We start from the raw sequence: 144,179 nt of genomic DNA on the forward strand, positions 1-144,179 counted from the left end.
CACACACACACACACACACACACACACACACACACACACATACACGCATGATATATAGTAGAGTTAGAATGGGAAGAAAGAAATAAAAGTAGACGAGTGGTGAGTTGATAGACAGAAAATTGTAACTAAGCTGGTAAAGAAATTCTAAAATACTCCGCCTAAGGATAAAAGCAAGAAATATGATGACACTTAAATTCAAAATTAAATCAAATAATTTATAAACGATTTCATTTGAAAATAAAAAACTCGCTGATTATATGACCAATCGAAAAAGTTAATTGGATACTATAGAACCTCAGCCAAACATGACAAAGTTAAATTTTCAAATATAGAAAAACATAGAAAACATAATCGACTTTTAAAAACTAATATTTACTAAAAGCTTGTTGAATAGAGAGTGATTGGCCACTTTTACAAAAATATTTAAAGATTTTAGGGTAGTAAATATATTTAAAATTTATAACTGGCTTCTTACCCATCTTGGAGAGAGTTATGATGGTAACACTAAAAACAGCTTAATCTAGAGTCAATATAATTCAAGCATATGCTCCCACAGCAAAAAAGTCGGATGAGGAGCTCGAACAGTTTTATAATGAATTACAACAAGCTTTAGAAGTAACCAAGTCTAGAGACGTTACAATAGTCATGGGAGATATAAATGCAAAAATCGGTAGAGGAAGTCTAGGTGATTTTATTGGAAACTTAAGACTGGGCACCCGTAACAAGAGGGGAGACAAATTGGCTCAATTCTACCAAGAGAGCGATTTTATTGTCGCAAATACTTATTATGATCTGCCGCCCAGGAGACTCTATACGTGGAAATGTCCAGCAGACAACCAACATAACGTCATCAGAAACCAAATTGACTACCTTCTCATCTGCAAACGATACCTAAATTCCATAAAATCAGTAAAAACATACCCCGGAGCTGATGTGAGATTAGATCACAACCCAGTTGTAGAAAGGTTTAGAATTAATCTAAAAAAGCTTGTGGCTAAAACTAAAGTAGAGAGGACACAAGTATCCCGATTGAGTCAGCCAGTATATATGTATTTCTTGGATTACAACAAAGCCTTCGATAACGTCAGACATAACCGTCTTATCGAATTACTTGAAAAGAAAAACTTAGATATAAGAGACATCAGGATCATTAGCGCTATCTATTATAATCAGATCGCTGTGGTAAAAGAGAACAACGTCTTTTCAAATGAAATACAGATTGAGAGGGGCATCAGGCAGGGCTGTCTCCTGTCTCCTACTTTGTTCAATTTGTAATAATCCAGGAAGCACTAGAAGAACTAACTATGGGAATAAAAGTAAATGGCCGACCAATCAATAATATACGGTTTGTCGACGACACTATTTTATTAGCCGAATGTCTTGAGGATTTATAACAAATGGTTGATGGAGTGGTAAAAGTCAGTGAAGAAAACGGACTTTCCTTAAACACAAAAAAGACACAAGTTGGATGGATAGAGTCACGAATGTCGAGGTGTTGAGAAGAATGGGAGATGTCATGAGGAGCAAGCGTTATAACTTGTTACAATTAATAATGCAAGGTAGAATACAGGGTAGAAGTAGTCGGAGAAGAAGACGCATCTCCTGGTTAAACAATTTAATAGCTTGGTTTAACTGCACTTCTGCTGACCTCTTTAGAGCAGTGGTATCGAATTGCAATGATGGTTGCCAACCTTCTTAGAGGAGATGGCACATAAAGAAGAAGAAATATATTTGTATTGTTATCTGGTAACATTGATATTTATTTTGTTTAACTGTCACCTTTCTCAATTAAGTTTGACTTGTTGTTACGGAGTGTATTGACTATCTTGACTAATAGTATTGTATATTTTTTTATATTATTGTTTTATGGGGATTTAGTGAAATATTTCATACATTATCGGTGGTTTAAAAAGTAAAGTTACACATTTTGGAGGTAATTTTTAGTGGCCAACAACTGTATCTTAAATATGTACGCGTTACAATGATTGGTCTACCGGCCAACTACTGTCATTATCATCATCTCCCAGCATCAAAAGTCAACTGCTTAACATAGGCCTCTTGTTCATATTTCCAATCCCGTCGATCTTGCGCCACTATTATCCAGTTTTTATTTCAATTCATTTTCATTAATTTGTTTTTTTAAATCGTTAGCCATCGTGTAGGTGGTCGACCGACGCTTCTCTTATCTTTTCCTGGTCTCCATTCCAAGTAGGCAAACACTTTATTAAAGATCCACAGCGGTGCGCCTTAATCAATCAATCATGGCAATGTTTAATACTAAAATCTCAGATCTAGTTGTCATCAACACATTCTTCCAATTACCACCACGCAAGCTCTACACGTGGAAATCCCCTCAAGACAGACCCGGGAGAATTATTAGGAATCAAATAGACTACATTTTAGTAAATAAAAGATTCCGAAACAGCTTTACATATCTCAAGACTTATCCTGGAGCAGACTTATAGAAAAACCACGTTCCACTTGTGGGAGAATTTCGAGTAAAACTCAAAACAGTGCAGAAAAGGAAAGCACAATCATACGACCTACGTATACTGAAAGATCTTATTACGAGGATAAGAGTTCAAGCCACGTTAAATGAGTTAGTGACTGCAATTAGAAACGAATCGAACGAAGAACAAACGATCAAACATATTACAGAAATAGTGCAAAATGTAAAGGATAAACACTTAAAGACAGATAGATTAATGAAGAAAAAATCATGGATGACACATGAGATCCTGAAACTAATGGAGGAGAGAAGAAAAGCCAAAAATGACCCAGACAAATATAAAACCATAAATATATTAATAAGAACGAAAATCAGAGAAGCAAAGAAAAAGGGAAAGATGCGAAGAAGTTCAGACTCTGCAGTCACAGTACGATATTCACAATGTACATAGGAAAGTTAAAAAACTCACAGGGGGACTAAGATGAAGGCAGAAAGGAAATATAACTAATTCTGACGAAAACATCATCTTGGACAAACAGAGTAAAATAAGAACGAGGAAAGAATATCTAAAAAAACTATTTGAAGACCAAAGAGATAACACCTTTGAGCTAGAAGAAGAGGTAAATGATGGACCAAGAATATTACAGCAGGAAATCTACTCCGCAATAACACAGTTAAAGGATGGCAAAGCGGCAGGCTCTGATAATATACAAGCAGGACTACTCAAACTAATGGACAACGAATCAATAGCAATAATCGCAAAGATATTTAACAACATATACAACTCTGGAGAAATACCAACAGAATGGCTAAAATCTGAGTTTATTGCACTTACAAAAAAAACAGGAGTCAAAAAATGCGAAAATTACCGTACTACAAGCCTAATGAGTCATCTCCTAAAATTGTTCCTAAAGATAATTCATAAAAGAATCTACAAGCTGTGTGAAAGTCAAATTTCCCCCAACCAGTTCGGGTTCACAAATGCTGTTGGTACTAGAAAGCCTTTGTTTTTAACAAGTCTTATTCCAGAGATGCAAAAACGTCTACTGCGACGTATACGCATGTCTGGTTAATTACGAGACAGCATTTGATCGAGTACAGCACGCCAAGATGATGAACATATAAAAAGAAACACGAACTAACAACCAAGATCTAAAAATAATTAGAAGTCTCTACTGGAATCAGACAGCAAATCTCAGAGTTGATGGTCAACACACTGACTATGTGAAACTCGTACGTGAAGTGAGGCAAGGCTGTATTTTGACTCCTCTAATCTTCAATCTGTACTCTAAAAGAATATTTATCGAAGCTTTGCACGACACTGAAAAAGGTATTCTACTAAATGATTACCGGCTAAACAACATCAGATATGCAGATGACACCATAGATTTTGCATACAACTTAGAGGACCTACAAGTTCTTATGAACAAAATCACGTATTACAGTCAACAATATGGACTGACTATAAACGTTAAGAAGACAAATTTTATGATAATTAGCAAGAAAAGAATAACAGAAGGTCAACTCTACGTCAACCAATCTCCTGTAGAAAGAGTAAAGTACTACAACTACCTCAGCACCACAATAAATGAAGAATAGACCAACAACCAGGAGATTAGAGCACGCATCGGAAAAGCTAGATTTATCTTCAATCGGATGGGGGCATTCTTCAAGTGTCACAACCTCTCTCTTGATATAAAAGTATGAATGCTGCGATGCTACGTCTTCTCTGTCCTTTTTTATGGTGTTGAATCGTGGACCTTGAACGAAGATAGGTGCAGAAAATTGAAAGCATTTGAGATGTGGCTATATCGAAAAATGCTTAAGATTCCGTGGACTGACCGAGTCACAAATGAGGAGGTCCTCAGATAATAAATAAGAACCGAGATGTACTGAACACCATCAAATCTCTAAAGTTACAGTTCTTCGAACATAGTATGCGAAATGAATCCAGATATGCTCTACTTCAAGCCATTCTGCAAGGAAAAATATTTGGAAAACGAGGTCCAGGAAGAAGAAGAATATCTTGGTTAAAGAACCTCAGAATCTGGTTCAATACAACATCTGTGCAACTTTTCCGCGCTGCTGCAGATAAGATAAAGATTGCCATGATGATCACCAACATTCGTAACGGATAGACACATCAAGAAGAAGAATATTATCTGACAATATCAGAGTTTTATAGACTCGGCATTTGGTTCCCCCAAGGTTCTTTATTGTTTCAGTTATAACGACTTTTTTTGTTATTTATTTCGTATTCCGTTGATTTTCAATTTTACTGTTGCAAGTAGCTATTTTTAAAATAACCATTAACTATTCCAGATTGTTTGTCATTTACTTACCTAGCACCCCTGTTTTGGGTGTATCCAACCTTAATTTTTTAAAATTGAAGGGCAGTTTGGCTTTCTAATAAATCTAAGCTTGTAACCGTTGAAATAACCTTTTAAATGACTACAAATATAAACACATACATTAAAGCTTTAATATCAACTGATTTATTGAAGAAAAGCCAATGATATTTTTGGAAGATAAGTTTGGATCGTGAAAAATATACGTATTTTGGACCTCTCACATATTTAAAGTAGGCATAATAGTTTTGTAAATGAATACCTTGGCAGCAACAAATAATATTGGATGATTTACACTTTTATTAGTATAAAGGGTAGTTTCTAATTGTTAAGAAAGTTACACCCAAAGAAATAATGTTTCATAAGTAAAGAACAAATTTTTATTGATTTAAATACATACGTTTGGAACTTTAATGTCTACAAAACTTTTTTTAATGTAGTTGTCTTCAGGGGTAATTTTTATGAGTTAAACATTTTAAACTAAAGAAATATCGTTTTGAAAGCGGGGAATGAATTTTTCATTATCAAAATGGGAGACTAGAACATTTTAAGTACTATAACTAGGATTTTTAAGTATTTGTTTGATTACATCGTAAAAAAACAAGTAATGTAATTAGTACAAAATACAAATTATCATTAATTATTGAATATGTTTATTTTTCATTCCATTATATTGTAATGCATAAAACGCTTAATTAAGTGTTTTCCTATTTTTCCACTTAGGGGTAGTTGTAACCCTTTTAAAAAAGCACACTTCTCCCACATATAACTTTTGCAAAGAAGGGTAAAAAAGCTTAAATCCAAATTTCCAGCAAAATCCATGCAGCCCTGCAGAATTGGGAGGTAAGGTCTTATTTTTTCCCGAGTTACTCGACTAATAGATTATATGTACTGATCTAAAATCTCCAGTAATGCAGTGTATCACTGCAAGAAGATGAATATATAGGTACATTTGTATTATATTTGCTTTCAGTAAATAGCTGACAGTTTTACGTTGTCACTCAATTAAATTCAGCAGTATTTTTAGAAATACCATAGTCTTTTGTAAACAAAAAAATAAATTAACAAATAATTATAATATAATTACAAACAAATTGAATTCCTTGAAATGTAAATAAAAATTATTCCGTTGCAACACTTTCTATTTGTATAAAACCCTTGTGGATTAATGGCATTTTCAAACAGACTCTTGTAAAGCCTTAATAAATGTTCAATTTCGGCCTTGCTGTTGCTTTTATTCACTCTCCTTCTTTTTCTAATAAGTTTCATAAGACTCAACAATGTCTATTGAATAAGCAGTTTTAGCGCGTTGTACGAGCATTTGATACTCGATTAGAATTACGAAGGTGCCGGTGAATAAGGTGACATTGGATATATTTAAGTGCAGATATAGGTAAGCTAATACAATTTTTTTGCTAATTTTTTTTATATTCTGGTAAATAAACCATTCAATATTTTAGAAATATAATTTTAGAACTTTTAAATATTTAAGGATTTTAATAAATAATAAAACTAAAACAAATAAATAATACACGAATTTGATATAAACATATACTACAAAATGTATGTACTACAGACAAATATTTGTGTACTATTATTTCTATTTTTATTTCTTATTAACTTTGTTAGTTTAAAACCCAATATAGGTCAGCGTCCTATTGATAGATTACTGAAAATTTGTTTTTTTATTTTTTTACCTTCTAAAATTTTTTTAAATTTAAATAAAAATTTTCCATACGTATTTAGGCTGTAGTAAACTGACTTATAATTTTGGTTGTAGAATAATTACTATTTAAATGAGAATAAGCCACAATTAAAGGTTAAAGTACGTTTATTGACGTTTCAATTTCCACTTCGGAAATCGTTCTCAAAATACAAACATTAGTAAATTAAACAAATTTTGTTTTTTTTTGTTACTTAGTGAACAATTCTTCTAATAATTTATTTTATCTTACTCATTTATATTGACAATTCAGACATACATTATACATTTTAAAGTAGACGACTTTAAAATGATATTGTCAATATTGTTGAGTTGCGCTCCTGGGACGACTTTACTTATAAGACAGTTCATTCGATTACATGAAATCAACTTTGACTTGAGAATATCCATCAGAAAAGATCATAGCATGTAATTCGTCTTTAAAAGACAAATACATGCCATGATGACAGTAAAATTCTCCTGTTAGTGATTCCATAATAAATTATGAGGGAAAAACCAGGAAAAAAACTCATAATACTATCCCGACATTGTAAGTATTTGGTCGTGCATTTAGTTTACCTTCAATAAACACCAAATTCTGATTTTATATGTTTGTTATCTAAAAAACGTAAATGATGTATGCTCTATAGGTTACTGACTTACTAATACTGGTGTTTTTCTTTTAATAACTTCCTCTTTCAATATGGGTAACCAGATCCTACTACATTCTGCCGAGGAATTTGCGAAACAATTGATCTCATTTAGCATAATTGCATAATTAGAGCCGCTTCTTCGATTTTTCTCTTTTTACCATCCCTTTCTTTTAGGACTATATTTGAATCATTCTACTCTTATTCACTTCTCACTTATTCTAACATTTAATGGCCTTGATGTTTCACCTAAATAAAACTGATCGCATTTACAAGCTATTTTATAAATGCAATTCTTTGTCCTTTCTTGTTCATTGTTAGGTTTGGTTTTGGACAAAATAGATCTTAACGTCTTTGTTGCTTTGAATGTTGTTGAAATGTTGAATTTATTTCCTATCCTTTTAAGTTTTTCTGATAATCCTTTTATGTATGATATTGTTATTTTCTTCGTATTATTCCTTGTGTATGCTGTAGGATATCGTTCTAAGTTGTTCTGTTCTATTCGATCGATTGTTGAAAACTCCTTATTTATAAACGATAAAGGGTAATCATTTTTTAATAAAACAGATGTTAACAAATGTTTTTTCTCCAAGAACGAATGTTCGTTAGAACAAGTAATTTTGGCTCTATCGTATAAGGATTTAATGATTCCCTTTTTAATATTAATATTGAATATGAAAATAGGGTTCAATGATTCAAATATAGTCCTAAAAGAAACGGATGGTAAAAAGAGAAAAATCAAAGAAGCGGCTCTAATTATGCTAAATGAGACCAATTGTGTCGCAAATTCCTCGGCAGAATGTAGTAGGATCTGGTTACCCATATTGAAAGAGGAAGTTATTAAAAGCAAAATACCAGTATTAGAAAGTCAGTACCATATAGAGCATACATCATTCATGTTTTTTTAAATAACAAATATATAAAATCAGAATTTGGTGTTTGTTGAAGGTAAACTAAATGCACGACCAAATACTTACCATGTCGGCATAGTATTATAAGGTTTTTCCTGATTTTTCTCTCATAATTTATTATAGAATTAATAACAGGAGAATTTTACTGCCATCATGGCATGTATTTGTCTTTTTAAAGACGAATTACATGCTATGATCTTTTCTGATGGATATTCTCAAGTTAAAGTTGATTTCATGTAATCGAATGAACTATCTTATAAGTAAAGTTGTCCAAGGAGCGCAACTCAACAATATTGACAATATCATTTTGAAGTCGTCTACTTTAAAATGTATAATGTATGTCTAAATTGTTAATATAAATGAGTCAGATAAAATTAAATTATTAGAAGAATTTTTCACTAAGTAACAAAAAAACAAAATTTGTTTAATTTACTAATGTTTGTATTTTGAGAACGATTTTCGAAGTGGAAATTGAAACGTAAATAAACGTACTTTAACCTTTAATTGTGGCTTATTGTCATTTAAATAGTAATTACTTTGAAATGCCACAAGAAAATAGCTTCAGAATAATATTGTTGTAGAATATTTCCAGTATTCTTTCAATAAAAAAACTATAAACATCGGACAAATTTTTAACTTCTGAACTTCCTTTTAATTTACACATATAATAATAAAAGTTTCATATCGACCCTTGTTGAATTGTCACTATAAGTTCTGTTTTACTGATCTATAAATAGGACACTGGTATTTAGCGTTATCAAAATTTTTTCAAGAGTATTCAGTTGAATGTGAATCTGTGCACAGATTCACATTCAACCAGATTCACATACAAGTCGTTGTATTTTTTTACATTTGTTTATTGCGATTTGCATAAAAAGTTTTATGTTTTACCATATTTAAATGAAATTAATCTGCAGTAACTATAGTTCATTGAAAAGGTGCATTAGGGTTGCATTTTTAAAAAGACGCAATTTTATTTTTTTTTTATTGCTGGAGGGTAAGAATAAGCTTATGTTCAGGTTTGTGGGGTCGCCACGCTTGCCCCTGGCCGCCATCTTGGAAAAAGTGGTATAAAGGTGTTTTCATGCTGTATATCGTAAACTAGCAACCGTACGGAAATTTTTACGGAAAATATTTTGACATTATTGTAACGTATAGATTAATTTTATACAACTTTATCTCTACTACTTTTAATTGTAAAATGGAAAATAAAAAAAAATATAAACAAAAATAACAAAAATTTTTGAACAAACGTTCTTTTGGGCCTTATAACCTTTTTTCTGGTAATTTTACACTAAAATGACGTTAAAGCAATATTATAGATGGTTTTTCAAAGAATAATATTCACTACAAATTTGTTTAATTTTAATAATTCATCTGGATTTTACAGCTCTCCGAAGTTTACCGGGGTCTTGAATATTCACCATGTTGGAATAAGAGCTTCAAAGGGTTTTCGCGCTATATCTAAGTTATATTACCATCTAACATCATTAACATCTAACATATAAGTTATTATTAAAAATAACTAACATTTTTGAACAATTTTATTTTTTGGCCCTATAACTTTTTTACTGGTCATTTAACAATAAAAGGATATCAGAGCAATATTATAAAGGGTTTGTTAATGAATAATTTTCTCTACAAATTTGTTTAATTTTATTAATTACTCTGGGTTTTACAGCCCTCCGAAATTCACCGGGTTCTTAAATACTCGTAGGAATACGATAAAAACAACCATTCGGCTTAGTTTTCTATTATATATTTTTTTATTTGTATAGCGTATCATTTTGTTAACAGTCCTATGTTATTATTAATTTAATAACGACCTTTTTCCCCACCACCTATGATGTAGAGTCGGGAGGCGCGTTTTTTAAGTGGTGACCTCATTAGGCCTAATCATCAGACAATTTCTAGACCAGATAATATTGAGCATAATTATATATTTAAAAAGCTGTTTTCCAGCTACTGTTTTTTCATTTTGTTTGATTGTTCAAGCTGCGGTTCCGGATCTAGTTCAGTATCGAAAATGAATGTTTGCAGAAGAACAAAAGTTAGAATTGGCGTCATTGTAAGTCATCTTAACCCAGATATGCCCATTATGTCTACTTGTAATTTTAATTATTTTTTTTTATAATGGTTTCATTTAGGGTAAACTAAAATATATTAGACGAAAATAAAATTTATTTTTTTAATAAATATACAAAATTTTGGGCGTCCTATATGTAGGACGATGGGCACTTAAGGGTATCTACATTACTATACACTTTTTGTATGGTATACCAAAAAACATTTGACGTGGAGTCCTTTGTAGCATTTTGAACATCTGGTGGTTGTTTTTTCATGGCAATGTACACAGCGTGTTTGCTTATTTTGAGGAATTACCAAATGATCCATATGATCAAACCTAATATCTAAACCTTCGGTGATTGACTTATGACCTTTCGAATGTGTTTTATTTTTTTTATTTTGTATTAATAGCGCAGTGGCTACTCGTCTTCGGAATTTTAACTGATCTAGGTCCCCACCTCTTTGTCTATGCAACTGCCAAGCATTTTGCAGACCTACATCAATATAGTGTGCCACCAGCGGAAAATACCATTTTTTGCCCATCAGTGAAATTCTATAAAGGCTCAAATTTTGGTCACATCTGTCTACTCCTACCATGTTTGCATTGTACAAATTTACCAGATGTGGCTGCGACACCTAAAATATGTATTGTAAAATGTCATGAAACTATGCATGTTTTTGAAAATAAAAACTAAATGCGTTTGTAATAATAATCTAAAAAACTATAACTTACCTGAATATTTGTCCGTTCTTTTCGTGAAAATTTTTTCATCCTATGCAGGGGGTTTACGCCTACTACATTTGAGCACAGGGTGACAATGCTGTTGTCATGCCACTTCACGACAATAATGTTCTGGTTTTCTGTTTTTTTGAAATCGAAAACGCCTCGAGCTTGCTTTTTCATTTCTTTTGAGTTTGTTAGTGGCCCATTAGGTATGCGATTTTCACGTATTGTGCCGGTAGCGTTGAAAGTTTTCTCTGATAGCAATTCTAACAAAGATAACGTGGAAAAGAAATTATCAAAAAATAGGTGCATCCGTTTATTAGGCCACCTAGTTCTTAAAACGTCGGCATACTCCAATACAAGAGATGCAATACATGGCGAATTGTCTTATTGTGAATAAATTGTTTACAGCCATGGCGGCCGAAATATGGTACCATGGCTTCATCAACACATTGCATTTCCTCACATTTACCAAATTTCAAAAATGCAGCATTGAGGTGATCAAACAATGGCCTAACTTTAGCAAATTTGTCGGATGTATTTATAGTGACGTTGTCAGTTAAGTGAAAGTGAGATAAAATATATTCAAATTTATTCCTTGACAAAGCTTCAGAAACCAGTACATTTGGACTGTCTCTTTCGTTTTCCCAGAACATTCTCCGCCTCGGAACTGGCACATATCCACTGAGTAATAACACTCCAATGAATGCTTTTATCTCACATTTTTCTATTTTCAGGCAATGGTTTTGTTGCCTTGCATATCGATTTGATTCGACAACTATTAGGTCCAATATTTTGTCATCAAAAAAAAAGAAAACATATCTAAAGGGGTTTGCAGAGGTATTTCTTCTTCATCGTTACTAAATTCTTCACCATCATACAACAAATCTTCGGTTTCCCATTTATAAATCTTTTTTCTCTTTATTGTTTTTGTTCTCTTTGATGGCGTTTCATATTCTTCAACTGATGGGCCATCTTTGTCATCTTCTGTATTAGAGAAAATGTTTGACTTGTATTATATTTATAAAAATTTATTTCAGCAGACCCTCTAAGCTGTTTAGCAGGTAGATTATTTATTGTAGGTGTGTCTTCGTCACCAGATTCTTTATCAGTTTAAGAATCCGTGGCATTTTCTGGCGGAGAAATAGTCAATGACTCAACATTCTTTATCATATCTTCCTCGTCGTCCAGCATAGCCAGTGCATCATTTAGAGATAAACTAAATTTTTTATATTAACTACACAAATATTATGGTGTAACTAATAGTCGTTTTATATTTTATTACATTGGGTAGTTCCTAGAGATCGATAACCTGTAGTCAGAATGAGACAGTATCAGACTTGGTTCAGGCGTTCTATATGTAGGACGTTGGGCATATCTGGGCATATCATAATTTTTGAATTAATCAAAAATTCTTCCAATTTTTTGATTAATTTTGATATTTCTATGGTCTTGCTGCAAACTTCACCAGAATAATTATTAAATTATTAATAATTATTAAACACAATGCAGAGCATTTGAGGTCTGCTTTTCGACAACCACACATACTTCCACATTGTTTATTGCATCTGCAGGAAATAATTTCAGAATTGCATTGATGCTGGAGTTTTGAAAGTTTTGATTGGTATCCAAATGTTTCCATAATTTTTTTCAGTCCCAATCTTTATGATCGCAGTGTTTCCTGGTGATAAACTCTAAGACTGTGAAAAAGAGTACATCTTGGGTTAGTGGAATAAGTTAAATTTATTTTTGGTCACTGTTTTGGCGAATCGTATGTATGTCATACTGTCAGAGAAACTTTATTTCTACCATACAAAGAGGCAAAAAAGCATGGGTAAAAAATTCTCTACAATGACGTTGCTAAACATAAAATTTGAAGGACCGCATAATTAATGCAATGTATACCCTTTTGAAGATTTAAAAAAAATTAGACACTTTGGACACACAACATTGGACTGATTCCTCTCAAATGCCGTGAGCAAGACAAGAATGTCAATGTCCTCCGCTACATCAGTCACAGAATCATAGGATTGGAATACAGCAGGCGCAGAACGGATGACGACTATATTTGCACCACATTCAGCCTGGTCAACCCAAAACCCACTTTTGATAAAGCAGTTTTGAGAAGGTCCATTAAGTTTGTCTTATTCTTTTCATTACCGAGAAATTTATTCTGGAATAAAATTGTTAAACTTTATCTCTCTCGATTTTTTTAGATTGAATTTCTAAACCGAGAAGGCACTGAGTATTTTTAATAATTTATTTACCAGCAGAAATTTATTATTTCATTATTAAAAATGTAAATACCGAGCAGCGCATCGGTAACCTTGCGGAAAAATAGTGTCCTATACAAGATACAATAACTCATGGTAAATAAGTTTGTCGATCATATGATTTTCGATTTGTTTCAAATGGAAATATTCTCTTAAGTAAATGCATTAGTAAACCTTACTCTATTCTGGTTTAGTTTTGAAATAGGTCTTGGGGTTAGGTTATATCTAGTTTCCTTATGGCTGGACCATTGTTAAATAATTCCATTACTAGCTCATTTTTGTGGTAACTGTTACGTTTATTTTGTGACACCATGGTTCGATGGATTTCTCCTCTGATAAAAGGAATTTTGAAGTCGTAGTAAAGTGTTTGATTACTTACGTAATGGTGCATCCACTATCGATCTTAGCACTTTAGACTGAACTCCTTGGATAATATTCAACGACGTTGGGTTTTCACAGCCCTATTGGTGCAGTCCGCAATACCAGGTAGGTTTGGGTATGGCTTTGTATAGAACAATTTTGTTTGGATGTTGAATTTTAATTTACGTCCAAGGAGCCAATACATTTGCCGGAATTTTAAGTCAAGCTGCATTCTTTTGGTCTGGCTGTAATTCTTATGTGAGAAGTTGGTCATGATGGTGGCCAACGAACTTGGCGTCTGTTACTGTTGGTATTCATATACGTTGGCATGTGTTATGGCGGTTGGTAACTGTTATTCGACTTAATTTTGTTTTGTTTACTTTTATTTGTCATTTTGTGTATCAATTACTCAGTATCCAGATGATGTTGCAGGTCTTGGGAGGCTTTTATAAGATTTTCGTTTACAGCTACTATTGCTACGTCGTCAGCAAATGAAGTGATTGTAGTATTATTAGTTTCTAGTATATCGGCTGTGTAGAGTGAGAAAAGCAGCGGCCCGAGAACATCACCATGCAATATTCCGGAGTTGCTGAATTGTTGGTCGCTGGATTTTACAAAGAAATATCTATTTCTTATGTAGGGTTTGAGTAAGAAGAAATAGATACTGAATAGTAGTTGAGTATTACTCTGTCAAATGCTTTCATTAAGTCCACCAGACATAAAAATGCTGGTTTATTTTATGATAATCCAAGGTGATAATCTAAGATGATCAGTGGGAAGACCACGAAAACGATGGACCGACAACTTACTGAAGGCACATTGAAAAACAGACAGAGTCATGTCTACACTCAAAAAAGAAAAAGAACGAATTCAGGCCTTTACTTCATATAATGGTACTCCATTTTTTATGTTATATTTTTAAGCAGTGGTTTGCAGTCACAAATAACAGTGTTTTGTTCCCGAATCGTATATCCTTTATGATCTCTCCAATAACTAATATTCCTGTGCTTGCTTACAAGAAAAATTCTTTGCAAATACGTTCATGTTCATTTTCTACCAAAATTATCAGGTCCATTTGCCTTTTCTCTTCTGGAGATTTTAATTGCTCGTCATTTATTTGACAAATATCGTATCTGTAATCCACAGACAGTTATCTCATGTAATCACTTGATTTTTGGTTTTCTATTTTAATCTATAATTTTATCTTCTTTGTTCTGTTTAATTTATGTTACCCTTAAAATTTTGTTATTTATTTTAGTTTCTGGTGTATATTAAATATATCGAACTTCCTCTATAATTCCCTCCTTTTTTTACATTATTCTTTATTCCACGATTCCTTGATTTTCCATATTATTTGACTTTCCAAGAACCGCAAAAGATAGATAAATTCGCCATAAATATGAAGAAAACGTATAAATACGAAGGATCGCCGTCTTTATTTAATAGTTTAATCTCACAAAAATTTTTAATAGTTTACTAAGATTTTTTTGAATGTTCTTGTAAATTTTCGTGTTACTGTTCCAACAAATAGTCTCAACTGCAATAAGTAAATATTAAAATAATAAAATTATACAAGAAAACCAAATGAAATCATAAATTAAACGTAAACTCTGCTTTAAAGTTTGTCCAATTGTTCTGCCAGTTCAGACCGTGACCCTCATAAGGTTAAACAGTTTTACATGAAACCAAATAAATTTTAGCTATTAGCATTTTTTTATGCTTGTCAACGAGTCTTTCCTAACAGTATGTCAACAACCTTCTTTGTTTAAGTGCGGTTTGAATGACAACAATTATTGTAAATGGATATTTAAATCCAATTTAATTATTGTGTATTAATATTCATTTTTAGGAATTTTTTGTTGAATTGTTTAACTTTCAAACTGTTATTACCATTTCGAACTCCTAGGCCAAAGTGTTTATTAGTGAATTATTTTTGTAACAATTTCATTATTTTCTGGTAAGTATAATAAAAAAAAAAACAAACATCAATAATCACTGCCTGTTGATATCAAACTTCGTTCCATGTTTTTAAGGAGCGTCCTACACATTTTCTTCCTTCTTTCAGTTTGTAATTTAGAATTTGGGTAGTTGACATGTATGGGTTTTTCTGTAATATTATATATGTATATATATATACATATATATATATATATATATATATATATATATATATATATATATATATAATCGTTGATTTGGGTTATTCAATCAACGATATAATATTATAATATATATATATATATATATATAGTAAACTCTTAAATATTGGGGAAATAATTGGGGAAAAGATTCAGATTACAGATTTCCCCAATATTTAAGAGTTTACTATTTAACTTATCTGCTAAGATTAAATTTCTTTTCTATATATATATATATATATATATATATATATATATATATATAGTATGATATAAATCAATTAAGCACTAATTACTCCTACCTGTTATATTTGGATAACCATTCTCAATTCCAATATTAATATCTCAACAACTGATTCATTGTAAAGTTCCAGCTTTCAGTCTATCTTAAAGTATTTAGTATACAGTTTTGGTTTTTGAACTTAAAACAACTTTCTGGTAAATTTTGATGTGTATTCTAACAGTAGTAGTACTTCATAGGAAAAATGGAAAAAATAAAAGAAGAAGTGGTGTCATTTGCAATGTCCAGGAATGATATTTACTCTTAACCTCACATTTCACAGTTGGCCGGCACACGTGGCTTTTAAACTCTTTTTAATTATCTTTTTCTTATGTGTTAGTATATACACTAATTTGTCAATTTGGTCTTTTACACCATGTATTTTTTAATATTTGATTCAATCTATGAGTGGTGCGTAAATTTGTCACCTATGACTAGAACATCCACGAAAGACAAATCTTTCAAAAATAACGTAAGTTCTAAAACCTTGACACCTTTTAATATATGTTTCGAGGATGCTGTACTAACAGTCGCACTTTATTTCAGTTTTTTTTTCTGATGATGAAAATAAACATTTTCGAAAGCTTGAAACTTAGTTAAAAGAGTACACTTATTTCACCGCTGCTTATCTCAATAAACCTCAAAGCTATATATATATATATATATATATATATATATATATATATATATATATATATATATACATATATATATATATATATTTATTATATATATATATATTTATTATATATAGTAGATTATTTTATCCGTTATATTCTTTGTATTTAAGAATTTTTGATATTGGTCTCTTTTCTTCTGTATTTCTTGTTCGATTTCTTCGTCAAACCAATATGGAAGTTTTTTTTATTCTGGATTTAGTATCCAATGTCTTCTGTGTCTGCCTCTTGGAGACACCTTTTTATGTGAGTGTAATGTTCTTCTATATTATTAAATTGTTTATTTTACAACTTTTGATTTAATCTATTTCTGTATAATTTTCTCACGCTTTCTTGTTCTAAACTGATTAGGTTATATATCTTCTGTATTTCTTGCTCCCTTTCATTTCCTTCTTTTTTTTTAGGTTTATTTACTTCAAATGTGATCTTAGCTTTTAATAAGTGATGATCGCTTCCACAGGTAGCTTCTCTCAATACTTTTACATCTTGTACAATCATATTTGTCTTTTGTCTTATGATTGTGTAGTCTATGATTGATATTAACCCTCTCGTATTTTGCGTCCATGTGTATTTGTGTATGTCTCTGTGTTAAAAAAATCCATTTGCAACTTTCGTTTCATTTTTTTTTGCATAGTACTATTATCATTTACGTGGTCCTCTTCGAATTGACCTTTAACTGCGTTATGGGGTTTTTTTCCAATTCTGCTGTTTAAGTCTCCCAAGATGATAATTTTTCGAGATGTGCCGACTTTTGCAACCTCTAAATTCAATTTCTCAAAAAAATCGTTTTTAATGATTACTGGTGCGTCATTTACTGCATATACACCCAAGATTGTGCATTTGTGTCCACTAATCGTAAGGTTCATTTTTATCATTCTCTCGTTTATGGCCTACCAAGTAGTTATGTATTTCTTTAGCTTCTTACGTATTAATGTGGTAACATCTTGTTGAACTCTTTTCCCCTTTGGTATCCAGCTGTAGAAGTGATCATATTCTCCGATGTTTTCTGATCCTTGGCCCTTTCGTTTTGTTTCGGTGATTACTGTGATGTCCAATTTCAGCTTACTCATTTCATACATGATTTCATGTATTTTAGGTCTAAAACCTTGCACGTTCCAAGTTCTCCGAAGTTCATACTCCTTTTTCATAGCGTACGTCGTCGTTTGTTGATCGGTTTATTCCGAGGCGTTTTGCTGTTTTTTTTTTAACATTTTATTTTTTTCTGAGTAACGGGGGGTTAGACCGATGCCGCAACTGCTGACTTGGAGAGATATATTATTTATATACTACGCATATATATATATATATATATATATATATATATATATACATATATATATATATATATATATATATATATATATATATATATATATATATATATATATATATCAATTTAATAGATATAAAGGAATGGAAGTAGAGACTTTGCTTTTACATCTTTTAGATGAACTCACTTCGGCAACCATTTCATTACTTTCTAAGTATAATTTTTCAACGTCCATAAATTTCTTTTGAATCATTATCACTGTTTTATTTTTTATTATTGGTTACAATATTTTACCACTTTTAGTATTTATTTATATTCTTGTTTTCATTATTATCTTTAACCATGCTGTAACCAGCTAGATAAGTCTTCTATATCCTAATAATTTACCAAAGTCATCAAATAAAGTAAAAAACTCCCAATAATTATCTGTGCGTGGACGATTCCTCTCTTATTATTTTTGCTTATCATCATCATTGATGCTACAGCCCTATAAAAGAGCCTCGACCTTCCCAAGTCTATTACGCCAGTCAGTTCTATCCATTGCCAACTGTTGACAATTTGCTGCGCCTATTTGTCTACCATCCTCATCTACACCATCCCTCCATCTGAGTTTTGGCCTACCCCTACTTCTACTTTCCACAGGTTGCGACACAAGGATTCTTCTAGGAGGGTTGTTCTGCTGTGATCTTGCCAGATGTCCCATCTTAGTCTTCCTATTTTTATAAAGGATACTACGTCTTTACCACCAAATATATGTTTATATCTGTGATATATCTCGTAAGTGTACCTCCTTCTCCAAACACCATTTTCACAGATGCCACCGAATATTCTTCTCAGGATCCTTCGTTCAAATATAAGCAGGAGATTTTCATCTGCCTTGGAAATGGTCCATGTCTCCGACCCATATATCAACACTGGTTGTATAAGGGTTTTGTATATGGTTATTTTTGTTTTTTGACTTAAGTTTCTGCTTCTCATATGTCTACTCAGTCCAAAATATCATTTGTTTGCTAGGATTATTCTTCGCTTGATTTCTTCCGTCATGACGTTCTCCTTGGTGATCAGGGAGCCTAAGTATGTGAATTTGTCCACCACTTCAAAGGTAGAATTATCAACCGTGAATTGGTGGCCGATGTTTCTGGCTCTGTTGTTCGGTGTTGATGCCATTATTTTTATTTTAGCTTATTCTGCTTAAATTTGTTTAATAGCTTCATTACTAAAACAATAAAAAGTAATGAACTCAAATCTTTTTCCTTGTTTTACTCCTACTTCCATTCTAAAGAGGCTTGATCCGAGTCCTTTTATCCATACGGCCCCTGTCATAGTTTTTTTTTAGTCAACATTTATGACATTGAGAATAAATATGTCAAACGCAGCCTTCAAGTTTATAAACTCTCACAAATACGATTGTGAAAAAGTCTCATCAACAGGTCTATTTGTTTATTTATTATCTATTGTAAGACCCATATTCCGGAATTTAAACATAGTTTGTCTATCTTATCATCGGGATTTAGGTGAAAAAACAGATAAATGCTGTTGTTATTCAGTGGTATATAACTTAATCTTGGCTTACCTACTGTTATAAAATGATATCATTTAAAATTGATTTGTTTGTTAATGAAAACATTTTTTTGTTTACCCAGCTTTAAGTCACACAGCTCTTACTTCCTCTAAGGGGAAAATTCACTCATCTCAGGTAGCTACCGTATCCTATCGTCATATCAATTTGTTTTGTTTGTATAGCTTCTTTATTAACTAGTATTAGATCTGGTCTATTATGGATCTAGCATGATGTGGTTCTCAGTTTTTTAAGTAGTTCTTGTTGAAGGATCTTTTCTACTAAATCGTGCCGTTCCTTATGATGTGTAGTTTTTAATAGTTTCTTGGGGTTAACATCCATATAGGCAATTGTCGTTTTGGACCTAGAGGTCTTTGACGATATCTTCTTCTTTTTGTAGTATCTATCCGTTTCTGATATTGGCGATTCACGAACCACGTACGTAGTTTCTTCAGTTAGGAAATCCTTCGTCTTCCTGGTCCTCGTTTTTCTTCTACTTTTCGCTGTAAAATTAGTTGCAGCAGTCCATATCTTTCGCTGTTCCTCATTATGTAACCAAAGTATTCAATTTGGGCTGCTTTTATTGTGGTTAACAGCTCTTTTTCTTTTTTCGTTCTTAAGAAAAATTTCTTAATTAGTAATATGCTTAGTATAAGCTATATTTAGGATTTAACGGTAAAGCCACAATTTGCTTAAATGTAGCGCGTATGTGAGAGTCCAGGACTCAACTCCGTACAGCAGTATAGAGAAGATATAACATCGTAGTAACCTGATTTTTATGGTTATTGATAAATCATGATGTTTGAATCTTCTTCTTCTTCTTCAAGTGCCCTGTCCGTTGCGAACGTTGGCTATTAACATGGCAATTCTGATTTTGTTTGCGGCACTTCTGAATAGTTCGACCGATGTGATCCCGAACCACTTCCTCAGATTTTGGAACCACGACTGTCTTCTCTTGCCTGGCCTCTCGCTTACTGTCTATTTTTCCCTGGACAATCAATTGCAGTAGACGCTACTTATCGTGTCTCAATATGTGGCCTAGATATTCAAGCTTTCTTTGTTTAATTGTATTCACGATTTCTTTCTCCTTTCCGATTCTTTGGATTACCTCTATGTTGGTCACATGTTCGGTCCAGGATATACGAAGAATGCGTCGGTACACCCACATTTCGAATGCTTCTAGTTTTCTCGTGAGCGTCTCCGTCAGCGTCCAGGCCTCCACACCATACAGTAAGATCGGAAAAATGTAGCATTTAACTAGACGTAGTTTTAGGGGAAGAGACAAATCCCTGCTTATGAGGAGCTTTTTTATACTGCTAAATGCTGCTCTAGCTCGTTCTATTCTCGCCTTAATTTCTGTGGCCTGTTCCCATTTTGCATTTACGTTGGTGCCAAGGTACACATAAGATTCTACATGGTCAATTAGTATGTTACTTATCCGTAACTGTCGAGCAGGCTGTTGCTTCCTGCTTATCAGCATCCACTTTGTCTTCTTGAAGTTGAGGCTCAGGCCGTATTCCTCACTAACTGAATAAACTCTTTCCATTACCTGCTGTAATTCGTCTATGGTACTGGCAAAGATCACCGTATCGTCGGCATATCTTATATTGTTCGTTAACTCGCCGTTTATTTTTATGCCCTCATTTGTTCATGATTGACATTGTCAAATGCTTTTCTAAAATTCATAAAGCACAAATACACGTCCTTATCAACGTCTCTACACCGCTGTATAAGCACCTGGAGAGCGAAAATTGCTTCTCTAGTTCCAAGTGCTTTCCGAAAGCCAAACTGCGATTCTATCAATATTTGACTCACATTTATTATATATTCTTCTATGAATGATCTTAGTGAACGCTTTAGTGACATGATTGATCAAGCTTATAAGCCAGTAGTCATCACAGATCTGGGCATTTGGTTTCTTCGGGATTGTAATAAATGTTGACTGCAGAAAGTTCTCCGGAATTTTACCGCTATTATATATGTTGTTAAAAAGTTCAACTAGATTATCAAGGAACTGTTTGTCTGATTTACATAGGATCTTTAATATTTCGCAGGGTACATTGTCCGGACCTGCTGCTAAGGATTGAAGGTCCTGTTTCTCCTTCTCCATATGCGTGATCATCAGTCCTGTCAGATGCAAATAATTTTTCTTTCCATGTTTCTAAGATCGTTGATGGCTCCAAGATAAGATTTCCATCGCCATCTTTTATGCTGTTGGGTGACTTATTGAATTTCCTCTTGTTTGTCATTGATTTTATTTTTTTGTGCATATTGTAACTGTCGTATTTTCGTTCGTATTGTTCTATTTCCCTGCATTCGTTGGAAAACCATTTTTCTTTGTCTTCTCGAATTTTCGTTCTTATGATTTTGTGGATCGGCTGGTATTTTTCTGCATTTTTATCCTTGAATTTACGTCTCTCATCCATCATATCCATTATCTCATTAGACATCCATTCTTTCTTCTTCCGTCTGTCACGCTTTAATAGAATCGCGCATGTTGTTTGGATTGCTTCCCTCGATTTATCCCATCTCTCTATTATATCCGACGTGTTCTCGTTAATGTCGTTTATTTTCTTTCCTAGTTGTTCTCGTACTTTTATTTCGGTTTATGGGTTAGTGAGTTTCTTAATATCAATTGTGTTTAAATTAGATCTTTTCTTGAGCCGTTTTACTCTCATGACCATTCTGCATACCAACAGATTGTGGTCCGTAGGAACATCGGCACCTGGGTACGTTTTTGATGATTTTATCATGTTTGTATATCTTGTTGGTACTGCTATATAATCTATCTGATTCCTTAGGATGTTGTCAGGTGAGTCAGCGGGGGATTTCCATGTGTAAAGTTGACGTTTGGGGAGCTTGAAGAGTGTATTACTTAACAGCAGGTTATATTCCTGGCAGAAGCATATAAGTCTATCACCTCTATCGTTTCTCTCTAATAGGCCGAAGTTACCCACGATCTCAATCACCTTGCCGATGCCAACCTTTGCGTTAAAATCTCCCATCACTATTGTTACTTCATGTTTTTTTGTCATTTTCATCAGGCGTCCCAGTTGTTCATAGAATTCTTCGCTGGTTGCCTTATCTTTATCTACCGTTGGCGCGTATACCAGTAATATGTTAATATCCACCGGTGTCGCTTGAATTTGTAAAAGCATTATTCTATCTGAATGGGGAGTGAAAGATTTTACTGCCGAATTAATATGTGGGGCAACTATTATTGCGGTGCCGTTTCTGTGATGTGTTGTGTCATTTCCAGCATAGTAAACTTTATATCCAAGTATATCTCATTGTCCAGAGTTTTGCCAGTGTGTTTCACTAATTCCCAATATATCATTTTTTAATCTTTTCATCTCTTTTACAATGTTATGAGTTTTGCCGCTCTCGTACATACTTCGTACATTCCAAGTTCCAATCCTTAGGTGTTGAGGACTTGCTTCCTTTTTTAGGCCGTAGGGATTTCTCTGGCTGACGACCAGGGAGGCCCTACTATTTGTTTGTGTGCATCCTCCCCTGCTGATGTTTGAATAGCTCATTTATTTTACTTTCTTTTATGCTGTCTCACTCTTTGTACGAACTCAGAAGTTAGTTTAGTTTCCATTTGTTTGTGGTAAATTTTTTCCGCTTGCTTTACTTATTATATATTTATACACATAATATTTTTACCCATCACCTCGATATTTTGATCAGTGGAGTCGATGGAGTTTAGTAGCTGTGATAGAAAAAGCCCTAGAGACTCAACGAGTATCCTTGGAAAAGGTTTTGGTTAATTTCGATATCTTTAGTTTCGATATTATTTTCACCAGGTATTTAAATTTTATTCTTATACTTCAAAAGCTCTTAAAAGTGTTATTATATTATCATCGAGTTTATATTTTTTTGTATTGTATTCAATGAAGGCAGTGCCTTCTTGTATTCAATGAAGGCAGTAAAACGGTTCTTTTTTTGGTATACACCTAGTTAAAAATGACAGAGCCGTATATAAGTACACAGGATGTGACCAATTTGCAAGACGAGTGAATGATCAGTAACCTGGTGTGTTAAAAATAACATGCTTACTTAATATTGGTAAACTCTCCAAAACTTTTTTAGCCAAAAGTTTATTATTATTGTTATTATATTTTTATTTAAAAAAGCCAATATTTTTGTCTTGTCTAATAATAGATATTCATTCATTTCCTCGGTAATTCCTATTTTAATTATAATTCAATTTTTATTATGTTAAACATGAATAAACATTATTTCTACATTAACACAATCTTAAGACTTAATTGCTGGTTAATTCAAGGTAACAGAAAAAGACTTCACTGTATGGTAGTTATTAAAAACAATGATAATAACTGTCTTTACATTCAGTATTGTTAACAAATCTAGCCATGCATTTCTATATGCAATTCAGGAATTTTTACAAAAATATGTCAAAGCTGTTTATAAAGAAATCTAGACTTTCACGTGATTTGCAATAATGATATTTTTATTATAAAAAATATACACAGTCACCCATTAGATCAAAAACCCTGTAAAATTTCAAGTTGTCAGTCGGTTTTATTCATTTTTAATACCAAATATTAAAAGATATACTACGGCAAAATTTAACATGATTATCAATAGCATTTTAATAGCCAATGCTAAATGCTAATTAATTTAGCAAATTTTAATAACATCGATTGCTGAGCATTCAGGTTCCGACTTGCGGTCCCACTTATAAAAAAGCTGAGCTGAGTTGAGCCGCTGAAAAGATGGAATGATCATGTGAATGGCACGCACTCTTAAATATTCCTCTTCCTATGTTATCACTTTTCCCACGTTTACACCGCTCAACAAAAACGAACTAACAATGTTGCTATAATATATTTATACCGTTTTTTAGAGGTAATTGATGTACATTAATTTTAAACATTTTCACAAAATTCACCAGCCGGCGAAACTGAAACACAAATCATGATACATAAAACATTTAAGTTATAGTATCATAACACAAATAATGACGGTGTAAACAGTTTCCCATAAGGTCTAGTTTCGAGCGCCTGTCGATGCCTGCATTAAGTGATCATGCGACCTTGGATTCCATGTTTTCAGATAGTAGGACTACTTATAGTTGGATAATTCGTCTTCACTCATGCTCCGACTTGCTATCCAAATCCAACTACCGGTGGTCCAATTTCAGTTCTAGTTTGTTTTCATGACGGTGTACATCGCTTAACAAAAAAATGTATCTAGTAAACACTACGGAAAATATAATTAGTAGAAGGAAAATGGCAGCATTATGTTTGTTATCCTTATCATTTGAAACAAAGAAGAAAAAATGTTGGATGAAGAAATTATTTGTTGATCGTATGAACTATTGTGACACGAAATTGCTCAATGTCATTGATGAGGATGATTACAAAAACTACCTCAGTATCGACAACTTCACTTCTTCGCTGTTGCTGGAAAAAGTTGGTCTACTCATTTCCAAAAAAGATACCGTCATGCATAAATGTGTCAGTACTGAAAAACGTTCAGTACTGACGATGCAACGTTGTTGTAAACAAATTGTATACAGGGAGAAAATATCAGTTACAAAGTGGTCTTATAGTAAATTTACTACTTTAATTGGGAATAAGCCACAATATGAGTTAGAAATTGAATGTATTTGACGTTTGGACTTTCACTTCCGAAATCGTTATCAAAATATTCCGAAGTTGAAGTTAAAAAGTCACATAAATTTAATTTCTAACTAATATTCAGGTTTATTTCCAATTAAAATAGTAAAATTGCATAAGATGCCACAAGAAAATAACTTCAGAACAATATAAAGAAACAGTTACTTCTAATTTCAGTACAGCTATGATTTCATTTTCGTTGTTTGTTGGTAATTCTACTGTAGCCAATTCGGAGTATTGGAAATTGTATCTGTGTACCTGGGAGTGACCGAAATAGATGTACAAAAAGGAAAATCCTTTGCTTAAATAAAAGTAGATGATGATGAAGAATCGTGTATTTTAATAGCGGTAATTTTCGTGCAATTGAAAGCCTATTTTCTATTAAATATTTGCGAACTAGAATCTTTGCGTAAAGTAAAGGCTGATTTATAAACTTTACGTTGGCGTTGGCGCTGGTGTTCGCCGTTGACCTTGGCGCTGGCTATCATATACCGCATTTATTAACTTTCGGTTAGCGTTGGTGTTAAATATCATTTCTAACCTTACATTTTTGATTTGGTATTATTAATTTTTGCTTTAAAATTAATACAATGGAAAATCAAAATGCTCGGCCTTTGTCAGGTACAGTGGCATTTATACAAACAGCACTGAGCCTTCGAAATAAACGACAACGTCAATACAAACGGAGGCCTATTAACCAGAACAGAAAGACAAGAAGTAATTTTAATTATTATACAAATATAAAAAATTGGAAAAAAAACATACAGAAGTTAAAACACTTCACCATTGTATTTAGGTATATAAACACATATAGTTAAAACTTTACAAGTTTTCGACAAGATTTATACAGTAGCAGCATAACGTTTTCGATCTAATCAGATCATCTTCAGTGCCTTATGTACTTGAAGCTAACAATGAATTTGTGGCTATGACATCCATATATGGGTTTACATCTTTCCAAAATTAAATTATATGTTGACTCGAGGTCGATGACAATGGATAAAATTTAATACTTGAGGAGCTACATGTCTCTCTGCTCGGTTTTTAACACGTGGTTCTTGTCAGTTAAGACGACACAGAACAACTCTGAGACCAAATGAGTTATAGCTATTCTTGTTGGTATATTAAAGAAATTATTCAACGTTTAGGGTTTAGGGAACAGGGTTTTCACGAAGTAGTGCTTTGTTTCAAGCCAGGATTTTTCCATTTCTGTCCCTTCATCCAATACTGTCCTTTGCAAGTTTTTTTGATGCTTCTTACTCCAATTTATCGGTGGTATCGGTGGGTATTTTGAAGGTTAGATCCTAAGATGCGAATTTATATGCTTCTGAGTATTTTTTAACTTCTATGTATTTGCTTAACTAGCACTGAACACAACAAAACTTTAAACAACAAAAATATCAACGTCTAAATACATCTTGATATACAAATAACAACTGACAATTAAGAATGAAATTGGATTTTAGTTGTTTTCTTAGCCAAGGCGAATTAATTTTTGGGAGAGATATACAGTTTTATAGTATGAGTTCTTATGAGAAAAGTATCACTTTTAGCTTTAATTATGCCCAACAATAATAAAATTTTAAAAGTAATTATGTAAGATCGGTCTCAAGTAGTCTAAATTAAGAGAGAACCGTACAAGTATGCAACTTTTATTCTGTATGAAATGATGTGTGTTCGTTGGAGAATTAAGTAACGAAACTCTAAAGGAAATGCACAAGTTTATTGAGTTGTTAACAGCTTAGGGTACAAAACGATACTAACTTAATGCATACAAACTATTTCTTAAAACATTTCATAGTCCTTGAACATATCGCTGACACCTCGAAATTATCAGCGTGGGTGTTTATCATCTCCGATGTAGTCTAAATAGTGACATAAAAACACACACAATGGCGTGCTCGCCATAATATGCATGGGAAATTCTAAATACTCTACCTCCAAATATAATTTATTAAGAAAAGGGAACTTAAGTTCACACGCTTCACGTATTCGAAACGATAAAAAACAATATCTAGACAGAGGGTTAACTGAAAATACAGTCTCGTAAAAGGTTTCTAACTTCTTTTTCTTTGGGTGCCGTGTCCGTATTCAGGCGTTGGCCATCATCATGTTTACAATTTTCTGAAACCTTTCTCTGTCGGCTGCTGCGCGAAATAATTCTTCTACTATGGAACCACACGATTGTCTAATAGTACGCAGCCATGAAAGTTTTTTCGACCAATATATCTCTTTCCTTCCACTTTTCCTTGTATTATAAGGCGAAGTAGATGGTATTTAGGTCCTCTAATTATATGGCCGAAGTATTCTGTCTTTCTCCTCTTTATGGTGTTTATGAGCAGACGTTCTGAATTGATCATTTGAAGAACATCTTCATTGGCAGTGTGCGAAACCCATGATATCTTTAGGATTCGTCTATAGCACCACAATTCGAATGCTTCTAACTTGTTTAGCATTGTGGTTTTTAACGTCCATGTCTCACAACCATACAATAGGATGGACCACACATAACATTTCAGAACCTTCTTACGAATACTCATCGATAGGTTTCTGTTGCATAAAACTGGTTTCCAGGTCATAAAAGCCTTACGTGATATTTCGATCCTGGTTATTATCTCTTTATCACAGTCACAATTTACATTTAACCAGCTGCCAAGGTATTTGAAATGATTTACCCTTTCGATCTCCTCTCCATTAAGAGAAATCAGACCTTGATCTCTATTGATCTTTCCAACTGCCATCCACTTTGTCTTTGAAATGTTGATTTTAAGGCCTCTCCGATAACTTGCTTCACCGACTAGATTTAGTAATGTTTGGAGATCTTGTAAATTTTCTGCAGGAATGGCTGTATCGTCAGCGTATCTAATATTGTTGATTACTTCCCCACCTAGTCTTACTCCCTCTTGTCTGTTATCCAAAGCCTCCCTAAAGATTTCTTCAGAGTACAGATTAAAAAGAGTGGGTGACAAAACACAACCCTGCTGTACTCCACGTTTAATGGATATTTTTTCAGTCGGACACTCTTCAATTTGGATAGAGGCTATAATTTGATTGTAATATAAGTATTTCAGCAGTCTTATATCATAGTGGTCAAGTCCTGCTGCCCATAGGCAATCGAAAAGTGTATCGTGTTGTACTCTGTCGGACGCCTTCTCGAAGTCGATGAAACAAACATAAACATTCTTTCGGAATTCACAACTTTTTGGTAATAGAACGCGCATACAGAATAGTGCCTCTCTAGTTCCTAGACCGTTTCTAAGTCCAAATTGCTTATTACCCATCCTACTTTCGCATAGAAGGAATACTCGGTTTTGCATAATTCGTAAGAGTATCTTCAGTGTGTGACTCATCAAACTGATTAGTCTAAAATCGCTGCATTTGGTGTGCCTGCTTTTCTTTGGTAATGTTATAAACAGTGACTCTAACCAATCATCTGGTATTTTTCCTTCGTTGTAAATTTTGTTGAAGAAAGTGGTTAAGCAGGCAATGCTTTCCTCATCCAAAAGTTTAAGTAGCTCAGCAGGGATTTGATCTGGTCCAGGTGCTTTATTGTTTTTGGCTTGCTGTATTGCCTTTTTGACTTCCGAATTCAGTATACTGGGACCTCTGTCTAACTGGTTGTCACAGGCAGTATTTGGAGCATTTTCTCTAGAAGCATCGTCAAAAAGGTCAGTGATGTATCTCTCCCATTCTTTGCACTGTTGTTCGTGATCACAAATTTTTCCGTCCGCGCTTTTAAGTATGTGAGCATTTTTCTGTTTTCTAATTCCGGCAGTATATTTAAGTTTCTTGTGGAGATTAAAACTCATGCTTTTTTTGAAGGTCTTCTATTTCTTTACATAAATTCTCAAGCCAGGATTCTTTGGCTTGCTTAATTTTTATTTTTATGCGTTTATTGATTTCACGGTATTCGATAATATTTCTATTTTTGTGTTGTCGTCGAACTTCCATCAGGTCTAGAATTTCTTGTGTCATCCACTCATTTTTTGCCAACATGGTAGGTGTTTTCAAAGACTCTTGTACGTTCTCTAAAATCGAGTTTTGAATATCATACCAGCATTCGTTAATGGTTCTGTTTTCGTTTGGAATATTTGATATTCTGTGTATTTTACTATTTATCTGCTGTGATATGTGTTCGCGCGTTTGAGGGTTTTTCAGGGGGTCGAGATATATCTTACAAGGCTTAGTTGGCTTTGTTAATTTCTTTAATTTAATTTGTATTTTGGAGCAGAGTAAATTGTGATTTGAGTTTATGTCAGCGCCGGGGTAAATTTTTACATCTTTAATATTGTTTCGAAATCGGTGGTTTATTAGGATGTAGTCTATTTGGTTCCGTACTATTCTGCCTTGATGTCCATCTTGAGGGGATTTCCACGTGTAAACGTTTCTAACTTAAACTAGTTGAATTAGAAATTAAAACGTCACACTGCCAGATCTATAAATATTGTGTCAACTGCATTGGTGGCTGTTAATGTGATAGGCAGGGGTTCTTTAGTCATGATTGAGTGATTATATCTTTGGCAATCGTTGAACCTGAATCTTCACATATTCATAAACATCTTCAGTAATCGGTTCCAAAAATATTTTTATTCTTACCTATCCTTCTGTAGGTAACATGTTTAAATCATTACTTATAATTCTTCTTCTTCCAATCTGCTATGTTGTGTTGGTCGTGTACTATACATATTTTTATATCTTTTTCTTTAATTATTTTAGGATTATTTCGTATTTCTTTAGTAATTGGCCGATTCGTATCATTTTTACTATTACTAGTTCCTTTACATTTTTCTGTGCGCACACTTGTATCAAGTCCCTTTGCCACTGGACACTGATCGATATTCTTGATATTTCGAATATCTTAACGACGCTCGGATTGCAGATGTTGATCGAGAATCTGCGTCTTTATAATTATATAATATTGTCTTATGTATCTTTCGGTAATTTCAACAGTTCCGGTGGATCAGTCGAAGGACGAACGTTTAAAAATGTGTCTTTGTGTGCATTTACGTGTCTTTATTTAGTTGATTTAGCTCTTCTGATGTGAATTCAATTCGTAGTAAGGCATCTGTTATAACGTTTTGCAACATTGTGATCTATTTTTGGTATTCGTTTCGTTCTCAAAATATTTTATATTTTCGTTTCGCTGACAAAATAAAGATTATTTTTGCGACTGTATGCATGTGTGCTTAATTTTTTCTTTCTCCTGTACACCGAATAGTTTAAAGTCTATATTCTCATTGTTAAATATAATTTAATTGTAAAAAAATCAGAGTACTTTATTATTGGACAAACTTTTTTACTTAATTTTTTGTGTGTTGTAAATTATTTGGTATTGTATTTAAATTTAGAATAAGTAAATAAATTAGAATTTAAAAAACATTAATAGTAAGTATTAACTCTTCTTTAAAATTCAAAATAGGTTCACTAAAATTACATACGACGTATACCGATATATTGCAATTGTTAACAAAATAGTAGACGACTGCATGTTGACCAGACAGCAGATTATATAATCTTAAGAAATTAATACAAATAAGGCAAATACTATATTTCGAAATTTTTTCTTTGAACTATTAATTGTTACTACATTTGTTCAACCTTCAAATTTCAGTGAAGTAGTTTACTTTCGGCACTTACTTGTTTGAAAGTTCATTGAAACTTTTATATAAAAAATTTATAATATATGCTCCTTTCACCTTCTTAAATATTTTTGGATACTAATATACATACAGTATATAGTATACAGGGTGCGGTAATAGTACACCGAAATACGATATTTATGCTGGTAACAAGAGTATTTACAAAAATTATAACCTACTTTATACTTCACGATATAAAATTTTGTATTTACAGAGACCCGGAAAAAGTGACCACTCTATGAGAGTTTTATTGTTTTTTATTCAGAAGTATTTTTATTGGTGCACTAAATAGTACTATAAATATCATCTTGTATTTTTAAAAATTTTATTTTTCAATATGCTCCAGGATGGCCACTTTGCCCACATGGATAGGGTCACTTTGCCTATGGATGTTGTAATGAGTAGCAAACAGATTTATAATAATATTAGAAATTTATTACAAAGTATTATTAGGCCACCTAATATAAAATTGGTGCAGAGAAGATCATTTTTAAAGTAAAAATGAAATTAGACTACTAAATAACGTGGTTTAGTTGACTTTCTTCTTAATGGCAATGCTCCCTAAGAAGCAGTCGTCCTCCTCCTCACAAGCTGCGCAAGCTTTGTGGACTCAGCGGTGACATCCAGATCATCTTACCCATCCTTTGCAATCCTTTAAACAGGAATAAAATTCACTGCAGTACAAACAATCAACGTCAGAGCATCGTTACATCACTGTCAGAGTCTTCTCCAAATTGTAGTTGACGTGCCACCTTTACTCCCCACTTCCTTTTTTGATATATCTTTTCCGCTTTGCTTGGTTCTATGTCTGTGTTTTTTTTTTGGACAAAACTTTTTGTTTTTCTTCTTTCTCTCTCTTGTTTTGTGCCTTTTAAATCTGTCCATTCTCCTTCCCATTCTTTGTCTTCTTTTTCCTTTCAATTTATATGGACTTAAGGTCAACATAGCAGTAGTTCATTTTTTCTGTTTGTCTTTTTAACAGCTTTGGTTTTTGGCAATAGAATAATATATCTTGGCTTACAGCAAAGAAAGATCGTATTTGTGAACTGGAAGGAGGCCCAGGTTGTAGACTGAAATTTGGTCTTTGTGAAAGCGCACCTTCTTACAACATAATTAGCTTTTGTTAACACATCTTGGTTTAGTTTCACAATGCCGCTCTTACGATATCCATTTATTTCTGTGGCTGGGTTTTCTGCATTTAAAAAACCTTCTTCAAGAAGTCGGTAAACTTGGAACTTGGTTACAACCCTTTCTGGGTTATTTTTTAGAAAATTTTCTATGGTTTGGACTTAGAATATATTAAACGATTTTATAAATAAGACATAGACGTTTTCCAATAAATGACATGTTTTTTGCCTAGGTTTAATGGCCGTCTGAGATTAACAAGATTGTATAAGAAGCTGATGGTTTTGCATGAGTCAAAAATTAGTCAAACCATTGATAGAAAATCTCGTTTTGCATTCATCCAGATGGATGACAGATCATAATAGTTCTAGGTGAAGCTCCAGCTTGAAGTTCTGCTTTTATCTTAAGTCTTGGGAAAATAACGAATGGCGAAAAGGAGAAAGTTCCTTCTAGCTGACACACACACAGCAAAGGTTGATACCTCTTTCAGCTGATGTCAAAGCACCAACCTGACGCCTACTCTTAAGAGCGAGAACCTTGGTGCTCTTGGACTGAACAGTTATGAGTCCCGTCTGATTTCAATTTATTGCATGCATGTTTTTGTCATGGTTGAAATTGTTCCGAATGCCATTGCATACAGCTGGGTTACATGCTAATAATCAAAAAAAAAATGGTGGCTCCAAAGCCCTCCAATCTTTAAAATCCAGCATCTTTTTGTTGCATTTTGCATTGATTCGAGGGCCCTCCTCTTCAGAGTCTTCCTTGGAACAGAAAGCTTTTGTTTCAGTTGAATACGCCATTTTATTATTTTTAATATCTTCAATGGCTCTCTGCATCGCAGCCGCATCCCATGATTGCTGCTAGGTTTTGCTCTTGTATTTGTAGACCATTGAAAAACTTAAAGAACTATATAATAATATGTATACGATTTATTAATGATTGTTTTTGGCTGTTCTCATTAAATTTATAGTAAGACAAAATAAAATTTTACATAGGCTATAAGGCCTATAATTCATTACTGCAAAAAATTGGTTTGTTCAGAACATTTTAACTAATATTATATTATTATAAAGCTAATAATATCATTTAATTACCTTGAAAACTTTGCTACTTCACAGCATTAATGGAATAATATTTCATTGAAAGAATTTTCAAATAGAACCAACCATGGAACTGGCCACTTGTACAATTGTTATAGTGGGACAGAAAGTATCTTCCAAATTAAAATGCATATTTCGCTGCCCTCTATTAAGATGCCCTCTGCACTGTTGAAAAACAACTTAGTGTCAAAAATATTTTTTGTATACCTCATATCCTTCTTAGCATTGAATAGAAAAAATTATGATAAAATAATTTTTACGAGCCCTAACAACTATATAATAGAAAAAATTAAAATGTATACCAAATTTAGGCATTTAACTCTTAATTTATTATTATTTTTTTAGTACAGATAAAAATAATGCAGCCTTACACTCTATCGAACATCAAACTATGTTCTACAAAACTACAATTCATTTCTTGTCAAATAGAGTAAATCGCTTTATTATTTTGATAAAATGGTACGTGGTATCTCTACACATTTAAAGTGGCTTTTGAAATTAATATTCCTAAAACTGCAGTGTGGAATATAATTAAGCATTATGACAAAACATGAAGTATCTTAGAGAAAAAAAAAAAGAAAAATGCCGGGTCGTCTAAAACTAGTTTCTAAGGGAAATAGGAGAATTTTGGTAAGCCCCCTTTTAGACGAGGATACTATATCCGAGATACTGTATGCGAGATACAGAATTTTCGATGGCGGCTGTATCGGATTCACGGGCATGCTCGTCAGTATGAAAATAGTAGCAGTGCAGTGCGGTTATATTTTTGGATTATGGATGTAGAAGAGTGTGTTATGCTTTGGTACATATTAAATAAAAAGAAAAAGAAACTGAAAAGACGACGTAATTTGTGGGTTCATCCTATTGTAGAATTAAGAGAAACCAAGGGAACGTATAGTTTGCTGTATCAAGATTTATTGCAAGATCCATCGAAGTTTTTTAATTATTTCCGAATGTCTGTGAAGTCGTTTGAAGAACTTCACAAAATTTTGGAAATTCAATTGAGTAAAAAAGACACAACTATGCGTAGAATTATTTCATCAAAAGAACGGCTTCCTATGACTTTTTAAAGTTAAAGTCTATGACTTAAATTTAAAATAAATATGTGTACTTATCTCCAATTTGTAAATTGTTTACCTCGCCCTAAATAAAAAATGACCGTATTCCTTTCACAATAATGTAGTTTGATATTCGTTAAATAATCAAAATTCCAATTAGCAAACCTTTAAAACTAAACTGTATACGCATGAAACAAAATATTAAACTATTCTACTATGTATTTATAATAAAAACATGTTTATTTCTTACCATATTCATTTTGCTGTACTGCAGTCATGGCCTCAAAATTGTCGCATAGAATTTTCGACCCAGCACTGCTGCTTTTTATTTCTATTGCAGTAATCTGGCGATGCTGTATCTCATAGATAAGGATTTGATTGTACCAAACAAATAAATTTGTCACTATCAAATACAGTACGCTCCATTATTTAACTATATTCAGAAAACACCGTCTTTCTTTCGTTGCTCATTCACAATTATTCGACAGAAAATCGCGCGTCTATGGAATGTGGTGCAAAAGTATTCGTGTCTGAAAGCGTTCATTTAACGTAATGTTTCTTCTGTATCTGGGATACGCATTCAGTCGTCGGCGACAGGAAAGTCCGAGATACTGAATTCGGTATCTCGCATACTGTATCTCTCGCGCGTCTCGTGTGAAAAGCTCCATTTGAGTTTATGTAATATCTGCGTCTCGGATACGCGTATCTCGGATACAGTATCCTCGTCTTAAAGGGGGCTAAATGTTTGCAAAAAAGGTCGAAGGATTGCTCTAAGGCAAGTAAGCCCCCTTTCAGACGAGGATACTGTATCCGAGATACGCGTATCCGAGACGCAGATATTACATAGACTTAAATGGAGCTTTTCACACGAGACGCGCGTGGGATACAGTATGCGAGATACCGAATTCAGTATCTCGAACCTTCCTGTCGCCGACGACTAAATGTGTATGCCAGATACAGAAGAACCATTACGTTAAATGAACGCTTTCAGACACGAATACTTTTGCACCACATTCCATAGACGCGCAATTTTCTGTCGAATAATTGTGAATGAGCAACAAAAGAAAGAAGGTGTTTTCTGAATATAGTTAAATAATGGAGCGTGCTGTATTTGATAATAACAAATTTATTTGTTTGGTACAATCAAATCCCTGTCTATGGAATACAGCATCGCCAGATTACTGCAATAGAAATAAAAAGCAGCAGTGCTGGGTCGAAAATTCTAAGCGAAAATTTTGAAACCATGACTGCAGTACAGCAAAATGAATATGGTAAGAAATAAACATGTTTTTATTAAAAATATATAGGTATTTTGTTTCATATGTATACAGTTTAGTTTTACAAGTTTGCTAATTGAAATTTTGATTATTTAACGAATATCAAACTACATTATTGTGAAAGGAATACGGTTATTTTTTATTTAGGGCGAGGTAGAAAATTTACAAATTGGAGATAGGTACACAGATTTATTTTAAATTTAAGTCATAGACTTTAACTTTAACTTAAAGTCATACAAAGCCTTTCTTTTGATAAAATACTTTTACGCATAGTTCTGTCTTTTTTACTCAATTGAATTTCCAAAATTTTATGAAGTTCTTCAACTTCACAGACATTTGAAAATAGTTAAAAAAATTTCGATGGATCTTGTAATAAATCTTGATACAGCAAATTATACGTTCCCTTGGTTTCTCTTAATTTCACAATAGGATGAACCCACAAATTACATCGTCTTTTGAGTTTCTTTTTCTTTTTATTTAATAGGTACCACAGCATAACACACTCTTTTACATCCATAATCCAAAAATATAACCGCACTGCACTGCTACTATTTTCATATTGACGAGCATGCCCGTGAATCCGATACAGCAGGCATAGAAAATTCTGTATCTCGCATACAGCATCCTTGTCTGAAACCCCTCTAATAGCTGTCGCAAGTAAGTGGAACCATAAATCTGGAATAACGATTTAAATTTTTATTTATATTGCAGATAACAGGTAACAACTTAAAAGGAACTCGTAGTTTAATATATTTTAATATATTGTTTCTTGGCAAAGGAGAAACCACTATTAATAGCAAACCAAAGCAAACCAGGCTCATTTAAATAAATTCTAAATTTTCTTGGTCGGTAGAAGATTGGTCTCGACTAATTGTTAATGAAGAATCAGAATTCGACGTATGTGTTAATGGTTAACTCAAAGACTGTTTAAAACAGACCTCAAAAATGTCTTAAATAAATGATGATTTGTGGTTGTATGGAACTTTTAGGTTTGGCATGTTTTTAATTTATTGAGGGTACCGTAAATGCTGCTTAATACCAACAAATACCTCAAAATACCTACTATCAAGTATTGCGAAATTAATTGCTGGTGAAAATTATGTTTATCATCAGAACAAAGCGGCCTATGATATGGTCAGAACCACAAACAACTGGTTTGAAAACCAAAATATAAATGTATTATCTTGGCTTTCTTGGTTACGAAGCAAATTAAAATAATGAGCATACTTAAATATCCATGCTACAAAATATTTTATTGATCATTTATTATATTACAACTTATCCCATCCAATAACTATCTTAACGATCCCAACCACGCTGTATATGAATTTTCTATAGTTAAAAACAATGTTAGAAGTCCACCTCCAGCATTACCAATTATGGCACAAAGACTTACATGGTTGGCCATATACAGACAATGATTCCATCTGGAATTCCCAGTGCATTAGTATGCAAAAGTCGAAGAGGAAGACCAAGGTCAAGATGGAGCAATAAGTTAAAGGAGAGAAGAGAAGATTTACCGTAACGGACTGGGAAAGGAAAGCAACTGACAAAAGAGAGTGGAAAAGAATAGTACATTAAGTCATGGGTCTAGTAGGCTCTAATTATAAAGCACATATTATAGGCACATATTATAAAGAAAGTCTATACGGGGAAGATTATTTATTATTAATTAAATTTAGATTTAGCCATACGGCTCACACTCCATCTAAGGGGAAAATTCACTCATCCCAGATACCTACGGTACCAAAAGGATTGAGGTCTGGTGGGACTCTTTCCATGTTATCGAGCCCTATGTGACTTGGTATGCTGGGGTATCTCCCAAAAATTTTCGTACACATCTGGACGTTGAGAGAAGTACAGCTTTCTGCATGGTCTAGTAGAGATGTTCATTCAGACCTAACTTTCTTGTTTTCTAGGAGGTTCTTCGGAATTATTCCAGTAGTAGAGAGAATAATAGGTATTGTCTGGGTACTTTCCATTCTCCACTGTCTTTGTATTTGAATTTCTAGATCCCTGTACTTGGCAATCTTTTCGTTTGGTATTATAATTTGTATTATAATTAAATTAATAATTATATTAAAAATATGCGCTACCTAGCCAATGAACACCAACTTTCGTTATAAACTCTTGTGTTTTTTCTCTACTTTCATTTACGTCTTCATCCCAAGGGGTGATTACGAATCTTGTCTTTAAACCTACTGCAGTATATAATATAAGAAGAGAAGATATTTAGAAAATATACGGTTTAAGAAAACAGTCAATGATAACGTTAAAAAAGCGATTATAGCGCTAGCGAAATAAAATAAAGTTAAAAAGGTTTGACAATGGATGCTAAAAAATTCAATAAAGAGACGAATATTTTGACGTACAACTATTAACCAAAAACCTTTGGTAGAAGATATATAGTAATATAGCACTAGAATATATATATATATATATATATATATTTTTCTTTTTCTTTTATGTTCTTAATATGCAATTCTGCCTGTCGTTGTTTAAGTGTGCCTTCATGTTTTATTGCGTTTCCATATTTTCCGTGACTTCTTCTATCCAAAAGCGATTTGTCTCTCACTATCTTAATAGCCTATTGTCTGTCATTATGTTTATATAATTGTTCCATTTTCTCTTTTTATTTAGTATCCACTGGCTTTTTTTCACATTGTATGCTGTTCTGATTCCACCATCTGTTTTTTTGATTTACCAGTGTTCTTCCCGTGATTCTTTTTAGTATTCGCATTTCCGTTATCTCCTAAAGTATCCTTCGTGCATTTAATGTATCTGATCTCGTTTCTGCCGTGTATGCCAATTGGTCTTATAGTCGCTTTATGGATGTTTTAGGTTTCATTCATATATTCTTATTCCCCCATATTGTATTGTTTAGACAACTCACTGATTTTTTTGCTTTCTGTATTGGTTTTTACCTCTGCTTCTACATTACCGTAACTTTAGAACCAATCTTTGTAAGTTGTCTTCATTTGCTGCTGTTAGTGTGACATCGTCTGTACATCAGAGTATCATATTTTTTTTATTTCTCCTCTTATAAACTTTACCTTTTTACACGGTGTTAATTATTTCATCGATGAGGTGAAAGATTAGTGGGTTTAAGGAGTTTTCTTGCCTTCTAATTATGTGGCATTTCCTCTGTCAGTTGTCTATCTGAAATGGCCTGCATATTGGTGTACTTGTATATATCTTAAATTGTTTTAGGGATATCTAATGGTATTTGTCCATTGTATAAAAAATGAATAACGTTCTTCAGACTTAATATGTCAAAGTCAATCAAGAAAAGGAACTCAGGTCGATAGTATTCTATTACATTTTCTGTAATTTTATTTATAAAAAATACTACATCTAAATAGGATCTTCCATTTCGTGAGCATTGTTGTTCATCCTTAAGTGATATTCTCTCGTTTATTAATTTAGTTCAGATTTTTGTTGTTGGTTTCAGCGTGGTGTTTAATAGATCGATTCTATAGATTTTCGGTTCTTTTTGTCACATTTTTTAAACGTTAATTTAGTTGCCATTCTTTCGGTACTTTGCTGTACTATATTATTTTATTAATGAGCTGCGCTAATTGATATATCATCAATGTTTAGCAATATTTTAATAGTTTATTTGTTATTTCGTCCAACCATGGCGTTTTGTTGATTAATTTCTTATGTAACAATAAAACACTGAAAACTTTGTTTTCAAAAAACGGTCGAATCCATCAATTTCTTATGTCTTATTTACTGTCTTTTGTCGAGAGATTCTTTGAGACAGTTGGAATATTTGTTTTTATTTTTAACTAGCTCTCTTCTACTCCATTATCTTCCGCGATTCGGTTGCTATTTATTTCTTTTGTTAGTCTTCTTTCATTTAAATATTTGTTTAAAAAATATAATTAATCATACAAATATGTAATATCAAATATGTAAGAATATTTTTTAATCCCGGAAAATCAAAGAAACAAAAGAGAAGTTAGAGAAAATCAAATCGGAGAATTTAGAAGCCATGTAGATTAAATTTCTTAAAAATACAGTTTAAAACTTAAAAACAGGTCCCTAGAAACCGATGCAATATGTTGCAATAACTGCTGTAATTAAGTTGGTTTGTTAACAAAAAATAGATAAATAAAATGGATGTTATTAAGTTATTCATATATTTCAAACTATAAATGTATGAAACAGAGGTAACCAGCCGACAGTTTGTCAGCAGTAATTGAGAAATCAGATTACCCACACTAATAGATAGTAACCAATTTCCAAAGAGATTTCATCACATAGATGCAACGCAATTAATTACACATTAGAAACTAATCCATCAGCTTGGATTTAACCTTTTACAAAAACTCGTTGATAGTTTTTAGAACGAACATTTTGGTCAATAATAATTAATTTAGCTTATTATTAATAAGTTTAAGTAACACAAGAAATCCAAGCATAATGTATAAGTATAAAAGCTTATTTATATCGATGATAGGGTTTTATTTAGAAATACTACAAAAGTGTTTGATAAAATTTTTCCCAACTGCTTTTCTTTTTATAGAATTTTGTAGTATACTTGAAAGTAAGTAACAGCAGTTTTTATAAACAAAAAGATTAAATGAAATACTTCAAACTTAACCCTTAACTGTGCTCTGAAATAATGGTGCACGTAAATGGTGCACAATAAAAACAAAGTTGTTCAAAAATTAAAATTTTATTTATAAGTAAGATTAAGAACAGTAATTACCTTTATATAATATACTAATTATAAATAATTTTCACATATATTGGGAGTGTGACCTGCGCAAATATGTTTCTTTCATTTTCTACACACTGTTTTACCTTTCTTATCCTGACTTCTAGGACAGAAAAGAACAAAGAGATTTTTGGATTGGTTCCTCATTATAACAGGTCACGGGTATTTCCTGGCCTTGATTTTAATTTTTAGAAAATTTATTTCTAATGATGCCTTAGAGTTCACATGGTAACCTGTACAGTTTGTAAAGTAAAGAGTTCTTTGTCGAATATGATACATCACCAGTGATTTTCCTGGTATAAGATGATTTCTTCTCATCTCTTTCTTGTCAGTTTGACACTTTAGTAATATCTGGATATTAACGGCAGCTATATTTAGAATTTGATAAAAGATTACCCGCTTTACAGCAGAATAATTAGCGCCCAATTGATCTATTGCATCCACGCAGGCCTTAGTTTAATTGTAATTGTGGATTATTTCTTGCTTATCATTTTAATTATTTATTTGTTGATCATGATCCATTATTGAATTAAGTGTGACGGCCCAATTTTTTTGGCACATAAGAACATATTGTCATTCCATTATTATGGCGAAATAGTGATGATCCTACTTGTCTGTTTTTATTTGGTTTAAATTCAAGTGGTAATTGCGACTTATTAATTTTCATAGATTCAAGAAGAGTCAATCTTTGCTCCCTCAGTATTTTTTTTATAGCCCTTTTTCTATCCGAATTGTCGAATAAAGGCCTCTCCCATTTCTCGCCATTCATCCCTGTTGTGTGCTAGGCGTTTCCACATTGGTCCTGCGACTCTTTTGATATCGTCGCTCCAGCGCATTTGAGGTCTTCCTCTTGGAGGTCTTCCTCCCTCAGTATTTAGCACAGTTCAATTGAAGAGAACCAGTTTTCTGTAGTGGTGTTGCGGTTTTTTTTTCTGTAAAGGGGTGACAAGAGTCACAACGTCGCTAGTAGGGACTGACACATCAACACTGACTCTGCTTTCCTTGTCGGTATAAACAAAAACATTTCTCATGTAGAATGTACGTGAATCACATGAACACATAATTTTCAATCCATATTTAGCTGGTTTTTTTGGGCGTATATATTTACACGAACATCTGCTCTAAAACAGTACATTCATTTAGTCAACAGTAAAATATTCTCCAGGGACATATGAAGACTGCCAGTTATGTATAAATATGTCCCCAATGTTTCTAATCGCTCCTACCTTATCTTCAGCTTTTTTTTCTTTTCTCGTTGTTGCCTTATCTTGCACTTGCAAAATGAAAATATAGATTGATGTGCAGCATTTCATCGGTCACGAACAAATTACATGCTTGCAAAAAGTTACTAAGATCCATATTTCTTGCTTGTCCCTTTAGCTCCGGTGGATGAACTACTAAATTTTGCTTACGCGTACAGGTGTCTCTGTTACACTGTTTATGTCATTTATAATTGCGGTTTTTAATGTAGAAAAAATTATTTTTATTTTGATCTAATTCGTATAGCGCATCAGAGTCTTCTGCACTTCCTTCTCTTCAATCAGATTATAATTCAGAATTGCTGTCGTGATCACTTATATTAAATTCATTGTTTTCGGCAAGACTCTCATCATGGGTCAGAAAAAACATGGGTCGTTTAGTGTCGTTCCCAATTCCTCTTCAGTTAGAGGTATATGCTTGTTATAATTCTTATTATTTATTGCTCAAAGAAAATAAAATAACTCTTAATAAAAAACCTCAGTTATATCTTGGTTATATAATGTACATAATGTTATTTTTCATCGAAAAATTGAAAAAAAAAACAATTTTTCTTCACATACACTTACGTGCTGGTGGTGTCTTTGAAGATTCTTTTCCGTATATCACTTAAAAAATATCGATTTCGCTGCTAAGCTTACTTGTGAATAATAATATCTACGTAGATTAAAATACATGGATTTTAGATGGACGTATTATGTGTCAATTGGTAGAAAAATTCGACGACTGCGCAACCTTTCACTTTAGGTGGGGTTCGCGTAAACACCACGTGCGGTGTTAAGGGTTAATTATCGAATATATATATATATATATATATATATATATATATATATATATATATATATATATATATATATATATATATATATATATATTTGTATTTTTGTATTTTTGCTAACTGGTTGTACAGTACAGTAACCTTGGCTATAGGTCAGAAAAAATATATTTTCTAAACAATTACATATCCATAAAGACACATTCTCTTATAAGCTTCAAACTATTTATTTTATCTTCGTCAATAATAAGCGCCTTTTGTCGGTTTTTGTTTATGGTACGTTTACCACAACAACTGATTTTCTATCTTCTACGTGAGTAATTAGCATGTTCACCAGTTCTTGCCAGCGACATCCGTTATATACATCAAATTATAATGCAATTTTTTATAATAAAAACGGTGCTTTATGGAGAAATTTTAAAACATCTTCTATAGACAGAACTTTGAGATTTTTGGCTGGCATCCTTTGACCCTTTCTTAAAATATTCACTGAACTTATGCTAATTAGTATTCCTGTTTACAACTAAAGTCCTTTATCATTGAATACTTGGACCATAAAGAACTCGGAAAAATCTTTTCAGCGAGATCGCCGAAGTATCCAAACAGCACAGTTTCATTAATATATTTTACATGCTACACAGTTTTCTGCTATCCAGTTTAGTAATTTGTCATAATCTCTGTCGTCTGCTTCTCTCAATTTCTTTGGTAGTAAGTTTTGTGGTGCTTTTTCCGCTTTTATGCGATTTGGTGAGAACTTTCCAATCGTTCCTGAACATTCACTTTTTAGGTTTGATAACAGCAGATATTTATTTATGTTTGACACGATTAACCAAACGACGGTATTGACTACTTTACTACGATCAATTTTATGAATTTTTAAAATTATTTAGAGATTGTGAATACGATAACAAACTAGTATGACATAAAAGTTTGTATGCACTTTTTTTTCTTTAGGTAACGTCTCCTCTAAGGAGGTTGGTAATCATCACAGCTATTTTCACTTTTAAGATTGCAGCTCTGAACCAGTCGACGGAACTGCAATTACCGCTTTCTCAGATTGTTAAGCCAGGAGATGCGTCTTCTTCCAATATTTCCTTTTCCCTTTATTTTTTCCCTGCATTATGGTTTGTAGCAATACATATTTATCCCCTCTCATAACGTGGCCGAGATATTTATTATATATATAGAGAGTAACTTTCTTATCTTAATCGTATTTATGATTTCCATTTCCTTTGTCATCTTTCTGAGGACCTCAACATTTGTTATTCGGTCTACCCAACTTATTTTTAATATTATTCGGTAGGTCCACATCTCGAATGCTTCAAGTCGGTCGCTCACCTCTTTCCAGGTGTCTGGTCTGGTCATCTCCAGGCCTCCACCCCATACAGCAGCACCGAAAATACATATGAACGTAATATTCTTATTTTCAGATGCAAACTAAGGTCTCTACTGCATAATACTTTTCTCTTCTATATATTCGTTGTTTTCATTAATAATTGTACCAAAATATCTGTACTTTTTACTTTTTCTATTGGAATTCCTCTTATGTTTAAAATATCTTGTTGTTGTGTTTTGAAAATTGTTATAAACTTTGTTTTATTAGCATTAAGCGTTAGTCCGCTTTCCTGACTAGCATTTACCACATTATCTAAAAGTGTCTGTAGATCTTGTATATTCTCTGCAATTGGTATAGTATCATCCGCATATCTGATATTGTTGATGGATCTGCCGTTGGTTTTTATCCAATTGTTACATTTTTGAGTGATTTTTTAATTATTTCTTCCGAATATAGATTGAACAATAAGGGGGAGAGTATGCAATCTTGCCTTACGTCTATTTTTATCTCTACTTCCTCCGAAAGTTTTTGCCTACTCTGACTTTTGCTGTTTGGTTAAAGTAGAGATGAGTTATTATTCCTTAAGTCTTTTTTGTCAATGTGTTAATCTTTAAGTAACTGTATAAAACGGTTGTGTCGGACCTTATCGAACGCCTTATTCTAATCAATAAAACAAACATAGAGTAGTTGGTCTACATCCAAACATCTTTGCATGAGGACGTTAAATCCAAAAAATGCCTCTCGTGTACCCATGGCATTCCTAAATCCAAATTGGGTTTCAGTGATATCTTGTTCCACTTTTCTGAAACAGTTGTGTCGGACCTTATCGATCGCCTTATTGTAATTAATAAAACAAACATAGAGTGGTTTGTTTACATCCATACATATTTGCATGAGGACATTAAATCCAAATAATGCCTCTCGTGTACCAATGGCATTCCTAAATCCAAATTGGGTTTCAGTGATCGTTCCACTTTTCTGAAAATTCTTAAATGGTTTTAAGAATATTTTTAGTATGTGACTCATAAGACTAATTATACGGTGATCATTACATTCCCTTGCATTAGGTTTTTTGGTAATGTAATAAATATTGTATGCACAGTGGGCATCAATAGATATTTTTTTAGAAAGCAATAACATCTTATTAAAGAACTTAATATCCATTTTTAAGAGTGAGTGAAACATGATATTTAAAAAATCATTACCAAAATTTCTGTTTTCGAGCATTTTACGTCATTGTTTATTCATTGTGACTCTTTGTATCTCCTAATCACTTTTAAATTCTACAATCTAAGCCGGTGTTAATTAATGCTGTTTTTTTTTAAGTAGGTGAAGGTCATATCCGTTAGAATAAATTTTAAATGTAAAAGATATGTTTGTTGAACCCATTATATTAGTAAATGGCGTAAAACGGAAACAAAAATTGCATCTAGCACCTTGCAAACTTTTAATCTTATTTGCAATAGAGTTTACATAATTTAGTAATAAATTAGAAAATATTATGTTCAAAGATTAAGGTTCCTTACTTAAGGAAATTAAATGATATATTTCTTAATTGAAGATTAAAATAAAATGAATAATATCGTGAATATCAGAAAGATAACTGTCAAATTATATAAAAATAAATAAATTATATATAAAAACTGTTTACGCAGGGTAATAATAATAACACTATTATTACATTTAATTAAAAAGGAAATAAGTTTTATTGTTTTACAAGTACAAGTGTAAGGTGTACAGAGACCAGTGACAAGTGACAAGTAAGTCATTAGACATCAATAAAAATAAAACATGTTGCCAACATACATACAATAATTATAGTACTGAAGTGTACAGCAACAAAAACTTTTATTATTGTCACATGAAATATGATTACACATATCCCGACTACACATACAATATCACATAAGTTAATATTTGGATGGACATGGAATTTTGAGTATCAATATGACATACCGAGATTACTGCTTGCAAAATCCAATAAACCTATGGTATATTTTAGTCGCTTTATTATTGAGCATTATCAAACAAAATTTAACTGTTTTCTCTTCTCATCCACTCGTTTGATAGACATCTATCTGCTTGTTTTAACGTTGGTCTTAGTCTGAATTCCTGTTATCCTATTATCTCTTTCACGGAATTCCTTTCATCCAATCAAATCGGATACCAGTCAAAAACACTGCAGAAATAAAGTGGCATTTTTTAATTAACAAAAGAAATAAAAGTAAAAAAATTTTATTTCAAAATTTTTAGTAAAAGGTATAAATAAAACACCCAAACGGGCTATAACACAAATACCGAACGTTTTCGGAATGTAAATTCCATCATCAGTGTAACCTAAAAGTAATTAATCACTTTAATTAAAAAGAACGTAAGGTTTAAAATGTTGACTAAGGTTATGCAAAATGTGGTTAATACTTACAAGGTGCACATGCTGTGAGCCACTAAAATATATAGGTAAAAACCCTTTAAATGATATAAATTTACAAATATGTTACATTATGTACTATTAAAAATTAAGATGTTTAAGTTACCGTTGAAATAAGTAACATGGCAACGTATGGCTCTACATTGGTTACTTGGTCCTGAGACAAAGTGTCTTCGAGGACCTGTTAATAACAACTGATAAAAATGACAATATTATGACAAAAAAAGTACGTGTATATCTACGAGCTCCAGGATCGCATTATAAAGATAGTTTTTAACTCCTTTCCATCCAAATTTCATATTGTTTAAATATACATACCATTGTACAGTATATAGACATTAGGTGAAGACGAAGGACCAGAAACACTAAAGGTAGAAGTACTACATTACATAAAGTTGGTAAAAAATAGGAAAACTGTTGGCTCTGGTAACATCCCGGGCAGATATTTTAAAACTAACTAACGAAGAAAACATTTAAATATTGGTCAAGCTTTTCAATCATATGTACTTACCTGGTGAAATCCCAGAGGACTGATTAAGGTCTGAATTCATAACTTTATAAAGAAAAAACAAAGTCCAAAACACTAAGCGAACAACAGAATAAGGAATAAGTGTGAAAAATACCAAGATAAAACGCAGTTTGAATTTAGAGATGGATTGGGAAAAGAGAAGAACTTTTCGTACTTCTAAACGGCAAAGAGATCTGTGCCATTTTTATTGACTATAATAAGGAATTTTATACAGTCGATCATGACAAGTTAACTATAATATTAAGAAATAATAATAGGAGTTGATATGCGCGATGTCAGGATTATTGAAAAATTTCATTGGCCTCAAACAGAGACCATTTATGTTAATGGAAAGTTGACAAAATAGTGTAAGATTCCAAAGTGAGTCAGATAGCGTTGTGTGCTGTCTCCACTGTTGTTTAGTTTATATTCAGATATAATATTTAAACCTGCTTTGCATAACTTGAACTATGGTGTAAAAATTAATGGAAAACTGGGAAATACCATCAGATACGTTGATGGCACAGACAACGATTTAACTGGATTGTAATATTTTTTAAAGTATATTACCGCGGTGGGACAAGATATGGGACTAAAAAGTAATTATTCTAAAACAAAATATGTACTTGGTATTTAATTGCTTATCTTATAAAAATGGACAACCAATACAAAGATTATTTAATTTTAAGCATGTGTGTTGTTATATCAGCGAATAATTAGATCCAAATAAAGAGATAAAATGTAGAATTGAGATGACTCGTGCAACTTTCTTAGAAATGAGGTCACTCTTTAGTAACGATAACTTAAAACTTCCACTTCGGAAACGCATGATTAAATGATAAATACGGTCAGCTATTTTATACAATGTCGAAGCATGGAACTTGAAAATGTCGATATATATATATATATATATATATATATATATATATATATATATATATATATATATATATATATATACAAAGGTCAGCAAATGACTTTTCCGTAAAGCCCATCTCCAAAAAATAAAGTACTTTGGAAATGTTTTTAGAGCAGATGCAGAAAACATGGAAAGATTTTTCAAAAAAGGTAGAACGCTGAAGATCACGAAAAAGATCCTCAACAAGATGAACCGAAAAAATTACAAAACTATACAAAAGACCTAAGCAGCGTTAAAATAAATGACCAGAGACAGATCTTTGGAGACGAACAATACACATAATGTTCTAGGTAAACATGGACTTAAATAAATAAATAAAAGAAGTAAACGACCTATTTAATTATGCTGAGCATGAGTTAAAAGAAATGACCAGAGACGTGTCTTTGAAGACCGATAATACACAGAATGTTCTAGGTTAACATGGACTTGGCGAAAGAAATTAACAAAGTGAACGACTTATTCAATTATGCTCATTTTCAAGTGGTTGATAGGTTTAACTACCTAAGATCTCATATCACAAACAAAGAAGGTTGTGACGAAGAAATCTAACACAACTTCGTCGCCAGCCGAACAAATGTAGATGCCTTCGATATGTGGTATTGCAGAAAAGTGCTGCGAATATCATAAATAGAACATTTAACCAACATTTCGATTAAAAACATTTAAAGGCTCTCAACAAAAACAAATTAGTCCTATCTTAGATACTTCTTGACACAGACCGAAAAACAGTAGGCCTAGCAAAACTGATTGTCGAGGGTAAAATCAATGGCAAACGACCACGACAAAGATCTACCACACGCTGAGTGATTAAGCCAAAGGAATTTTCGGCTATGGTATACATGAAATTTCACGTTATTGAAAAAAAAATCTGACATCAACGTAAATACAGTCGCAATATTTACCGCAATACAAAATTCAAGCCCTTTTCGAGAAAATTAAGATATTTCATACGAAGAGTATTTTGATAACTCGGTATAATCCACTTATAATACTATTGTGGAAAAACTGATTGCTTTTGATTGTATCATAGATATTTTTAGACAAAGCGAAAAATACTATTTCACCTTAGTGTAACCCTGACTTCAAAACGCCAGCATTTGTCATTAGTTTTTATTATTTCATTAACATGGCCAGTAAACCTTCAAGTTTAGGTACAATTGACAAACTTTAACAAGAATTATTTACACAGTAATGAAGATTATGAAAATTTCTATAATATTTATGGTAAACTATTATTACAGTTTTATTTACCGAAGTTTCAGGTATTGTGTTAAAATAAAAACATTTTTTATTTCGACACAATACGAGAAAATTATGTTTGAGGGTAACTAAATTCATGTATTTCCTTTTTCGAATTGGCATATTTTTATTGGCATAAGTTTTAAAAATTATTCAAACGGATTAGTTTAAATATTAACCCTTTTGCGGTCTTATCAGACTATTATCAGTATGTATTGAGTCAAACTTGCGAATGTCACTTAAACAAAGAGGTTTAAAGACTATTGGCTTTACATATGAAAACTTATTTAAAATTAAAAAATGAATGAAATTTTCGAGTGAAGGATTTGAACTTTTTATTAATTTTCTGCATTCTTTTCTGTTCTGTTTAATTTGTGTTACTTCTTGACAAGATTTACCCTTACTTTGTAATATACCTGTAATAGCACTGTTCCACCCTTTTATAGGTACATACTATACGTGTGGTTCTTCCTGTTTAGCTTTCCACATTCTGTACACTTAGATATACTGTATATCCTTGTTATTTGACCGAACGACGCTAATTTTTTCTTCTTTATTGTGTCAACCGACAGTTTAATGTTAAGTTTATTGTTTATTTCTTAATTTCTGAATCTGTCTTTCATTTTTGCCTTATCGTTCTTCTAGAGTATATATCATATCTGCTGCTTGTGTCCCACTGTGGTGTCATCCATGTAATATCCAGTTTTCTGCTCCGTATGTCAAAGTTGGTCTATATATTGTTTCGTATATTGTCATATTCGGTTTTCTTGATATTTCTTTGTTGTTAAGGAATTCGTTATTTAATGCCTGTACAAGTTTTCCTATACTCCATAGTCTGTTGTGAAGATCGTCCAAGATGCTTCCTCTGTTATTTATTACTATCTTCAGGTTTTTGATGTTTTTGTCTGGTTTCTTTTTTGTTGATCTACTATCATTTTAATTTGGTCATCCGTGTCGTTTTTCTTGGTATTTTCATTGTCTATGTCTTCTCTTTATTTCCACTTGAGCTGTATTTGTTTGCTTCCGATTGCCATTTGTACCATGTACTATGTTATCCGCAAATACGTATATATTTTAATTAAATCCCGTAGTATATTATTTAAAGGTCCATTACATTCTTTCACTAGCTCATCTATTACAGTTATAAAAAGTACTGGGCTTAAAATTTTCCTGTTGCGATTGCATATTTTGTGTACTGCTTATTACCGACCAAGAATATTATGCACTTCCTCTTTCCAGATTCAAGAAAAACTTTTACTAAACTGAATGAGATAACTAAGTCTGACAAAAAGAAAAACCCATTCAATAAAAACCCTTTTACAAGCATTGTATTCCATTAGAGATGAAATGTCGTTTGGAAAAGCATCAACAGAATTAAAAGTTCCGAAAAGCACCCTAGTTGATAAAATTCATAACAAATATGAAGAAGGTATTCCAATTGGAGTCTACTGTGTCCTGACTGCAGCTGAAGAACAAACCATAGTAGATTGGATTTTGTATTTAGAAACTGTTGGTTTTCCTGTAACAAAAAATCTACTGTTGGGATGTGTTGCAGGACTAGTTTGCCATCTAAAATAAGCAAATAAAATTAAAGACGGAATTGCAGGTCATTATTGGTATGAAAATTTCTTCGTCAGGCATCAGTAGCTCTCTCATCAAGTATGTCCAAATCTGACCAAACCTTGGACAAATGTAACAGAAAAAAGTATAAGAGGTTGTTTTGATGGTGTTTCAGACCATTTAAAAATAAATAATTTAGAGAACGTCCTATCAGACCCAAAAAGAATTTTTAGTTGCGACGAATCAGCTTTTTTCTTTCATCAAAAGAAAAATGTGTAATCACAATAAAAAGTTCGAAAAAAGTTTATACCAGAATTGATGATGACGAAAAAAAATGCCTGACAGTACTTTTGACAGTTTCGACAGAAGCACAAGTTGTGAAACCTACGGTTTTGTTTTCATACAAAAAGTACCAACCAGCATTTATTTGAAAATGCCTTTGGGTTGGGATATTGGCCGTTCAAACTCCGAAAGAATGCATTAATTACGAATTTATTCTACAAAAAATTGATGATTGAAAAGAACGTTTCTTTACCTGTTGAGATTTTTATAGATGGGCATTCTTTACATCTAACGCTCCATCTGAGTTCTGCAAAAGCATGGGTATTATACTTATTGCTAATCTGCATAACTCCACACATCGGTTGGAAACCCTAGATGTTGCTATTTTTCGCCCTCTTAAACTTTCCTAGAAAAAGAGGATCCATAATTGATGTATTAAGAATAATGGCAAAACTAAAAAGGGGCAGATTTTGCTGAGAAACTGGACAAATGTATTATAGATAGCATTATCGAGGATACAATATGAAATCCTTTCAGAACTGCTGGATTATTTCCATATGATCACAATAGCTTTGACTACACCAAATTAATTACTCAAGTTGGATCAAAATCGCAAGAAGAAATAGTAAGTGAACTTTGAAAAATAAAGGCAGATATCGAGCACAGTTTTAATTAAATCTTACCCAAGTACTTTCGCGCACTAGAGCATCCTCAGGGACATATTTTTAAACATTCTTCTTTTTATTTTCGGCATTGATTTTCATATGTTTAATACGCTGAAAAAAGAAAACAATATTGTTTAAAAATAATAAAATATAAAAACTACAAAAATAGGATTTTTTTTATTCTTCTATTTCAAATAAAAATGAACTCTTCTTCAAAACACTTACTATTTCTTCTTGCGATTTTAATTAAATTTAACTAATTAGTTTGGTGTAGTGAAAGCTATTGTCATCATATAGAAACAGTAGTTCTATTTGGGACCAAGGGCAAATCATGCTGGTACAATCTGATGGTACTTTAGTACAAGAAGCAGAATGTAAAATTCCATTATTTCTGCTGAAGATACTATATTTCCAGTAACTAAAACCAGTGACCCTCTTTTATCAAGAATTGAGCTTTTATTCTTGGAGCAGCATAATACCACATCAGAAGAAAAAACTACTAAGCATCATGTTTCAGAAAAAAAATTATAATAAAACAAATAAAAAGGTAGTGAAAAAAATTACATCTAAAGTCGCCACATCTGAAGAAATTTTAGAATACCAACCAAAAATCGATGCCGAAAAGAAAAAAAGAAGAAAAATTATTGGAGAATAAGAAAAGAAAGTTGATTTCAGAAATCAAATACTAATAAAAAGAAACCAAAAAATATAGCGGAAGAAGAACATATTCTTTCCAGTGAAAAATAAATTTAGTCATTATTTCTGAAGGAGAATATACTTACTGTGATTTTTTATGAACGGAAGTTCTTTCCTAGAGTGAGTCTCTACTTTGAGGATACGGGATTAACAGCGAAGACCATGATAAGTAGTGGTTTATATTGGACATTACCTGAGAAGGAGGATATATATTTTTAATAATATTAAAATAGGTTTTTTATTTGAGTGAGCAGATATGATTATTTTTTAAATAAATAAGTACGTAGTTAATTACTTAAATAAGTAGTCACCTAAGTAAGCTGATAATACTGAAATGGCTGTTAATTAGGTGATTGTGGTCGGTAATAGCAAAAAGATCGACCAGTGATAAGTAAGTGTTTTTCAAGCCGGTCGGTGAAGAAAGCATTTTAATGAATATTGTACATAATTATTAAAACACTTATCATTATCTCATTAATGAAATTATCGATCGAGTTAGCAAATACAAATATTTAGGCACTTTTATAAATGAAGACAACGATAGCTCAGCAGAAATCAAAATAAGAATAGAAAAAGCCAGATCCATATTCACTAAAATGAAGAGAGTGTTCTACGGAAGAGATTTGAGCCTTGAAATGAAACTTCGCCTGATGAGATATTACGTACTTTCTGTGCTGTTCTACGGAATGGAGTCATGGACGTTGAAAAATATTGATACCAAAAAATTAGAGGCATTTGAACTGTGGATGTATCGCAGAATCCTGAGAATATCATAGACCGAGAGAGTCACAAATGTCGAGGTCTTGAGAAGAATGAATAAAGAAAAGGAAGTCATATTTACGATCAAAAAACGAAAACTGCAATACTTGGGACACATTACAAGAGGCGAAAGATATGAACTGCTTCGAATAATTATGCAAGGGAAAATAGCAGGAAAAAGGTCCATAGGAAGAAGACAAAACTCCTGGCTAAAGAATCTACGGGAATGGTATAGCTGTAGCAGCAACGAATTGTTTCAGTCAGCAGTTTCGAAAATACGTATAGCCCTGATGATCGCCAACCTTCGGAACGAAGATGGCACTTGAAGAAGAAGATTAAAACACTAGAACCTGTCCCAATTCTAACGCATCGGTATTATAGAACGTATGATGTTCTACTAAAATGCTTTTGATTTGTCACACCAACAACATTTAATGCAGATTTATTTTGATATTATGAATAAACATGAAAAATACAAAATAAAACTTTTTAAGACGCACAAAAGGGAACGCTAGAAATAATAAGCTATAATATCGTGTTTGCTACTAAGTAACAAACAGACTTCGATCTAATAGTCATCGTTTCTTCAGAGATGGTAACAAATAAAACCTATTGATTTTTCTATTTTAATATATTCGTTATTTCCTTCCATTTTATTTGTTATGACGCATGTTGTGATTCGATCAGTTGTGTATTTTCTACTTAGCCAGAGGTCTTCTTTAAGTCAATAAATCAAAATTTGTCTTAAATCCATAGCGTCCTCTGATATCTCGTATGTCGCTATACGTTCAATAATAACGAAGATGATGTGTAGTGCCCTTTTGGTAGTTCTCTGCTTTGTTTTTTCTATCTTAATACATTTATTATATTGTCTCCTTTCATTTGCTATGTCGCATGTAAGGATTCGTTTAGTTATTTATTCTGTACTCAGTTAAAGGTCTTCTTCGGGTAAATAAAGTAAATTTACCTTATAATGTTCTTATTATCACCCATACTGGGTGTGATACTTCGTATGTCACTATACGTTCATTAATAATAAATATGATGTGTAGTGCCCTTTTGGTAGTCGCCTTGTTTGTTTTTTCTATCTTAATTATAGTACTTATCCCTCCTCGTTCATTTAAAGCATCACAAGCTTCAATCGAACTAATATAAATAGATATATAATGTAATACGGGCGCTAAGGTGTTCGTTACGGGCAGGCAGATAGACAGACAGAATTAGTAAATTATAAATAAATTGATACTGTCATGTGATATCGAGTATGTCACCATATATTCAGCTTCGTTTAACGAAGATAAGGTGTACTGACCTTTCGATAGTCACTTTGTTTGTTTTTACCATATTAATATATTCCTTATACTTTCTTCTTTCATTTCATCGTCACATGCTCCAATCGTACCAAAAATAACGGAGATATGATGTAATGCGTTTCATTACGGACAGACAGACAGAATAAACAAATTATATATTATATTGATTGTGTATACATTCAACATACTTAGAAGTAAAACGGTACACTACAAAAATAAGCTGTAGTCTCGTGTTTGCCACTCCTGGTGATTTTTGATTAATAAATGCATAAAACACTGGTTTTTATTTTATAGTCAGAACATTTGAAACTCTATCTCCAAAATTTTGAGAAAAATATGATTATTTAATAATCATGTCCAACAAAAATAATAAATAATAGTTTTTAATTATTCATTTAATTTTAACTAAGATTTAATATGTAATACAAAGGTTTTTAAACGTCTTTTTAAGTTGCATTTGCACATTTATGCGTTAATCAAGACTCACTGATGATGATATGGTTGAAAACGTTTCGATGTTGTAACTAATACTTTTTTTCGTTATATAATATAGATTTATATATTGACATCTGTTTCTACTTCCTCCTCAGCTTTATTTTTTGTCTTGGCATTTTCATCATCTTAGTCTTATGATTAGCTTTGGTCTTAGTTTTAGTCATGGTCTTCGTCTTCATCTTAATCTTATTTTTGATTTTAATTTTAGTCTTGGTCTTAGTCTTAGTCTTAGTCTTTTGTTTTTGAAGCAAAGCTTCTATCCTGGCGTTGTATTACTTTTTTTTCTTACTACAGTAAAATGCTGAGAAGTGCGTCACGGAACTAGTGTTACAAGATTTCGTCGTCATGGGTAGCGTCATAGAATAACTTTTTTTAAGATCGATTCACCACTCTCGATTAATTCGTTTGTAGTCATAAATAGAAAATGTATGAAAATAGAAACTGTATAAATAATAACTAACAAAATATAGACATTAAATGAGAAGTAAAAAATTAAAAGAATATCCGTCACTAAAAGATTCGATTCGTAACAATTGTCAAAATTTAATAAAAGTCATAAATGTCATCCAATTAATAAAAACATTTAACCATCTATTTAAATTCTTATAATAATTCTCATTTTAAAATAATTTCATAATATAAATATAATAACATATTATTTAGGTTATATAATAAACTTTTACTAGGACGTTTCAAATTCCACATGAAAAAAGTCCATAAAAGACAAGCACAAAAACGTCCGGACATCCAGAAGTTGAAAGATAAAACCACAAGTCAAACAGGAGATTAACAACAAAATAAACAGCATGGTAATCTCTTATATTAATCAAGAAAACATAAATGTGGATGATATGTGGAATAAAATCAAAAATATCTGTAATTCAGTGGTAGATAATAAACCTAAACCAGAAAACAATAAAAAAAAAACAGCCATGGATGAGACAAGAAATATTAGAGCTAATGGAAGAAAACATAGAAATAAAAATGAAGAAAGGTACAAAGAAATAAACAACATTAAGAAAAAGATTAAAGAAGCAAAAGAATCATACCTACAAGATCAATGCATAGAAATAGAATCCCTAGAACAGAAGCATGACACTTTTAACCTACATAAAAGAATCAAAAACTTAACGGGAGGAAACGGATCACGAAGTCATAACTTAATACTAGATAAGCACAACAATCTGCTCTACAAAAATAAGAGAATACTTGAAAGATAGAGGCAATACATGGAAAAATTATTCAAGAAAGAGAACGAGACATAAGTCAGAGTTTTTGGATGTTCAGGACCAGAAATAACGCGCATTGAAGTAACATATGCAATAAAAAGACTAAAAACCAACAAAGCACCTGGACCTGATTACATACAAGCTGAAATATTGAAACTATTTGAAAACAACCAACTTAAACTCCTAACGAGTCTACTGAACAAAATCTATTAAACTGCATAACTACAAGTTGGCTAATTTCCACCTTCATCCCTCCCCCAAAATGCAAATGCCACCAGATGCTCTGATTACAAAATTATAAGCTTAATGAGCCATGCACTTAAAATCCTTCTTTCTGTTATTTACTCTCGCATATAATAGAAAACTTGAAGAAAACATTAGCAGTGTTCAGTTTAGGTTTAGAAGCGGAGTGGGAACGCGAGAGGCCCTGTTTTCCATACAAGTATTGGTACAAAGAGCTCGAGACGTAAATTGCGAAGTCTACTAATAGTAGACTTGCAAAGTCTATAAAGGCTTTTTCAAAGTCTTTATAGACTTTGAAAAAGCATTTTCACATCAAAAATTATTTCAGATACTAAAAGAATCTAGTATTGATGACAAAGATTTGCGTCTAAGTAAAAATTAATACTTACAACAAAGGGCAACTCTACGAGTAGACAACGAAACCTCACAAGAATTCATGATAAAACGGGGAGTACGTCAGGGCTGCATTTTATTACCGACGTTGTTCAATACTTACTCGGAAATGCTGTTCAGGGAAGCTATAGATGGTTTAAGAGAAGGTATAAAAATCAATGGTGAAATCATAAACAATTTAAGATATGCGGACGATACGGTTCGGTTTGCTGATAATGCGGAGGATCTGCAAACATTAATAGATCGTGTAGTGGAAGTGACAGATACGACATAAAATTAAACTGTAAGAAAACCAAAATTCTTGTAAGTAAAAACGACGTAATACAGCACCAATTCACAGCTAATATTGAACCCTTGAAAATAATCTACAAAATTACATACCTTGGATGCAGCCTTAATAAGGAATGGGACCACTAACAGGAAATAAGATGTATAGAAAAGGCGAGAGCTATCATCAATTGTCTCAGGAACATTTTATGTAATATGCACCTGAACATTAATATAAGAACACGAGTCTTGAGATGCTATGTATTTTCTACCTTTTTATATGGAGTCGAGGCCTGGACCTTGACTGAGGTAACATCCAAACGATTAGAAGCCTTTGAAATATGGTGCTGCCGCCGCATTCCCAGAATTTTCTATATCCATCATATAAACAACACCGTGATCCAACGTATGAATGAAGATCTGGAAATTATGCGTATCGTGAAAATTAGAAAGATGACTTTTTTAGGGCATGTGATGCGCAATGAGGAGTATCAACTAATTCAACCAATTTTACAAGGCAATATAGAAGGCAAAAGATCTCAAGGGCGCAGAAGCACATCGTGTTTGAAGAACATCAGACAGTGGGCACGAATGACTACCATACATGTAATTAGAGCAGTTGTCAACAAAGTTGTATGGACCAACGTGATTGCCAATATCCACAGAGGATAGGCACCAAAAGAAGAAGAGTAATTAAATTTACTATAAAATGATATGTATTTATATTTTATTATTAATATTTTGTATGAATTTGACACATTTATAATAGGTAAACAACGTATGCTTTGTTAATACGTTAACAGGTGGCGTTAGGAACAAACATTAAATGTATTGCATTTGTTTAAAATATAAATAATAAATAATGAATATACTTTATTACAATGCAAATAATATGATGGGGAAAAATAGAACATGTAGAAGCAAAATATGTCAAGAAGAAGCGGAAAGAAATAATATTTGAGGAAAATATTGACTCTTAAAACATTTTATTTTAACCTTTAAACCTTTTATATTTCTAAAATACATTTGTTTATTTCAGAATAACTAAAAATGACAACAGATGTTCCAGATAGGATTGCAGAAGTTTTTAAGGGTAGTACTATATTCCTAACTGGTGCTACTGGATTAGTGGGCAAAGCGCTCATAGAAAAGATTCTGAAGTTATGTGATGTTAAAAAAATCTATCTTTTAATACGAGATAAGAAAGGAAAGACGCCAAATGAAAGGATAAAAGATATATTTAGTAATCCAGTGAGTATATTAATTGACTTATCTGATATTTTCTCAACTATAAATCAAAGCCTTAATGATATTAGACCGGACGAAACATAAATAATTGTAAATACTGTTCTAAAGCTATTTTCTGGTGGCATTTTAATGCAATAACTATTTTCGTTGGGAATAAGTTTAAAATAAGTTTACTTTTAAATAAACTATAGATGTCTATAGTATTTTTCATTCGATTTTATAAGTCGACGTTGTTCTATCAATTTTAAGATGTTTTCTGTCATCCATTTATTTTTCTTGATTAATTTACTTCTGTAATTATTGTTTGTAGAGATTTAGTTGATTTGAGAACTTGATTTTTAAAATTATTCCATAGTTTCTCTGGATGTTCTAGTTTTTCTTCGATGTTGTTTATTTTATTGTTAAATACTTTTTTTCCGCATTTCGGAAACGCTTACCTACAAGTATTGAGGCTTTACAAGTAAATAGTTGTCTCTTGGGTAGTTTATAATAGGTGCTTGCAATGATTATGTCGTTATCTTTACAAAATTCATACAATCTCTGTCTTCGATCGTTAGGTTGTCCAAAACCATAAGGATCTACAGTTTGACCTCGTCGACCTTCCCCCATTTAGTCGTCTATAATATATAAAATTTCGTATGTATTAAGCTTCTGTAAGATATCTTGGATTTGATCATAGAACTTTTGGACTACATCGTCATATTTTCTATCTGCAATCAAGACATAAATTTGAAGTATATTCGTTTTAAATGGTTGAGTATTTATTTGAAGTAATATGTTTTTCCACAAAGAATCTACGTTCCTGTATTTGGCTATATACCAGATATTAAAAAATTAATTAAAATCCTTTGTAAAAGGTATATATTTAAAAACCCAAACGGGCTATGTTAGACAAAACGTTTTCGGAATACATCATTCCATCATCGGTGTCTAGGAGTACATGAATGTAGCTACTAAATATATGGGTAAAAACCCGTTAACAAATAATTAGTTACATTTGTTCGACATTATATCTTATAAATACTTATGATGTTAAAGTTAGCGTTGGATTAGGTAACATGGCGACATATGACTCCACGTTGAAGTTGCAAGTCCTGAGACGGTGTGTCTACGAGGACTTTATGGAAGCAACTTTTGCTTCCATAAAGTCCCATAATTTTAATTAATTTTTTAATATGTTTTTATCAGAGACTGGTACGAAGTTGGTCACATATTTACTTAGTTCAGATATTACTTATATATACCATTCTTGTAATGAGGGTGTTCTGTGCTATTACCGGAATAATATAATACACTACCGTCCTTTTTACAAGTTCTTGACTCTGGTCATCTTAATTTTTCCTTTCTTGAATTGCATTGTCAAGTTTTCCAGCCGCAAGTAGACTTCTGACATTAAATGTGCATATTCTCAAATTAGATGCTCTTCTTTTTAGGATATCTTAAAAGGTTTATACTGATCAGTATTATAAACCTTAATTCTTTAAAAGATATGAACGGACAAAAACAGTAAATCTACAACAGATAAAAGAAAAAAAGCATTTTTCAAAAGGTCAGTTTCTGTGTGTTGCCGTCTAATTTATTTTGTTTGCAATCTCTAAAGTGTTGTCTTCATTTGTCTCTGCTGGTGTGTGCTGCAAGCTTGCAGAAGCTTTTTCTTTGTCAATATCGCACATTGTATTAGCAGTAGAAGAAGTGAATTTTCAGTATCCATAAAAACATTTGGAAAGTAGAGAAAGTCAAATGTGCTGTTTTCATTACTTATCGAGTTTTCGTGTCAATTAAATTAAATTTTTCTTCTCACCGGATAGGCAGACGTGACTTCATAGTTTCTTAAGTATTATCTACTCCTGTCATACTCAGATCTATGGATATTTAATTCTTAGCTTCTATGAAACTTAGCTTCATTATTGGCATCTTCTTGTTTTTTTTTGTTTTTCCTTTCGATTTCATGCATGAAATACATGTTGTCGAAAATTCAAACCTCAAATATGGGGATTACTGCAACCGTGCTAGGTTAGTGAGATTACTGAGATTGGTCCTGTTAAGTAAACCGTAAAGAAGCTGTTGTAATGGGGGAGAGCCTAATCGCGAATTGTTGCGTGAGTCACGCTCACACCCCATCGCTCACATTTCTGTCCAAAGAGATTGCTCCCGACGGGTCTCGTCATGAACCGCCTTTATTTCACATAACGCTCCCATCATCGTGTAAAAAACATCGTAAAATACAGCTGGTAGTATTTATTTCAGTACTTAGTAATAATTTTTTTGTATTTAAGATCTATCGTACTGTCTTGGAACGAAAACCAGATGTTCAAAAAAAATGTATTCCAATTCCTGGAGACGTTTCACTAGTCAATTTGGGAATATCAGAGGAAAACAGAAAATTGTTAATGGACGAAGTAGATTTCATAATTCACAGCGCTGCAACCGTAAGATTCGATGATTCTTTGAAGTACGCAGTGACAGTCAACACAAGAGGAACAAAATTTATGCTTGACCTTGCCGAAGGTTGTAGTAAATTGAAGGTAAAGTAATAAATTCATGCGTTAACACTAAAAATTTTAGTTGTAATTTTGCAATAAATGTATTTAAGTTAGTTGACTTCGTATACAAATTGCTTTCTAACTAAGGTTATCTTATTAGTATCTCATTTATTATTTTATTACATTTTTAATAGTAGTTTTAAATATATTTTTTAGTTTAAAACAAGCGAAATTATTTGTCATCGAAAATTTATGTACTATTTTTAGACTATACCATATGAAATTAATATACATTTGCGAGCATTTATACTAATTGCTAACCCGATTTTTTCTTTTCGAATGTGTAAACTCATTCAAAATATGTATTTAAAAAACTTATTTGGATTTAAATCTTAGTTAAATAGTTACTTAGTGATTAGAGAAGCTCAAGCAGTTCTTTTCCTCTTAAGAAGTTATGTATATCTACTAAAGACTTTATGTTAGATAAATCCCATTCTCGTATCTCATCTGTTTTCAGATAACTTACTCAGAAATTTCTTAGTTTAAAAATATAATTTAGAGATATCTAATACCTTCAACGTTTCAGTGCGTAATTTTACTGTTTTAACTAATTAATCATTAATTTCTTTTTCTCCATTCCAGGGGAGTGGGATACATTAAGTATGGTTAAAATTTATTACCTGTTTGTTTGCTGCTAAGTCAAATAATGCTTTATGTTATACTGTATGATGCAAATCTATGAAACAAATCCATTATTCCAGAAACAGGCGACTTTTAAAAAATCTTGGAACACCTCAATTTCAATTTTTGAATAACTATCAATTACTATATAATATTCGTTGGACATAACAACAACAGTGTGGGTTTAATGACGTAATCGACGACTTTTTAAACACTGTCGACCTGTCTAAGTAATTGTGTACCTCAGCATTTTAGTATGAGGGAGTCTCGTCCTGTTAGAACCACAAACCATTTCTATTTGGAAATAGCTGATTCAGCTGTAGCATTAAATAATCCTGAAAAAATTTAATATAACGAGGAGCAGTTAAGTTTTCCTCAAAAAAACATGGCTCTAGAATATGATTGTTTATAATGCCGATCCAAACATTCCACTTTTTATAATATGGTGTCCTATATTCCCCATGTGGATTTTCACTTGACCATTATCGAGTTGTCTGGCTGCTTACGTGACCGTTGAACCTAAAAGCTGCTTCATCTGAAAATTGTTCCCTTTCTTCTTCTTCTTCAAGTGCCGTCTCCATCAATGGAGGTTAGCGGTTATGGTGGCAAACGTTTGTCTATCTTCAGCTGTTCTTAAGAGTTCCTCAAATCCCTTTCTATAAAACTTTAATCTCTGTTACATCGTTTACTAATGGTTTCGCAGAATTCTTCTAACGGCTCTTGGAACAGATATACTTCTACCACTACCACTTCTCCGGACATTATTATCTAGTTCGACCTTCCTCGAACTGGTGTGGGGATTTTCTTGACTACAACGTCAAGTTTCTTGGTTTCGGGTATTGATTTTTTACCACTTCTGGAAAGATCTTTAACATAGCCCGTTTCTTTTTTTTTAATTTTGCTAATTGTTGATTGAGAAATTAATTCTCGATTGGGATATCTAGCATTAAATAAATTACGGACTTCTGCCTAATTGCCTACTATATCTCCACAGTCGATCATGAATAAAATATCGATTCATTATGTTTCTGTAAGTTTCATTTTTATTCATGCGGTTATTAATGTTTGCAAAAAAACTCCAAAAGTAAAAATAATTCGTCTATTATATCATTTACTGATTTAAATATTTTGTGAAAATACACTCAGGTGCAAAAAATTCAAACCATGCCTATTTTGTAGAGAGGAATAAAAATTTTTGGAGTCACTTATATATTGGGCATAGATTTAAGGAGAAACATAAGTTGTAAATAAGACACACAATTTATGTGAAAAAATTAATTATTAATAAAAACCTATAGCATTATTTGAAAGCTGTAAAAATTTAAAGTAACTTTGTTGATAAAAAACAGTTATAATAAAATAATGTTTATGTCTCGTATTTCCCAATCTAAATATCTCGTATTTCCTTCTGGAGCCCTTATAATAGCCAACATACATCTTGGCTTTGTGGTAATTAAATTTTGAACATGATGTTGGTTCAATTCGTTCCAGATTGTCTGAAGAGATGCACTAAGCTAAGGAAAGTTGTTTAGGCGGGGTAACCAAACTTTGAATTGGTCTTTCCAGTGTCTGTCATCGATGTTTCATTGGATTGAGGTTAGGGCTGGAAGCTAGCAAATTTATACGGACTATCTCGACTTTTTCTAAGTGTTAACTCACGATTGAAGCACGGTATGGACGCTCGTTATGATCCATAAAAAATAAAATTAAGACCTTCGAATTGCGCAAAATGTACCACATGCTCATCTAACATCCTGTCATTTTTCTTTATCATTTGGCCATTTTATAATCTCAATAGATAAACTCCTTAAAAAATATGTCATTCGTTTAATAATTTCAAGTAGGCTGCTTAGGCTTACATTAAATATGTCTGCTATATCTCTATAAGAAGCCGCTTCGTGTCCACAAAACCACAAAAATATGAGGACATAGTCTGAAGAATCTAATTTTCCAAACCCTCCAGCTTGTCTTAAGTAATACGGCGGACTTCTGAAACGAGTACCAATTTCAAAAGCAACGTGTCGACTCACACGAAAATGTTCTATAAATAATTCCTCACTATATAGCGGAACAGTGTCTTCCAAATAATTTTCGTTTTTAGTTCTTTTATTTATATGAAATATGAAACCAAAGTTGCAATAAAATGCTTCATCACTGCTTGAAGTAAACATTTCACCTTCTTTATGGTTTATTTCGCTTATCTCACTGGAATCTGACATTTTTAATAAATTGTTTTTCACAATTATAATTAATGATAATTATGGTATAAATACCAAATAAATAAATAAAACATAAGGTTATGTATGTTATATTCTGTGGTTATCGGTTATTCGCATTTATGACATTTTGGATTTGCGCATATCTCAAACTATGAATTTAAACACAAGATTTTGTTTACACATGCGTCTGATGATTGCCAAGTTTCCAAGCGCTCGACGAACAAACCTTTATATCACATGCAAATATCTTACGGCTCTTACTTTTATTCAGACGCGATGTCGTTTGTAAATCGTAAAATTTTGATTATTCTGGTCAAGTTTTGAGGTCTAATTTCCGGATTGCATCGCGTTGAATTTCACTACACCCAGCTTTCGACTTCCTCTCTGAAATCTTTATTAGAGTTTTCGGGGTCTAATTTGGTGAGCCCCCCGATCACTTCACTATACTGTTCACTGCACTACTAATCGCCGTCGATGAGAAGTCTCCTGACTTTATGTTTCTCTATATATAGAAGGTCGTTACTAACGTACACAGAAATATTTTATAATAACAATTTTTAGGTGGGCGTATCATTTCTTTTCAATTTGAATTACTCACGAGTTCTTTCTCATGCGTGAAAAACCACGAAATACGTGTAGAAGAATGACGAGACTCGAATTTAAAAGAAATGTCACCGCTTTTGTTTTTTCCATTTTCATTAACTCTACTATAATTATTGTTTTAGTTATTTATTCACGTATCAACAGCTTACGCTTTTCCAAACAACAAAGATGGCATTACATTTGAGAAAGAGTATGCACCTCCAGCGAATCCACATGAAGTTCTAAGTAGTATAAACTGGCTCAAAGAAGATGATTTGACTGATGCTTTAACGAAAAAGTAAGTTTGGGAGCAAGACCATAAACTAATTTGATAAATTTGGCTATTTTAGTTTTAAATTGTATTGAACAATACCCTTAAGAAAGTATCCTAATATTGGTAAATAAAATTAGATCTGCTTTTTTTCTAATACCACCTAATACATGTTTATTTTTTACGATTTCTTTGGGTCCAGTTCCTTTAAATTGATTTGCACTTTTTTAAGAAGTATATAAAATAAAATAGGACATATTTGTACATTTTTTAGTAGGTATATAGTAACGCAATAAATATTTTTAGATTATTAGGCGATATTCCCAACACCTACACCTTTTCAAAAGCTCTATCGGAATCTTTGGTATACGAAAAGGCTAAAAAGTTACCTATTATTATTTGCAGACCTGCTATAGGTAAGTTATGATTTTAAATTCTGTGTAGTATACAATAAAATAAAACATAAAACCCTAACACTTTTTAATTACCACAGAATATCGCCAGGATATGCCTTGCTATACAATAGTTTCCTCAGAAGAGGAAATGTCTATTTCAGAATTCAAGACAATTATTTTTACACTTAAAGAGAATATTCATTGTCTTTTCTGTGTAATAACTTTCATTTAGTCTCTTTGAACCGATTGATTGTTAATATTAAAATAAAAAAAGTGGAATAGGAGGCCGTACTGTAGACTAGCGCGTAGCTTTATACTACGTTTTCTATATTTTTGAAATTTAAATAGTATATTTAAAATTAAATAAAGAAATTTTATTATTATAATTTATTATTTATTTATAATTGTTTTGTTTTAAACAAATTCAATAATAGTTATTTATGTACAAAGGGTATTAAATAGATGTTTATGTTCAGAGGTCGACGATGTTACAAACCCGAGGGCCTCTGGCTCGAGGATTTGTAAGTCGCCCGATCTATACATCGACATATACATCTATTAATACCCGTCGTTCATACAAACTTTTCTATCATACTAGTTCTTTATTGCATCTACAAATAAATATGTTCAAAAAATACAAAAATTCGATTTCATTTCGACAATATATTTACTAGTAGACATTCTATCGTCCATATTATGTGAACATTCACGTCCAAAACCGTAAAAATGCAAGATATTTCTGAGATCTCTAACCAAATTTAAAAAAAAAAAGCGGAAAAAGCAACGCAAAAGTTACTACCACATAAGTCGAGAGATTCTCCCACGACAAGGAATATAAAAAATGACAGCACTGGATAACAGAAAACCGTGTAGAACACATTAGTGAAACTGTGCTACTTGTATACTTTGTCGATCTCGCCGAAACATTTTCTCCGAGTTCCCTGTGGTCCAAATATTCAATGGTAAATAAGACTTTAATCGTAAATAAGAATAATAACATTGCCAATTTGAAATGTTAAATAAAGATGTTTCTAATACGATATCTCTTTGTTTGTATATTTACGCCCGTGCAGCCCATTAAGTACACTTTATGCCCGCGCGGGCATAAAGTACCTACACTATTACGTAGTTAGTAACTAAGCATTAAAAACACAATACTAAACTAGTATGCCATAAAATATTATGTTTGTTATATAACAAATAAATAACGCCACCTGTTAACATATTAACCAAGCATACGTTGTTTACTTATGATACACCTGCGAAATTCAGACCAAATATTAATAACAAATTATAAATAAATATCACTTTATAGTACATTTAATTATTAGAAAACTAAATAAGATGTTTAAAAATTATAATTGTATTTATATAAAATTATTTTAAAACGAAAATTATTATAAAAATTTTAGCAGATGATTCAATGTTGTTATTAATCGAATGACACTTACGACTTTTATTAAATTTTGAGAATAGTTATGAATCGAATATTTTAGTAACAGATATTCTTTTAATTTTTTATTTCTCATTTAATGTCGAATTTGGTTAGTTATTATTCATATAGTTTTTAATTTAAACCTGCTTAGAGTAAATTTATGATAACTAGAAACGAATTAATCGAGAGTAGTGAATCTATGTTAAGTACCGGTATTCTATGACGCTACCCGTGACGCCTTCTCGTGGCGCCAGTTCCGTGACGCTCGCCTCAGCATTTTACTGTAGAAAAAAAGGTATACAGCAATAATATAGAAGCTTTGCTTCAAAAACTAAAGTTTAGGAGTATATAGCATTACCTATTTTACAGGCTAATCAGAAGGACAATTTAAAAAACGAATAACGGAACAAAGAACTAGTGTTTTAGACCTATTACACACCGCTCCTATTCTTGTATTAACCTCTTTGTCATCAGTTGTAGATCTTCATAGTCTTGTGCGATGACTACTTGATCATCCGCGAAATGAAGCGTATATAAGATTATTTCGCCGTTTAATGGTTTACCCATTTCAAAACATAATTTTTCCATTTCTTCAATGCCTCACTCAGGTAGGTTTTGAACAGTGTTGAAGATAGACTGCAGCTTTGTCTTATTCTCTTATTTACCATAAAATTCTCTGAATACCTACTGGTGTTCCGAGACTTTCCGTCTAGACATGATTCTACTTCTTCGCTTTTTCGTTCACATGTTTGTTTTTTAATTCTTATCACCAATCTTCTAAAAATTCTGTGTTGATTGCGATATTCTATTGTTTTTATTTTCTACTTTTTGGAAGGTAAGCCATTTGTGATACGCTCGTTGCTTTATCTGTTTCTGTTGTTCGAGCTTATCACTACATAATATGTTCCTATTTGTTTGTCGCTAAGTTCGCCCTTTTTTTCCGAAGGCTTTTTATACCGCTTCCTTTAGGAATAATACGTGGGGATAAATAGTATCGTTGTCATGGTTTACATATATGTCATAGTTTACATATATGCGCTACCAAGTCTTTGGTCCTGAATTCGTTAAACTTCAGAGACTTCGATGGGCTGGTCATGTAGGAAGAATGAATACCAGAAGATTGCTAAAAAGAGCTCTAGATAGTAAAATGCAGGACGCAAAATCAAAAAGAAGACCACGGAAAAGGTGGGAGGATGAAGTGGCAGCGTACGCGCAAAATTTGCTAGGCGTGAGAACCTGGAGAAGATCGGCGCAGGACCGGCAAGGTTGACGGCATAGTTTGGAGGGGGCCAAGGTTCGATTTGGGCTATAGCGTCATTGGAGAGAGAAGTCTCTTTTCTAATCTGTTCTGATATAGTTCTCGTGTGCTGTCAGCGTCAAGATTGTTTATATTGAATTTTGCTTTCCTCCCAGTTGTTTTGTAGTTTTCGGTTAAGAGGTTACACAGGTCTTGTATTTTCAACAAATCTATTTATTTTGCGTCATTCCATATAAAAGGACAGTACTTTAAGAGTATTCACACCAAATTTGAAGTAAATTCAAGCAATTTTACCGGAGTTATATATATTTGAATAACGCGCGGTGGGTACATACGTTCTCAGCTAAAAAACTTCAAACGCGTTTTCTCGACACATTTTTTTTTAGTGAGGTAGGCAAGATTTCTCGAAAATGAATCTATTAATTTTGCTAAATCTTTGCTCAGTTCATCATTATAGTATTGTTTCGTGATTAAACTAAGGGAATGAAAAAAAAATGAAGTTTGAAGTTTTTAAATAAGTTTTAATAAATTTTTGTCTCATATTTTTTTACATTTTTCACATAGACTCACATCGTTTTTAGAACACTTGTTTGCATAAAACAAGAACGAGTCGACCGATTGAAAATCCCTTTGTTTAATCACGAAACAATACTATAAATATAAACTCTGAAAAGTTTCAGCAAAATCGGTAGATGTGTTCTCGACAAATCGTGCCAACCGCACGGAAACAGTGTTTCGAGAAAAACGTGTTTAAAATTTTTTAACTGAGAGCGCACGCGCACGTACCAACCCGCGGTATTCAAATGTCGAAACTTGGGTAATATTGCTCGAATTTACTTAAAATTTGGTGTGAATACTCTTGAAGTACTAAATTTTAATATGGAATAAAAAAAATACATAAATTTTTTTAAAATACAAGACCTATGTAACCCCTAAAGATTTGATAGTTTTTATGTTTATAGTATTCTATACTATTAATACTCTTCTCTAACAATGACCCAGAAAATAATACAGAGAAAATAAGTTATAAAAAAGATCCTCAAATATTTAAATCAGAAATTGAGGCAGCAATTAAAAAACTAAAATTCAGAAGAGCAGAAGGAGAAGATGAAATAACAGCTGAAACACTCAAAGAAATGGGAGAATTAGGGACGGAAATAATGCTTGGAATTTGCAATGAGATCTGGAATACCGAAAAGTGGCCAAAGGACTGGTAAACTCACGTTTATTCCCATATATAGAAAAAGGTTCACCGATAGACTGCAGTAATTACCGTATAGTAGCATTGATATCACACGCGAGCAAAGTACTTCTAACCATTATCAATGAAAGACTAAAATCAATTTTCTTACCACAAATTACCCAAGAACAATGCGGATTCGTTTCAGGAAGAGGAACAAAAGAACATATTCTTAATATTCGTTAAATTATCGAAAAATCTCGAGAGTTTAACATAAAAACATATTTATACTTTGTTGACTATTTTAAGGCCCGATACCGTAAAATGGGATAAAATGTGGCATATACTTAGAGAAATTAGTACGCCAGAATATCTAATCTATTTATTACACAAACTATAATATGTAAATAATACTGCTAATTTAAGATATTGCTGTGAAGCTATTTTCTTGTGGCATGTTAGAGTAATTACTATTTAAATGGGAATAAGCCACAATTAAGGGTTAAAGTACGTTTATTGACGTTTCAATTTCTACTGCGGAAATCGTTCTCAAAATACAAACATTAGTAAATTGCTTTGTACTAATGTTTGTATTTTGCATTAAAATATATTTTTTAACCAATTTTGGCCATTTAGACTTTTGTACATGAGTTTAACATATTAGCTTCCTCTTTTTAGGGATGTAATAATGATCTCCGGATAAAACATATTTCCAGTGGGATTGTTTGTAACCTAGACTTCTTTATATCATTTAATTTTAACATATCTTTTTCATATCCTTAAAGTAAAAATATGTATAATAGAGTAAATAAAAGTTTTATCATCGACTATTTCTAATGTATAAATTATTTAATTTTCAATTATTACTTGACAGCTGAACTAAATTTAAATATGTTTTTCCATTTTAGTAATTCCAGCATTTAAAGATCCAATACCTGGATGGACAAACAACCTTCAAGGACCTGCTGGTATATTCGTCGGAGCAGGAAAAGGTGTAATCAGAACTGTATATATGGATAGTGACAGTTATGCAAATTTTGCGCCCATAGATTGTACGGTTAGTGCTATTATGATGTACGCTTGGCACTATCTCACCACTAAGTAAGTAAAAAGATTATTTCCATACTTAAGTTGATATAAACAATATATTTAAGTGAGAAGATTTTGTTTTGTAAATTATATCGTATGGCATATTTAATTAAATTAGCTAGTTAGAGAAGAAAAATAGTTAAAATCCGAAATTCGACCCTTTCTTCTGTTTATATTAATTTATACCGTAAATAAGTAAATCCATTGCTGGGTCAGCTCTAGATACAGAAATTTATTACAAAGGAACTTTTACAGATTATGGGAATATATTTCAGCCTAAAAACAAATAAAAATTTTATTATACCCTTTCAACGCACAACGTAAAAATACCCTTTGAGTTTTATAAAACTGAACTCACAGTAATCACAGATAATTTCACTGACCACTGCTCTTGAATACGATCTCTATAAAACTGACAGACGAGTCAGAGCAATATGCAGTTTTTGGAATTCATCTACAATTTACAATCCATAACTACTTCAAACGGCATGTTGTGGTCCAAAAACTATCGATTGTTTTTTTTATATTCTCTGTGCTGTGTAAACGACTTGTTACTAGGTGAAGTTGCCTTTGATCGTTGTCTTTAGAAAAAGTCGCTTGTGGTAGCCGAACGATTGCAGTATCTCGGAAAGTATGTACTCTTTCTAGTATGAACTTTTTTTTCATAACTTTTGTTATCTGTTTACAATGAATTCAAAATATTCTTTATTTTGTATTGCAGAACGTGTAATGTTGTCTGCAGATATCGCTTCTAGCTTTGACCACATTCTGTGTTGTTCGGATACGTAAGCATTCTTGCATCTTCGCTTACGTTACAGATTAGGAATTGGTCAGTGCTGGTTTTCTCGATACGATACGAATAAAACCTAAATGGTCTTTACCTTTTAGTATGTCTAGTCAGAAATTGTATACAGCGTTTTAGTCAACTGGGCCTTATCTAACTGTGCCTTCCATTCCATTTACTATTCGTTTAGCGTTTGTTCTATGATATGGGATCTCACCTGAGGAAGGTAGCTTGAGTCTTTCACATAACATCTGCTTCTCTTTAACTAGGAGGTAAATGGGGGAACGTAACCGCAAACACCTCTAGGGCCATCGTTATAGTCATCCGGTTAGCAATTGTTACTTTTAGAAGGGGCTACTGCGGGGCTCTTGTTATCATTTCTTTGTAATTTTAGTATCTTAGTAACTATCCAGACGGAGGTTTTATGTAGGAGGATTGACTGTACCATTTGTAGGTAGAGTTTTATTTTATTGCTGCTAGGACCTCCTATATCGGGCATAATTTGCTGAAAACTGCCGTTCGTCTTTCCGCCTTCTGGACTACTTTTGTAAGATGTTTTGTGAATTTTAGGCCTAAGTATAAGTATATTCTCTAAGTATTTTGCATAGTTTGTAAGTTTTATTGTATTACTACTAATTTGAAAAGTCAGCTTGGGACTAATTAATAATGCTATGGCTAGATTATTTTTACCATAATCGATATATAGTACTAGTTTATTATGTAGTAAATGTTTATGATGTATTCTTGTCATTCAGTAAAAATAATTGTACTAGTTCTAGAAGAAAACAATAAAAGGAAAGCAATAGAGATACGTCCGGAAAACAATATTGAGAGTATTTTTTTTTTCTATCAATATATTAAAATTGTTGTTCTTTATAGGACTGACCCGTCAGAAAGAATTATTTCGTCCTAAAGTCCATTAAGTTTTCCTTTTATATATTATAACTGTTAATTAAACCCTGCTCTAACTGTTTATAAAACACATATTTTTTTTTACACTATTTTTACACTATTTTTTAAATAATTTTTTTAGTAATATATATTTGAAAAAGTTTTACTTATTATTTTCTTATTTAAGGGATCCTCAGTACATTTACAACCTATGCATGCCTCAAAGTGATTTACAAATCACGTGGAAAGAAGTTCTTGATACAGCTAGAGATGTAATATATACCGAAGTACCGTTTAATTTACTGTTATGGTATCCCGATGGTACGACCACTAAAAGTAGATTATATAACAGAATTAACACAGTTTTATTTCAATTATTACCGGCCCTGATTATCGACTTGATTCTTTTAATAGCAGGACAAAAACCACAGTAAGTTTTTGAATTTTAGATATTAATAGTTTCGATAGACATTTTCAACTTTCGGTAAACTTCCAAGTACTAATATAGCAAAGGTATTAACCCCTCCAGCGGACAAGTGAAATAAAATTACACGAACACACGGGTCAGGCCTGTGAGGCCCAAAATGACAAGTTTTGAAAAAAAAAATAAAAAGAAACAAATTTTCCTAAACTATTATATCCATTGTGTATTTTTATAATAGTAGCGTTTGCTAATTCAAAATAATTGCCACATTTAAGATTTGTTAGAAATAAACAAGCATATTCACCATTTTTCGCATTCGTTATTTTTCCAGCGAAATTTAAGATAATTTTTGTAACTAGGTTTTTATTGTACTTATTTTTTTCAGGTTTAAACTATGTAAATTAAACAGTTTAAATACTTTAACATTTTAAACTTTATTTACTTATATTAATGTGTTTGACAATTTTAAATAGCGTTCTATTCCTAAATTTAATACCCTAGTACAACCAATACCACCTATGCCACTGTGTTATAAGCTGTAACTGACTATAATGGTATTGTCAAGAAGAAATATTTGTAGTGTCTTTGTTAACTCATGTAATAGCGAATACCTAATTTAGAAAATGGGGGTCATACATTTAATTCGTCTTATTATATTCACTTTTAGAATCGTAATAATGTACGTTATTTTTCAATTTAATCAGTAAACCTAAACGAAGAAATTCAATATTATTACTGTAATATGGAACAAATCTCTACTAACCTTTTTTGGATATTAATTACAAATTAAAAAACTTTACATATAAACTTTAAAAAATTATTTTTTAAACAAGATTTGAGCCGCCCAGAATAACAATGGTCCAACTCCACAAAAGTTGAAACTGAGATATTGAAGGTTTTGTGAAATCAGTTATAATTAATTCTAGAAATATCACATATGTACCGTAATTAGATTTTAATTAATATTAGATGTTTAAAATGAAAAAGACAGTCAAGATTTGATTTCACGGACAAAGCGTCTATGTATCTGTTTATACGTATTTCGATTTAATAAGGCTCATCAGAACAGTTATTCATAGGCGTTCTCAACGTAAAAAATCAATCTTTCCTGTCTTTAAGAAGCAACACTAAAATGGCTTCGAAACGGACGCAATAGCGACATCTGATAATATATCCGTAAAATAGTTTCGAAACACAATTCAGATTTCTGCCTTAATCTGAGCCTTCTAAAAATTGCAAGGCAAAGCAGACGTTGATAAAGATGTTAATAGAGACATGGAAAATCTAAAATTTGCATTCCACTACATTTCTCCTCAACTAAGCAGAAATCATTAGCGAATTGGTTTCTTGTACTCATACAGAGTAGATCCGAATAAAATGAAAAAGAAAGTCAAGATTTGATTTCACATACAAAGCGTCTATGTATCTGTTTATACGTATTTCGCCTTAATAAGGCTCATCAGAACAGATATTCATAGGCGTTCTCAACGTGAAAAATAAATCTTTCCTGTCTTTAAGAAGCAACACTAAAATGGCTTCGAAACGGACGCAATAGCGACATCTGATAATAAATCCGTAAAATAGTTTCGAAGCACAATGGTTTCTTCATCTTCATCTATTTTCTTTGAATCATTCTTTAAACTCTCTCTGACAGCATTTGCTTTCCTTTGATGTAGATCTTTCTGTAGTAGTAATCCTTTCTTGAGTTGTTCTTGTCATGTGGATTTGATTTTCAGTTCAAATTCATCACAGAACTTGCAGGTATCTCGGAGGGGCGGTTTGAAGTGCAAGTTAAATTTACTGTTGAAGACGTGGTATTAGTACTTTAATTTCTTCGGTTCCCTATTCTCTGTGGCACATTTTTCTTTATAAAGATCGTATATTTTTTTACTGTAAGATTGCTGTTTAAATATTTTCGATGAGGGTTTTTAAATCTCAAATAGTGACTCTGATATGCAGGAAACATACCGATGTGTTCTACTATGTCTGAGTCATCTAGTTGTCTCGAACTTGATACACCACGCCGTTCTTTACATTCAGATGCTACGGACCAGAAGTAGCACTTCAATACTCTTAGACGTGTGGTCAACGACAGACTTCTACTGCATAATATAGAACGCCAGTTAATAAAGTTTTTCCGTGCGAGTTCTATTCTGGTCGAAATTTCCTCGTCATTTACTAGGCCATAGAGATATAGATTCTGTTCAACATAATTTCCAAGTTTCCAAAACTCCTCAAATATTGTGTTTCTCTTAGTTTCTGTAAACAAAGTTGAACACTTTTTGGTACAACCACAATCTGGGTTATTAAACTGCTTTTCGGGTACTTTCATTCCATTATTGGCAAAATACTCTTTCCCACTATTTCTACTTTTCTTTTTTTGTATTTTCCATTCTTTTTCTTTTCTAAATTCGTTTCGTTTTCTAAATGTGGCAGAAGTACCTTGATTTACGACGGCTTGGGGGCTATGAACAGCCCCTGGAATGTCAGCTTGGGCACTCGTTGATAGTGTTGGTTGTGGTACTAGACCAGGAGTGATAAAAATCGGATTTGCACTGAGTTCCATCAGCAGTTGTTCATTACTAAGGCTCTCATCACAGTCTAAAACAATAACACAATGTTTTAGTGCAATTAAAAAGAAAAATATCTTAAATAATGTTATTTAATTAATTGAGACCTAAACTACGCAAAGATAACCTTTATTAGGTACTCTTAATTAAATAACTAAAATGTTAATTGCAATTTGATCGGTACTAATTTTTTGCTTAAAATATCATTACTTTTAGATTATGTTAAGTTATGAGTACACACCGGATAAATATTCATTATTCTTGTCTGAACTCGGAAGATATTCTGATCCAGAATCACTATAATCCTCATTGTCGTCGGAATTCATAACGAAAACTTACATTCTTTAATAAAAATAAATGCAAGTTAAAAACACGTTCCCCGAAGTGGTGTGTTAATTCAGAGTGATAATGGTCCAACTCCGGATTTGTACCGTTATTATACTGACACTTAAACTTAGACCACTTTTAAACTGAAATATTTTGATTTTGTATGACGGTTTCGCTACAAGTGGTGCCATCTCTGCTTCAGTAGATATAATTAGGAGTTGGGCCAATTTTTTTTCTGAAAGATACTTATAAAGCGAAGCCTTCTGTACACAAAACGCGAATTTAAAAAAATATGGAGTTGGACCAATATTATTCTGGGTACCTCATTTTTTACTTAACAGGTTTACGGTGGCAATAAATTAAGTAATATTCCCAAGTCCTCATATCTAGTCAAAGACCGTCCACGAATAGATTTCTAACGAAGTTCTTCCACTATTTTATCTCTTATGCGTTTGAGAGTACTAAAAGATGAAGTTAAGGAGGGTAAAATATGTGAAAAATTTGTGGTTTCCTGGTGAACTTTTCGTGAAAATTGAATTTTTTTTGGAATTAAAATTTTCTTTTGTAAACAAACTTTCTCCCTTATGCCATTTTACGAACCAAAAGGAGTATTGATTTTATTTTAAAGAAATTTTGGCATGTGGACTACTGGTACTCTAAGTATCTTAATTATGACCTAAACGTGTAATGTTTTAAAGTCAGTGCCAATTTTAGCTTAGAAAAGTTGCGGAAGTTTGGAAAAATTCGATTTTCAGAAAAACTCAATCTGTTTTAACTCTAAATTTTCCTTTTTTTGCTTGATTAAACATGATTAAATCATGCTTAATAGCAAGATAAATATCTATTTGCCACTATTTGTACGAGTACCGTTGCACAAGTTTCGCTCAGATTTTTTTATTTAACTTTTGCATCTGTTTTCACTTCTTTTGTACAGTCTTCTATAGAATCTAAACCGCTTAAAAAACAGGATAAATATAATTGAGAAATATAGTATTTTACTTAATTTTTCGTCAGAAAATATCAGATTCTACAATAAATTATAAATAGTAAACAAATAGTACAAAAATTAAAAACAAATCTTAAAATTTTTGATGAATTACCTGTTTATTTATATAATTCAAATCAAGGACATTCTGGTATTTTTGTTGATATCATTTTTTTCTTTTTCTTTGCTATGTCACTGTCAGAATCGCTGCTACTACGTTTTTAAAATTTAAGTCAGATGTTAGTGCTGTCTTCTAAGACTTTCTTCTGGCAGTACTATAATCCTCTTCAGAAAAAAATATTTGTTCATTAATATAGATAAACTTTTCAACATAAGTGGACTAGATGGACTAGAAGATCCATATACATTTTTTATCTTTTATCATAAGTTGGTTATGTAGTATGTATATAGTTACTGTTACGTATATGTCCAATGTCGGACCATATTTGGTCCAGTATGGATGTCCAAGTACATCTGAGTATGAACGTCCAAATAACGACCATATTTATTCCATCCGAAGTACTTCCAACATCGTACGTCTCGTACGACATTTTGGACGCCCAGAAGACGTCCGTTATTAAGGAACAAGTTACATAATTACTTATAATATACAAATCAGCTACATATTAAACTAAAAAAATACACATGAATCAATTTAAGTTGATTCAAGTTTTGATATAAATAAAGTATATTACAGATTTCTTAAATTTTTACCAGTCATCATCATCATCATTTTGGCTTTACAACCCTGTGTGGGTCCTACCTAGCCTCCCCAAGAATTTTTTTCCAGTCGTCCCTATCCATCGCCTTCCTCCGTCAAGCACGTATTTTCATTTTTACCAGTCTATGTTTTGAAATCTAATTTCTGGTACACGTGTATACCCAGATATTTGATATAATATGTACTAAAGACAAATCCTGTTCCAGTATCTGAATATCTTTTGCAGTCATGGTATTCATCTTGGTTCCGAAATATATGAAATTTCTTTTTTCTTGAATTATTTTTAGTTAGTTCAAAGCGAACAATATTTTAGCTTCCTTTATAGTATCATTTGCAATATCCAGAAGAGACGATTCTAAGATCAATAAATGACTGTCATCCAAAAAGATAAAATATTCATTGCTAGAATATATATATATATATATATATATATATATATATATATATATATATATATATATATGTAAAAAACAAATAACAAAAGCCGACGATAGTATTCTATTACTATCATTTAAATAGCATTTTATTTCTAAATGGAATATATTTCTAAAATCATTAAAATTGTGTGATCTAAATGATTGTAGAATGCATTTATCAAATACAAAAATACTCCCAGTGAAAGATCTCCACGAGCTCTTTTCATAACGAGCAAAAATATTTATTATATCATTGTAAATATCAGTCAGTCAGTTCATGCTTTGTGAAGATAAATAAATTTTGAGACAGGAAAGACATCCGATGGGAACGTGTTACTAAACAAATAACACACTTGTGGTGCTGGATTTGACGGATATATTTTTTTAATATTTGATATTTCATTGTATTCCTTCTTTATATTTTTTATTAAAATAATTACTTTTATAATAATTAGTGTTTTTTAACCCTTCAGTACACGCGCTCTATTTTCTTACGTGACTACATGCGTGGATTACATTAGTAATCCATACGTGTTCGAGCTCTGGAAAAGCAATATTATTTGAAAATAGTGTTATTGTTTTAATGAGGTTTTAATAATACTACTGCAATCTATAATTGGCTTTATTTTATAAATAAAATGTACAATAAATTAAAAAAAAAAATTAAAAAAAAAACAAACACTATAAATCAAAGTTACCTATAACCAAACGTAACAAACCAAACTAGGTTCTATAATATCCTAAATATAACATCTTAATCTGATTCAAACTGCATGTTCTGTTTTATCTCAGCACAATGTACACATATTTGCTTTAAATGTCCTGGGCAAGTCCACTGATCACAGCTGCTGCACCATTTTCTTGTGCTCTTATTCCTTGCTCATCCACAAATATGACAACGCCCAAGGACCGAAGATCGAGTCAGAACTTCTTTAGGTGTTTCCTTATTTATTTTTAAAAGAAATTTAATTTTTTATTTTATTTCTGTTGATGTGTGAGTGTTGTCTAGTCGCCTTAACATCAGTGGTTTTCTTAACTCAAACGAAATGTCCTGAAGAAAAATGCTTCTTGTGAGTGATGCAATGACGTTATTAGTCTTATACAGGGAAAATACAATAATTCCTGATATATTTAATAAATCAAAGAACACGGTGAGTGACCAACGCCGAAAGTTTCGGAAAACATCATATTGTGCACACAACTGGTCAACCAGATCCACACCGAATTTTGTTTTGTTGTAATCCGTTATTATTTCGGGTTTGTTTTTGTTTTCTGTTTCAAGATTAATACTGTCATCATGGTGCATGGTTGAAATAGCTAATACGGCCTTATTTTTTTTTGGAACGTACGTTACCAAGGCACATTTTTCTTGGAAGAATCCGAATAGTGAAGAATGTATGTCTCTATTTTTAGACGTTATAAATTCTTGTGGTTGCTTCCTCTTATTTTTACGAATTGTACCAACAATAGTTAATCGCTTTTGAAGCAAGTCTATGGCCAAAGGTATACTGGTAAACCAGTTAGATGTAACTAAAACAAAAGTAGAATGTTAGTTGGTAACTAAAACAAAAATAAAAAATAAATATTTGTTACTCTTTTTCACGCAGAAAACTTACTTTAACCGCCAAATACAAAATATGTATAATTTTTAGTTTAGGGTTACGTATTATACACGCGTAGTACAATGGTAACAGAACACAATCTATTTCTTACACCTAGACACATCAAGCGACAGTTGCATACTAAAACAGTTCCGTACACTATGCCCCGAACATATAAGGAGATAGGTAACTTTATAATATACAGTATAGTGCGAATAGCAATATTATAAAATTCAATGGATTACGTATGTAATCCGCGCTTGTCCCTGTATGTAATCCCTTGTCCCATGTAATCCCTCCTACTGGAGGGTTAAATATTGTATTTATTAATAATGCGTTATCTAAATCTAAAAATTTTACATGGAAAAGCAATATTTCGTTTAATAATAAACTTATTGTAAAATTTACTTAAAACTATACAATTTGTTGAAAATGTCCATTCAAGTTTAAACAGAAAATATCAGTTTTCTGATAAGTACCTAGTAGATATTATTATATATATATATATATATATATATATATATATATATATATATATATATATATATATATATACAGGGTGGTCCTTAAGTAATTGTACAAAAAAAAAACAGTAGATTATACACTTTAAAATATTACGATTTAAGCCAAATTGCTTTAATAAAATGTTAATATTAAGAAAGATACCGGGTGTTAAAGTGCAAAATTAAAATTTTATTTTTCACTATAACTTTCATGTTTGTAAACATTTATGTATAAAAATTTACAACTGGGTACTTTTAAATATGACAAATTATAATTTGCTCTATCCTTTGATGTAACTGATAGAGGGCGCCACTTATGCCACATATGCGGTATAAATTTGCACTTAACTTTTTTGCTTTTTAAGTTACCTGTATTTGGGATAAAAAATATTAAAGATATATTATTTTAACAAAAAAAAGGTATACTTGTTAATAACTTCGAGATAATCGTATTTTAAAAATCAGCTGCATAATTCTGATCTAAGGCAATTACTCCAGGCAACGAAGAAAAAATAGACAAAAACATTAATACTTCTGAATTTTGGTATAAAATACCTTTAACTAAAGTCAATAGTTAACGAAATATTAAATAAAATAAATATATCAGCAGGATACTTAATAATGGGATTTGACAAAATAACAAAATAATAGGATTTTACATCAAACGTTTTACGTTTTATGTTAAATTAAAGTAATAATCAAAACATTTTGTTTACAAACAAAATTAAGAAATAGTTAAACTAAATAACATTACTTTTTGTCAAAGTAAGTGTTCGATATGTCCACCATTTTCTTTAATTCATTTGTCAATATATTCCATAAAAGATCGTCTCATATTAAATAGCATCATTGGTTCTAAAGAAACTGCTGCAGTATTTATTTCTTCCCATAGTTGGTTGCGAATGTTTATGGGATTCTTATAGACACGTTGTTTTAATGCGCCCCATACACCAAAATCAAGCGGATTAAATTCGGGGCTACGTGGTGGCTATAATGTATAATGGATAAATACATTATTTTGGACACATATCCAAATCTTATGGCATTTTATGGAACTACATCTTATTTGCCACATAAGTTAAATAATGTATTAAACTGTGATGTATCTCGTTCATTGGTTACTTATATACACACGGAATAACCTATCGATGACATTATATATTATGATTACGTTACAGCTTACGAGTAACTATAATTACATCTCGAACAAATGGACTATTATGATTTACTAACGAACTAATATTATGCTGAACTAAATTGCCTGTGTGTTTACTATATGTATAACAATATCGGTTATTAGGACAACGGTGATGTTTTTGTAAAAATGCGAGTCTTTCAGGTTAGATTTGTAGCAAAAGTATTATAAAATAGGACACATATTATGTGTTATTCAATACCTGTGCTCTAGTTTCTATTTGTCCTAAAAAAATGGGTGAACAATTTACATAATGAACAGTAAGTATGTTTTTCGGATTTTTTATGAATTAAATAATTATATCAATATCTCACCACATTGCCAAGGAATATGACTAGCACGACCAATCCAACGTTCAGAAAAGTTTTATTTAAGTATGTTCTAACTGCCTTCTCTCTAGAATGTTGTGGTGTACCATCTTGCATAAACCACATATTTTGGGTTTTTAGCATTTTACAGTAGAAAAAAAGTAATACAACGCCATTGTAGAAACTTAAGAAGCGATAGCAAAGGGAAAATGTAAACATGATGACGGCCAACGCCTGAATACGGACACGGCACCTAAAGAAGAAGATGAAATATCTTTTCTCCAATAAGACATTTAGTACCCATAACAAAGCATTTTTTGATGTTACATTATCATCTTTGAGTTGTTTTAATAAGAATAAACTATGAATTATGCTTATCTACAGGTATTCAGTGCTTTACCGCACAAATATCAAACTAAGATTACTAACAAATATACCTTTTCTTTGTAAAAATAATGTATCTTTAATATTTTTTAACACAAATAGAGCTAACTTAAAGAGCAAAAAAGTAAAGCGCAAATTTATGCTACACATGTGGCATATGTGGCGCCCATATAAGTATAAAATTATAATTTATCCTACTCAAAATCATCCAACTGTACATTTTTGTCCAAAAATATTTACAAACGTAAAAGTTATAGCGAAAAATAAAATTTTAAATTTCCACTTTAACACCCTGTATCTTTCTTAATCTCAACATTTTATTAAAGCAAGTTGGCTTGAATCGTAATATTTTAAAGTGCAGAATCTACGGTTTCTGTTTGTACAATTACTTAAGGACCACCCTGTATATTATATATATATATATATATATATATATATATATATATATATATATATATATATATATATATATATATATTCCATTTATTTTTTAGATTTTTAGCAATTCAAAATAGAATTTTAAAAGGAATGGAAATGTATGAATTTTACATAACCAGAAAATGGAATTTTGAAACTACGAGTTTGGAACAAATAAGAACTGGATTAAATGTAACTGAAAAAGAAAATTATCAAGTTCAGTCTGACGAAAAAGACGTGAGAAAATTTTTAAGGGACTGTATGTTTTATCTAAGAAGGCACTTCTTTAATGAAACGGACGATATGTTACCAGCGGCTAAAAGAAATATGAAGATGTAAGTACAGAATGTTTTTTAAAACTATTTTCAAAAGAATGTTTATAAAATAAATATTTTATTTATTTTAATTTAGTTGCCTAGTTCTAGTTCTCCTTTTAGAGTTATAGTTGTTTTAATATACGTGTAAAATAATAAATTTCATGCACTGCCCTATATTGGTGGTGTATTGTAGTTATATGTTTAATATGTTGCTGTGTGTTTTAGGGCGTCTGCTTCATAAGTACTTCTCATGTTCCAGGAACCTATCCGGATTGTATAATAATGTAAATTTTAAATAATAATAGATTTTATCTTAATCATTGTCAAGAATCAAAGTCAAATATGATTAGGCGAATGAAACCATAGGTTTCGCAGTCAATATCCCAAGCACACACACCTATCCGGATTGTACTTGAATGACATTTATTTTTTCTTATTGTCATGGTTTCCTCTATTGATAATCTCTCCATGTCCTCGTTCATTGCCATATTTCCGTCATGCTTTGATCCATTCCTTCTGATCGGCTCTAGTTTGCTGGTGGGTCTAGTTCTCCTTTTGTTCGGTTTCATCTCCATACTCTGCTATCTATTGTAAACTTTAGAAACCCTCTTTTTACTCTTTTACCTTTTCTTTGAGCCTCTTGTGCTTTTTTCTTTATTTCCTTTGCATTCTTTTCTCAGTTATTATTAAGTTATCGTTTATGTAAGTATTTTCTTCTTTAAAGTCTTCTTCTTTTCTTTTTGGTTTTCTAGCTGCATCAGACCTCCTATCTGAATCTGATTTAATACCTACGTGTATATGTAAGGTTTTCTCTATTATTTTTCCCTTGGCCGATTTTAGCGCGCCCGGCTCATTAGCGTGTATATCCAAACCTGTTACGATCACGTTATCCTTTTTCTTCTCTTTCTCTAGGTACCCAAGTCTGGCAGTTAATTCTTGAACTTCCTTCTTTGTCTGTTTACTTTCCTTTCTAATAGCTTCTTTTCCTTTCTTTAGCTTCTGATTTTCTGCTCTTAATTCTTTTAATTCTTCTGCATAAACTCTTTTAATAACCTTCACATCTAGGGCCAACTGTTTTAGTATCTCCATCATCTCCATTTCGACTTCACTCTTCTTTATTGGCGTTCTATCTACCTTTCTACTTCTCTTAAAGACCTTCCCACCCTCCTCATCTCATCCATTTATGCTATCCATTTTTGTTACGCTGCAGTATCTTCGCAGGCATTCCATCTCTGTTTGCTACTATCTTATTGCTGTTTTTCTTGTTTACAATCCAATTTTCAACTCCATATGTCATATTACTTCGCACTAATGTTTTATAAAGTCTTCTTCTTAAAAAGAAGAATGAGTACCAGCAGAAAATAAAAGTAATATTAAATGAAAGAGGAGAACAAAACAACATTGAAGAAGAATGGAATATCATCAAAACGACAATTACAAATATGGCAAAGGAAACATTAGGTGAAACCTCAAGCCAAAGAAACGAGGAATGGTTTGACCAAGATTGCCAACAAGTAGCTAGACAGAAATGTCTACAAAGGGATTCCCGATCGAATAGAAAGGCATATGAAGAACTCAGAAAAGATGCAAAGAAAATATGCAGAAGGAAAAAGAGAGAAATGTTGAATAGAAAAATACAACAAATTACAGATTATAATAATAGAAGAGAGGCTAGAAAATTTTACAAGGAAATCAAGCAATGCACCCAAGGATACATAACAAGATCAACAGTTTGCAAGGACAAAAATGGGGCAATTATCAGCGAGAAAGAGGAAATAATGAAAAGGTGAAAGGAGCATTTTCAAGAGCTGTTAAACCCAGAAAAAGAACAAAACGAAGATGAAGAGATAATTCACCACACAGCAGAACAACTAGTTGAGCAACCAACATTGGAAGAAACGATAAACGTCATAAAACATCTAAAAAATAACAAAGCACCTGGCACAGATGGAATAACTGCAAAGAGGTCAACTATAGACCAAATACATATGTTAAGAGGTATACATGAAAAATGTGTTAAATATAACATACCTATTTACAACTTGTATATCGATTTCAAACAGGCGTTTGATGGAGTAGATCGACAAAAGATGTTAAATCAACTATCTATGTTAGGGATACCCAATAAGTTGGTTAAACTTATACGAATGACTCTGGAGGGTTCCAAAGCTATGGTGAGAATAGATGGAGATATGACGCAGGCCTTTGATATTGAAAATGGAGTTAGACAAGGGGATGCCTTATCAACAACACTTTTTAATCTAACTTTAGAAGCTGTTGTTAGAAAACTGGATGTAAACGGCTGTATTAATACAAGATCTATGCAAATATGCGGATGATGTTGCCATAATAAGCCGCAACAAAAGGGTATTGAGCGAAAAAGTCATAGAACTGAAACAAAAAGCTGCTACATTTGGTCTATATATAAATGAAAACAAAACAAAATATATGGAGTGCACAAAATCGAATGAACATGAGAATCTGAAGGTAGACAACCATACCTACAAATATGCCTCCACTTTTTCCTACCTAGGCTCAATAATAAATGACAACAACAACATTAGTCAAGAAATACAAGCACGGATTCTTAGCGGTAATAAGTGCTTTTATGCATACAAAGACTTAATGAAAAGTAAGTTACTGAATCGTGAGTCTAAGCTGAGAATCTATAAAACAGTAATTAGACCAGTGGTCACATATGGATGTGAAACGTGGACCCTCTCAACCACTGATGAAAATCAACTAAGAATATTTGAGCGCAAAATACTAAGGAAGATATTTGGACCAACCCAATGCAGCGATAGTTCGTGGAGAATTAAAATGAACCACGAGTTGGATGAACTAATGCAGAGCGCAGATATTGTCAGATTTGTAAAATCACAAAGACTAAACTGGCTTGGTCACCTAGAAAGAATGCCAGATAATCGAGCTGTAAAAGTAGTCCAGAGATGGAAGCCCCAAGGAAACAGAACAAGAGGAAGGCCCCGTAAAAGATGGATAGACGACGTAGAGAGGGATCTTAAAACCATGAACATCAGGCAGTGGCGAAGGAAAGTATCCGACAGGGCAGAATGGAAGAACATTGTTAAGCAGGCCAAGACTCACAAAGGGTTGTAGCGCCATTAGAAGAAGAAGAAGAAGAATGTTTTATAAATCTGTGTTTTTATCTTCATATTTAGGTGTCTATCCCACCATACTGAGTTAAGTTGTCGGATTGCTGTTCTTATTTGTCCTAATCTTTGCTTAATTTCTTCCTCTATCATTGCTTTTTTCGTGATTATAAACCCCAAATGTTTGAATTTATCCTTTCCTTTGATTGTTACGTTGTCGTCAATCTGTAGGTCTTCTGTCTTCTTCAGTTGTAGATAGGTACTCTGTTTTCGCGAGGTTAATATCTAGGCCAGCCTTGGTATATTCTTTTTGTAGTTTCTTCTTCATGTAACTTTATTGTTTTATAGAGCTTATATACGACCTAATATAGATGATGGTTCTACTCTCTATGGTTCTGCGTTCAGAAATCTTCTAAGAAAAATGAACATTTTTCAAAATTCTACCTTGAATTCTGTTTAGGTTCTATGAGATCTACTCCTATACAACCACTACCTGTTGAAGCTTCTGAGCGTCCTTTTAAGATTTTTTTTAAGGGGAGCAATTTATTATCCTTCCAGCGGTCGCGGCCCTTGTACCAACAAGAATGGTTGCGAGTATTTCCTAGATACGCTAAATGCTAATTAGTTATTTTAAGATGTAGGTAATAAAATATTGTAATATTATTACAAAATATAATCGGTGGAAGATTGATACACTGTATTTCTCAAATTTTTTTATTGAATTTCATTAAAAACAACAACGGTGTTATAAATCCAAGATGTCTTCTAGATATTGCACATTACACATATTATTGTATCGCAGTTTTGCAATATTAACAAATATGCTTTGAATGTTCTAAACAGATGAATTTCTGACAAATTTCACAGCTAAAGCGCGTGATTCTTGAACGTTTATCATTTTAACAAGGCTTACATCTTCTTTTACTTGCTGTGGCCTCCTCTACTGTCTTGATACCTAATTCTGATTTTCTTTTTGAAATTTTTTCTTTGAGCTTATTTTGAAGGGAGTATTGTGTTCTTCGTTCGACGTGTCCTTTCACCAGAGCATTTAAAAGTAGTCGAAGGTATTTTCTTCTAAGTATTTTTTCGTTATTATTGGTGGAATAGATTATATAACTATTGATCGCGGCTACATTTAACATGGAAAAAAATACTACCATCGGCCATCTTCTGGTATTCCTGGCAACATTGTAAGAAGCACAAAGTTTGCTTTGCCCTGTTATAGAATGTTATAATCTCCGGTTTTTTTTTGGTCACCAAAGTTTCTTCGTCGATTGCTGTGTCATCATGTAGGCTTGAAACTAATATTACGTTTTTATAGCGCTTGGGCACGTAAGAAACAAGAGTCATGTCCTTCCGAAACCCAAAAGTCCTGTTATTGGGCTCACGCTTTTTTGTAACTTTACATTCATTGGGAATTTGGGCCTTATTTTTTTCATCGTTTCTACAAAGGCAATTTTTTCCTCACCAAGATCTTTTATCAAATCAAAATCAGAAAACCAGTTGTCAGTTGTCAGTGTTCTCCCCGTATTAAATATAGGTGTTGCCAACCTTTTTACCACGTCTCGTGGTTTATTACTTATGGAGAATGGGCCATCTGGTTGAGTCCCTGCATAAATTTTCATGTTATAAGTGTAAAAGATGCGAGCGTCGACCATGGCATTAATTTTGATCCCATATTTATTGGGTTTTTGGGGATGTATTGAATAAAGGAGCATCTTCCACGAAATGCCTCTAGTTTCTCGTCAATTGTAACATTTTTCCTAAGCGAGTAGCATTTTTTGGCAATTAGACACAAACTCCTCGAAAATATTCCTTATTGGGGCCAAGCGATATATTCTTTTACGTTCTACCCCCGTAGCTATGTCATCAAAACGTAATGCTCTCATTAAAAATAGAAATCTTCTCCAACTCATCACTGTTTTGAAATCATTTATTCTCCATAGTTCTTTAAGGTTAACTCGATTACCATGGTAAATTCCCGCCAAATAAAGAAAGCCCAAAAGGGCTGTTATTTCTAGTTTGTCTGTATCCCTGGCATCTCTTGGACGACAATAATTAGATCTTACAGAACTTATGTACATATTTGTGAAGTTTACGATGCTCTCAATCATAGGATCAGTTATGAGGCACTTCCAAATATCAACGATGTCTGTGAGATTCTTAGCTGGTCCAATGACCCCAGGGAGACGGAGTAATATATTGTGAGGTGGTCGCTTACTTTTTTTGTTTGGATTTTTTTGCCAAATCCGTGAGTCGAAAACTTTTCCATTTTTTTTTAGATGAGCTATATAAGCCTTTTGGAACTATCAGTTTCGTCTTCGGCATTACTTCCATCACTCAATTCGGACTCAGAATCGTCATCACGTTCCGAAATATGTTCCTCTTCGTCTGTATCGCTATCATCCATACGTATAACGTCATCCGACTCAGCAAACATCAAATTTGTAACATCTTCTATATCAGTGGAATCATTGAGATTGAAAATCTTCTTCTTATCCTCCATTTCTAAAATAAAATAAACAAAATGGAACTAATTGACACAAATGGTCGCGTGTATATGAGAGATATAGACCTCTTATATCAACGTAAAAAGTTTTCGACACAAAAAATGCATGAAATAGTAATATGTTATTAATATTACAATAAGAATAATGTAACTATAACAAAAAAAAACAGATGTTATAAAAACTTACCTAAAAAGTCGCACGTAAGTATATCTGAAATACAAATGCAAAATTCTCAGCATTTTGGTACTGGAAGGTACTACTTTGGTACTACTTTTGGACCGCTGGAAGGTTAAGCGAAAAATGGGTACTTACTCAAAGTCCACTCAACAAATTCCAAATTATTTTCCAGTATATGTCAGCTTAACGAATCAGATCTTACTCACAAATATTTGATTAAAAAGCCATCTCTGCCTTTGTGCACTGCTTTACAGAACAATCCAATTTTCTCAAACGATTTCACATTTTTTTGAATGTACTAAGTTCCAACAGCATTTAAACTCTCTTTAAAAAAATTTAATTAAATTTAATATGTATGCACAATTCAATATCCAGTCTCTGCTGGCTACAGGCTCAAAACAAAAATATACTTTATTTACTATATTTTTTATCCTAAAATTGTTCCTTATTAATATACTATATTAATATAGTACTTATATTAATAACACCTTATCCACTGTCCAGTTTTGTTTGTCTACTAAAAATGTCTTGATTCGCCCCTAGACGAGAAGCAAGTGACCCCGTATGTTTTCTTATTTTATTTGCTTCTAATTATCCGTTAATTTTGTATTAGGGACAAGGTTGTGTATTTTTGTCTGATTAGAGAATCTATTGCAACTGGCTAAATGACTAATGTCTATGCCATTAAAAAAATTATTGTAGTAGTTATCTTTTAATCGTAATCTAGGATAAATATATTAATGCATTTATCTTTTTTTTTTTTCAGAATGTACTGTCTTGATCGCTTTGTGAAGGTTTTAGTAATTGGACTTATAATATATTACCTGTATAAAACCTTTTTCTTTAGTAGTTTACATGCATAATAATTAAAAATAAATTGACCGTTTGAAAAATTATACTTAACAAAGTACTATAATGGTACTATGATTATATTTATTTTATACTTGATGGTTACCAAATGATTGTTCTGAAATGTCTGTACAAATAAAAATAAAGTATAAGGTAAAGTTGTTTTTTATGCTCCCAATTTGTGTGTAGTTATTAGTGGGAAATTGATTCAGGGCTTCTACAAAGTTGAAATCTTCTACAAATACAAAACCAAAATATAGATTAGAATAATTATACAGATCACGACATTGTTTTATTGACCATACAACACAATGGCAATCGCTGTGACATGTTACACGTTTCCACCTCTATATTCATTTCACAGTAGGTACGAATTTTAGCAATTGTCACATTGACATTAAAAATTTCAACCGAAGTTCTGAAAGAATAAACAAATAATTAATAAAATGCCTATTATGTTGTATATCGTCTAAGAAAAAGTGCAACTTGTAACATGGTAATTTCAGGGTCATTCGATGATAGAACTTCGAACACTTCGAAAATAGAACCCCACCAAGTGTTACAACAGTTAAAAATACCATTAAAAATTTTTAAACTACGGGATGTGTGAATAGTAGTTGTAAAAAGTGTCATGAAGGTAATGAACTACATGTTAGACCTGTCGATGAGGAACGACACAACAATATTTGTGCTTTTGTGGAAGCTAATAAACCCTGAAATAGTGTACAAATTGCTAGAGAAATTAACGTAAATGCCCGAACTGTCCAGCGAGTTCTTAAAAGGAATGGGTATCACTGTTTTAAGATACAACCAACACAAGAACTGTTTTCGGAAGATAACTTTAGGCGGATGGAGTTTTGTGTAATTATGTTAGATAAACAGAATGAAAATGAATACTTTTTAAAAATCTTTAATTTTCTGACGAATCTCTAGTTTTATTACATAAAAAACACAATCCATCCGTTGCAAGGTATTATCCTCTGAAAAAGAAGCACCTCAGTGTTGCAGCGCGAACACAGCATCCGCAAAAGTTAAATGTTTGGCCTGCGATGTTAGGCGACCATATTGTCAGTCCATTTTTTATCGATGGAAACCTAAACGGGCCCAAATATTTACAACTTTCACAGAATAAGATGATTCCGGTAGTTCGACGCCTTTCCGTTAATTTTTAGGAGGTTTATTTGCAACAGGATGGGTGTTCGGCTCACAACGCTAGAGCAACTATTGACTTCCTCAAATAAACGTTTCCTGGTCGACTGATAAGTACACGTGGTACAATTAAATGGCCCGCTAGATCCTGTGACTTAGCGCTTAACGATTTTTTTTTTGGGGGGTTTTCTCAAAGAAAACATTTATAGGCATCAGTTTGAAAGGGCGACAAACCTAGTCGAATTAAGGGCAAAAATACTTCATTTCTCTGCAAATATTAGCACAAGGAGGTGGAATATTTGAGCCCTTAATTCATTAATATGCTTTCCTAATTTGTATTTTTTGTTAGGTACATTTTACGAAGTTTGTAGGTTCTTAATTAGGTAGTATTTTTTATGTTTAAGTTTGGAAAAATTTTATTGTTTTTTTTTATTTAAAAGTACAAACGATTCTTATTCTGATTTTTTTTCTTCTTTCTTATCTTATTGTTATAAGCTTTGTCCATAAAATTTGTACAATTTTCAGTGACAATAAAGCATATTACTTATTTACTTACTTATTTATTTGTATTGCTATTAACGCTAAAAAATAGTTTTAGAGCATTATAATAAATATACTCTAGAGATGGGATTGCAATAAATCTTAATTCCTATGGTCAACTAAACAATGTCGTTATCTGTATACCACTTTTATTTCAGTCTCGATTGCCAAGCAACACTGCTAATGCTAAGATTGACAAGCAACAGTAAAATTCTATTAATATCAAAGCATCAGATATCCATACATACCCTTAAATATTAAATAAGTAAAAATTCTATTCTATTAATATCAGCAAAATTCTATTAATATCAAAGCATCAGATATCCATACATACCCTTAAATATTAAATAAGTAGCATTTACTTTACTGTACCTGTAAAGTTTAAATACCTAATTCTATTTTGTTCAACCAGAAAAGAGCATCTGAATCACCGTGTCAGTTGCATGCAGGAGATCGTATTCGGTGAAAGGTTTCTCCAACACAGAACAACTAAGCAGACGTGTTGAATCTTGTACTTGTACTACCTTGCTTTCACTCAGGGTATCAGAGTCAATCAACACTCTTAAAAAATTTTAAAATAAATTTCTCTATGATGGTTTTACACTTGGATACTCCTACTTGCAGGCTGCGATGCTTTTTTTGTGATGGAATTAAGTTGATTGGTCGACATATTTAAAAAATTAAATACTTTGAATCTACAACTTCAAGGTGCAAACACACATAATGTTGGATACCAATGATAAAGCACATAGAAAGTTGGAGACGTAGAGCAGAAATATAAAACAAAAAAAAAACTTGAAATGTTTGCCAATGTGAATAAAGGTGTCAAAATATACAAGGAAGAAAAGCAGTATTGAAAGCAGTTTTGTGACAATAGAATGTCATTTACACATGTTACACAATTTTAAAAATTATTTTTTAGCTGAAAATAAATTAACAAGTGGTAACTTGCTACCAAATTGGAGCTAATTACGAGTTTAGTAATTATTCTCTCTTTGAATTTTGGGCGGGAATGGAGGACGCCTTTTCTCCATTGAAAATAGGATTATTTTGTATATTATTGCCATTTTCAGCAGCCTACCTTTGCTAGTCCGGAATTTCAGAGGTGGTTGCATTAAAGACGAAATATAGGTCTCAACTGAATATAGACAAAGAACTAGAATAATTTAATATAACCGCTAAAATATTTAACGAGTTAATTTTTCCAAAAAAGACAAAATGTTTGGTTACAACAGAAAATTTACTAAAAAATTGGATTTGAAAGGTCAAATAATAGAACAAGTGATGTATTTTAAATATCTAGGTATTACATTATTTAGTTAAGAGGAGCTCGAAACATAAGTGAAAGATCAAGTGAATAGAGCAAACAGAGCCACAGGTTGCTTGAATGAAACAATATAAAGAAATAAAAATATCGGAAAAGAAATGAAAGGCAGAATTTACAAAACAGTCATCAGACCAATAATGACACACGCGGCAGAAACACGACCTGGCATAAATGTAACAAAAAGAATGTTATAAGCAGCAGAGATGAAAATACTTTAAAAAATTGATAGTAAAACACTATGCGACAGAGCTTGAAGTATATATATACGACGTAGATGCAAGGTGGAGACAATCAATGGCTGGGTAAGAAATAGAAGAATATAATGTAAGGATCATATAAGCCGAATGATAACAAAGAGAGTAGTAAAGTCATCAAACCAATAATGACATACGCGGTAGAAACACGACCCCTCACAGAGAGGACAAAAAGGATGTTAAATACATCAGAGATGAAAACGACAGAGTAAAGACGGAAATAGACGGTTCTCCAGTATAAAAAGAAAAGGAAAACAATTATTTAAGAAATACTTATTTGATGAAAAATTGCCGAAAGAAGGGAAAATGAGAACCGAATGAGAGAAAATGAGAGGTACTACGCATATCACACCTTCGGTGAATAAGTTGTAAGGTACAATCATTAAGGAATGGATGTGGGAAAAGCTACGGACAGAAATGCAAAGTTTTTTTCATTACGGACGATTATGTACTGATAGTATTAGTCGAGCTAAACTTTACAGAAAAGTTTAACGTAAATAAAGGGCTTGGAGAAGATTATTGTCTATTACTAACCCTATTTAAACTTTATATAGATAAAATACTGAAAAACTGAAACAAGAAATATGAACAGATGGTAGCAAAGATTAAAGGCAGCTATATCCGTAGCCGTTGGTTTGCCGATGATCAACTAATTTTAGCAGAAGACAAAGACGACACCGTCTACATGATAGGAAAAATGAAAAAAGAATTTGAAGGCTAAGGTTGATTATTAATTATGATAAAACGTAATATATAATCATTGGAAACGCCCAGAAGATCTGAAAGTTATTAAAATTTCAAGAAAATAAACAAATGAATGTCAATACTTGGAGGTTACTTTAACAAATACAGTATCAGATGAAACGGATTATACGGATCCTTAATCTAATCTCACACACATAAGATGGAATGAAATATTTTTTCTTCGATTGGGAAAACTAATTATTAGGAGATTTAGATGTAAAAATGCACAATAATAAATCCTTATTTTTACTGCAGAAAAATTGAAACGTTTTCTTTATGTGCAAAAATGAGGGTGTTCGAATAATTCCATTCGAACATGTAAAACTATTTATAAATATTTTTAATTTAGTATTTAACTCCACTTTTGACAAAAATGCATCCACTCTATAAATGTCATAAATGTCAAACGATTGTCAAACAATTTGTCAACAGTTTTTTAGTAATATAGTTTTCTTGTGCACTTAAAACTCTTCAAAAAAAAGACTCCCCGAAAAATCAGGCACCCCGCCTACCCTCAGAGCGAATTTAGACGTGGACGAAGCAACATCTCTGTTTGGCAGAAGTCCTAAAAATCCGTCAAGGATTTAATCCCCAAAAAGTATACAGTGCTGTTCAAATCGGTCAACGACTTGTCTCACTGTTGGTATAACAGCAATCGATTATAATTACAGATATATACATATTGATTATAATACAGTAGTGCCCGTTTTTGTATACACTGGAAGTGTTAGAAGTTTTTTCTCATGGTTCTCTGGGTGGACTTTGACACATGGTTACCACATCTCCGCATCTTTTGATCCAGGATCTTCGTGATAACGACTTGTGGAGTGTGTGTGTTAATAGTGCACATACACTTTCGAAAGACTTATTAACTAGTAAGTAGTATTTAGTAGTAGGAATTTTGTTTAGTTCTTTATGTATTTGTACTGATTTTATTTATGCTATTTGTTTTTCTCTCTTTTTCTCTTTAATAAATCGTTTTATACCTTTGGATAGCTTTTTGAACCTTTAGTGTTTAAGACATTCTTATATTACAGGTAAGAGCTCTCATATTTTGTAACCAGCAATCTATGTTTTACTCTCTATCTCATTTTAGGACATTCTTCATGTTTGTCCTATTGTGTAGATACTAATTTTATCTACCGAGAGAGTAATTTTAAAAGTGATTTTGTGTGTATTCTGAACGGCGGTCGGTGAGTGAAATAAATATCAATGTATATTTCTTTCTACTTAATAAGTAACTTTTTACAAAGAGGGTTTGTCTGCTATAATTATCGCGACGTCTAGATATCACGACCGCTTCATCATCATCATTCTGGCTTTACAACCATGCGTGGGACCTAGCCTTCTTAAGAATTTATCGCCTTCCTCCGCCAAGCACGCATGCCCATATTTCTCATATCTTTATCGATGTTATCTATGAATCTTGTTCTGGGTCTTCCTCTTCTTCTCTAACCGAGGAGAATTTTATCATCTATCAAGGAGCGTTTTTCCAGCTGAGTCATTTTGTTCCATCCGCATTACATGCCCTATACACCTCAGACGTCCTATTTTAATATGTTTTACGATATCTGGTTCCTGGTATATTTTATAAAGTTCGAAGTTGTATCGTCTTCTCTACACTTCATTGTCATTCACTGCTCCATAGATTCTCCTTAGTACTTTTCTTTCTACACATGTTTTCATTACTTTTTGTTAGCGTCCAGGTCTCTGAACCATATATTAGGACTGGGCGTATTATTGTTTTGCAGAGTTTTATTTTTGTATTTCTCGATATAATTGTGGATTTAAGGATGAGATTGAGCCCAAATAGAATCTGTAGGCCGTGCAAATTGTGCGGTTTATCTTTGCAGTAGTATTATTTTCAGTGTTAAACCGCGTTTACACGATGACAATTGGCGAGACAATTGTCATCACGTGGTTGCGGATTGTCGGAGGCCAGTCCAGTTGAACGAGAAGATGTTTATACGGGGCCAACTATTGTCATGGCAGTAGACAGCTAAAACACGGCCGACTGCTCGATCTGTTGTGTCCGGTGAGGGAACTGGCAAAAAACAAGACAGCACTACTGGCCTACACCGTTCACACGGCGCCAATTGTCGCGACAATTCAGATTTCGAGTGGTGGGGGAGGCTCACTGGTTGCAGCATTGTGAGGGCAGTTGGCAAGGCAATTGGCCTGAAGTGTTTAGACGAAGACAATAATTTCATGCCAGTCAGTTGTCTTCTGACAATTGTCTCGACAATTGTCATCGTGTAAACGCGGCTTTAAGGAGCGCTCCCAGGTATACAAATTCGTTCACTGCTTCGATGACGTCATTTTCTCTAACAAGGGGTCGTTTGATTTATGGTTACGGGCTTATTTTCATATACTTCTTTTGTTGGTGTTTATTATTAGAAGCCATTTTTGAAGCTTATTTTTTTAGTGCTAGCGACTGTCATATTTAGTACTGCTGTTAAGTTTATCAGTCGTAATCCATTATCACTACTGAGATTGTCCTATCGTAGGCATGAAAATTCGCTCTCCTTATAATTTCTTGCATTCATGGGTCATTTATGGGATATTTTCTGTAGGTTTGCTTTGGGTTTTCGAAGAACTGTTCTTTTATTTCCTCTAGTTTGTCATCATTTGGGGCATGTGCATTGATCAAACTGAAATAAAAGAATTTTCCTTTTAAATCCAAACAGTTGAGTGCTTTCCTGGTCCAAATAGTACTTTCATTGCAGCTATAATATATGGAATATATATAATAGTTGCTATCATCAAGTCATCGTAGACACTTCGTCTCAGGACCAGCAACTTCATGTGGCGTCATACGTTGCCATGTTATCATATCCACTGGTAACTTTAACATCCTAATAGGTATATAAGACTAAATAATGTGAACCAAATTGTAACAAATAACTTTTAACGGGTTTTAGACAGATATTTAGTTACTCAAAACATGTACACCTAGACACTGATGATGGAATATGGATTCCGAAAACGTTTTGTCTTCATGACATAGCCCGTTTGGGTTTTTTAATTTTATGTACATTTTATAAAGGATTTTACCAAAAATTTTTTGTGATACATGGTATACAGCCAGCTACAGGAACTTAGTTTCCTTGTGGATATGGAATATGTTCTCTTGTCAAAAGTGCCAGTTCCTGTCACCGCATTTCCTGCAGTGCTAAAATATTTACTTAGTGTGTGCTCACTATGTAAAGATGAGAGTGCTACAGTTCGGTACAGGGTTGGGGTATTCCATGTTCCTAATCTCAATTCGATTTTTCATTTGCAGAGTCGTCGTCGTAAGTTCCGTTCAGCTAATACTTCCTGAGGTTTCGTAACATAAGCTTTTTTACAGGAAGAAGTTGTCGGCCTCTAGCCCAACCCCCAACCTGGAGGGCCAGGGACTCTGTTAGGCTTCCCATACATAAGTCTGTTTTGGTTCAGCGGTTGGTAGTTTTATTTCCCAACTACCCATCGCTTCTAGGACCGGTTAGGGCTTTTCCCTATCCACCACATGGGGACGCATCCGATAGACAGACCGGGAGACAGACAACTCTACACGGATTTCTCAAAAGTTGCAAACTTAAAAATATCTATTTTACATTTAAGCTAGATTAACTAAAATGTAATTGAGATCTTTATCTTTCTGGTCCACTAACTTTTAAAAATATTTTTTTAAGAAATAGCAAGACTTAACTAAATTATTAACTCTATGCATTATGTCAACTTTTTATAGTATGCCAGCTGTTTATTCTTTTAATAATTACTACTTTAAAATAATGTGATAAGTGAATATTTGGTATTAAAATTGCATGATTATTGATTTGTCACAATTTTGCTATTCCCGCAATTATCTGACTAAAAATAATTGGATAATGTTAAGTGTTGTAAAATTTTTTATTGTATTTATTAATGATTTATATTTGAAAGACATGTCAGTATTAGAAAATTTAGATATTTGAATGCTTTTAATACACCTTCTTAATAAATAAAGGTTTTAAAAAACTTCAGTTTTTAAAATACTATAAATTTTGAAAAAAAAAAACTAAAGTTTTAGTTGAAAAACAAAAAACAAATGAATGGACGTATTTGAAAAGGACAAGTATTAATCGGAAATTATGATAAAATGGGGTAACTGTGTACACATTAATGTTTTTTTTAAATTAACAAGATAATATAACGTGTACAGTACATACTTGTTCTCTCAAAAAGTGACGACACTCGGATCAAAAGTAAATGGGTGGAAAGGCAGACCAGCGGAGGGACATGCACAATGTAATAACACAATTAGGTACCTACTCAATTTTACTTTTTAAAACAATGAAATTCTATTACAGGTGTGACTAGAGGTGGTAGAACTGCCCTTTCCAAAGAAGATGAAGACATTTTGGCTTCTCGGATAAAAACTATGAGTAAGTGGGTGTTTGGATTATCTCGCACAGAAATACTCAACACAGTACAGTTATATGTTCAGCAAAATAATCTGCAAACGCCCTTTAGAGAAGGGAAGCCTGGTGAAAATTGGTTTCTGAATTTTTCAAAACGTAACCGACTTTCTATTAACAAACCTGAGCTAATTGAAGCATCACGTGTAAGACAACAAAGTGTTCCATTTGTTGTTTACGATTTCTTTAATCAACTAGAAACTATTATGAATAATTTACAACTTCAACAATACCCCGCTACGATGTGGAATGTAGATGAAACGGCTTTTAATTATGACCCCAGCCGTATTAAGGTTGTAACTAGAACCGGAGAAATAGGACAAAGGCAAACTGCAGACTCAGGATGGAAAACAACAACAGTTTTGGCATGTGCTAATGTCAACGGACCCATATTGCCACCTATGATCCTCCACAAGGGCAATATGTTTAGTACAGATGAGTATCCAGAGACATCTGACTACGTATACGAAAATGGTTGGATGACTGAACAAGTATTTTTTCTATGGTTCAAAAATGTTTTTTTTTTTAAATTGCGTTGAAAGGCCTGCTCTTTTGATTTACGATGGTCATTTATCGCACATTTCACCCGAACTAATTGCGTTCTCTATGGCAGAATATGTGACTATTCTTAAATTACCGCCACATACTTCTGCAATATTGAAGCCTGTGGATATGTCTGTCTTTAAGGGGCTCAAGTTGGCAGCGCTAAAATTTAGGAAAACAGCTAACAAAATTCGAATTTTTCAAACTTTTGGGAGTAGTATTCGAGAATCTGTTGTGGTAAATAAAATTTAAAAAAAACAGGTATCAACAAAAAATGAGTTTGATTTCGAAAAGTTAAAACGATATTATCAAGAGAAAAACATTCCTGACACTATCACTGACGAACAAAGTTCTACGGGTAAGCAAACTACGATCCCATGTACAACCTCTTGCAGCTCTACTACAGAAAGCCAGAATTACATTGCATAAACTTCCATTGCATCCTGAGAGAACGTTCTACTAGCAACAGTGAAAGCTTCTCCGAAGCTAGAACAAAGGAAGAAGAAAAGAATAGATGTTGCTGATCACAACTAAAACCTATTTAGAACACCTACAGTTATTAAAAACTAAGACAAAAGCTTCGAAAAATACATTCAAGAAACAATCAAAATTAGGTAGTGACGATGAAAATTCCAAAGAAGTCGTTTATGCAGAGAGTGATGACACATATGAAGCTCTAAATGACAATATGGAAAAAGGTGCGGAACCTCAAGTTCAAGAACCCACCAGGAAATATATTACCAGGAAAATATATCATAGTAACGAGCTGTTACTCATTCGATTGGACTAATATGTCAAATTAATGCCGTGAAAAGAGTCGTGATAATCAAATGTTTGAAACGATGCGTGAGAAATATTTTTAAATTTCGTGAGGAAAACGAGCCTCTCTTGTTTGTTTATGATAAGATATTAGGAATACTGAACGACCCAAAATCAGAAGATGAAAACGTCGTTACGTTTTGTGAGGATTTAAGGAGATTCAAAAATATTGCCTAGCGGTTTGTTGTTTCATGATTTTTAGTAAAAAATTTTCGTTTCTGCAATTTTAACGTTGCTTTTATTCTAAACCAGAGTTACACCTTTCCTTATAATAACTACACAGTGAAGTTTACCAAGTAGACCATAGTCTCCCCGTCAGGGTCCACAGTTACCCTAAATTACCGGGTAACTGTGGACCCTTACATTTGAAAGAAGAATGTCAATTCTCTTCTCTCTCAATAATTTTTTAACTTTTATTGAAGAGAAAATACTAACAGATTACTAATACATATCTACAAATAAAAAGAAAGTGTTTTGAAGCCCAACTAACGTCATAAGTAACTTCAAAATAAAACTTTTTATATTTTGTCCATAGATACCCCACTTCACTCTATATAATATAAATATTTCTAGTACAATAGAATAATATTTCACGATATAAAACTAAAGATAGAAAATTATAAGAGACAATAATTTAGCAAAAGCAACTAAAAATTTTTAAAAGATAGTCACTACAAAAAAACAGTAAAAATTAATGAAGACAGGGCAAGATCAAGTAAAGACAGCAAAACACAAGCACATAATATAAATGCAGCGTACCCGCTGCATTTGAATGCTGTGCTGCGCTTAGCATCTGTTAAGTCGCAGAGAATAAATTGGAACGGGCACTTATTGAGAAGAGATACAAACCTACTAATTATAGATTAGAAATGCAGCAAGCAATGCGAAAGATAGAATACAATAAAGAGAAAACTAGAGGCAAAATCAAAAGAGCCTTTGGATAGATCTTTTTAATCCATATGTAGTTAGTTGATTTCCTCATACGTTTGGAAAATCATTCTTTAGATTTTAAAAATAAAAAATATCAAAACTGTATTAACAAAAAATTTTATATATAAAAGGTATTTCCAATGTCAATGTGCGTTATTATTTAATAAATTAGTTGTCACACGCTGACACTGAATTTGACAGGTTAAAGTATATAGAATGCATCAAGTTTTTCACTGCGATATATTATTTCGTCTACTTTCTGTGCCATTTTAGTTTTAATCCTTCTTTCTTTCTTTACTGGTTTTACAACTCGTGGTGAGTCCTCGCCGCATCCACTATAGCCCTCTATCTTCTACGATCTTGCGTTGCCATTTCCCATTGTTGTATCCCAATCTTAGTTAAATCGGTTTTAACATCATCCTTCCATCTTTTTTTGGAACAGCTTACTGATCTTCTACCGTATGATCTCAGAAAACACTGTTTTTAGCACTCTGTTTTCCTCTGATCCTACTACATGACATGCCTACCTTATCTGTTTAGGTTTTATACGTTGGACGATGTTTTAAGTACCATACAGAGTTACCAATTCAGCATTGTGGCACCTTCTCCACTTTCCTGACAAATCTCTTTCAGGTTCAAATATCATTCTGAATAATTAGCGTGTACGGTCTTAATTTAGATTTTCGTTTTAGTAGCTTATTTCTTAATAATGATAATAGGAAGTATAATGCTTTATTCCCCACAGCTATCCTTGCTGAGACTTCTTTTTATATATGGTTGTCATCTGTGATCACCATCCCCAGATATATAAACTCTTTACTACTTCGAAGTTGATGTCATTAATAGGTATATTCTGTTTAGCTCTTGCTCTTGGATTTTTGGTTACTATCATTTCGTCTTTTCTTTATTTATTTGAAGATCCAGACTTGCTGTTTCCTCCTCGAGTTGTAAAAACATTTCTCAGACGTTTATCATCCTAATACGAAGTTAAAGTCTTTAGCAAGATAATTAATAGAACTTTTTATGCTGTGCTAATAAGCGATATGCCTCAATAGTTCCGAAATTGTCTTTATTTCCCTTCATATGTATGGGTATTATAACGCTTTCATTCCATTTCTTAGGTATTTTCTGTTGTTTTCATGCTTTTAGAATAATCTCAGACAATTTTTAATGTAAAACTATTCCCCCTTTTTTATGAATTTTCCATTTATAACATCATGTCCTAGCGCTTTGTGATCTTTAAGAGATGTACTCCTAACTTCTTGTAGTGTTAGTGCTGGTATTTCCACATCTGCAGAATAGAATGTAACATCGGCTTCCTTCATCTTACTTTTAATATTTAGTAATTTCTAAAAGTATTCTTTCCATCGTTCGACGATTTCTGTTTCTATCAATATTAAGAAAAAAAAAACTGCAAAAAAAAAGTTTTTAATAAGGTATTTTTAATTTTGAAAACTTTTAAAGCCAGTCCTGATAACTTCATAGCACAAGTATTTTTGTATAAAACTGAAAGTAATTCCAACTTAGGTGACAGTAGATCTGAACTTTTCAACAACATGACAAGAAAATTTCTTCGATTTGACTTTAGAAAATATTACAGACATGAATATACCATGCTAAAAATAATGGTATGTAAAATTTATTATTATCTATTCATAATATAGTGAGAAACATAGGTGCGAATTTTAATTTAAAATATTTTATGTTCTATTTTATTTATTTATCATATGTAGGACATACAAATAAATTTTTTGCCCACTTGCTAACTCATTTTATTTTACAATTTAATAATTAATTTTTTTTGAGACTGAGAATTTAGAAAGAATAATGTTAACCCTACACTGCCCAATCTTTTATTTCTTTTTTTTTAATTTCCTATATCTTTAGAAAGTAGAGAATATGGGAAAAATAAAAATTTTTTGGCTAATCTTTATACTTATCAACAACAAAAAAAAACGGGTTGTATCAGATATGCTATACTGGGACTTAACACTAAAAATTAAAATTGTAATTTTAAAGAATTAAGTAGAATGGAATGTTACGAAACAATTTTATTAGTTTCATTTAAACACGAATGTAGTCCGCATTGAGAGCACTTTATGAAAGAAAATGATTTACATGATGGTAATTTACATTTACAAATACATACAACAAGCTTTGGTAAACGAGACAGGCGGCATAAAAGTGAACGGAAGTTTAATTAACACCATTAGGTATGCCGACGATACAGTCATAATAGCTGACAACTTGAAAGACTTTGAAAGAATAATGAACAAAATATTAAGATATAGTGGAGACTACGGACTCTCTTTTAACATCAAAAAAACCAAATTCATGAAAATTAGCAAGAACAACAATACAAACGAAATATTAAGGGTAGGCGGCCAGCAGATTGAGAGAGTAAAAAGATATACTTACTTGGGAACGATAATCACAGAAAATAACGATTATACTGCAGAAATAAGAGTCAGAATTTTAAAAGCACGTGCCAACTTCGTAAAAATGAAAAAGATTTTATGCAGCAAAGATCTGACATTGGCCCTCAGAACAAGGAATCATGGACATTAAACCGGAATACAATAAATCGACTTAATGCATTTGAAATGTGGACATTTAGAAGATTGTTAAGGATTCCAGATTCCAGGGTAGATAGAGTCACGAACACAGAAGTGTTAAGGAGAATAGGCAGAGAGAGGGAAATGGAAAATACAATAAAAGAAAGGAAATTGCAATCTCGGACATGTGATGAGAGGCGAAAGATACAACATCTTCAGACTCATAATTCAAGGAAAAGTAGAGGGTGGGAGAAGCGTAGGAAGAAGACGCGTTTCCTGGTTGAAGAACCTGAGAGAGTGGTTTGATTGCAGTTCAAGGCAATTGTTCAGAGCAGCTGCCTCGAAGGTCAGAATAGCCATGATGATTGCCAACCTTTGTCGTGGAGATGGCACTTAAAGAAGAAGAATTTATATTTCTGTCCGGCTTGCATATAAGTAGCCAGTATGCAAATTAATCTCAGTTCTTACTTCTTTTGGCGGAATGTAGGATGTTTTAGCTAAGCGATCTTTTTTTAGCTTGAATTGATTTTTCGACTTCACGAATTCGACACTTTCGATTTCTTGAGGGCCCCAATATGGCATAAGCAATATGTTACTTCTGCGCGGAAATGTACTAGCAGAAGGATATTATTTAGATTTCGTTTTTCAGCACATTTTTCAGTCAATGTTGATTACACATTCGACAGAGGTACCTCTTGCTTCTTTTTTCATGATGTCTTTACTTTTTAATTAGCAATTGGCCATTCTTACTCTTAAGAAGTCAGAAAACCCGATAGGGGGGACATGGAAAAATCGAAAAGAAAAAATAAAAAGTATTAAAAATAAAGTAATTTAAACCCATAAGTGAAAGAATATAATACATAAAGGTAAACAGCAATCCGAACAAGTTGTCCATAATAAATGTCTGTGCGCCCGCAGAAAACAGTGATGACTTGACAAAACAGCAGTTCTATGAAAAACTAGAAGAAACGGCGAAGAAACGCCGAGTAAAATCCTTATAGGAGATTTCAATGTCCAAATAGGCGAAAATTAATTTCTTCAGCGAGGTTGCACGTGAAAACTTAATACATAATACAACAAACAATAATGGAGAAATACTATGTAATTTAGCAGCGGTATTAAACATGGACATAAGTAGCACGATATATACACGAGTATACACAAAATAACATGGATGAGACTAGGAAATCTGGAAAGAAATCAAATAGACCACGTACTTATTAAGAAGACATACAAACAATCGATAAATGACGTTTTCTCACAAAGAGGCCAACATCGATTCGGACCATATATTAGTGATTACAACATGTAAAATAAAAACAACAAAGAATAAAAGGTGGAAAACACAGAGAAAATGGTACGTAGATAAATTGAAAGAGAAAGAAGTAAGAAAAAGATTTATACTAAAATATACATTTTAAATACAGAGATGAAGTTCAAAGAACAACAAATGGAGGAACGGTGAAAAAAAAAATCAAACAAGGAATAAACAATGCAGTAGAGACAGTGGTTGATAAAGTTATCGATAAGTGCAAATTTGTAGTGGAAGAAAAGAATAAAACAAGATTGAAATAATTAAGCACAAGCAAAGAAGAGGAACAAGAAAAATCCAAAGATCAAAGGCAAAATACAAAAAAATTATTTAAATCGAAAAAAAATAAAAGTAAAAGAAATTATGAACGAGATAAAAACAAAAAATAAAAGACACAACTCAAAATCAGTGTACCAATTCTGGTGTACCTACTTTAAAAACTGAAAACGAACAGCTAATATAGCTACAGAAACAGAAAAATGGCAGACGTATTTCGAAGAAAGGTATCAAGAAACGGATAGAGAAGAAATAACGAACACAGAACAAGATGAAAAAGAAGAAGAATTTACCTATACAGAAGTGGAAGAGAAAATATGTAAACATAAAAACAAGAAAACAGCGGGAGTTGACAGAATATCTGCAGAACTTATAAAATACGGTGGAGAGGCACTATAGAGACAGATTTATGAACTAATACAGAATATATGAAGCAAAGAAATAATGCCCGAAGAATTCAAGATGGGAATATAGTGACAATCCCAAAACAAGGAGACCATAGACTATGCAAAAACTACCCAGTAGTTAATTTAATGGAAGTAAAATATAAAGTAATGATTAGTATAATTAGAGACAGACTAACAATATATACAGAACAAACATAGGGGATTACCAGACGGTTTTAGAAAAGGATGATCCACGATAGACGCTATACATACACTAAAACAAGTGATATAAAAGACGTATGAGTACGACGGAGAAGCACGTATACTTTTTCTAGACTTTAAATAGGCCTTTGACAAACTAAACAGAAGAAAAATGATCCAAGACTTACAAAAGAGTAATATACTAAATAAAATTATAAGAATGATAGAAATTACAACGCGAGATCCCTAAGCAATAATAGACACAGGAAGAGAAAGAACAGAAATAATAAAAATAAAAAATGTAGTAAGACAAGGAGATGCGCTCTCAACGGTGTCTATTACTAGACAAGATAATAAAAAACTGTCAAACGCAGGAACTATAAACAAGAATGAAATACAAGTAATAGGATGTGCGGACGATATAACCATAGTAGCAACAGATAAAAAGACATTAAAGAAAACCTTCCAAAAAAAAGAAAGCGAAGCCAAACTGAGAGGAATGAAAATAAATTAAAATAAAACAAAATAGATAAACGTAAGCAAGAAAAAAAATACAAATAACAGAACTGACAATAGATGCACACAGTTTCGAAGAGGTTGAAACATTCAAATATTTGGGAGCACTAATCAACATAACAAATAAAACTGAAGATATAAAAAGAAAAATTTAAGCGGGAAATACAGCCTTTTATAGAAATAAAAAAATGTTTAGAGATTAAAATATAAGCCGAAATACAAAAATGAAAATCTTCAAAACTACCATAAGACCAATAGTAGTATATGCCGCAGAAACATTTCCATTAACAACAAGAGAGGAAGATTATCAAAAAAATATTGGGACCAAAGAGGGAAAACGAGGAAGATGTAAGAAATGGATGAATCACGAAATACAAGAATGGATAGGTCAAGAGAACATAGTTAGAGCAATAAAAGTACAAAGAATTAGATGGTATGGACACATGAGAAGAGAGAAGAGGAATCCGTTAAGAGTAATAACGGAATGGATACCACCAGGTAAAAAAACCAGAGGCAGACCTAAACTGAGATGGAGACAACAGTAGAAAAAGACTTAAAAAGAGTATGGAAATAAGAAATATAGAAAGGACAATCAAAGAGAGAAAAAAATGGAGAAAAGTCGTGAAAACACCGAAGTCACACCAGAAACTGTAAAACCAAACCCAGAATGGGATGATCCCCCACACAAAAATGAAATGAAAACAGCTTCAGCTTCTTCGGGAGCGTACATCTTGTATATATATTCTTACTCTGCGAACTGTTTCTAATGAATGTATCCCTTTTTGTACTAATTGAACTTAGAGTGGAACAGATGTGTGAAAATTGTCGAAATATATTAAACTGGGAACGTTTCTACAAAGTCTAATAACAAGATTTGCGCTGGCCCCAAAATCGGTTTCAATTGGCAGAAATACATTTTCGCAACCTGTATATATTTCAAATTTAAGGGAAAAACCATCAACAACCATCTATAAACTCTTTAACCCTTATCCGGGCAACACATTTTACTTACGTAAGCGGGCAACTCGGGTCCGTTGAGCTCACCACTGTTCTTGAATGTACTATTTATATTTACCCATATATTTCTAATATTCATTTTTGATTTTTTATTAAAGTTAAATTTAAATTGTCTAGATTAAAAAAAAGGTGCTACTATAGTATGCGGTCTACCTCGAAGGTGCGATCTACCTGAAGGATTTGCACAAAATAATGAAATAAAAGAAAACTTTTGTAGAAAAAATATTTATTCACAAGTAATAAACATTTGGAGCCACATAAACACTTAATTAATAAATAAATAAAAACTTTTGTAAATCTACCACGCCATTTTATTTGAAAAGAAGGGTTGATGTTTACGCATAGTCTGGAAAAAGATGATGGTGTTGTTGCCTTTCATTATTGTGTGAAAACCCTTCTGAGAAAAGGTCATGGTAATTAGCAGCTCATGTATAAAGTACCCACAAAAACATTTTTTTTACAAAATGAATAAAACGCATAAGTCCGAAGTATATTATTATATTACTATTACAAATTAATACTGTGTCTTATCAATTTACTATTTTAGTTGGGACTAAGCCACAAGATTAGCTTATTTCCAACTAGAATAGCAAATTGATATGGCAAATTAAATTATTATTAAGTATTAGGTTAAAAAAAACAATAAAAATAAAAAAACCATAGATTATAATCGGTTCACAATCTGTCGATAGCTCACTACAAGTTTAACCCTAATTAGAGAACTGAAATACAGAGAGGATAGGTAATACGATATAATAGTAAAAACCAACCTGAAACTGACGGTTTAAGATGTTTTCGACTAACCCACCTTGTATCTGAAGGAATACAATACCTTATAATCCTATTACGAGGGTATTTTGAATGGTTACAGATGACCGACCAGTGTCGTAGAGTATATGATTGAAACATTTATTTGAACTAAATAAATATATTTTTTAAATTGTACTTATGTAAAATGTATTTTTTAATAAAACATCCTTATTTTATTCAAAAATAAAAAGTTTCTTGCCATTCATAAAAGATACATTTATTTAATTAAGGGGAAAGGCGCCAAATGTCGCCTGGCAAAATTTCCAATGTGTTTTAAATGTATCCATTATTTTCGAATCCGGAGAAAACTAATAAATATTTTTGAAAAATTTAAACGCAGAATGAAAGATTACATTACTACTGAGGGCAGAAAGTCCCTGAAAACTTCCACAATGTTTATTTTAATATGTTATGTAACAGGGGTGAAAATAAAAGAGAAATTATAGTATAATTTTTAATTGAAAATATTGCATGCAAAAGAAACTTTTTATTTAATCTAATAAATATTTCATTCTGCCTTTCAATTTTTCAAAAATGCTTTTTAGTTTTCTCAGGATTTGAAAAAAAATGGATACATTTAAAACACATTGAACATTTTGACAGGCGACATTTTGCGCCTTTCCCCTTTAATACCTTACGATTACAACTACTATTACTTACCTTATATAATTACGATTAGAAAACTATTCAAATTCAAAATAAATAGGATCAACTTCGGAATCCGAGTCGTCTTGAAGGTTAATAATTAGGTTAATAATCTCTACGGTCGCATCAATTATGTTATCAAGATCCCACATTTTTTGTTCTTCTTCTATTACATGTTTTACTGCATCATTCCAGTTTTGTTCTATAATATGTTGTAAAGACTCGTATAACAATTCACGTATAGCTTGTATTTTATACGACTTATTTTTTCTAGCCACATAACTTTTCATTTGTGCCCAAATTAGTTCAATTAGATTTATTTCGCAGTGGTAGGGTGGAAGTCTAAGGACTGTGATATTTCGCCCTTCCGCCATTTTGTCAACTACGTATTTCTTGAACTTAGATTTGTGTTGTCGGGCAATTTTTAAAAGTTCTGCTTTTACAATTCCATCTTCGTAAGGCAGATACTTATTCCGCAGCTAGTCAAGAATATCCTGTTGCTTCCACGCAGTCGTTGGAAGTCTTTCTACTAGTCGTGAATGATAAGGTGCATTATCTAATACTATAATTGAATTTGGTGTTATGTGTTCAATCATCTGCTCAAAATACTCTTTGAAGACATCAGCTGTCATCTCCTCGTGATAGTCTTTTGTGCTTTTGGACTGAAATTCCAACAAACCATGCTTAACAAATCCTTTTTCACTGCCAATGTGAGAAATTATTAATCTACTGCCTTTACCAGAAGGTGGGGAGATACCAGTAGACCAACCTTCCATAAAGGCTTGCCTGGAGCTTAATATATTTTTATCTGACCAAATTTTTTAGAGTATGACCTGAGTTTACCCACGTTTCATCCTGGTAGAAGATTAGCCTTCCTTCAGCCCGGAATTTTTGTATGGATCTTAGATAATTTCTTTTCCAATATATTATCTCCTCCCGGTCAATCATGCCGGAAATTTAATTCTTTTAAAACTTGCCATAATATAGTTCGTCCGATATGAGGCAAATCCGGGTCGTCTCTAACTTCTTGTAAAATTTTGTTTAGGTTTGGTATTTCTTTTTTGAAAAAAAATCCATGAATTTTCCTTCGAATACCATTTTTGGCAAATTCATCAATTTCAATAGGCTTTTTCCCTCTCTTTAAGTGTTCGTTTGTGTTTGGGTGCTATACCGTGTTTTTTTTCTTCCTGATAGGAACCTATATATAGTTGACTCTCCTACGCCAGTCATGTTGGCACAACTTTCGACTATGTTGCGAACAGTGTTTGTAGGATTCTGAGAAACCAGAGCATCGTGAACTTTCAGGACAATAGTCTTCTCTCTTGGCGAATAGACAGACTTACTGACTGTATGCAACAGTACCGGTGTAAAACTTGATGATGTTGATGATGAAGCCATCACAAACAATCCAACGAAACAAGCACGAGCGAAAGGTACGTATATGTTCGTAGGTATATGGAATAATAAAACATTCACGCACTGCATATAATTCGCAAAAGAAATATTCGAGACGCTAATTACTGCCATAGACGCGGAAACACCGACGAGCCGTAAATTACGTGCGATCAAAAACGTACTAAACAAAAAAATTGTTTTCGTTCATAATAACTTCACCCTTTTAAGTTAAGTTTCGAATAAAAACTGAACAGACGAGGCACGTGGCCAAAGCCGGCATCTTTATACCCATTATATTATTAAAAATCTGGGGAATTCCATCCTAATTATCTTGCAACGAATAGTACCTTCGGATATGAATTCCAGGTTTTCTAGTAAAGTGATTAAACGCGAAGATTAGTATTGAAATATCCAAAGAGATAAGGTATTCTTATTTACAAAATTGTTAATGGTTAAATTCTTATTTTTAATAATATAATATAATAATCAACATTAACCGTGAAAGTTTTAATTGTTTTTTTGCTAAATATATTAGTATTAAAATATTATTAATATTATATATAACAGTATTAAAACATCATATTATTATTTAATGAATAAACACTTCAGGAACGCCTATGATTTACGTCCGTTTTATGAGTTTGAGGCACATTTCGTGCTCTCAACAATTTGTGAACGGAGAATAGTCATTTATTTTTCTTTATTGCAACACTTAAATCTTTTTTAATTATACAGTGATCGTTACATACATTTCTACTGCATATTTAACAAATTTGTTTTTGTTTCCTGTCCTTTTTTGTTGGGTACATGTGACACCTTTTCCTTGTTAAAACTGGAGGTTTTTCTAGTTTTTGCTTTACATTGTGTGGTTCAATTCCTGTAAGCACTTTCAATACACTGTTTTGTTTCCCATTGTAGTCCCCTGGATTTTCTTCTCAAAACTTGAGGCAACACTAGTTTTTCTGCTTTCGTTGTAAGAAACAATGTTCGCTTTTTATTTTTTTTTTTTTTTCGTTCCATTTTGGATAAAAATTTGTCCAAGTAATAAATGAGGCTACCCCAACCACATTTAAAATATTCATAAAAAATTCAATAGGCCAACGGTTAGTTCGTCTTTTGCACATATATTAATAAACCATTTGGTCTAGCATATTGACACCACAGTAAGCATTCTGATGCATGGTGGACAGGACTAGGCCAATTCTTTGTTTTTTCGGAACGTAAGAAACAAGAGATGCTTTTGGAGTGAATCCGAAAATTGAAGATTTCTCTAAACGGTTCTTGTTTGGTAGAAATTCCCGATACAAATCTATTATTTTTTTCACTGCGCCCACAAGAGTTAGTGAACTTGCCAGTTATTCATGTGCAAGAGCAAGATCAGTGAAATAGTCACATTCCTCTTGGAATTACAATAAGGCTCGACGAGTTGCTTTACAACTTGAGAAGCAAGACCTTTGGCTACTGTATTTCCGTTTGTTTTTGGGTATGTGGTATTCCACCTAAAGGGTTATATGTTTCCGAGTCACAGTCCCACCATATTTTCATACCATACTTATATGGCTTTGAAGGCATATACTGCTTACAAATACGGAACAAGTTGCTCATCTACCGTTATGTTTTTTCCTGGTAAATAGTATTTTTGAAAGTTTTGGTTGACTTATTCCACACATGGCGTATTGCTGCTACTTTGTCGTTCCTTCTTCGTTCAGACCTCGTGTCCTTATCGTTAAATCGAACAAATCTTAGCAAATTTTTTAATCATTTTAACCCCATGGTAGCTTTAAATATAGTAGGTCCATAAAACTTACTCCTAAATCTATCCACATTATAGATTGGCACTCAGGTGCCCTGCAGTTAGTAGTAGTCCAATAAAGGTATATAGCTCTGTAGAGTCGCAATATTTCCAGTTGTCTATCCCCAGGACTTTTTCGGCTTCTTTATTTGTCGTTCACAATTTTTTCGTCCACAAACAAACAAAAGGAATCAACAGGATCATCTACACTTTGACCAGGGGCTAACGTTACTTTGTGCACTTTGCTTTTTATTATGTCGCAGGATCGCATACGTCCTGTCGGTTGTGCTTGACTCTTCCAGTTAATTCCATCCTTAGGTTCAAAAGTTATACATTCTGAAATCAGGGAACTAGCTACACATTCTTCTTCATTATCACTCAATACTACTTGCTGATCATCCTCTTCACTTGCTTCTGAAAGACAATTTTCAATTTCAGAGTCATTTCAATGCCACCTACTTCAGGAGATTCTTAATCATGGGAATCCCATACATTATTAGCAATATCTTGCAGTTCTACAGCTAATAATAGTTTTCGGGACATTCTATTCGCACTATCTACTTTCACTGTAATTTAATATAATTTTAGGAGCTTGCTTGTTGACACTAACATCGATGTCAAACGACTGATAGCAGATGCATTATTTATTTCAAAATATGTATAGGTACCTACCTAACAATATTATTGTATTCCAACAATGATTATTAGTTTTTAAAATTTATTTAGAATAGATATGCCACCTATTGTAAGTATCTCTTTAATTCTTCACATCAAAGAGATGTTTACATTGTTTGTTACTTGTTTAGACTTTATTATTGGATTTCAAGAATCATAGAAGTCGTTTGGATAATCCACAAAACCTTACGTGACTGCCAGATTAACTTCTGTAACAAAGATTTAGACTTAAGTTATAAATAGAAATAGGGTTCTACGGCCCGTGTAATTTTTTCGACGCAATAATTTTAAAAATGATAATCAATATTTTAAATAGCTCATGACTATGTTGAAGGTAACATACTTCTAAACAAATTCATTGATGCATTAAATTCAATAAAAAATTGTTTATCAGTTTATGATAACAGATTGGGGTCTCGGGTCCGTTGGACCCGCCTTGCCTGGATAAGGAAAAATTAAAGTATTCTCACTTTAATTTATCATGTATATGTCATGTGTCGCTGTATACAATGATTTACAGTTTAATAAGGTGTTTACGTTCCATTCAATATAATTTTAGGGACTGTACTTCTTAACTGAAAAGAAAGAAATTAAGAAATTAAGTTTACTTTATTGTGTACTACAGAGCGTGTTTCTGGTATTTTTGTGTAATGTATGCCAAACAATAAATTTATTTGTGGGACACAAAGGTTTGGTCAATATAACCGCCTCATGCTACGTGATGGTAGTCACTTGGATGTCAAGTGTTATTTGTTACTTCTTCGTGAAATACAGGGATTTAATTCACAGGTATGACTCCATTTTAATTTAAATTTAATACTTAGATTAGGTGCCGTTTATGGCAGGGTTCTTGAGCTGTAAATATGATCATTCAGTCTACTTTAAAATAATTATCTATCACATAATTAAAAACTTAATTTTAAAAAATCCTTTATAAACGATATATTTAATTAAAAACCCTTTTAGGGCTAAATCACAAAACGTCTTCGAAATAAATATTTCATCTTCAGTGCTGCTACCTGAAATAGGTACATCCACTTTAATTAAGAAAAATGTGTGTATGAGTAAAAATAATAATTAAGTGAGAGTATACATGTTGGTAGATTTAAAAAATTATATGGGGGATTAGAGTTATTTAAAAGTAATTTTTTGTGAAAATTGATTGAAAGACACCGGACAGGATGATCAAAGGTGATATTGATAAAAGGGAAAATATGAGAATAAGAGTTTAGCATGTAGAAAGTTAGATATTTTGAAAACTTGGAAAACCGAGGTAAAGGAGAATTTTTGGAAAAAATTGTTTGCGGAATATTTCCTTTTGAAGTTAAAGCCCGTGTTCTGTCATTTCGATAGGTAAACTTAAATAAAATGGATGTTAGTGCAGCGAAATAAATATCAGTAAATCATGCATGTCTTTCTTTCTTCGTCTTTACAGGCCTACGATCTGGGTAACGTTTATCTTGTATCATTTTCGTTTCATCCCGTAGGTATATCATAAAAACCGAAAAAGATTCTTAATATTTTTGCGTCTCTGAGAGTGAAAATCTAAACATGTTGGAGTTTGCGTATGATAAAAAAATTGCTCTTTTGTTTGATCTTGGTTCCGCCTAGATATTTGCGCTGGAAATAAACAACAATTTTTCCACTTATGCTGAGAATGTAGAGAAATCACATGCCATGATGACAGAAAAATTATCCTGTTAGTCACTCCATAGTAAATCAGTAGGAAACACAAGAAAAAAAAACCTTATAATACTATCCCGACATGATAAGTATTTGGTCTTACATTTAGTTTACTCTCAATAAACACCAAACTCTGATTTTATATGATTGTTATTTGAAAAACATAAATGATATATCCTCGATATGTTACTGACTTACTAATACTGGTATTTTTCTTTTATTAACTTCCTCTTTTAATATGGGTAACCAGATCCTACTGCATTCTGACTAGGAATTTGCAACACAGTCTCATTTAGCAGAATTAAAGCCGCTTCTTTGATTTTTTTTATCATCTGTTTCTTTTAGGACTATACTTGAATCGTTCCATTGAACCCTATGTTCATTTTTCCATGCTTGTTTACATATTTCTTCTTCTTAGGGTGCCTGTCCGTTCCTAACGTTGGCGATCATTCTGGCTATCATGACTTTGTTTGTTGCTATACGAAATAGCTGTGTTGAGGTTTTTCTATACCATGCTCTCAGGTTAGCAAGCCAGGATATTCTTCTTCGTCCTGGAGCCCTTTTTCCTTCAATTTTACCTTGCAAAAAAATACGAAATATAAACTTAAAATAAAGTATGACCACCACGTTGGTTTACCACAGCTCTACATCTACTGTTCATGCTCCTAATCACATTGTTAATGTCTGCTTGATGTAGTTGTGTCCATTGTTCTCAACAAAGCTCTTTTAATTGAAATTCATTGTAAATATTGCCCATATGTGGAGTAATTCTTTGTTGGAGCATGTTCCATACATGCTCAATGGGATTCAAGTCCGGTGATTGTGCTGGCCACAGCAATACATCAATATCCTCGTTATATTATCCTGGTCGTCTTCAAACTCATATCCAACGAGAATCTGGATGAAATCCATATCTAGACTCGTCACTAAACAAAACTGTGGCCCAGTCATTGTCATTCCAATTCTGAAACTCTTGACACCAGGTTAATCTTGCAGCGAGATTGCCTCTAGATAGAGGTGGACATCTCAGTGGTCGCTGTATTACGAAGATTGGCTTCATGGAAACGATTCCTCAAAGTACTGCTGCTAATTGTTACATTATGTGCAAGCTGTAATTCATTAAACAGCTCGGGTGCTATGATCGTTGGCTGCCTTCTGGCATTTAAAATTAATTGTCGGTCTTGAGCGACGGTTGTAGAACGACCACGTCCTGGATGTTGCTCGGCTGGACTCACAGTGTCTCTAAACCGACGCTACAAACGACTTACGACGCTTTAGGGGAAACCCAGCTGGTCAGCAAATTGAGTTTATCGCATACCAGCTTGAAGGACTATTCATCTCGTCCAACGTTAAATGTTGTCGTTGCATGTTAAAATGACAATATCTTTAAGTCACCTATTAAGCAAGAATGGTATAAAGTAACTAAAATTAAAAATAAACAAAACATAAAAATGTCGATTTTTTTGTCCCTTATAAAAAACATTCTAAAACACGTATTGCTATCAGTTTTATAATTTTTTTTTGATAAGAAGTGAGTGTATCAACAATTAATTATAGTACAAGCAAATTTATATTGTCATGAAATTTCTGTCATTGGTATTGTCAAATTATTAAAATATCCCTAGACTTTTGCGTTGTATATATATATATATATATATATATATATATATATATATATATATATATATATATATATATATTTAGAGTGAACACCCTCGATAGTATTATACAATGTTTTTTGATTTTATATTGTTCTAGTTAACATAGCTAGAGTTGGTTAAATTTTTTCATTACTAGGTAAGTATTCAGATCCACTACCAAAGAAAAGACCATTTTATTTATTCATAGTACTCACACAGTTAATTAAAAACACAAATAAAATATCTTAAAATAGTGGTGGAAAAGCTAAATAGGTAAATACTCGACTTCTGGCCAATTGGGCTTTTTCAAAGCTATCTAATTGTAAAAAAAACAACAGAATTTACACCAAAATTACTTACACTACCTGATTTCTGAAATTTTTTATAAATGTAATTAATGTTTTTATGTTTTATATAAGTAAGTAGTGACTAAACGCAGGTTTAAACGTATTCAGTAACTGGCGCCAGTCACACTAGCACGATAGCGCTGGCATAGTAATAGTATCAATAAACACTGGCATACCTGTGAAGAGTACAACAACGACTGACTATACAAGTAAGAACTGACATGCCATTGAGACTGGCACGTTTACGCAAATCCCGTAGCTGGCACCAGTCTCATTGGCATGCCAGTGCTTGACTAGGACAGAGCTGGACAGGCACGTTTACACGTACACTAGTGTCAGTCTTACTGCCACGCCAGTTCCTACATGCCAAAGTCAGTCGTTTGTTGTACTCTTTACAGGCACGCCAGCAACTGGAATGACACTGACAAGAAAAATAGACTAGCTGTCTATTCGAGACAGCGCTGGACAGGCGCAAAATAGTGTTTACATGCTGCCTCTACTATGCCACTGCTGTCGTGTAAGTGCGACAAGATTTTGTACGAACTAACTAGTTTTTAAGAAAATTATGATTTACACCGAATGGCTTCTGAACCCTCCATATATTATTTAAACAATTCTAAAATAATATTTTAAACTAAAAGAACAGGAAAAAAGTTTATTTATGTTTAGGTTTATATTTAGGTATATAAAAAATTTATGTCTTATAGCCTGTTTATTGATCTCAACAAAGAAATTTTTCAACCTAAGGACAAAAAATCAACTGAGATTGCAGAACGGTCGCTGTCACTGTTTTACTCGGTCAAAAATGTACTCCTCACAGTTTGTTTATTATCAACAATAACTTGCATGAGTATACCACTGTTACATGCAAGTAAATATATCGATGACCGGTTACCAGTAAGCATGTGGTAAGTTATTATTTTTATTCATTTCTTTATTTCAGTTTGGATTTTTTTGACGTTATTTTGTTTTTATTTTTTCACTCCTTAAACTTTTACTTTTAGTTTATTTTGTTTTAGACTTTTTATATTTTTCAATCTATTAGTCTTTTCTTAGTTATACTTTAATATATAACAGCAATTTTAGTGTTTATGAAGTCTTATTTGTTCTTCTTCTTCTTTGTATGCCTCATCCTTTAAGCAAATTAGCGATCATTATGGCTCATTTTACTATGTCTGCAGTAGGGATGGCGGTTGTTGGCACCACAACTTTTTTTTAATTATCGTCTTCTTTTTAATTAATGTTGAACCTGGCGGTTATAACCTGTCTGAGCCCATTACTATCAAATATTTTTACGAAATATTCTAGAAACGGAGATTTCAAAACATCACGTATTCAAACAGTTTTTATCTTGTTGGAGATGCGTGGACGCTATACCGGTATGTTTTAAAGGAACGAACAGACACCTTGACCCATTCTTATCTTATATTAATTTACTTCATAGTCATATACAGCAGAAACAATCCATAAATTTTCTAGATTTAAACATTATTAGACTTAAAAACAAACAAGCATTTTCCGTATTTCATAAACCTACCCATACTGACACGACTATTCACAATTCATCATATCATCTATACAACATAAATTGGCAGCCTATCATAGCATGTTACATAAATTAATAGAAATTCCTATGTCAACAACTTTGAGATATAATTGAATATCATTAGACAAATAGCAGTAAACAATGGTTACAACGAACAGACAATAAACCAAATTTTAAACCAAAATCTGTCTAAGAAAGCCCTGAAATTAGTCTTTCCACCAACAAAGAAAAAACCAAGTTCTTTCTGCTCGATTACATATACAGGCAAGATATCATTCAAAATAGCCAAACACATAGAAAAGAAAGGAATAACGTCAGCTTTTAAAATAAACAACAACTTGAACAAATAGATTAAGAACAACAAGAGCCAGAAGAAAAAGTACTTACAAACTGCTGTATACAAACTTGCATGTGGCGACTGCCCAAAAACTTACATCGGCCAAACGGGTAGAACCTTTAATGAACGAATAGCATAATACAAAAGAGCGTTCAATAATAGAAAAACAAGTTCTTCTTACACACTTCACCTTCGAGAACATAATCATTCTTTTAATAACCAATTTCAAATTATTCACATTCAAAATAAATGCCTTAAGCTATCATTGGTAGAACCAATTGAAATTAACAAATTAAAAAATACACATAATAATTTTGAATCACTATCATGAGACAAACAGTTCTCCCCTCTTCAACTTATTCAGTTAAAGACTATAAAGTTTTAGACGTATAACAAACTCACTACCGAAACAGCTGTAGTGATTATAAATGATAATAAAATATGTGGAAGTATTGAAAATAAAAGTTTTCATTGTTTTATTGTTTGGACTAAATCTAGGTATGGCAAGAGAGATGGTACAGGAACTCGTTGTGGCTACAGAAAGTGTAGGTTTAAATATAAATATCTCGAAAACAAAAATCATAACCAATTTGGTACCCAACCAGAACATCAGTATTGGTGGGAAAGAAATAGAACTCGTAGATAGATATAAATACCTGGGACATGAAATTATGATTGGCAGGGATAACCAGACTCATGAACTGAAGAGAAGAATCGGCCTTGGGTGGGCAGCATTTGGAAAACTGAGAGAAACTTTTAAAAGTGAGCTGCCCACATGCCTAAAGAGAAAGGTATTTGATCAGTGCGTCCTCCCAGTATTGACGTACGGAGCAGAAACACTTACCTTAACAAAAGCAGCAGCTACCAAACTGAGAGTCACGCAGAGAAGAATGGAGCGGTCCATGTTAGGAATAACTCTGCGAGACAGAATAACCAACGAAGACATCAGGAGAAGAACCGGAGTGACTTACATCATCAAGAAGATAGCCAGACTAAAATGGAGATGGGCAGGACACATAGCCAGAATGACAGATGGGCGATAGACAAAGAGGTTATTGGAATAGAGGCCAAGGGAAGACAAGAGAAGCGTCGGTCGACCACCTACAAGATGGACTGACTATTTAAGAAGACTCAATAAAAACTGGATGAGAGCGGCGCAAGGTAGACGGGGTTGGAAACATGGGGAAGAGGCCTATGTTCAGCAGTGGACTCTTGAGGCTGGATGATGATGATAATTGTTTGGTAAAATAAACTGCTATCAAGTAAAGATTGAATCCGTCACATAAATAAAACAGGTTACAAGATTACAAACAGGTTGCATTATATAAAATATATTTGAGATTATGTTGACCGGGCATTTTTCATAAGACCTATTGAGGAAAACTGACGATGACACCAGTCTCTCTGATGATTTGATGAACTTCCGATGAACGACATGTATTTTTTAGGTATGAAATCCAAACCTGGCATACAGGTTCTGCTCTACTCCCAGAATACAAATGGGTTACTTAATCTCGTCCACAAAGGCAGCTGCAGGTTCAAAGTGAGTTAAAATGGAAAAGAAGTTTAAATCTGTTTCCCGGGTACCTAAACTGGAACCAATCTTCACCAACTCCAGGTCGTGTGAAGACCAAAGAGGTTTTGATTTGGAACCCACTTTGGGCTCTTCAGTCTGGAAAGAGCAGGATGGTGAAAGTCTTCCAATTTCGGCAATATCTCTGACATCCGGCCGGTAGTCTTCTTTTTTTTAAGGCATAATTTTGTTCTCAACGGACCCCTCTGAATCACTATTAGCCATAATCCTTTATTAATAATTACACAAATAAATAAGAACTTAGACTTTTGAGGTTACAATAATACTGCCTGGCACGTTTCTTAAAAATGAATATTGCATTATGCGGTTTGTTTACATGACATCGCTGGTTTTTCTCCTGGGCGTTTGGACTCAGCTGGTTTTTATTCGGTACCCTATATTTAAGACATTGTTTTACTCCATACTACGGTAGTTTTTTCCCAATTTTAGTACTCTAAAATATAGGTCGTCATTCGAAGAATTTAATGGCGCCTCTACTGAGATTTTCAATAAAAAGTGACATATTTGGTTTTTTCCCTGTACCCTTAAGTTGTAGCTAAAAGGGCTTGAACGAGTCACCAATTACGAGTGTATGCAAACTTTGAACATCAATATCTTAACCACTTTTTGGCTTACAAAAAAAAAACAAAAAAAAACCAAAATATTTAGAAAAGCAAAACCTATATGTTTATATTTTTCATAATTTTTCGTATTACAAATAATTTTGAAATTACTTTGAAAAAAGTCACATTTTCAAAATTTCAAAAGCTTTTCTTTTAATTTAAATCCAAATTTTTCAAAAATAAGCACTTTCAACCAGTCAAACTTACAGGTTATATAAACAATACATAAATAAAATAAATTGTAAAGCAATTATGATTAATTTTATTTATGGTGCTAATTAGGGGAGATTTGCACGATGTTTTTATCCAAAAAAAGGGACCAACTTTATATTGAGCGTAACTCTCTTAGTTTTGCTTTGTTGTTTGTTGTTTTGTATTGTTTTTTACAGTTTTACAAACAAGTAATGATTTTGATGAGTATTACAAACACTTTTACAATCACTTAAAGATTTTGATGAGTATTCCCTGAAAACTGCCTAATTTTTTAGATATTTTACGTTGAATTATTCGATTTGGAATTTGACGAATAAGAACCTATGTTTCATGAGGTACAACTCTGCTTCTACTGGATATACAGACTTCAAAAGTACACAATTTTTTGTTTTTTTTATGCTACATTTTTGTTATTGGCTGTTATTGGCGTATGAAAATGTGGTTTTTATTTTGAAAAACGAACATTTTCACTCGCAAATAACTCAAAAAGTATTGACTTAGATATGCTTAGAATTAGTCAATTTTTCTATTTCCGGACATATTTTAAACGTATGTTTTTTCACCCACGAGAAGGCATAATTCTCACACGTCACGTAAACGCAACCTTGCGCTTAAGTCGAAAACGTACGTTTAAGCTAAGCATCCATAGATCTGCATAGTACGCATCGGATTAATTTTTTATACTGCGTCCGCTGTATCGGCAGCGATCGGATTTGCCGACGCGAGTATCGGCCATTTTTACAAAGTTAAACGCAAATTTTACAAGTTAATACTTCTGCATATCAATTTAGTATTTTAATTGGGAATAAGCCACAAAATTGGCTTATTCCCAACTTAAAATTTCAAATTGATTTGACAAATAGATTATTATTATTAAGTATTAATTCGTAAAATTAATATAATAATTCTTATAATTTACGTGTTTTATTCACTTTGTAGACATTCAATTTTACACTTCTCTCAGTAACATCATTAACAACTTTAGTAGGTGTAATTAGAAAAAACGTGTTGTTTTTTTAACGAGAATAATTTTTATAGTTAGATACGCAAGATATCTTGAGAAAGACCAATAAACATAAAAAATTAGTAATATTTATGACATTTTAATCCCCATAATCAACTTATCCTGGCCTGTAGTATTTTTTATGTATATACCTATATCGATAGCCTAATGCTGACAGATCGTAACCCACAATAAATTGAAAATTCATATTTTTGTATCAAAGGCAACCAACCGTGCATCCCTATATGCTGTTAAATTCTCGTAACCTAAATAAAATAGTAAGGTGGCCATTCCTGCGATTTCTAACAAGTCCTAACCCGCTCGCGTTATTTGTTTACTTCCAACTCATGTTATCCCACAGTGTAGCTTGAATGGCAAAGCGTGTTGGTAGTAATTCGTTTGACCTTTAAAATTAGTTTATAAATCAGCTAGAATATAGGTAAGTCATTGATTTTCTTTACGCAAACGTTAAAATAAGTTTATTGTCTGCATATCGTAAAATAGAATACCGTTAATATTTTTTTATACTGAGAACTAGGATAAAAACAAGACAAAACAGTCAAGAATGTTAGGAAGGGAATATACTGGTTAGAAAGGCTACAAAACATTGTAAAACATGATATTCTACGCCCTGAACGTAAAATGAAGCCAGCCTGTGTCTCGAAGTTTTGCGCTACCGCGCCGACACGCTTTTGCCAAATAATATCAGAAAACTTAAGAAAAGAAATATTTTTAAAATTTTGGGAAATGTCCTGGGAACAAAAAAGGATGTTCTTCGCTCATATGGTTACATACAAAGAGAAAAAAAGATGTTATGTAGATGGACCTTCCAGGCGAAGTGGTACCTACGAATACTTTCTGACAGTAAAAGGCAATAAATTACAAGTCTGCAAATTGATGTTTCTTAACACACTAGGAGTAGGAGAAAAGATGGTACAGAACTGGTAAGTGCGGCACGAAAAGATGAATTTTTAGAAAGTTGTGACATGATGCAAACAAGGATCAAAGAAAAAAGAGAGTCTATACCAAAAGCAAAACAGGACATTTTGCGAGTACAGAATTTACGAGAGTTTCTGAACAGGCTGCCTAAAATAGAGAGCCACTATTGCCGCAAGTCTACTGGAAAGTTATACCTAGAACATAATTTCAAATCGAAAACTGAAGTATATAATCTTTACAAAGAACAATGTAAATACAGACCATTATCAAATTGTAAATTCTCTACAGAATTTGAAGAAATGAATTTAGCATTGTTTAAACCACGCAAGGACCAATGTGATATATGTTCATCTTACAAGATGAAACAGGTTACAGATGAACAATACGCATCCCACATTAGAGCAAAAGACCTAGCACGAGTCGAAAAAGAAACCGATAAAACCAGAGCCATCCATAAAGAAATTTACTGTTTTGTCGTTGATGTGCAGGCAGTCAAAATTGTGTCCAGTATTACAGGCTACTTCTTTGTACTATAAAACAAAGCTACAAGTACATAACTTTACAGTATATAACTTGGAAAACCATCAAAGCATGAATTTCGTTTGGAATGAGACTGAGGCAGACCTTGATTCATCTGTATTCACTACGTGTTTAATAAAACATCTAGAACAATATTTGACCTTTGAAAAGAAAAATGTCATAATATTCTCAGACGGTTGTGGTTATCAGAATAGGAATGTCGTCCTTGCGAATGGTTTATCGGTTTTAGCTTCCAAGTATGAAGTCGAGATTGAGCAAAAATTTCTAGAAAGAGGCCACACTCAGATGAAGTGTGACTCTAACCACAGTCTAATTGAACGAAGACTAAAAAATCGGCAAATATTCCTACCCTCAGACTATATTTCGGTAATATCAGAAGCCAGGAAGAATCCTGCACCTTTGGAAGTATCCTATCTCACCCACACTTTTTTCTAAACTACAATGACTCTAAAAACTATCACTACAGCTCAATTCGTCCAGGTAAATCAAAAGAAGATTTGAAGGTAACAGATCTTAGAGGCTTACCAAATGGGGATATATTATACAAAGTGGCTCATGATCAAAAATATGAACTCCTTCCTCAGAGAAAGAACACCGTCAATTACGATTTGGTTTAGGATCAACTTTATTCGAATAGATTTAAAATAACCACAAAGAAATGAAAGGACCTTCAAGATCTAAAGTCTGTATTACCTACAGATGTGCACTACTTCTATGATACGCTGCCTCACGAAGACTTAATTACCAAAGACAATAACAAAAATCAAAAAAAGAAAGCCAAGATTTAAACTTATTATTTAGTTATTTTATTTTAATTATTCCTAAAAATGTTAACTGTAACGTTGTTTAAATGGTATTCGCTTAGTTTGCTACATTTTATTTAAAGTAAACACACATTTGTATCTGTTTCTATTTGAAATTAATAAAAGTAAAAAAATAAGGATTATGATTTAAAATGACGTAAACCACACTTTTATAAAAACGCCTTGAGTTATAATAACTTACTACATTTTCTAAGAGTTCGATATACTCGTAAGCCGCCAGGACGTTGGTTACAATATGTCGTATCCATCGAGCAAAAAGACAAAAGAGGGAATCTAATCGTTATGAAAAGGCGACCAAAAAAGTGGCCTCTGATGGCGGACATATCCGGAAATGCGAATGCGCCAAATTTAAATTTTCCGACACTTATTAACAGTAGCTATAAAATAGTTTTCAGAATGTGTCTTAGACGAGAAAATTTTAATTAAATATTAACGATAACAGTCTAAAATGTGAAACAATTGTTAAAAAACTTCAATATAAATAAGATTTCATGTGACAGTTGGGACAAATAATAACATAACCCAACTAAATTTGATTTCTTAAACAAGGAAAGACTCTCTTTCCTTGTTTAATTTGGCCTCTCAAGATGGCACTTCCTGTCTAACAATATTTTTGCCCCCACTACCTTTACATTCCCTCTTTTGTCTTTTTGCTCGATGGTCGTATCCCTTAGTACCCTGATCAAAATTAAACAAATTTATATTTTTACTATAAACTCACTTAGTAGCCATTACATAATTATTTATTTAAGAAAACATTACACAAGCAATCTTTTATAATTATGCTATACAGTTTTTTGTGCCTCTTGTAAAATTTTCTAAAATTGGATTACGACCTATCAGCATTAGGATATCGATATATAAAAAATAAAAGTTAAAACTGAGTTCACTTGTTTGACTACGTACAAAAGTTATAAATTAAAAATAATTAAAAATATCAAATCTTATATTAAAAAGCGGGGGAGATCGACATTTTTAAACTTTGGTTCTTACGGAACACCCCAATAAATAATAAAATAAAATGTAGAATCGAATGGATTAAAATAAAAATTGTGAAATTGAGAACAGAGCGCGCAGAGTGCGTCCACTCATCGGCACGCTTTGCAAAAGTTTCCTCTGGAAGCAAAGCTTCGGCATTGCCGATGATGCGATCCGTTCGATGCGGATCAGTGGACATGACATGACAAGATCGTTTTTATCTTGTTTAGGCCTGAGCCTCTTCAAGGAATGGGAAAGGAGTTGTGGGGGTGCGGTAAACTACAATCACGTCAAATGATACATGTGGAGGTGGAAGTGGTGGACTACTAAGAAACAGGAGGGTAGCTGAAGGTGACTGTGTGTATGATCTGAGAAGATCCAGAAGCGTACAAGAAGAAGTGGGTGCTGCCAAGCATGCCAGTTTAGGTACTTCAGGGTTACCAGCCAAGTTTGTAGGAACGGCTCTTTATCAGCGTTGTTAGCGCGCAGACTTTACCTGCGATATTGGATGGGGAATGATTCTAGTATATCAAAATACTCATCAGAAAGTTCGTGTCCAGTGTTGTGGAGAAGTTTAGCTGGAGGAAATGGAACTTTCTTTAAGGGAAGCCTGGTGAGTATTTGCCCTCTATGATTGCAAGGCGTCTTTAGTGCTCGTTTGGCTCTGTTGTTCGAGCCGCCTATGGTTCTTAGGACATACTTCCTGCTGAGGGTTAGGATTCAGTCCTTTATCGGTGTTATGTGTGATATTGCGTAAATGTGGGCTGATGGATACGACCAGTCCTTCCTCATGCAGTATCGTAAGATACGACGTTCGGTGGCCGTAATGGCGTTTAGTTGATGTGCATTCAGGGAGATGTGGATGCAAGCCTTGTATTCGACTATCGGTCTGACAAAGGTCTTGTATGTGTGCAACAAAATTTTGAAAGATGTCCCGCCCAGTTTGCCGGATAGCACTTTCAGGAGGTTAAACCTCTGCCTCATCCTATCTAAGGTTTCTTGAACGTCGGCCTTCCAGTTGAGAGTTCTCGTAAAATGAACTCCCAAGTAGAGAACCGAAGTCCTGAAGATGAGGTCTTCTCCTAAAAGCGATATCCGGCCTCGGACGTCCTGACAATACGGAGATTTAAATAAGATTGCTTGTGTTTTAGAGGGGTTTATAGTTACCCTCCATTTGTTGCACCATTTCATGACTCTGGATCAGTGGATGCAGTTACATAAGTTTTTATACAAGGCGAACGAAACTACGATGCGTACAATGCGGACCTGTGGACGCTTACCTTTAAGGTAAAAAAACAAAAGTTTAAAAATGTCGATCTCCCAAGCTTTTTAATAAAATATTTGATGTACGTAATCAAACAAGTAAACTGAGTTTTAACTTTTATTTTATATATGGATATATCCAAAAAAAATATTACATGCCATAATAAGTTGATTATGTGGAATAAAATATCATAAATAATATTTATTTTTTATGTTTATTGGTCTTTCTCAAGATATCTTGAGTATCTAACTATGAAAACAACACATTTTTATAATTACACCTATTAGAGTTGTTAATGATGTTACTGAGAGAAGTGTAAAATTGAATGTTTACAAAGTGAATAAAACACGTAAATTATAAGAATTATTGTTTTAATTTTACAAATACTTACTAAAAATAATAACCTATTTGTCATATCAATTTGAAATTTTAAGTTGGGAATAAGCCGGCATACTCGCGTCGGCAAATCCGATCGCTGCCGATACAGAGGACGTTTTATGACAAATTAATCCGATGCCTACGATGCGTCCGATGCGTACGATGCGGACCTATGGACGCTTAGCTGTACTGGAGTATTAAGCATGAATTATATTTTAGGTATCCATTTGAAATAAAGTATAGTCCACTTTATGAAATAGTATACACACACCAATGTCTTTTTGTTACATACGCGGCTTTCATTAATATCTACTTGGAAATTTTGGTTGCTGCTTTTACCACTTTCATTATTATACAATGTGACCTTGTGCATTACAATGTAAGCAACTTAAAAGATTTCAATTGTTTTAAAGAAATTATCCAACATCACAGGAGTATAAGAGAGTAAGTAAAATTATTGTATTTTGTCACATAATTAAATAAAATATCCTTAAATATAGTCATCTATAATAGAAATTTTCAATTTAGAAGAGTGATTTCATAGTTTAAACGCCGAATATCCTCAAATTTAAATGTACACAGCGACCCTCGAATACTGCCTGTTTTCTCAATTGCAATTTGCGTTTCCTCATAAGAAATTACAGAATATATAAAGCAGTATATTTATTTGTACTTCTCTATAGTAGACTTGACCAGAAGTTGTCGTACAGTGTAGTTCTTGTTCACAAGTAGTAATTATGGTTATACAAAACCTGTATTCTTCCACGCGGCGATTATTACCGTCATAAAAATACCAAAAAACATGATCTTTTCAATAGTAAAAATTAAACACAAAATTGTAATGAAATAAATTTTATTTATATGTTCCGTTTTGTTACATATTTAAATTTAAAAAATAAAAATCGATATTGTAAAACATTATTTTTCAATCGTTTGACAACGTTGGAATTAGCGAGGTAGCGTTGTAAAACTCCGTTTTACAATTCCGACCCAGACATAGCCGTAAAACTAGTTTTTATTATTTTTTCGCCGAAGAAATGTCGATAGAGACATCAACTATGGTTCATTTACATTGGCGTTTCTATGGGTAGTGCATGTGTTGCATGTGGAAATAAGCCACAATACATCTATTTACATGTTTATTTTACTGACGTTTCGATCTCTATTTCAGAGACCGTTTTTAAAGTTAAGAAAAAAAAAAGAAAATAAATAATATAAGATTATATAAATATATAATAATAAACAAATAAAATAAATATAACTATAATTTATATCTTTGAAAGCGGTCTTTGGATATAGAGATGGAAACTTCAGTAAAAACCTGCAGATAAATATATTGTGGCTTATTTTAAACAATAATATTTAAAGGATATAATATAATTAACGTTGAAATAAAAGTGAGTGTACGCCACTGGATTTTCATACGTCTTTCCCCACTTCTACGCCTTCAAACGATGAATCACTCTCCCAAATAGTGAAATTAGAGTTTAGTGGTGTTTTTTAAACAGTTAAGTACTAAAAAGGTTATTTTATAATTCTAATTTATTAAAAACAAAATATTTGCTCCAATTTATACGAGAGGACATGTATTTTTTACTTCATTGGTAAACTATTTCTTTTTCCTACCCCGAGTAGCTATTAGGTTACTGACAGCAGACAGTATTTTCTTCACACTATCTTATTTAGATATAGAAAGTAACGGAAAACTACGCTATTAATTTCATTTCTTCCCTTTAATAATAATCATGATTATGCCAATTTATACCGGAAACCCTATTGATCATAAATATCGGACTCCAAGATCCAACAACGGAGGAATAACACAAGTAGACGTGGGGGCCTCCCAGGTTGATAATATACGACACTTATGACCTATAGAAACAGAATATGATCAGAGCACTTAAAATGTCACAGCTATGTATGAAGAAGAGAAAAATTCATAATGCCATCAAAGAAATGAAACGACACGCCATTGACATCATGGGAGTTAATGAAATGCGATTGATAAATGCTGGATACTGCACCATTGATGGCCATAAAGTATAACTCTGGATATAGGGACGAGGATTAACAAGGTGTAGGAACTATATTATCAAAGAAGATTGCAAGATCCGTAACGAACTTTCCCCCATAAATGAAAAATTATTGTTAATTTAGTTAAATACCCAATCAGTTAAACTTAACATCATACAAATCTATGCAGATCAATTTGATGAAGAATACGAAGGATTATATCAGTACCTGGAAGATGTATTTGATAAAACAGACAACTAGAACCGGAACTTAATTATGGGTGATTTTAATGACAAAATTTGAAAAGGAGGGTATGAAGAGATTATTGGGTCACATGGCTTAGGAGTAAGAGATTAAAGGAGACAGATGTATGTAACTATATATTATATATATACACGGATCTTACAATTGGCAACTATAATCACTTTTTTAAAGCTGCCTCCCGAAAACTGTACTTGAAAATCTCTCATAAACTCTTTAAAAAATTTCGATAGAAATCAGATTGTTTACATCATAGTGAATAAAAGATTGTTCATTAGGAATACATCAGGTTCTTTACATTAGGAATTATATGCAGTCACCCATCCTTAATATAAAAATTAGAATAAAGATAATAAAACATCAAAAACAATTAGAAGATACGACCTCAGAAAACTAAAGAAGAAAGATAATGGCTTAAATTGAAAAAAGCATTGCTAAATGAATAATAATAAGCCGCAGCGTCGAAATTATTACAGGAACTAGAAAAAGTCTGCTATATCTGAAGAAAAAATTAGCCAATAAAAACAATAAATAGATGGCAAATGACAAAGTAGATTATTAAAACAAAATTAGAGTGAAATACATCGAAATTGTAGAAAAACAAAAAATGAAAGACGAATTGGCAAAAATATACTCATGAAAGAGCATTGCAGAGAAATTAAAGCTTGGGAGAGAAAACGTGATAATTTTACCCTACATAAGAAGGTAAAAGAATCATCTGGATCATACAGATATATTACACCTGGAAACAAGTCATACAGAATCTCTTTGATCATTCCTGCCATGGGGCCAAATGACGAATGTATCGTCAACATATCGTAGCCGACATGTGCGTTTGTGCATTGATGTGGATAGTGCTCGGATCTCGAAGTCTTCCATAAAGATATTGGCAATTACTAGAGATAATGGGAAGCCCATTGGAGCACCATTTATTTGTCTGTAAAATTGATTTTGGAAGATAAAATAAGTTTTGGACATACAATGTTTACTGACAGATAAGTAGTCTTGTTGGATAATGTATTTAGTTTTCTGCATGTTTAAAGTTTCATCTATAGGAATGTTTGTAAAGAGTGAAACGATATCAAAACTTACTAGAATATATGGCGGTGAGATAGGGTATTGTTTAAGAAGTTTCATGAATTGAAAAAAATTTTTGACGAAGGATGAAGCATTTTCGGCGAGAGGTTGTAGAGTTTTGGTAAAGTACTTGGCCATTTTTTGTGTAGGGAAGTTGTATGTACTGACAATGGGACGTAGAGGAATATCAGGTTTGTGAAGTTTGGGTAGGCCATATATTTAAGGTGTTCAGGAAGACTTTTCACGAGGAATTAGAGATTGTGTTATGTCAACAGTAAGAGAGGTTTTATTGATAACGGCTTTTGCTGTTTTCTCCAGATAGTTTGTTGGATTATTAGGAATTGGTCTGTAGTCTGGAGTCTTTGAAATAAAAATGGTTCATTTAAGTAAAAAATACCGTATTGAAATCCTAATAATGAAGGATTATGATGATCAAATTAGAACAGTCTCCTAAAAAGTTGAATGTTTGGATGGAAATTTTTCAAAATGGGCTCATAGGCCCATTTTTTATAGGCGGAAACTGGACTAGTCACAATTATTTAGATTTACTAAATAACCATATTTACCCTGCACTTCATCGGAATGTCCAGTTACCACAAAATGTTCAACAAGATAAAGAGCATTCTCCGTTATTGACGGGTTAGAAATTGTTGTAATGAGAATTTTCCAAATTGATACATGTGGATTCATAGATTGGCCTCCCTGTTTTCCGGACCTTAATCCATTGGAAATTTTTTCTTTAGGACTATATAAAATGACGTGTTTACATTAGGCGATCAACACGTTTGCAGGATTTGAAACAAACAATTATTGATGAATGTGAACTATTACGTCGAGCATTTTGAACATTTGAAGTGACGTTTCTTAAATTATTATTCTGATTGGTCTTTATAAATAAATTTACAAATTTTTTCTACCAAACTTGATATCTATGAATTCGGAATAAGTAACAGGTTTTTTAAAACCTGCAAAAATATACAGTGTATTTATTTAAATTAGATAAGTTAAGGTTATTTCCGGTGAAACCGAAAAAAAAATAATAATAAATATGGCACCAGATACGTTTTATGTCATTATACTGGCATGCAAATTTTCATAAGTAGCGTCTTTTTTGTCTCAAAGATATTTAGTTGGTTCCATGCTCTATTCTAACCCGTATATTTTTATTGTTTTAGTTTTGCGAAGAGAACTGAGGTTCTGATCTCAAATATATTCTTCTTTCAATTTATGGCTAGTACTTTGGCGATGTGTATGACGTTATTTCTCTTAACCGTGGTAAGTAAGATCGCAGTATAAACAAAGTCTTAAAAATTCAAAAACCATTAAAATTTACCGCTTTACTGCTGTTTTAAGTAAACTTTTTGGGACACATATTGTCAGCTAGGGTCCCAGAAATAAATATTTAACTCCAATAAAATAAAATGCAAATCTAAAAAACGTTGTTCGAGGTACCTCAACGATAAGATGGATGAGAATTAAGGATAACAATAATTAAGATTCCTAATTTAAGTTTTGATGCGAAAATGTTCTTCCTAGTTTTCCGGTAATATCAGTTTATGATTGATTTTTACGGCATTATTTGATTACAGTTTTTAACCATACAAAATCTTAATATTTTGTTTTAGGTTGAAAGAGACTCGTTTGAGTTCTTTTATTTCATATTATATCAGGCATCAATGACGTTTTTGCTTTTAGTGCCATGTTGGTTTTCTTCCGAAATTGAATTTAAGGTAGGTTTTTTTATAATATCACCTTATGCTACATATACATAACTTTAACATAAGCTATTTTTGGTGACAGTTAGAAAAATAACTAAACAGGGTGATCCAGCTTTATCAGAAGATGGAGCTTTATCACTATAGTTAAAAAGTTGATTATTTTTCACAGGAACTTACAACTCAGCGTTTCCCCGTATGGGGTAATCATTATTTCGCCATTAAACATGCCCTAACCAACTTAACCTATGTTCTTTAATTTTCATATTAGTTATTGCCATCCATACTTCCCTTAAAAATGTATTCCTCATTTGATCCTTCCTTATAGTTCAAATTTTGTTTAAGGTTCATTGAAATATTCTGACAAAACTCCACTCGCTTACTTCCATTTTGTCTATCACCCTCTAAATCTACTTTATACATATTCACCTAAATTAAAACGAGTAAATATAAAACCATTACTTTTTACAATCATTTTAAACTATTAATTATTTGTAGTAATATGGGCCTTTAAGGCTCACCAAGGTCTAGAGGGCCATGGCTTGGAATTTTTATACTATTTTTGTTTATTTTCGTCTGTCCATGGCCGCACTTTTCCAATTTGTTATATCGATTGTTTGTAGGTCATCCTTACATGCTCCTAGCCACTTTTTTTGTAGTCGTCCTCTTCTCTGCTGTTCTTCCCTTTTCGGTTGTCCTGACCATCTGGCTAATTTCTGATTTCTCGTACAACTTTCCGATCACTGCATTTGTTCATCTTCTTCAAACGTCTTCATAGTCTTTTCCTCCCCCGAATATCTTTCTTAAAACACTACTTTCCCAGATGTTCAGCATATTTTCTTGATTTTTGTTCATCGTCCATGCTTCGCTTCAGAACAGACCGGGGGTCGGATCACTGTTCGGAATAGTCTCCATTTTGCTTCTCTGGAGATATTTTTTGCTCTTAGTAGGTTGTGTAGAGCTCCGACCGTCTTGCTTCCTCTAGAAATACGCTTCGTAATTTCTTGCCTTCTTCCCTTATACACAAACTTCGTCACCTTTTTCAAGCAATAAATACTATTTACTCTCGTTGTTAGGGTAGACTTCAGTTGTCTATCTTCGTATGTGGTCTGCCCCATTTTCATATACTTTGTTTATGGTCATAAATAATCAGTCCATACTGTATAACCTTCGCTTTAAGAAGTTTGAAACTCCTCAGCAGTTTCCGTTTAGTTCTTGTCATTAACACTACATCGTCCGCAAAGGCCTTTTGTTGTCATAATAAAAGATACATACATACATACAAATATATATACACTGCTCAACAATTGAAGTGAATATTATGAAAATTTGTTACGAGTGTCAATGTTTGACATAAATAAAAGTCAAATACGTCAAACACAAACTTTATTTCTAGATTATGTTTAGTAGTTAGAGAAGTAAGAAATACTATTAATAAAATAAATAAATAATGTGAAATTATTGCAAAATTCAAGAATAGTCATAATAACAAAATTGTTTTATTGTGATTGTTTATATTGTAAGGCAGCCTCTCACTCTTGTTAATGTTGTTACTTTTTTTGGGAATGTCGCTATTAAATTATTAATAACATTTCGTGCTATTGTTTCCCAAAATGTTTTCCAATCAATAGGTAATTGTTTTAAAGTTTTAGATGGCTTTAGGAGTAGGTTTCAACCTTTACACATTTCCGCCTAAACTTGTTCAATTCCTGTTCGAAGAGCACAGTGGCCACTCCATTCGTGTAATTCCATGATAATGTATCCACTCGTTCACCATTCTCGTGCGGTGAGGACGGACATTGTCGTCGAAAAACTGTGAACTATAGTATCAATTAATAGCACTATTATTGGCTTTATGACTCCGTTACGTTATCTTACAACCATCATTGCTTCATGAATTAAAATTACTAACTCCAATATAACAGTATGTCCCCCAGGCACAAATTGATCTGTCTCGAAAAAGAGAGTTTAAATCCTTAAATGTTAATTATATCCTTGTCTTCTTTCTCCAGACCAATATTCAACTTTGGATGTATGTATGTATGTACAGCGTTAACAGGCCTTTTAGGCCCATTGCTGGATGGATAATTTCCATCGTTTTCTATTCTTAGCTAACAGCTTCCAATCTCTGATTCCCATCTCTCTGACATCTTCCATCACTGCATCTCTCCATTTCTTTCTTGGTCTTCCTTTCTTTTTTTTGCCCTCAGGTTCTCTCCAAGCAATATTCTTGACTAGTCTATTACCTTGCATTCTTTCTAGATGGCCGAGCCATTCTAGTCTACGTTTTTTCACCACATTTGTTATTGTAGGGTTAGCATACAACTGATACACTTCTGCATTAGTTCGTCTTCTCCATTCTCCTTCTACTACTTTTCCACCAAATATTCTGCGAAGTATCTTTCTTTCCCATGCTTCCAATGTGTTCTGTACGGTTTTGTTCATAGTCCATATCTCGGCAGCGTATAGCATTCTGGGTCTAATTATAGTTTTGTATACTCTTATTTTTGTATTACGAGATATATCTTTGGCCTTAATTATTTTGCTCATGGCTCCAGCACACCTGTTGCTCTTGGTCAGTCTCAGGTTGATTTCAGTTTCTTCTTTACATGTCTGATCAATAAGAGTACCTAAGTACATATATTCATCCACCTTCTCGAATTCTACAACTGATCCATTCTCCACCTCCAATTTAAAGGATCCCCTGGTGCTTATTCCTTTTTTGCTCGAGATCTCCATGTACTTCGATTTATTAATATTAACTTTCAGTTCCATTTTAGAGCTTTCCCGAATCAGTCTTTTTGTTATATTTGATAGTTCTTTTCCATTTCTTGCAATGAGAACCACATCATCAGCGTATGCTAAGCATTGGTGCTCCTTGTATAAAATAGTACCGGACCTATTTATCCCACTAATCCTTACAATTTTTTCTAGAACTTTGGATGTATATAAACGAAATCCTGATTCATCAGAAAAGAGACAATGTCTAAAGTCTTGGAAGCCCTATTGACTGTGTTCAGTTGCCCAACAATATCTTCTTGCTCGTTGCTCCGCCGTAATTCTTGACTGTACATGGGGTTCTAGCGTCATGTTTTACTAGCTTTGACTTTGTCAATATTTGACGTTTCGACTTCTAGTCCGGGAATCGTTTTTAAAAACATTATTTAAAAATTTTATTGAGATGTACAACCGCCAAAGTTAAGGTTATGTCTTCTTAACAAATCGAAAGTTGACTTACTAAGCACTTGGCCTTGGTGTCATAGGCCCCGGTGTCATAAAGTATTATTTACATTTTAAAAATACAGAAAACATACTATGAAATAGTTACAAATGTATAAAGCACACAAAAAATAATTAAGAAAGCTAAGTCATGTTTTATGTTACGCTCCGGGACTATAATGTATAGATTATGGTGTTGCGGTTTACATTCGGATAAGTTTTATCATATTATATTACACATATTATAATTTACCTTAATGTGACTTACATTACATTACTTACATTAATATAAGTTTTTGTTTAGAGTCAGAGAATTCCAGCGGCTGCTTACTCACTCCCATGGCACGATCTACCAAACTCTTTGAAAAAGGATCTGTTAATGTTCATTTTTTCTTCTCAACAGCCGATCATGATTTACGTCATGAACTTGTTTCCACTGTCAGTGGATACATTTTTAAAGGTAAACTGAATTGACAAATAATTAGTTTTGTGATTTTAGATGTAACAAAAAAACCTCTTATGGCAATTTACTCGTAATATTTCACATGTACAAACTTAGGTATAAAAAAATCAAGAACATTAAGTTGAATGGGATTCAAGCACAAGTTAAATTTAATTAATTTAATCCTTTGAAGCCCGATTGTTATTAAATTAAAAAAAAAACAAATTTTTTGTGAAATTAATTTATTTTAGTATATCCTTAAAACAAATTTAGTCAAAATAAATAATGCTCATCCTAAAGTTTATCCTACAGAATGTGGTATTCTCAAGATACCAGCAGGAACATAGCGTTACAAAAAACTAAATTCGAAATAAAAACCAGGTAGCACTTATTTCTTTCTATTCTTCCTATTGTTTTGCATGGAACGTTGCAAAACAATTTTTGTCATATTTGAGACAAAGTCAGACATTGCAAGATGAACATTTCCACTATGTTCTGCTAAAATCTGCTGTCGTGATGCAGTTGACATATCTTAAAGAAGTAGTTCTTTGGGGCATATGAAAAGACTTTAAATGGCTCAGTTTCAAGGGAATATAACTTTTAAATTTACTCACTGGTTTTTCTGCTGATGGTCTTCCTCTTTTTAACTGATCTGGAGCTCCAATAAGGCCTCTAATCACAGAGCTGGAATTTTTTCAAAGACATACTTTTGGATTGGCTTCTAAAATGAAATAGAATAAATGCAATCATCCACAAAATAAAAAAATATTATATGCTATCACTTGTGTGATTTACGATTCACCTCATAAAGACTTTTCAGCATGTCAAATTTGTCAACATATCCCATATGTGAGTTGTAGATCATTACCATTTGTGGAAATAAAAACTCGTTCAGAGTAGTGTCTTTTTGTCTTCTCTTTACAACTCCGTTTTTTGCTGGATTTTCGTGATTTGCTAAAAGAATCACACTTCTGCGATCCATCCACTTTAACGCAGAAAGTCCATCTGTTGAAGTACGGTAATCTGAATCTCCTTGATTCATTTGTTTGTCAGTTTTGAACAGTTTCACTTGCGTAAACTCCGTCCGACAATAAAGATCTCTGAGGATCAATACAGTTTAAATAGTTGTCAAAGAACACTTGGCGCTGTTTATATACCAAGACCCTTGTTAGATTCTGTACGACTCGTTGTCCTAAGTTTTTTTCGCTGGAATTTCTCACTTTACCGATATATATATATATATATATATATATATATATATATATACACTCCGCGTCATAGAAAACGGGCCACCCCAAGTATTTAAAATATTTTCGAAATTAATATTTATTGCTACAAAATTAAGCATTTATTTATTTGTATATTGAATTAATATTATTTTATTTTTAATGTGTCTTGGGTTATTTAAGTTAAATGGGTTGTTGCGAAAGCAAACCGACCATGTAACTGGATTAAGGATATTCATAGAACCTATAAAACAAAACAATTTTGAAAAAAAGTTGTTTAAAACTTGATCAATTTTCGAGGAAGCGATTGTTTTGAGAAATGTTTAATATTGTAAACGGTTCTAATGAGTTTTAAACTCATCTCAGTATTACAGTAGCCCTTAGTGTGAAGTAGTCTTGAGTTAATAACGATGGAGAATTTTCAAAAATCGGTTGAAATTGTAACGTTACTAGGAAGTGGATTAAGTCAAAGACAAGTTGCAAGACAATTGAATGTTAGTCGTTCGACTGCACAAAGGAACCAGCAACGATTTATTGTGACAGGATCTCATCAACGACGACCTGGTACAGGTCCAAAAAGGAAAACAACCGCTAGGGAAGATCGCGTCGTCATTCTTGCTGCATTACGGAATCAGACCCAAACCGCTAGAAGATTTCAAGGCCATTTACAGCAAGCTCAAGGACCAGCAATCAGCCTTTCTACTATTCGGCGAAGATAAGGGAGCAAGGTTTGACAGCTTGCAGTCCAGCAACAGGGCCCTTACTTTCCCCAGCTCACAAAAGACGAAGACTCGATTTTGCCTGTGAGCACATCAATTGGACAGCAGACGATTGGAAAAAAGTATTGTTTACGGATGAGTGTAGAATGTCTATTTATGGTAAAGATGGACGCAGTAAGGTGTACAGACGGGCTGGAGAACGTTCCGCTGGTTGCATTTGGCACCACGAGTTGCTATTGGTGGTAGTTCAGTAATGTTTTGGGCAGGGATTTCTTTTGATGCGCATACGGATCTCGTCGTGATCGACAGAGGTGCGTTAACAGCAGTAAGGTACATAACGGAAATCTTACAACATCACGTGATGCCCTATGCTGGATTTACTGGCAACGAATTCCTGCTAATGCAGGATAATGTGAGACCACACACGGCAAGGATAGTAACAGAGTACCTTGACGAGGTTGGTATTCCAAAAATAGACTGGCCTGCTCAAAGCCCCGATTTCAATCCTATTCAGCATATATGGAGCCTGCTAAAAAGTCGCGTTAGGCATCGCATACCTGCTCCAACAACACCTGTAGAGCTTCAGATGGCACTTATTGATGAATGGGCCACTTTTCCCCAAAGAAATATCCAAAACGTTATAAATTCCATGCCAAATCGAATGAGGAGTGTCATCCAGAATCGAGGTGGCAATACTCATTACTGAAAATGGATACCAGCTTTTTTTTTAAATATACAGTTCATTGTTGTTTTAAAAACTGTAAGTTGATTTTTTCAATAAATTTCCTATTTTTCTCAAATTTCTTATTTTCGATTGATGTTTTACGATAATGATGAAATTTTATATTAAACGTGTTATTGATTCAATATACAAAAAAATAAATGCTCAATTTAGTAGCAATAAATAATAATTTCGAAAATATTTTAAATATTTGGGGTGGCCCGTTTTCTATGACGCGGAGTTTATATATATATATATATATATATATATATATATATATATATATATATATATATATATATATATATATATATATACATATATATATATATATATATATATATATATATATATATATATATATATATATACATATATATATATATATATATATATATATATATATATATATATATATATATATATATATCTGGAACTAGTACATAAATCCGCTTGAATCTGCTCTAACCCATACTTTGTAGCCACGTTTTATAGGTTTATTGGGCATGTACTGTCGGATAGTACTTCGATCGTTGAATAGTATCATAGACTCATTAATTGCTTGAAACTCATGTGGATTTAGTGCCGCAAGAAACGTTTCCGTGAGTTTGGCCAGTAGAGGTCGCACTTTGTAAAGTTTGTCAAATCTGGGAGCAGTTGTTTTTGGCTGCACTGTATTACCAACTAAATATAAATTGCCTAGAAACCCAGCGAATCTGTTACGTGACATAGCCAAACTGACGAAAGGGTCTCGTAATTCATCACATGACGACCAATAATCTCTGTAATGGAGCATTTCCTTTATACCCATTAATAAATTTACTCCAAGAAATGTTTTCATTTCGTCTTCTGTGGTAGGTGTAAATCCATTTCCTCCTCCGTGTTTTTGAACGTAATATAGATTTTTTTGAAATACAATTAAGTGAATTAGATCCTCAGGAAATAGTTCCAAAAACACATCTGTGGGGTTCTCTGCAGAATTTAGAATGTTTTGGCCTGTAGTTTGAATAAATTGATTTGTTTGTGTTATTTAACTTTCACTTTGGGTCCAAAATATAGAGTTATCTCGATTTACTAGCCGTACTGCTAGCGGTACATCGTCTTCATTATCCGATTCCGATTCTTGATTATTATTTGGAGTATTGGTTGTTTCATCTTGATTGTTAATTTGGTCTTCAAACACGATGTCTATATTTCCAATATTAAAGACGTCCTTATTATTTGATCGCCGAAATTCATTAACATCCAATTATTTATCTCCTAAGACGCTTTTAATATCAGACACAATAATTAAATCCTGGTCATTTACACAAATTTGAAAGTTATACATTTCAATGTTATCCAATAAGGCGTCAACTCGTTTTGGGACAAATTTTCCAAATGCCTGAAGCTCCACTTTTGATTTTGCATATTGTCAGAATTCATATAGGAAGTGCCCTGTGGTTGTGCCAGAATACCACATAAAAGACAGTGATCTACCAAAAAAAATTAAAATGTATTCATACAAATAACAGTAGGTACTTAGTGTGAAACAGACTTCAAAGATATCACTTACCCGTAATTTTTGTAATTAATAATAATGGAATAAACAAGAAAACAATTAAAATATGTCGCTCTGTCAACACCGAACGTCTGCTTCATTTGTGTTTTTGACTAATTATGTTATCCAGGCAATGTGTTTCAATCAAATCGGTTCTAAACTGGTTAGGGTTAGACACTTAGAATATAATCTAGGCAACCAATTTTACACCCTGGTATGATTGTAAAACCGCTGGGAAGTTTAAAAGAAATGTTTGTAAAGGTGGTAATCTCAGCATACTGACAGTCGTCAAAGGGTTAAATTTAAAGTTAAGTTTTACGTTTCGATTTCCAATTTGGAAAAATAAGTCTTTTAATTAATAATGGAAAGCTTTTATTCATTCTATCCTACTGCGACTTAAGGGCATATATACACACTACAATTTTTTCATTTCTCTATGATTTGTTCTCTCACATTTTCTAAAAGGCTTCATTCAATTTCTTTATTGGTAATTATCTAATCTATTTCTAGCGTTGTTTTTAAATGTATATAACAATTAGTATTATTCATCTAGCTCTTTGGCCATTTTTCCTTTCCAACACTTCGTCTCTTAGATTTCAGCAATTTGCATTCTTTTTTGAGCATATTTACCGACTCCATATTCCAGACTATTATTATTTTAAGATATTCTTAGAAATATTTTTGGGGCCGTAAATGAAAATGGGCTATGGCGTCGAAGATACAACTTTGAACTGTATCAGTTATACACAGATCCAGATATTGTAAAATTCGTTAAAGTGCAGAGACTTAGATGGGCTGGACACATTGCTAGGATGTCAGATCACGAATACACGAAGAGATTAACATTTTCACAACCAGAGGGCACAAGAAGCAGAGGACGACCACGAATGAGATGGATTGATGATGTGGAAGAAGACCTACAGATTCTAGGGGTTAGAAGATAGAGGGAAGTTGCCAGGAATCGACAGGAGTGGCGACTTCTTTGTGAGCAGGCCAAGATCCACAACGGATTGTCGAGCCACTTATGATGATGATGAATATTTTAAGATTCAGATATCTTAAGATGATTTTGTTAACCTTTAAAATGTTATTCTGAGTTGTGCCCATATTTATATAATACTAATAGACTAAGCGCTGCAATAGTGCGACAGAGAAAACTGACGCAAAGCAGTCCCTGTCGGGATTATCGACCACGTGACTTTTCTATTGGTAATTTAGGTCACATGGTCGATAAACCTGGAACATTACAAGAGATGCAGGGACTGCTTTGCGTCAGTTTTCTTTGTCACACTGGATGAATTCGTGTGTATTGCAGCGCTTAGTCTATTAATATTGTAAGTCTATGGTTGTGCTCATAGACTTATAATACAAGATGAACTGACTGCTACGAGATGAACTGCCGCAAATCAGTCCCTGCATCTCTGTTTAATGAGCCGGGTTTGCCTTGTGACCTTCTCATTGGTCATTTAGGTTACGTAGTCGATAAACCTGGTAAATTAGAAAGAGATGCAGGGATTGCTTCGTGTCAGTTTTCTCTGTCACACTGGGGGAACGGGATGGTATTGCAACGATCAGTCTATCTTTTGTTATATATCTATGGTTGTGCCCATATATATTTGAGGTTAATTTTTGTATTTTTATAAATAATATTTTCAGTCATATCTTCCTAAAAAGTTTTTATGGTGTATCGCGCCTGAATGTCCTAGTAAGCATAGAGCATACATTCAGTAAGCTTTTGCCAATACACTATTAATACAACCATAGTGGAGTTTGACTTTATACTTCTACAACACTCAAGGAAACATATTTTAAAAAATATAAAACCAATCTGAAATCGTTCAAACTAATAGAATACATACGATCCATCTGGGACTGAAAAAAGCTATTATTGACATAAATGGGACAATAGTATTTAGATGCTTACGAGCAAATTTGCTCCATTTAGTAAGGTAAAAGGCAATGTTGTAACTGAAAGAAAGCTGAAGGGAAACAAGAAGCTGTCTTAACACAAATTTGAAACATGATAATTGTAAAAACTTGCTGTTCAGCCTTTATTAAATTACAATTTCACAGATCGAAAAACAACAAAGTTGTCCAGCTTTAATTCATCTACAAATTTTCATCGACTAATTTCTGGACTCGTATGCACGTCGCCTTGAATTTACCCCGCTAATATATAAAATTAGCATTACCTAAATTCCTGTCTGCCTCCGGAAAAATAGCCTCAACCATTTTCTCACCACTTGCCACTAAAACATAGTATATTTACCAATACGAGATTTTGTTAAAGTTCTTCTCAGAGCCTTCTTTCAAGTCATTTCAGTTTTTCGATTTTTTTCTGACGCATTAAGTTAGATGTGACAGAAAAAGCGGTAGTTCCGTGATTAAACACAAAAATCTTGCATCGCTAGACACATACGCGGTCTATTCCTAACCGGACGTGTACGAACTCATCACTATATAGCCCCCCATAAAATTATTAGACCCTCGGAGATATAGTAAACTGATCACCGGCATCCTTTGGAGATTGGTAAACTCATCACCGCAGATAGGTAAACTCATCACCGGGATTTTTGCCTGGTTTCTAATGCGAAAGATTGCCTCTTACCTGTTATACTTCTCGTTTATGTGATAATTTAATAAATTCAGAAATTATTTTAAGCAAGTTGCTTTAAAATTTAACTGAGATATTAATATGTCTCACGGTGTGGCCTATTAGACGGATCTGCCAATCTAAATGGTTTTGAGATCTAAAAATTTAGTTGCATAGGATTTCGATAGTGAATTTTAAAATGAAAATATTTGTCAACATGTGCTATTTTTGTTTATATCGGAAGTAGTCCCCAACTTCGTTATTTGATTTTCATTGCATTTTTATATTTCTTATTGAATTCTCGAGATAATTTGTTAAGCATACATTTGGTCTAAATCTTACCGTTTTGGCGTTATTTGACTATTCTAAAAATAATAGACGATTTTGGACAGTTAGTAAATATAAAATATCTAAAAAATAGGAAAAGCTGAAAACTTGAGTATGCTATTAGTGCATAGAAGTCGAAGTTAAATTTAATTTTTGACACGTGCAAAGCTTTACATTTTATGGCATCATTGGCGGAAATTTTTAAGTTTAAAGTAATTAGCAATGCATTTATTGTGACAGAATGCATCAAAATGCTTAAGTACAGTTTGCTGTACTTTATCTTTTAATGACTTGTACAAAGATCCCACAACTACAGTGCTTTTAAAAGCAATTTTTTTACATTTTTTGGTTAGTTTTCGCCATTATTTGTAGGAGTCAGATGAGTTGTCCAATTCATTTTATAAACATCATGACAACTAACTTCAATTAGTGTAAGATACAAAATAATTTTTATTCTGTAATTTATACTAATTTTGTTTATTGTAGAACCCTGATGATGCAAATAAAGATTTGCGAAAGCTTGGTAGACTAAAAAGAGTACTTCTTTGTCCTATCTTCGGCTGCACACCCAAATAGTCGTGTTTTGTAGTCTATCTAACTGATCAGCGTTGACTACAAACGTTTATCGCTTTTTCAATAATATATATATATATATATATATATATATATATATATATATATATATATATATATATATATATATATATATATATATATATATATATATATATATATATTAAACTTAGAGCTAAGATTAATATTATTATAAAAATTAATATTAAACTCACCAGTCTTCCGGGTTGAACCGCGTCGATATCCATTTTGCCGAGCTTTCGACATCCTCTCTGATGTCTTCTTCAGGGCTTTCGAGGTCTCAGTCTCCCGAGCCCCCAGACACTACTACACTCACTAGTCACTTCTAGTTCACTCACTAGTTCACTACTACGACTGGGACCAGGGGACGGTTCATTTATACCGTCGATGGTGACGTGGCCTAGGTGGGGGTTAGGGTGGGGATTGGCGCGAGAGTTGGCGCGAACATTTTCGACAGTGGGATTTTGATTCGAAGATGGAGGGGGCGATATTTTGTTTATGAGAGGTCTCCATGTAGAAGGTAACCGTATGGCGTCATCTCTTTTATTAAGGCAATTTGGTCTTTTTTCTATTTCTATGGCTTCTCGGATAATTCTTGGTTTATAAAAGCGGATGGGGGCTATGGTTCTAGAGTTTTCGAAATCAATTTTGTGACCTGTATGAAGATGGTGTTGACCGAGAGCTGAAATTGAATCGGAATTGCGAACAGAAATGGAATGTTCATAAATCCTATTTTGAATTCTACGATTTGTTTGGCCTATATAGGATCGGGGACAGTCTGCACAAGGAATTTCATAAACTCCGTGCTGTTCGTTTGGAATATTGTCTTTGATTGATCGAACAAGAGATGAAAGTTTTTGTTGGGGGGTAAATATTGTTTTTATTCCTCTTGGTTTAAGAATTTTGTCGATTTTGTCAGTAACACCTTTGATGTAAGGAAGAAACGCTTTCGTATGATAAGGGTCTGAGTCTTTGGATTGAGATTGAGTGGGAGATTGATGTCTGTGGATGCTCCTATTGATGTGATTTTCGCGGTAGCCATTTTGGATGAGGGCTTGTTTTAAACAAGAAAGCTCAGCGGATCTACTTGCATCATCGGAAAGGCGTATTGATCTGGATACAAGAGTATTAATGACTGAATTAATTTGTGAAGGTGGGTGGTGAGAGTTGGCATGCAAGTAACGATTGGTATGTGTGGGTTTTCGATAGACAGAGTAATGAAAACCTTGGGATTGGTGTTTCTTTATGAAAACATCGAGAAACGGTAGGGATGAATCAGTTTCTACCTCCATCGTGAACTGGATACTAAGATGTATACCATTCAGATGGGTTTGGAAAGACACCAAAGTACAGTATCCAACAAGACCACTTATCTCTCATTAAACATTGTATGTCCAACACCTATTTCATCTTCCAAAATCAATTCTACAGACAAATAAATGGTGCCCCAATGGGCTCCCCTCTATCTCCAGTGATTGCCAATATCTTTATGGAAGACTTCGAGACCCGAGCACTATCCACATCAATGCTCAAACCCACATGTTGGCTACGATATGTTGACGATACATTCGTCATTTGGCCCCATGGCAGGGATGCTTTGGTGTCAATATTCATATATATATATATATATATATATATATATATATATATATATATATATATATATATATATATATATATATACATATATATATACATATATATATATATATATATATATATATATATATATATATATATAAGGAGTCCAATTAAGTCGGTACCATATGGAAATAATTTTTATTTTTAGTTTTATGAAAAAAAATTTAATCTCTAGTTCTGATTGATCTAGAACTTCAATCATCAGAATCAGATATTAGTATTCTTAAGTCATTTAGGCGGTTCGGTAAACAACATGAATTTTATTAAGACTTGAGAATATCCACAATTCATCTTTTTTTTTGACAAACCGCCTATACATAACACTAACCAGTGCGAAACAACTAAACAAAAACGGTATAAAATTTCTACTCACCAGTTGTATGACATTTAGCCACAAAAGGCAATTCGATTTTTTTAGTCTTTCGCAATTGAAATTTGAAATTATTCATAACCATCATTTTTTGTCCGCGTTCGCTCAGAACGTAATCAATTAGCAGTTCACTATCCATGTTGAAGAAACAAGGGCAAATGAAGAGAAATTTTTCTTTTCGCATGATTTTAGGTAGCTATTAATAGAATTTTGTGGAAATATAAAATAAAAACCAATAAATTGCAGTTGCATTTAAGACATCTGGATTTGGAATATTCTGTGAAATTACCAGAAACTAGCCGTTTGCAAGGATTTTATGGTCTATACCTGATCCGGGGTGCAGGTACGCTAGTGATCAGTTTACCGATCTCTTAGGGTCTATTTTGAAAACCCTACTTTTATGGCGGTGATGAGTTTGTACTATGTACGAGGGTATTTATGGTAATTGGTGATGAGTTTACGTGTACCCTCCTAACCTACGTTTGATTCGTTGATACTTAAAATGCTTACTTTCTATAGCCAATCAATTAGGCAAATAACGAACATTTGACGTAAAATTTCATCCATGTTGGTCATCCTTTCGAAGTGTCAAAGAGTGAAGGGATCGTTGTCGTTTAGTTCAGTATTTGATATTATTTCACAACGCTGTTCATTATTTTATGTTTTGGATTATTTATTTTTTCATTAAAATATTTTAAAAATGCCAAGATATACAAAAAAAAAAGAAGTGAAACTCAAATTACGTAACTATTGCGAATTAGAAAAGGAAGCTGGACAAAAGTTATTACCAATTTCTGCTGTTCGTGAAGTAAGTTTAAAATTACGCTGCAAATAAAATTGTTTTACCTAAAAAATTTTAGTGTTTATTTCAGAGTGTTACTGTGGCTTTAGAAATTTTTTTTGCAAACAATAAAGGTACAGTCTTTCTTATGCGATTGTCGCATGCGTTCGACGCAAGCACAGTTTAATGCTAAAAGAATATAATGTGACGCAAGCACCAGTTGCAAGCAATTAACGCACTGGCTCGGCAGGCTGTCTTGTGCATTTGGATGCATGCGATTGAACAGCTGATATTAACCTGAACAGCGGGAATTTTGTAATAATGGAGAATATTTATACAGAGATAGGTTTATTTTTATATATTAAAAGAGCAAGAATTTTAAGCATTTTAAAAATGATGCTAGATACATTTAAAAAGAATAAAACTTATAAAATTTACGTGAGAGGAGTTGAAGATCTACAATATACTTAATTTATATTAACAGCTATTTTGTTGTCTTCAAAGCTGGCTGATATTATTTCCCACACGTTGCCCCTCTTATTTACATCGCTATAATCATTATGTGCTGGATTTTAGAGCTCTGATCTCTCAGGAATTAACTCTGAGTCTAGCTTCGTTATTAGCTTACCTGTTTAAAATAAAAACAAACATATAACTTTAAAGTAGTTTATACTATAAACAAAAACACTACCTGTTTCTCACAGAACACGTGTCGTTAACCTACAAACGCTCAACTTTTTAGTGTTTTGTGAATCGGACACATGCAGTCGCTTCAGATCACTACTATCATAGGCAGTCAATAGCTGCTGTCATATGCAGCAAATGCTTGTGATTCCTTGCGCTGCGCGTCGGACGTATAAACATAGAATAACCGTTGTGTTCGGTTGTTCTCTGGTATAAGGTAGACCGCTTGTATAAAGTTATCATTTGGCTAATTGCCACCACGTGGTTATCGCATCCGACAATCGTTTAAGCGAGACTGCACTTTAAGAGGATTGGCAGATAAAGGGATATTTGTTGTCATTTGTAAATGTTTCATATTTAAAATTTAATAAA

General features: G+C 32.7%; 2 protein-coding genes across 3 annotated transcripts; both read left to right on the forward strand.

Annotated features, from left to right (window-relative positions):
* Positions 1-5,965: 5,965 nt before the first annotated feature.
* LOC140432325 (putative fatty acyl-CoA reductase CG5065) lies at positions 5,966-87,829 on the forward strand. 2 transcript variants are annotated; one of them, XM_072520155.1, is made up of 9 exons: positions 5,966-6,190; positions 57,381-57,592; positions 59,866-60,114; positions 63,698-63,852; positions 64,132-64,241; positions 69,002-69,194; positions 71,045-71,287; positions 80,786-81,043; positions 87,589-87,829. In XM_072520155.1, exons 2-9 carry the CDS (start codon positions 57,392-57,394, stop codon positions 87,683-87,685), a joined length of 1,506 nt encoding a protein of 501 aa, XP_072376256.1. In that variant the 5' UTR covers positions 5,966-6,190; positions 57,381-57,391; the 3' UTR covers positions 87,686-87,829. The 2 variants fall into 2 exon arrangements, with proteins under 2 accessions (XP_072376256.1, XP_072376257.1); XM_072520156.1 differs by lacking the exon at positions 5,966-6,190 and adding an exon at positions 15,225-15,441.
* Positions 87,830-123,500: 35,671 nt separating this feature from the next.
* Positions 123,501-132,638, forward strand: LOC140435606 (odorant receptor 10-like). Its single transcript, XM_072524355.1, has 5 exons — positions 123,501-123,529; positions 124,104-124,328; positions 128,411-128,510; positions 128,861-128,965; positions 132,474-132,638. Exons 1-5 carry the CDS (start codon positions 123,501-123,503, stop codon positions 132,636-132,638), a joined length of 624 nt encoding a protein of 207 aa, XP_072380456.1.
* Positions 132,639-144,179: the final 11,541 nt, after the last annotated feature.

The sequence above is a fragment of the Diabrotica undecimpunctata genome, chromosome 1, assembly GCF_040954645.1.
Source record: "Diabrotica undecimpunctata isolate CICGRU chromosome 1, icDiaUnde3, whole genome shotgun sequence".
NCBI lineage: Eukaryota > Metazoa > Arthropoda > Insecta > Coleoptera > Chrysomelidae > Diabrotica > Diabrotica undecimpunctata.

Coding starts and splice junctions, on each gene's coding strand:
- LOC140432325 (XM_072520155.1), top strand. CDS start 57,392: ATGACAACAGATGTTCCAGATAGGATTGCAGAAGTTTTTAAGGGTAGT. Junction 60,115..63,697: donor AAGGTTGTAGTAAATTGAAG/GTAAAGTAATAA, acceptor TTATTGTTTTAG/TTATTTATTCACGTATCAAC. Junction 81,044..87,588: donor GCTAAAAGAAATATGAAGAT/GTAAGTACAGAA, acceptor TTTTTTTTTCAG/AATGTACTGTCTTGATCGCT.
- LOC140435606 (XM_072524355.1), top strand. CDS start 123,501: ATGCGGACCTGTGGACGCTTACCTTTAAG. Junction 124,329..128,410: donor CATCACAGGAGTATAAGAGA/GTAAGTAAAATT, acceptor TTATTGTTTTAG/TTTTGCGAAGAGAACTGAGG. Junction 128,966..132,473: donor CTTCCGAAATTGAATTTAAG/GTAGGTTTTTTT, acceptor GTTTTTGTTTAG/AGTCAGAGAATTCCAGCGGC.